Consider the following 134,609-nt stretch of genomic DNA (forward strand, 5'->3'; position numbering starts at 1 on the left):
AGTCTTTTTTTGGTTTTAAACACGTTAACTCTCTGGTGCTCCTCGACGCTGACACACCATCATCATGTCATGAGTCAAACCTGAGACTGAATGGGCCAAAAACAAATTGGCTGAATCCGAATCTCCCAATGTTACTTTACTCATACCAAAATACATCCAGTCAAAGGAGGTGAGAGTGGAGGTTCACTTCATGGACAGTTACATCTTTACAGAAGCAAAAGTAGGATTGTACCTAACACTTGTTTTGAGACTTCTGAGAGAGAAGTGTGGAAGCAGAATATTGATTAATTGTGTACCTCTATGACCAAACTGTATATCTGCAGTTCTTCTGTGTTGCTGTTTAAATGTCTTGCTGACATGTGCTGAGTTGTCATTTTTCTAGTACAAAAGCCGTCCAGTTAGGGGTGGGCTGTGGATCAGTGGAGGAGTTAGTCGTCTCTCAACCGGAAGGCAGCCTTCTGTGCTGCAAAGAGATCAGGCCCTTTCTATATCCATTCAGCCAATTACAAACTGATCACTGTCCACTCTTGAATGGTGGAATAAGCTCCCAATTTACATCAGTGCAGTAATAAGACGAAGTCTCTAACTCCCCATAAAACTCATCTGTTCAAACTGAAGCACTGAACTTTGTGCTCTGCTGTCATTGTGTTACCTATAATGGCTTAGACAGTCTAATGAGTCACACGTTTTATTACAGACAGAACACTTAAGGAACTAGTGGCGACGAAGGCCGCATTTGGTGTCGCCTCAGGTCGTCTCTAGTCGCCTCTTGTCTTGGCCACAAAGTTGCACTTGAACACACCGCAAAGACTACGGCCGACGACCAACCACCTCGTACGTTCTGTGCATGCGTGAGAGGAAGTAACTCTCCATGCCAGCAGGCGGCGGTAGTCAGTTGTTATGATACAAGGAGACCATTTTCACACTGCTGTCAGTCACCACTCGTGTTATAGGTAGCCTAGTAATGGAGAATAATATCTGATAAAAAGCTGAAAATGGCGCTGCCGTTGTCAGCCCTTGGTCTTTTAGTGGAAAAAGAAAAGAAGAGGCGGAGGAGAAATGCACTAATGTGTGAAAGCATGGATACTACAGCGGCATGCTCAAGGGGCTTTCCTCAACCTGTGTCGAGAGCCGGAGATAAATGAAACCTCCAAACAGCCAATCAGAGAGATCTCTCTCACCAAAGGCGATTCAACATGTCGAATTGGCCATAAAAAGGCAAATGGGGGGCCTATGGAGACACTGAATGATTAAAAGATGAAACAATCAGTAAAAATCTAATTATTCTTTGTGCTTCATATGGCTGATGGACAACCTGAGCCTGAGAAGTGAAGACTTCCAAACATTGGTTTTAAAGGCTTCTGTGTGTTTTGTACCTGGACAGAATTCAGGTGGCAGTGGTCGTTGAGAGGGAAACGAGTGATATATGTGGTGTCTCGGTTCCAGCTGGTCTTAAGAGACATAATGTCTCCGACCTCAGGAAACACCTCCTCAATCACAGCCTGGTGGGTGCTCACACTGATCCTCTCACCGAGCTCTGGAGCCACATGTACCACGACACACTCACACTCCAGACACACCCCAGCACATTCCCTCTCTGTCCTCCAGCGCTCCAGCTCAGCCTGCAGAGGACCCAGCTGGAAGAAACTGGCCTCTTCATACAGCAGGGAATACTCCTGCAAACGCACACAGGAAACACAGCATGAGACTCAGAGACACACACTGAGAGAAGAAACAAGAAAGGCTTATACACGTTTACGTCCATACAGGACGAATAGGAATCAACTATGTGTACTGCAAAATTACATTATCAATCAAAAACAAAACTCAGCACATTTTGAGTTTTCTTTCCAACATAAAAATAAGCCATGAAATTAATTTGAAAATGTAATGAACTTTTTTTTTTTACTTACGTTAAATTAATCTAGAGAGTATACGCCTGTCGGTATTGTCAATAAATACCAGGTTATATTTAATACAACTGATTTTATCACTGATTAGTTTTGAGGCAGTGGATGAAGATGAGGAATCTCCAGTGCTTTTAAATAGACAACAAGTGGGAAATATCAGGCAGATAATGGAAGTGTAAACTTGGTTACCCATATAAGTATAAGAATACACAGGACAGTGTTTATGTCCTATGACTATGCATCCTCGGAGATCAGACAGAATTGCCAAACATATAAAAACATGATTTTGTAGGGGGTAAGGGTATTTAAGGCTGCCAGAGTGATCCTCAGACAGTGGAATAGTATGAGATATTAATTAAAGCATGAATGGAACTTTTGCTGCTAATAATATTGTATGAATAATAGTCAGCTAGGATCAATGATGGAGGTGAGAACTTTATCGTTGAATCTCTCCTAGCCTTGTTGGGACACAAGTGAGGAGCTGGTTCAGTGCATACATTTCAGGCCTAGGATATTGTTTTGTAATTTAAAGTGAAAATTACTATTATTACTAAATTATTAATAATTACGCATATTTTTGAATGAATAAAAACTTGCAGAGTAAAATGCATTTTTATAGGCAGACACACTCTGTATTTTTAAGAATAGACTTAAAAGTTTCCTTTTTGATAAATCTTACAGTTAGGGCTGGTGCAGGTAGACCAGCTCAAAGTTATGCTGCTATAGGCTTAGACTACCAGGGGAACTGAAACCTTGAGCTCCTATCTCTCTCTCGCTCTCTCTCTCTCTGTCTGTCTCTGTCTGTCTCTCTCCCTCTCCCTCTCTCTCTCTCCCTCTCTCTCTCTTTCTCTCTCCCCCTCTCTCCCTCTCCCTCTCCCTCTCTCTCTCCCCCTCTCTCCCTCTCCCTCTCTCTCTCTCTCTCTCTCTCTCTCTCTCTGTGCATATACAGTACATAATATTACTGCATGTCTCTATCTGTAAATCTCAGTTATTAACCTCATCTTTTCCTGGATGCTCCTGAGCTCTCCTCAGGATCGTTGGTGGACACCTGAACGACCCCACCTCTCCCCTCCCATTTGTCCCTATCCTTCTTCCTGCATCTCCCTCTATCCCATTTTCCTGCCCAGTGCAGTTTAGTAGATGGCTGTTCGTCATGAACCTGGATTTGCCCAAGATTTCTCCCTCTTATAAATATGTTTTTTCTTGCCACTTAAACTTTTGCTGAATGTTGCTGAGTGCTCATGATGGATTAACGTTATGTCTTTGTAATAGCACTGAGTAAGGTCTTTTACCTATTTTTTGTAAAGTGTCTCAAGATAACATTTGTTATGAATTGGCGCTCTACAAAACAATATTGATTGATTGATTGATTGATTGATATTCATTGAATTTTTAAAAAATATATCAAAGAATAATTACTTTCAAAAGTGATACTTGCATAATGGATAAAAGACATTATGAATAGGTTTTTATTAATTACTAGTTATTAGCACACTTAGTCCTTTTCTGCATGGAAAGTGTTTAGAGTACAAAAATAAATGAGTTACAATAGTTAAACAAAGGAATGGTCGTATGTTTGGTACATGTAGCATGACATGTTTCAGTCACTGATAGAGCAGCACTGACGGTCAGAGAGTTGCTTGGTCATTGGGTTAACTTCATGCTCTCTCAAAGTATGTTCAGAAAGTTTTTTTTGTTCGGCTGTCTTGTGATTTGGGACGGTACATCCGTGATAAACTGTGATAGTACCTGATCAAAGCTCTAGACAGACACTCACTTTGAAGTCATCGGGGATGAGGAGTTTGGAAGTGCGGAGGAAGTTTAGTATGTAGCGGAACATCGGGCCGTCACGATCGATGAAGTAGTGCTGCTTTAGACTGTCCAACACAATGGGCTCTGTTCCATCGAACAAATGGCCAATCCTGCCACAAGAAAACAAAAAAACAAGAAAAAGACAGTGATGCCTCTTCATCAAATACTAACCAAATGTTGAGGAGAATAGTAAGGTAGCCAGAAACAAATGTAGTGACGTAGCTGGATGTTGACAGATCATTAGAGGTAAACTTTGCATGTTTCAGTCTAATGTTATAGGCCAGTGAGAGACGCTGAAGCTTTTACTTTTCACCATCTACTGCTATATCATACCACTGGATGATGGTAGAATTTACCATTTAATGATTACAGTTTTTTAAAATCACGATTAATTCAAACAGCAAGTAAATTACTCTCTGCTAATGACACAACAATCATTCTAAATAAAAGCCTTGTGATTTCAAAATGTGAATTTTTTAACATGTGATTGAAAATACCATTAAGTGTGATTAACTATTTAAATGTAACGATTAAACACAATTAAAAATGTTAATCATTTGACAACCCTAATTATAATATAAACTTATAGTCATTTTAAAGTTGTATTCTAAGTGTGTATCATTTATGTAAAGGTCATGATCACTGGAAAGTTTGAATGTGACATCCATTATTAATTCTGCAGCGCAGTTACCATGAACTGTCAGCACTGGGCTGTTAGCACTTTGTGATGGGACATTACTGCAACCAGATCTTTCACATTGAAAGAGGATAGTTTTGAAAGAGGATAGTTTTGATTCTACTGACTGCATGAAAGTTAAAATAAATACAAGCAAACGGGACACAGCTATTTGCTCTGCAGAGTGGTAAAGGGTACACTTAACTCTTTACGCTTTATTAATAAGACAGTTTCTTTTGTCTCTTTTGCAATGGCTAAGTAAGACTAAGAGATGCCTTCCTAAGACAAATACACATTTTTAAATAACTTAAAATCTACCCATTATTCTGAAATTACATACAAATGCTTTACCAACTTCCAGTCTCTCGCTCCATTATTTTGGGGGTCAGGGGCTGAATAGTTTGGGAACCCATGGCTTAGTGGACACAAAAACTGCACAATGATTTTCTAAAAAAAAAAAAAGCCATGGGTTTTTCAAGATGAGAAACTTTTAACCATACTATATTTATTTTTTACGATATATTACAACTACATGTTTAAAATGTTCTTTAAACTGCCATGCACACGCTGGACACAGAGTCTGCTTTGTTTTCCCTGAACCACATGCCCCAAAACACATCTGGCTGAAACGTGTGCAGAGTTCTCCTTTGCAGTTTCAAAGTGGATGTGTGTCTCTTACCGTGACTCGGGGTACTTTGTGAGTGTGGCCAGGCTGCTGGTGTACATGTGTCCTCCTACATCGATGTGGACAGGTGCGTTTGTTTTGGTGAGCTTGGCAGGTGTGGGGATGCCCGAAGAGCCCAAAGGAGACCCAGGAGACACGGAGACTATCTGCTGACTTGACATACTGCTGCTATCACGGCTGTCCTGGGACACAAAGCACACGGAGACACACAGGAGTGATAGCATCAGTAAAAATATCGCTAATAGTACTTTCACTGGCAATGGCTATATCATGAAAATGTAATTGGTAATGTAAACGGCAAGTCAGAATTTGAAATGTCCCATAAAAAATATCCTATGATGTCATACTAATTTTAGAGATTCTTGGGGCAAACCTAGAGATTCATCCCCAACCAGGGGATTTTTTAACAAAGGGAGGGGGGGCATAACATGCACAATATAGATACCAGAGACATTATAGACTTTCTAATGTGTGTGTGTGTGATGAACAGCAACAGACAGCGTTCTGACCGCTAGACTGTTATCCCCAGTTCAATCAGGAGAGACAATTTATTGAATCAAAGATACAATGTTTATATTACATATGTGATATTGCATGATTGTCAAAGAAACTTTGGCGCTTGAACTCTACAGGGAGATATGGTTATCAAAGATGTCTGCGCTGAGCGGCAGCAAGATCTGAGTCCAGACACGGGTGGTGGAGGTGTTAGCGGACGATGTGATGAAGAAGCTGATTTAACTGTGAAGACTGGGGGTTGATGAGCAGATGGTTGACGACGTCGTCTGAGGCTGAAGGGATGAAGAGGCTGACCAAACTGGGAGGACTGGGATTGACCATGACGATGGCTGATACTGTGTTCTGAGGCTGATGGGATGAAGGAGGGGATGAAACTGCGAGGGCGTGGCGGTGATGGGAACGATGGCCTGAATGAACTAGTGGAAGAGAAAGACATATTTTTTTAAAAGAGAGCAGCAATATGATAGGCTGATGATGATGGAGTGTAGTAGTACTGTTGGTTAGATGTGACCATGTGACGTGAAAAGGGGGTAATTCAAGAAGCTGAGTGGGCATGTGTGGAGAAGTGATGTGAAACAGTATGAGAATAAAACCAGCATGCAGAATATAATGTCTTCCTGGCTAGAGCTTCATAAAAATTGTCTTGTTATATTTACTTACCTAAATTAGGAAATTAATTTAGTGAACCATAAAGACATTTTGGAAGAAGAATGGGAGCAGCAGACTTATGATAAGGGTTGTGAAAGGTGCTCGTTTTCCACAGTTATAAGAATGCAGTAGGATTAATGCATCCTACAGAAAACCCTCCTAAACATGAGTTCAGCAAAAAGACAAGATACACCACTTCATCCACAGGATCAATATTAAATATGTATCACCAAAATGTATTTAAGATTTCAACCTTTCACTTATATTGATGCAGTCTGCAGTCTCATGAATAAATTATGTTCTTTGTGTAATTGATTTGTATGTTTGAATTTATACCCTGAGCATTATGAGGAATATGATGTCATTCATCACTGTGTGTCTTGTCTATATATAAATACTTACCTTATTGGATTAACCTCTCTCAGTACTACACTGCATGAAATGTCTACAACTTGGTAAAATCAGAATATTAAGCACACAGTTCAAACTATCAAACTTTTTAACAAATCAAAGACAGATGAAAGACCGTAAACCTTGTAGAGCCGGGGGCAGTGAGTATGAAAGCGACAGCTATCACATTTGATCTAAAGCTGAGGTTTTTTTTTTTTTTTTTTTTTTAATATTAGGCTATATCAAACTTGGCTTAAATGTAAATAATTCTTAGTGACACTTTAAAGCAAGAGACTCTGATTGCACATACAATTCCCCTGTGAAAGATGTGAGCGTTTCCTTTTTCTAAGCATGGAAACACACGCAAAAAAGCAACCCAAAAAAAAAAACACATTTATGTAAATACAGTAGAATATATAAACCGATCTGGTGTTTTGTGTTACCTGTGTGGATACAGCGACCACCGACCCGACAGTGGGCTTGCGATTAGCATGGGTCACTTTGGCTTTCCTCTCGTTCAGTTCGACAGGCGAGTCCGCGCGTGTCCGGGGGCGCACGCACAGCTTCTTGGCGCGGGGAGCCTCCGGGTCCTCCTCTGTGCTGCCTCGACTCTCCGTTGTTGTCACTGCTGTGTTTATGGTTGTAGACACCGTGTCTGTCTCTGACCGCTGAGGCTTTACATCCGCTGGGTCGGTTGCTCGATGGACGTACGGGATCACGAGCTGGAGGTGGGACTGTGCGTGACCGTTCACCGTTTCCGTGGCAACGTAAAGCGTTGTCGGCCTGGAGCCCGCGGCGCCCACGATGCTGTTAAGCGTTGCTATAGAGACGGCACCGATGCAGTGGTTGGTGTAGGTCTTGGAGAGCTTGGCAGCGCGCGACAACATCTGCATCCTCGTGCCCAGCAGGTTCTTACCGATGGCTTTGTTCTCGTACCACGTCACGTCGTTTGCGCAGCAATGGTCCCGGGGCCTCTGGAAGAAAGCCCTGCAGAGCGGGTTCCGTTTAGACACGTACCGGACAAAGCTGGCATACGGACATTGCTCTGTGCCCGTCTCATACATCCGCGGCAAGGTGTCCTCGTCTGCGTCCGGACGCTTCTTGGTCCAGGCAGTGGACCGGGACTTGTGGTACGGTCCGAGTGCTTTAAAATAGACAAACTTTCTCCCGTCCTCATCAACGGCCAGGCCAAACGAGTCCTCCTCAAGCTCCCGTTGGTTCTCCCGGCCCCTAGTGCAGAAATACATACAAGTTTCGAACCAGACTTTGTTTAGCAGCCCGAATGACGTGTCTGTGTTAAACACAGAGGACTCATATAGTCTCCGCAGGTCAGAGCGCGTGATGGCTTGTTTCTGCACCACGGGACCAGCGCCTTGCTCCTCCAGCCTCCGAATGACCGCGGCTAGGGTCAGATTGGCGCTGCGCAGTTCGGGGTCCTTTGTGAGGTCCAAGGTGCGACAGTAAGGCGGCTCGTTCAGGTACCGGTTCAGTGAGCTCCGGATGCTGATGAGGGACGACTTGCTGTAGAGCTGTCCACTTTTAGAGCGCGCCTCCGCGTAAAAAGAGCGTAGCACAGCGCAGAGCGCTTCCTTGTCCAGAGTTTCAAAGTCTGGACTTTGGGCTTTCTCACTCAGGTACTCCCTGAAGATCCTTACCGCATACCGAGTGGCAAGGCGGGTGTTCTCGCTCAGCCTGTTCCGCTCTGACCGCTGAAGGTCTCCCTCCAGGTGAGGCTCCAGCCCAGCAGGGAAGCTGCTGCTGAAGGGATCCGCCTCGCCCTCCTCCTCTTCGCGGTCCATACTCCGCATAACGACCACTTGAGTCTCCGCGGCAGAAGCGCTGGAGTCCAGCACAGTGCTCCCTGACTCCCACTCCAGCTCAACAGCATCTCTGTCGGAATCCTCGTCCTCCTCCTCCCCTGTGATCTGGACCTCCTGGATATAATCTTCATCTTCATCCTCATTATCCTCATCCCTGCTCTCCTCGGGACAGCTCATCTGCTGCCGGTCCGTATCTCCGCTGGCAGGCATTCTCGCCATATTGCGGTCTGTGAAGCAGTCCTCCGGCAGCGCGCATGCGCTATATTGGACCGCAGCGCTGAAAGCCTTTTGTGTTTAAGTGACCTTCAGCCGTGCACACGCGTTTTTTAAGGTACTGAGAGCGAGCGCAGCGGGAGAGTAAATTTGGAAGCGCGCTCCATCAAAAAGGCTGCAGTATTGGACTGCAAATTGGACCAGCAAAATGAACACAGTGTGATGTGGTGGATAACAGGACTGCAGGAGGGTGACCTCGAGAGTCATCATGAGCCAAGCAAACTAATTATACATTTTTCACTTCTGAATCTGTGTGGTATGAATGTATAATTAACAATGTCTGTCAATAGAGATGATTAAAAAATCAATTCAGCAAAAAAATAATTTAGGTCAATTTTCCATTAACCTAAACTAGACTTTTGGTTTTTCTTCAAAGACACAATGGGTTAGAATTCAGGAAGAGAACATGACTTCAAATCATCAAAACAACACATGCACATTGTAGTCACCCCAATATTTTTCATGCTTTTTGCTTTAAGCTCTAGTAGGATCTTAAATGTACATCCTTAGTTTGTCTTTTGGTTACTTGCTGGTTATCATACAACTGCATATTGTGTCACATATCACTTAAGCTAAAGCACAAACAGATGAAATAAATGAAAGGGCTACTCATTTGCATAAGTGAAAGAAAAATAAGCATGTGATTTGTTATGTGCCTCATTCTCTGCACATGAGAAAAACATACAATATAAAACAACTGAAACACATTCATTTCAATCTGATGAAAAACACACAAGAGAATTCAAATGCACAGTAAGTTCAGAGTTTCTCTTGATTCTTGGAGCAAGGATGCGGATTCAATGAGGTTAACTGAGATTTATGTAATTTAATTATCTTTTAATGGTTAGTGGAATGTATAGCACATTTACACCGCAGGTTTCACCTACCTGTTCACACCCATTCACACACTGAGGGTAGAGGTTGGTAAATGAAGTACAAAACAGCAAATAAAGGGGAACACTCAACTGTAAACAATATTTCAGGTCCACGACCGCAACAAGAAAGGAGAGACGAAAAGTCAGCACCCTAAATGTCCTTCAGAGTGTGTTTATCTGGGTAGAGCAGCAGCATCAGATCAATAACGGACGCATTTCAGCACAAGGCATTGCAGACATTTAGCAGAAATGCCCTTTATAAACAGGAAGGGTATCTTAAGTTTATTTTTTCACTCACACAAAAAAGAAGACTATTCTGTATAGCAGAGGAACTGTTAAGTTTATTTTTTCACTCACACAAAAAAGAAGACTATTCTGTATAGCAGTGGAACTGTCTCCAGAAGTTATATAAAGTAACCATCAGAGGTTATTAATCCCTTTCATACGCAGTTTACGCCACCAATGAAGCAGCGGGAGCAACTTGGGGTTAAGTGTAAATGGTAAATGGACTTGAGCTTGTATAGCGCTTTTCTAGTCTTCTGACAACTCAAAGCTCTTTTACACCGCAGGTCGCACCTACACATTCACACTCAGATGGTAGAGGCTGCTGTGTAAATTGACCATCAGAGTAAGTAACTAATCCGAGGAAAAGGGGTGAAATAATTTATAATATATGATGGAATTTCTTTGTACATTTCTAAATAAAAAATTGATCACAAAAAAAAAGTAACTAATCCCATTCATACACCACCGACGAAGCAGCGGGAGCAATTCAGGTGCCTTGCCCAAGGACACATCAGACATGTTGCTGCAGGTGCTGGGGATTGACACCCCCGACCTTCTGGTTGAGGCGACTGAATCTACCACTGATCCACAGCCGCCCTCGTTCAGGAATCTTCACACAAAGGTTTATGACATAAACTAAGGAATTTCTGCTTTATAATGTAACTAACGTTTAGGGGCCTTGTGTTTGCTCAAAAAATATTGTGGTATTTAATATGATAGAGCTTTATCAAGCAAAAATATAAACGGTATTTAAAATATGAGACAGACTGAGAGAGAATCAAATTGACACAGGAAACAAGGCGCATGCTTTCAAATCGATCTGGTTACAAATGTGTACAGAGACTGTTCTGGAGATTTGAATTCTCTCACATGATACATATCAAATAATAAAGTTAGCAAACTGTGATATTTATTTGATAATGAACTGTGACCAGTTTTGAAGCAAAGTTTCCCATCTTATTGGAGTTATAGTCTAGATGTCTTAAATACTTCTCAAGCAACATGTTTAGCATCGTCTTATCTGACTTCATAATTTCTCCTGAAAATCCTCACTAATTATCTTTTGTCATACTCCCGCCTCATTTAGTGTTAATCACTCAAAAATAGTCTAAAAACCAATGAATGCATCATTATTTTAAAAATAATCTCTCACACCCTCAAATAGTTTAATACACTAACAATGCATGTGTTTAAACCCTCATAACATCGATCCTTTGTTTCCTAAAGACCAGTTTCCAATGTGCAGCTATATTAGCAGTTATTTTAGCAGCTTCTTAATTTAGTATCCCATCATGCTTGGTGTCTGCTCCCGGCTAAGAGCACTTGTTCCTCCCTTGGGCAAACATGACCTTGATATACAGTCTGCACCCCATGCACATGCTCTCACTGCACCAGTTTATTTTTTTGTATCAAAGGATTATGTCCTCTGCTAAAGATGGTCACATATGTGATGAATGACCCGTAATACTAAAAAGGTATACGTTTAAAAAGGCACATCAGATGACACAATGTATGACTAGAAATAATAAAAAAAATAATAATAATCAACTCACAAAATCTTTTCCAGAAGAAATAACAAACAGAAGCTGTTCTATAAGATTAACCAACCTTAAAAAATGAAGCCAATGCTGAAGTGCAAAATCCTGCATTTCGTCGAGTGTCCGCTTGAGGCTGGCTCCAGAAGTCACATACACACCAAAGCCAAAAAAGCTGTTTTTACAGCATACATTAACATGTTTACAGCCTGGTACATAAAACAAAATAGGTCTGAATAGTGATTGTCATCACTGGCACACACTGTACATTTAAAAAAAAAAAAAAGGCTCTGTTTTGAATTTGAAAACGATACGTGTCATCCATAGTTAGGCGTGTAGCTGAAATGATTGACAGGTGGGGGCGATGTAACGGTTCATCAAGACGCTTAAAACCCTCCTCAGCTCCAGCTCTCAGCCAGTCGTTAGGTTGACTGAAAGTTAGACTGAGACAGCATTTCCAGCATGGCGGCTGCTGCTGCTGAGCCTCCAGAGCCCCCTGTAGGAACAGATGGCTGACGTCACTCAGGCTTCGGCCATTAATATTTACAGTTTATGTAATCACCACATGTTTCCAACACTCGTATGGCACTACAATACTTGAAGTGCCAAGGAAAATCAACTCCTGAAAAAGGTCCTTATCAAGACACGGAGGAAATGAACAGGAATCACTGACGCTTTTCTTGGAAAGAAGGAAATATTTGTGTTCTGACCGGGTTTGTCTTTAATTAGGGCAGTTTAATTAATTGAGATCTTCAAAGAAAGAACTCTTGAGTTCATCATATTTTTCTGGTATAATTTAGTCTACTTGTTTTACTCCTCATTCAGTTACTCATAATCTCTATTTCTCTATTACACTGATGATACCGATACCTGTAACTAAGACCATAAAGAGAAATGATCTCACAACACGGCCTTATTCTTAATGACTGAATGGAAGTTAAGTTCACTATGTAGTAAGCTGTGAACCTACATCTACAGATATATCTGAACACATCTTCTGTGATGATCCCCAATCATTAGGGGGTTTAGGTCTCCCAACATCATACTCTTTCCTCCAGGTGACCCAACTAGGACTGGTCAGTTTGTGTCTGGGATGAATAGCCACCTCTGGCTCCTTGGTTTTAGTCTTTTTAGCCAAGAGGCGCCTGCTTGGTGGACATCAAGACATTAATAATATCTGGTCACAGGGCGGTGGCCACAATGTAGTTGGAGAACTTCAACTTCCTTTTTGGAGGTCAGGAGTCCCACAGACCTTTTCTTGTTTTTTTCTAAGCTCTTATAAAAGCTTGGAGCCCGCTCCACTTCTTTGCTGGTGGCGTAAGAGATAAACTTTAGGACCTGATTGTGCCTCCACAGATAACGTCCTTCTCCAAAGGCCTTCGAGCATTAGCTGAGGATGTGCCTCTCCCCAGTCAGCGTATATATTAAATATCAGTCTTTATTGATTATTTAAATTCCAGCATTGCAGCACTGTTTGCCTAGTATTTTGGGGAGACACTTGATCATATTTATGAATTGCATGCATGGCCATCCATGTTCAGGCCAAAAGATAAATAAAGACGCTTCCATCAGGCCCCTACGATCAGCCGATCTAAACCATTAGTTGTTGTTTTTTTGTAACAGGCCCTTGGCTTTGAAACAACCTTCTAAGAGATGACCTACTCTACACAATGGTTTCCTTTATCGTATCTCTTATTGTCATTTTATATAACTGTCTGAAAGGTATTTATTTTGACTTTACATATTTAAATTTAATCATATCATCAGGCTTGAAAAGTCATTTATAAATAAAATGTATTATAATAACTTTAAACAAAATCATGTAGCTGCTGAAGATTGGAGCCAAACAATGGGTGCATCCATGCACAGTTAACACGTCCCATGTCAGTGTGACTCAAAGTCCCAATTCATTTGGTATGTTTTAGCCGCTATGTTCAACTATGAAGCAGATGTGCAGACAGAGCTGCACAAGCAGCATTCTCTCAAAGTCTTGTTACGGCAGTAGTGTTTGTCAGTGTTTCTGCTCTGGGGCATATCACCATGAAGCCAAGCCACTTCACAGGCATGAGGCGCCCCCGTGTTTTTAAATTCTTGTTAGCTGAGACTGCTTCAGACCTTGCGACCCAATTAGTAATTAGCCAGCCTTTTACATGGAGACCTTTGCTGTGCTGTGTGATCCTTGCCTGATTTGTATGCAGTTTGTGCAGAGTCTGATAAGAGCACCCAGAGTACATGTGCGGTATTTTAAATTTAATTTTATGATAATTTGCATGCCAGGACTGCTGCAAGGCTAGGGGATATAACATAACCTGTCTTCAAAAGGAGATCTGTACACCAAGCACAGCAAAATGTGTAGGTCTGCGCTTTTTTTGTGCAGGCAGGTAATTTGTTCCCTGACTAATCTGCAGAGATAGGGAGAAGTTCAGAAAAAGCTCTTACACAAAGAACAAGCTTTAGCTTGGAGGCTTGTCAAAAACCTGAAGAAATTAACACCAAGGTGTAATAGCTGGAACAGGCGAGGATCTGCAGGAGCCTCGGAGGCTATGAGAGGATGTGTGTGTACACATATACTTGTTTGTGTGAGCGAGCTGTTTTTTTTAACCACTAAATGTGTGTGTGTGTGTGTGTGTGTGTGTGTGTTTGTGTGTGTGTGTGTGTGTGTGTGTGTGTGTGTGTGTGTGTGTGAACATGTATCTTAGGATAATTAATTTACTGCACCGATACGAGACATGTGAGAGGGCTGTTACACTGAAGTGTTTTTTTCGCATGTTACAGATGAGGAGTGTACGAGTGTAGGTGGAGGTTGGATGAGGTTAAAACTGAAGTATAAACTGCACTGGCAGTTGTAAGCAGCAAAACTCTAAAAGGTTTCAAGCTTGCAGCTTCTCTCGACCAGGACTCCAATTTATCAGTTAGTATGAAGCGAGTGCCAAAAATGACAGAAACAAAACTACTCAACATCAAGAATGCTTTAATAACCATAAATTTATCTTGTCTTTGTCTGCCCTGTTAAGCCTTGGCGCAAAACGCCCTTCGGAGACAAATAATAATGTTGAAGGTCAGATATTGAGTATAATCAATATGGGGATACCATCTATAAATGTCTGTTTGTATATTAAATACTGTAGGTGTCATTATTTTTTCATCACGTAGACATTAAAGAGTGTAGCGTTCATGACAGAGCTGTCATAGGAACCAAAGTACATTTAATGCCATTCATTTAAAAAACTGAGTGTAAATGTCTAGCTAAGGATTAGTGGTATGCTTTGAAATAGTTATTGTCCACACGCATGAACTTCCCCAAAGTGGTCATTGAAAGAATGCAGGGCAACCAAACGTTTCCAGGAAACAGTGAAGAACCAGACAGCTTCAAATCAAACCAGTTTTACTTATAGAGCACATTTACAATAAGTCAAAATTAGCACGTCATGGTAAAAGCAAAAATGGATATAAAAGGACAAACGCACACATTCTGCCTTTAGGTCCACAGAAAACTAAGGGGACAAAATGGTTGGAAATCTCAAGGACACTGAAATGCATGGGGGGAAAAGTGTGTCTTTAGTCTGGTCTTAAAAATGCCTTAAGCATTAGTAGAAATAGTCTACTAAGAGGTGGACTATTCCAGAGCTTCAGGGCGGCTAAAGAAAATTGTTCTTTCCCTTTAGCCTCGACCAAGGAAAACCAGGAGCAGCTGGTCTGAAGACCTGAGAGGTCTGGATAGTGAGGGGGGTGGAGGAGTTCAGAGATTTACAGGGGGCCAGGCCATGTAAAGACTTAAAATAACCTTAAACTCAATCATGTACTTAAGCGGGAGCCAGTGCAAAGATGCAAGTACAGGAGAAATGCTTTCTCTTTTTCTGGTTCCACTTCAAAATCTATCTGCAGCGTTTTGTACAATCTACAAGCGGGACAGGGACGACTGACTGATGCCATGTTAGAGGACATAACAATAGTCAAGCCAGGATGTAACTGTTGCAATTATTGTTTGTCTTTATTATGTAGAAATTAAGAATTAGGTTGTATATAAGTTTAGTTTTGGTAGAATATTTATACGCTTCAGTTAATCATTTTATTAAATACAAGTGACGTTTTATTTTGAAGTTAACTTTAAAGTCACGTTGGACTGCTCTCGCGAGATTTTGATTTACAACGCTACAGCAAGTGTCGACAGCTCCGCAAGCATGGACTCTCACTGATTAAAAGTTGAACTTCAATTCTCTCCTATAAGCATGCAGCCAACGAGGTAATTTAATTGATTTCATTTGTATTTTACTTTTGGTTAACTGGTATTACATTAATCACATGCTGTACATGTTATTATTTATGTTTGCTTATATTGTTTAATAATTTGCATATTTTATACTGTTTAGTTTTCACGGTGGATTTGAGGAAAGCTTCGAATAAACCTGTTGCAAGAAAGCCACTTGTGTCTGCTGTGCTTGGAGGGAATTACACAGGAGTTAATCAGCATGGAAACAGTTTTGGAGAGAGGAAAGGTTTCAAGTTGGAAATGTTTTGTAGGTGGAAATAGCAACCTTTTACTTAACGTGCTGCCAATCCAAATACCTAATATCAAAGTTATTAAGCACTTAAATCTTTTCTTATGTATTGGGCGCAAGCAGGGGTGTGGTCAGACTTTTTGACTGGTGTGGCCCAGCTGAGGGCGCACAAACACACACAAATATCAATAATTTACCCTTTCTAACCTCATCAATAATGTCTTCTTTCTAACACAATATCATGGCAAACTTATCTTGTTTTTTTAATGAAACAAAAAGAAGATGTATGTTCAAAGTCATAAATTAAAGTACTTCAAAAAGTGCATGCAACCTCCTACACACAGTATGTTTTGGTCCCGACACATTGCCAGTTAGTTAATTGCAAGTATGACAGTGTGCATTACTTTCCTGTCTTATGATATAAATGGAATTTTTTTTATTTGCAACTTAAAGTACAAACAAAATAAAATATGCTACACTGATATGTAAAGAAAACTACCAGCAGCCTTCTGCAAAAAGTCCTAATACAGTAGTTGGTTTCAACTTAAGTCCCGCCTCTGACAGGGCAAATAGCCATTCAGAGTTCAGGATTTTTGGGGTGGCCAATCAGATTTCCCTCTGGACATGCCCCTGTGCGCAAGGCACGTTATAGCCTCACACCTTTGCAAACGCCTAAAGAAAAGCAAGGGGTAACCTGCCTACTCTCCAGCTACTCTGCCCATCTCAAGCCATCCTGGGCTAACATTGAGCAGCACTTAATCCAATCCACTCAGCTTAAAGATGCTATATTTCTTTCACAGCAAGGTACAGTAGAGTGCAGTAGACCCCTGTTTGAGTTTCATATACAACATCTGGAGGAAGATTGACAAATTTACCAGGGAAGCGGTAAAACAGTCTCTGTGGGAACACATTTGTGATAATACCTTTATAACTATGTTGTCCCTCAACCACCGCCAGACCACCAGCCACCACCATCGGTCTGTATCGTCCCCACAACGACCGCTGTCCTCATTCATGCACGGCCTGCTCTGACCTCCACCTTTGTATTCCCTCGCGAGGAAATACAAAGGAGAAATCCTTCTTAAATATTATCCCATATGCTCTTTTGGAAAGCATCTCGAACTAACACTTGGTATGAATTGGCATAATACAAATAATGATTGATTGATTGATGGATTGATTGACTAAGGTCAGGATTTTTTTCGGATTTATTTTCATTGTCATTTTCAAATTGTTTTTCCTGACACTTTACTTAAAGCACTCATTTTTTGAATAAAGACATCAACCTCCTCCAAACTGGCTAAAGCTAAACTAAAGCTTCATGTCAGGCGGGACTAACCTGCTGTTTCTTTGATGTGCCTCCAACGTGTGTGTGTGTGTGTGTGTGTGTGTGTGTGTGTGTGTGTGTGTGTGTGTGTGTGTGTGTGTGTGTGTGTGTGTGTGTGTGTGTGTGTGTGTGTGTGTGTGTGTGTGTGTGTGTGTGTGTGTGTGTGTGTGTGTGTGTGTGTGTGTGTGTGTGTGTGTGTGTGTGTGTGTGTGTGTGTGTGTGTGTGTGTGTGTGTTTGTGTGTGTGTGTGTGTCGTTGAGAAAGCAAACATGTATAAAATGATCGCAGGTGACCAGCTAATGGTTGTTATTACAGTGTTGAAGTTGTCACGTGAGAAGCTTGAAATTTAAACTTAAATGTGCAATGCAAATGTCCCTCAAAGGACAATCCAATGCTCACAGCCGGGTTTGTTTGGGATTAAAATGCCTTCATCCATCATGGCAAAATGTTTTTAAAAAAATAGCAGACACATTCCAACCAACTCCATCAGTACCACAAATGTTTTTCCTTTTTACTCCACAACATTTACCTGAAATTTATATTCACCAATTTACTTTCGAGATTTATTTAAATGTCCTCCCTGTGCAGTGATATACCCATGGAGTGGAAACATTTATGTGCTTTCCAAATTAAAGGGAAATTAAGTCGTTGCTTAAAATAAAATACATTTTCTGCTATAATTACATTTATTTCATAAAGGTACATAGTCCTCACAGGAATATTAAACACCTCTTATTTTATGAACAGAAGCCATTGTTATGTTGCAATCTTGCACAGCTCTGTATCTCATTTCATTATATCTTCATCATTTGCTGCTATTTGAACTGTCCTTAATGTTTTTGTTTTACATTTTTAATTTTCACACTTGCTTCCTGGTGATGTAAACAAACGCTTCCCATTGCCAATGAAGGCCTTTTGAGCTGAGCTGTGAGTGACCTCTGCTGGTGGATTCTTAAAGTACATGTTGGATCTCTGATGAATCAGCCTTTAATTGAGTGTATACACACACTCTCTCCCTCTCTCTCTCTCTCTCTCTCTCTCTCTCTCTATATATATATATATATATATATTCCACATGTCTATAAGTGTCCTTGCAGGCAAATGTGTTTTATATTTGTATACATTTGTATTAAATTATCTGTATAGATTTTTTAAAATATACTTAGATTTATATATTTATAATATGTTTGTATGTTTATAAAAAGCTTGAACAATTGAAGAATACATCCCATAGATTAATCCGCACTACAATGCACGTTAAGTTATACATCTAACTACTTTCATTAAAGTAGGAAAAGTCAGATTTCTTGTTTACGGTTTGTAAACACAACCTTAAAAGCTGTCGCCTCTTTACAGTTCTCTTGCAGGCTTTCTTATAATCTGGCATAGAGTCCTGTCTTTGTATCTATCCAGACATTTAGTTTCTGCTCTGTTGTGTGCAGATGTTTTTTGTTTTAGGATAATCTGTTGTCAAACTGTCGAGAATCAGTCCTACTTCATCTCCTTTGCCCCTTTGGGGAAAGTGTCATTGTCAAAGATAAATAAAGGCGTATGTAACGATTCTAAATAAATCCACTGAGTGATCTTAAAAAACACATATTTAAGAGCTCTGATTTTCCCTTTTCTACTGTAACATGTCCTGGACATGCATAAAGGGGTGAATAACTTTACTATAGCTAACAGAAGCTCACCACCCATTAGTTAACTAGTCTACTCTTTCCTAGAACTATGAGGGCTCGCTCCCTACCAGCCGCTAGTCTACTCTTTCCTCGTACCTGGAGCTATGTAAAATTACTCTGCTAACACCCTGTCGAGAAGAGAGGACTTATATAACCGCATAGCCCTAGGATTATCTGCCTAACATTAATTTCTAGAATAATTAGATTCAAGTATAATCCTTGATTCAGGACCCTAGATTAGCCCCAGGAGGCTCGCACCCCCGGAGAGGGATTAACTGCAACCCTCCTCACTCGGATGCTAGGTGTGTATGAGGTGTGAAGTAAAAGTCAGTAGAAGTGTGTCGTGGTGTGACTGCTCATGCTTACCTCCCGAGGTTCATGCGGGTCCTTAAGAGAGACTCAGGTCTTTGTGGTGTGAATGACTTCAGTCAGAAAATGGTTTCAAAAAGTTTCAGAAAATTTATTGAAAAAACTTCAAAAGATATTCCAAATGCAAATACAAAACAGTAAAAGTAAAAATATGAAAATTTAGGAAGTAAAATCAAAATACAAATCAAAAAAAAGTTTAAACCAGAGAGTGTAGACACTAAAAGATCTCGGTCTCAGAGACTAAATCCCAAAACAGGGATTTAAAAGTCAGAGTGACGTGGAGCCCTTTAGAAAAGTAAAAAACAGCCCCGATCAGCTTTTCCACAACATTTTTATAGCCAAACTGTCTTTTTTTTTTTCCAAGATTCTGTAAAACCTCAACAATGCAGATTCGCAGAAACGTGATACATTCCACAGGTGATACCAAGTCCATATGTGGTTTTAGCTTGAAGACCATGAACCAGGCAGATTCACAGAAACGCTATACACCCACGAGCTCGTATGGGGTTTTGCTCAAAGTATGGCACACTTATCCTGACCTCACAGGTGCATAGGCACCGCAGATGTATACATGATTGACAGGATATTTAAAAGCAAAAAAAAAATAGTTATGACTATATGACATGAATATATGAATATGTTAAAATTTTAAATGATGATAAAAGAAAAACAACATATATGGTAAAAACAAATTCAACAATTGCATAACTCTTTCTGATCTTTCACCACCCTCTCTTGCACATTCTTGGATTTGTTTGTCAAAAGCATAAAACATACTAAACAATAAATCAAAAATCATAACCAAATCAAACCGGAAAACAATCACACCAAAAATCACTCATATTTGGTCAAACAAAACAAGAAATGAAAAGCAGTAACAAATCAAAAGGCAAGATGTAAAACAATAATACCCAAAATCACTTATGGTTGGTTATACAAAACAAGAAATATCTTGTAACAATATATATATATATATATATATATATATATATATAACAAAAACAATTTTCCCGTGTACCGGGGAAGAAACATTTTATTCTCCTATGTCTAAAGATAACAACGGTTTTAAATTGTCAATCTTAGTAAGGTTTTAATAATCAACATCTGCAATTACAAATATAAATGGGAATCAGAGTGGAGTCAGGAAATCAAAATCAGAACCACTAGCATCACATCTCTCACAAAGGTTATTCATGTAAAACACCATTAGATTTTCATATATAAAATCATCATCTTGTTTCTTTTCAAGGAAATAGAACAATTTACATCTCTTACTCAAAAGTGAGAAAAGTCCACATTACCCCATACAGCTCAATTTGAAATCTCATGGCACGATCACAAGGTCTGAGAGTACCAAGCACGAATCGAATCAGGTTACTTTCAGAAAGTTTCTGATTCACACCAGCCAAGGAATAATGATAGACTGGAGTATGGAAAGCCGATTGAAGATTTAATAGATATCCTTGATATCAAAGCTCAGTTTCCTGTACTAGTCAAGTCTTTGGCCGCACTAGTTTACTAGTAGAACGTTGAAAGACTTACTAGTAAACTAGTAGAAGGCAAAAAGTCCTACATGTTAACTAGTAAGGTGCAAAATATCTACTAGTTAACTAGTAAGATTTATTTTGTGTCTACTAGTTAACTAGTGAGCCTAAAAATGTTTACTAGTTAACTAGTAAGAGCCAAAATGTCCACTAGTAAGCTAGAAAGGCATATATATGGACCATACTAGCTAACTAGTTAGGATAAAAAGTTTTTACAAGTTAACTAGTAAGAGCAGAAAGGTCCACTAGTTGTACTAGAGATGGCTTTATTAGTCTTACTAGTTAACTAGTGCGGCTCTAAATGTTCACTAGTTAACTAGTAAGAGAACAAATGTCCACTAGTTGCACTAGTATCATCTTTACAAGTCGTACTAGTTAACTAGTGAGACTTAAATATTTTACTAGTAAACTAGCTAGATCTAAAATGTCACTAGTAACACTTGTTGCACAAAATGGTAACGAGGAGGTGGGGGATAAGTGTGGATTGAGGCTTATGATAGGCTCTAAAAATCAAGAACAAAAATAACATCAAATCAGGACCCAGGATTTGGTTATAATCCCACCCACTGCATTTACATATTGCACACTAGTCAACTAGTTGGATTGCAGGATTAGAACTAGCTTACTAGTCGATATCTGTTTTCATTTTACTAGTTAACTAGTTAGAAAAAAATGCTAACTAGTTAACTAGTTAATCTCATAATGGTAACTAGTAACACTAGTGAAGATGCATTTTACCTTTCTAGGTCACTAGTAAGATAAAATGTGTCAACTAGTAACACTAGTTGGAATATTTTTAAACCTACTAGTTAACTAGTGAGGCTCGGAAACGTTTACTAGTTAACATGTAGCAGCTAAAATGTCAACTAGTCACACTACTGAGGGCGGTTTTAACCTTACTAGTTTACTAGTAAAGCCCTATACAGTTTACAAGTAAACTAGTAAGTGCCTTTTTGTCCACTAGTTAAACTAGCTAGTGTCTTTTTGGCCTCACTAGTAAACTAGTTGAAGACTTTGTGTGGCACTAGTAAACTAGTTGCAGACAAAACAGCATACTAGTGGACATTTGCTTTTGACTAGTAAACTAGTTGAATGATATAATTTGACAAGTTTACATGCTGAACAGTTAAAACCCTTTACTAGTTAACTAGTTGAACACAGATGTCAACTAGTAGTCTGATCTGTTGACTACTAGTTAACTTGTGACTGACAATTTATCTAACTAGTTAACTAGTACTGCCAAAAAGACCCTTACTAGTACAACTAGTGGACATTTTGCAATTACTTATTAACTAGTTAACTGTGTTTGGCCTCACTAGTTAACTAGCAAGGTCACACATGGTCTAACTGGTAAACTAGTGGACATTTTGACTCGTTCTAGTTAACTAGTATGCATTTAAAGCCTCACTAGTTTACTAGTAAGGCCTTGAAGACCAAAGTAGTGATACTAGAGTGCATTTTTCTTTCACTAGTACTACTAGTAAACATCTTGAGCCCTACTTGTTAACTAGTAAGGTCAATTAGACTGCAACTAGTGGTACTAGTGACATTTATGCCCTTAGTAATAAACTAGTTAAGCTTTTTGAACATCATTAGTTTACTAGTAAAGTCGAAATGTGTTTTACAAGTGTAACTAGTGGACATTTGGTCCTTACTAGTTTACTTGTAAAGGTCAACTGGCAGTCCACTAGTAGTACTAGTAGCACTAGTTGACCGCATGATAATGAAGCAGGCGGGACAAGGATTTTGATTGGTCAATGTCAAACCTGCGATTTTGCCAGCCTTAAAGGGCCAGATCTGAATAGTACCTTCGGTTAAACCAGCACTAATTTCTGAAGGTTTGTTCATTTGTGTCATGTTATATTATCACTAAATGGTAACTCACTGAATGCCCTTTGATAGAATTTTATGACCCATGCACAGATTAAATCCAAATCTGATGTTACATTGTTATTCATCTTTTTTGTTTTTTTAAACTTAGTATTATTTGTTCTAAAAATCACTAATGATTATTCATTATTGCAGTATTTGTCAAAAAATAAACAATAACCCATCACTTAATATTTATATATAGTAGTATGATTGAATAAAATAAAATCTTGCACAACATTAATGTTCAAGGATTTTAGCTTTTTTCTTGCCATTGAAAATATGGCAATATAAAATATGAAAGATATACTAGTTTAAAACTTGCAAAGTGAAAAATTAAGTATATTCTTTTTAAATCATGAAAGAAATGTGTTTATATTTAGTTTATCTGCTAGATGATCATGCAAAATATTGAATAAAATATTAGGATTTAGGACAAGTGTATACTGAATTATTAAACTAATGTGAATAAGATGTTTTAATGTTTTTTTTAATAAATATAAAGTCAGCCTCTTACATCTGGAGAAATAACCCTTATACAAGAAGTAGCTGCAGAGAGATATGCATTTCGGCCATTAGGTGTCAGTTGCAGGATCGGTATGTTATGGACTTGCTAAATTTTCTTGGTTTAGCTTCGAGTAAGCCCAGCAGAAAAGATACATATGGCAGTGAGCAGATATAAGTGCACAAGCAACATACATCAAGATTTATTTTATCATATGAGGAGTCATGTTTTTATGATTAAAGCATAAAATTAAGATACTACTTGCAAATGCCCACCAGATGGTGCTATACTTATATATGCTGCTAATGTGTACAGTACTAGTACTACTAGTGGACATTTAGGCTCTTACTAGTAGCACTAGTAGTACTAGTAGCACTAGTAGCACTAGTAGCACTAGTTGCACTAGTACTACTAGTGGACATTTAGGCTCTTACTAGTAGCACTAGTGCTACTAGTGCGACTAGTGCTACTAGTAAGAGCCTAAATGTCCACTAGTAGTACTAGTGCTACTAGTACTACTAGTGGACATTTAGGCTCTTACTAGTAGCACTAGTTGCACTAGTAGCACTAGTAGTACTAGTAGCACTAGTTGCACTAGTTGCACTAGTAGTACTAGTAGCACTAGTTGTACTAGTAGCACTAGTACTACTAGTGGACATTTAGGCTCTTACTAGTAGCACTAGTCGCACTAGTAGTACTAGTAGCACTAGTTGCACTAGTTGCACTAGTAGTACTAGTAGCACTAGTTGTACTAGTAGCACTAGTACTACTAGTGGACATTTAGGCTCTTACTAGTAGCACTAGTGCTACTAGTGCGACTAGTGCGACTAGTGCTACTAGTAAGAGCCTAAATGTCCACTAGTAGTACTAGTGCTACTAGTACTACTAGTGCGACTAGTGCGACTAGTGCTACTAGTCGCACTAGTAAAGGCCTAAATGTCAACTAGTAGTACTAGTACTGTAGACAGTATATGTACGTATAGCACCATCTGTGGGGCATTTGCAAATATTACAATTTTTAACCTTTACTGTACATGATAAAATTAAATTTTTAGGGCTCATTTATACAATGGAGTAGAGCCATCTTAAAGAAAAAAAGAGAAAATATTAATCTTGTATATGTACGAGAATAAACATGTAAATTTAGGAGAATAAAAAAATGATGAAAGGAGAACCCCTAAAGCATTTTCCTCTGCCACAAAAGAGACAGTTTCATCCAAGTCAGTGTGGTTCTTTCTTTGGAAAATTACAGTTGCTTCCAGTATCTTTTCAGGGTCCTAATATTTTATGACAATGTGATGATGATGTGCTGATAAAACAACTTATCGGATATATTTGTCAAACTGTTTTTACAGACTACACAAGGAAGGAGCCTATTTCCTTATTTGTCAAACCTTTACTATAACAAGATGCTCCACGTTTATCATTTTCGAACAGGCGGCTCCTGCTCTTCTGATATACCAATATATTCTACTATTATATTATATAATATATTATATGTTCAAGTATTCAGCTGTTTTATGAAGGGAAATGTTTAAACTATTTAAGAAAATACTAAAGGGGACTTTGTCTCAATCATAAACAGTGTAGAGTATTTTAGTGTTTTTAGTTTTTTTATTTTTAGTCTCAAATGCAGCCTCAAAGGCTGATGTAGCTGCAACTAAACCTGAGATGAAAGATAATCCATTTATTGTTTTAAAATGAACCTGTATGAGCTTAAATATTAGATGTTTTAGTCTCTGTTTGTTTACCTATTAAATACTGAAGCTTCTAACTGAATCTTCTTGGTTTTAAGTATTTATTTTCACACATCTGAGATATGTTAAGTTGCAGCTGCTTACAAGACCCAACTTCCTCATTCATCTGCTTCAAAATAAAAGCACATGACATAGATGGTAATAAGGGACTTTTATTGTGAAAGACTTTCCGGAACTAAATGCGTTTATCACTCGGAGCTGCAGCGGCGATTGTAGTTGCGAAGGCTGTAGTGAGAAAGAGTACTCAGCCACTTCCTTGCCCAAGAGTTAGAGCCACAGCCAACTTATTTGAATCATCTTGGACTTAAGACAATGAGACATCAGTTTATAAACACCTTCAGCAGGTAGACCCACAGTAGTGGAGGTGCTTATCCGTGCTAGCTGAAGTGGCACCGAGCCAAGAAAAGGGTCTCTGTCTGTCTGTCTCTCTCTCTCTCTCTCTCTCTCTCTCTCTCTTTCTCTCTGTCTCTGTCTACGACTAGTGCTACTAGTGTGACTAGTGCTACTAGTGTGACTAGTGCTACTAGTACAACTAGTGTGACTAGTGCTACTAGTGTGACTAGTGCTACTAGTACAACTAGTGTGACTAGTGCTACTAGTACAACTAGTGTGACTAGTGCTACTAGTGTGACTAGTGCTACTAGTACAACTAGTGTGACTAGTGCTACTAGTGTGACTAGTGCTACTAGTACGACTAGTGCGACTAGTGTGACTAGTGCTACTAGTACGACTAGTGTGACTAGTGCTACTAGTACGACTAGTGTGACTAGTGTGACTAGTGCTACTAGTACGACTAGTACGACTAGTGTGACTAGTGTGACTAGTGCTACTAGTGCGACTAGTGCGACTAGTGTGACTAGTGCTACTAGTACGACTAGTGCTACTAGTGCAACTAGTACTGTAGACATTAGCAGTATATATACGTATAGCCCCATCTGTGGGGCATTTGCAAGTAGTACAATTTTTAACCTTCATTTTACATAATAAAATTACATTTTTAGGGCTCATTTATACGATGGAGTAGAGCCATCTTAAAGAAAAAAAAAGAAAATATTTGAGATTAATCTTGTATATGTACGAGAATAAACATGTAGATTTAGGAGAATAAAGTCATAAATTTACGAAAATGTACATTCATAGAGAAGCCTTCCGCCTGCGCATAAATGATGAAAGGAGAACCCCTAAAGCATTTTCCTCTGCCACAAAAGTTACAGTTGCTTCCAGTATCTTTTCAGGGTCCTGATATTTTATTTGTGATGATGATATGCCGATAAAACAACTTATCGGATATATTTGTCCAACTGTTTTTACAGACTACACAAGGAAGGAGCCTATTTCCTTATTTGTTAAACCTTTACTATAACAAGATGCTCCACGTTTATCATTTTCGAACAGGCGGCTGCTGCTCTTCTGATATAGACTTAAACAAGAAATTAATCTCGTACATTTGACTTTATTCTCATAAATTAACTATTTGAATCTCTAAATTTTAGGTTTTTTTCCTTTTACGTGGCCCTAATCTTGAATCCCTTTATTTTTCTTAGTTTACCGACTTTAGGCCAAATTAAAACGTATTAAGTACAAGAACATAAATTCTGTATCAAGTTCCAGTTGTTTTAAAGTCCATAATTTTATCTGATTAACTTTTTTCCTTTTTAAAAACAGCATGAATTTATATGAAATATTTACACATTCATTTTTAACTTACAATTGCACCTTGGGCATTTTTTTTATCACTCTACTGACCTTAAGATGTACTCTTTCTTATGTTTTCTGTAAATACTGTCTTCTATCTTATTTTAAGTTTATAAAACAATTCTAACATTTAATATATATATAATTTTCATGTTTTACTCTCCATGGAAAGTAAGGAAGAAGCCGTTGCTTCACAGCACTTGCTCCTTCTTACAAAGGGTTAAATTTGTGGAAGGTGGAGGTCTATATGGAGAACCAATGATAAGGTTCAGAGAGTGCCCTGATCCCACCCACTTATTAGCATGTACTTCAACCAGTGTTTCTAGTACGCATTTTGGCTTTCACTAGTAGTACTAGTTAACATTTAAAACCGTAGTAGTTAACTAGTTATGCCAAAAAGAGTACTACTAGTGTAACTAGTGACATTTTGGCTCTTACTAGATAACTAGTTAACCATTTTGAGCCTCACTAGTTCACTAGTAGCACTAAAATGTCCTGAACTAGTGTTACTAGTTGGCTTTTTGCACTAACTAGTTAACTAGTGGACTTTAAGAGCCTCACTAGTAAACTAGTAAAATTTGTAACTGCATCACTAGTGATACTAGTGGACATTTGGGTCTTACTAGTTAACTAGTAAACATTTTGAACCTCACTAGTTTACAAGTAAGGTTAAAAAGAGTCAAACTAGCTTACTAGTGGACATTGTTGCTCTTACTAGTTAACTAGTAAACATTTTTAGGCTCACTAGTTAACTAGTAGACACAAAATATATCTTACTAGTTAACTAGTAGATATTTTGCACCTTACTAGTTAACATGTAGGACTTTTTGCCTTCTACTAGTTTACTAGTAAGTCTTTCAACGTTCTACTAGTAAACTAGTGCGGCCAAAGACTTGACTAGTACAGGAAACTGAGCTTTGATATCAAGGATATCTATTAAATCTTCAATCGGCTTTCCATACTTACTAGTTTACTTGTAAATGTCAACTGGCAGTCCACTAGTAGTACTAGTAGCACTAGTTGACCGCATGATAATGAAGCAGGCGGGACAAGGATTTTGATTGGTCAATGTCAAACCTGCGATTTTGCCAGCCTTAAAGGGCCAGATCTGAATAGTACCTTCGGTTAAACCAGCACTCATTTCTGAAGGTTTGTTCATTTGTGTCATGTTATATTATCACTAAATGGTAACTCACTGAATGCCCTTTGATAGAATTTTATGACCCATGCACAGATTAAATCCAAATCTGATGTTACATTGTTATTCATCTTTTCAACTTTTTTGTTTTTTAAACTTAGTATTATTTGTTCTAAAAATCACTAATGATTATTCATTATTGCAGTATTTGTCAAAAAATAAACAATAACCCATCACTTAATATTTATATATAGTAGTATGATTGAATAAAATAAAATCTTGCACAACATTAATGTTCAAGGATTTTAGCTTTTTTCTTGCCATTGAAAATATGGCAATATAAAATATGAAAGATATACTAGTTTGAAACTTGCAAAGTGAAAAATTAAGTATATTCTTTTTAAATCATGAAAGAAATGTGTTTATATTTAGTTTATCTGCTAGATGATCATGCAAAATATTGAATAAAATATTAGGATTTAGGACAAGTGTATACTGAATTATTAAACTAATGTGAATAAGATGTTTTAATGTTTTTTTTTATAAATATAAAGTCAGCCTCTTACATCTGGAGAAATAACCCTTATACAAGAAGTAGCTGCAGAGAGATATGCATTTCGGCCATTAGGTGTCAGTTGCAGGATCGGTATGTTATGGACTTGCTAAATTTTCTTGGTTTAGCTTCGAGTAAGCCCAGCAGAAAAGATACATATGGCAGTGAGCAGATATAAGTGCACAAGCAACATACATTAAGATTTATTTTATCATATGAGGAGTCATGTTTTTATGATTAAAGCATAAAATTAAGATACTACTTGCAAATGCCCACCAGATGGTGCTATACTTATATATGCTGCTAATGTGTACAGTACTAGTACTACTAGTGGACATTTAGGCTCTTACTAGTAGCACTAGTAGCACTAGTAGTACTAGTAGCACTAGTTGCACTAGTTGCACTAGTTGCACTAGTAGCACTAGTTGTACTAGTAGCACTAGTACTACTAGTGGACATTTAGGCTCTTACTAGTAGCACTAGTGCTACTAGTGCGACTAGTGCTACTAGTAAGAGCCTAAATGTCCACTAGTAGTACTAGTGCTACTAGTACTACTAGTGCTACTAGTGCGACTAGTGCGACTAGTGCTACTAGTGCGACTAGTGCGACTAGTGCTACTAGTGCGACTAGTGCGACTAGTGCGACTAGTCGCACTAGTAAAGGCCTAAATGTCAACTAGTAGTACTAGTACTGTAGACAGTATATGTACGTATAGCACCATCTGTGGGGCATTTGCAAATAGTACAATTTTTAACCTTTACTGTACATGATAAAATTAAATTTTTAGGGCTCATTTATACAATGGAGTAGAGCCATCTTAAAGAAAAAAAGAGAAAATATTAATCTTGTATATGTACGAGAATAAACATGTAAATTTAGGAGAATAAAAAAATGATGAAAGGAGAACCCCTAAAGCATTTTCCTCTGCCACAAAAGAGACAGTTTCATCCAAGTCAGTGTGGTTTTTTCTTTGGAAAATTACAGTTGCTTCCAGTATCTTTTCAGGGTCCTAATATTTTATGACAATGTGATGATGATGTGCTGATAAAACAACTTATCGGATATATTTGTCAAACTGTTTTTACAGACTACACAAGGAAGGAGCCTATTTCCTTATTTGTCAAACCTTTACTATAACAAGATGCTCCACGTTTATCATTTTCGAACAGGCGGCTCCTGCTCTTCTGATATACCAATATATTCTACTATTATATTATATAATATATTATATGTTCAAGTATTCAGCTGTTTTATGAAGGGAAATGTTTAAACTATTTAAGAAAATACTAAAGGGGACTTTGTCTCAATCATAAACAGTGTAGAGTATTTTAGTGTTTTTAGTTTTTTTATTTTTAGTCTCAAATGCAGCCTCAAAGGCTGATGTAGCTGCAACTAAACCTGAGATGAAAGATAATCCATTTATTGTTTTAAAATGAACCTGTATGAGCTTAAATATTAGATGTTTTAGTCTCTGTTTGTTTACCTATTAAATACTGAAGCTTCTAACTGAATCTTCTTGGTTTTAAGTATTTATTTTCACACATCTGAGATATGTTAAGTTGCAGCTGCTTACAAGACCCAACTTCCTAATTCATCTGCTTCAAAATAAAAGCACATCACATAGATGGTAATAAGGGACTTTTATTGTGAAAGACTTTCCGGAACTAAATGCGTTTATCACTCGGAGCTGCAGCGGCGATTGTAGTTGCGAAGGCTGTAGTGAGAAAGAGTACTCAGCCACTTCCTTGCCCAAGAGTTAGAGCCACAGCCAACTTATTTGAATCATCTTGGACTTAAGACAATGAGACATCAGTTTATAAACACCTTCAGCAGGTAGACCCACAGTAGTGGAGGTGCTTATCCGTGCTAGCTGAAGTGGCACCGAGCCAAGAAAAGGGTCTCTGTCTGTCTGTCTCTCTCTCTCTCTCTCTCTCTCTCTCTGTCTCTGTCTATGACTAGTGCTACTAGTGCGACTAGTGCGACTAGTGCTACTAGTGCGACTAGTGCGACTAGTGCTACTAGTACGACTAGTGCGACTAGTGTGACTAGTGCTACTAGTACGACTAGTGTGACTAGTGCTACTAGTGTGACTAGTGCTACTAGTGCGACTAGTGTGACTAGTGCTACTAGTGTGACTAGTGCTACTAGTACGACTAGTGCTACTAGTGCAACTAGTAGCACTAGTAAAGGCCTAAATGTCAACTAGTAGTACTAGTACTGTACACATTAGCAGTATATATACGTATAGCCCCATCTGTGGGGCATTTGCAAGTAGTACAATTTTTAACCTTCATTTTACATAATAAAATTACATTTTTAGGGCTCATTTATACGATGGAGTAGAGCCATCTTAAAGAAAAAAAAAGAAAATATTTGAGATTAATCTTGTATATGTACGAGAATAAACATGTAAATTTAGGAGAATAAAGTCATAAATTTACGAAAATGTACATTCATAGAGAAGCCTTCCGCCTGCGCATAAATGATGAAAGGAGAACCCCTAAAGCATTTTCCTCTGCCACAAAAGTTACAGTTGCTTCCAGTATCTTTTCAGGGTCCTGATATTTTATTTGTGATGATGATATGCCGATAAAACAACTTATCGGATATATTTGTCCAACTGTTTTTACAGACTACACAAGGAAGGAGCCTATCTCCTTATTTGTTAAACCTTTACTATAACAAGATGCTCCACGTTTATCATTTTCGAACAGGCGGCTGCTGCTCTTCTGATATAGACTTAAACAAGAAATTAATCTCGTACATTTGACTTTATTCTCATAAATTAACTATTTGAATCTCTAAATTTTAGGTTTTTTTCCTTTTACGTGGCCCTAATCTTGAATCCCTTTATTTTTCTTAGTTTACCGACTTTAGGCCAAATTAAAACGTATTAAGTACAAGAACATAAATTCTGTATCAAGTTCCAGTTGTTTTAAAGTCCATAATTTTATCTGATTAGCTTTTTTCCTTTTTAAAAACAGCATGAATTTATATGAAATATTTACACATTCATTTTTAACTTACAATTGCACCTTGGGCAGTTTTTTTATCACTCTACTGACCTCAAGATGTACTCTTTCTTATGTTTTCTGTAAATACTGTCTTGATGGGATAAAAAAGGAAAAAGAAAATCATGCGAACAGTTCTAAAATGATCTTCTATCTTATTTTAAGTTTATAAAACAATTCTAACATTTAATATATATATAATTTTCATGTTTTACTCTCCATGGAAAGTAAGGAAGAAGCCGTTGCTTCACAGCACTTGCTCCTTCTTACAAAGGGTTAAATTTGTGGAAGGTGGAGGTCTATATGGAGAACCAATGATAAGGTTCAGAGAGTGCCCTGATCCCACCCACTCATTAGCATGTACTTCAACCAGTGTTTCTAGTACACATTTTGGCTTTCACTAGTAGTACTAGTTAACATTTAAAACCGTAGTAGTTAACTAGTTATGCCAAAAAGAGTACTACTAGTGTAACTAGTGACATTTTGGCTCTTACTAGATAACTAGTTAACCATTTTGAGCCTCACTAGTTCACTAGTAGCACTAAAATGTCCTGAACTAGTGTTACTAGTTGGCTTTTTGCACTAACTAGTTAACTAGTGGACTTTAAGAGCCTCACTAGTAAACTAGTAAAATTTGTAACTGCATCACTAGTGATACTAGTGGACATTTGGGTCTTACTAGTTAACTAGTAAACATTTTGAACCTCACTAGTTTACAAGTAAGGTTAAAAAGAGTCAAACTAGCTTACTAGTGGACATTGTTGCTCTTACTAGTTAACTAGTAAACATTTTTAGGCTCACTAGTTAACTAGTAGACACAAAATATATCTTACTAGTTAACTAGTAGATATTTTGCACCTTACTAGTTAACATGTAGGACTTTTTGCCTTCTACTAGTTTACTAGTAAGTCTTTCAACGTTCTACTAGTAAACTAGTGCGGCCAAAGACTTGACTAGTACAGGAAACTGAGCTTTGATATCAAGGATATCTATTAAATCTTCAATCGGCTTTCCATATATATTGACATTGAACTTTAATGCTGATATGCTAATTAATGTGCACTGTCCAAAATCAATCAAATAAATAATTAAATAAAAATAAATAAATACACTTGTACATTTCAGCCCAATATGTGCTTTAAAACAGTGGTTCTCAACTGGTGGGTCGGGACCCAAATGTGGGTCTCCGAGCTGTTTTCAATGAGTTATGAAAGTATCAAAAAGTCTGTGAAGCGGAGTTGTTGCTGGTGGGTTCTGAGGCTAGACGAGTTGAGAACCACTGCTTTAAAATATAAGCTCTACTTTAGATTAGATGTCTTTTGGCACAGGGTTGAAAGCCTCTGCTCTTATTTTCTCATCAGTTTGCTGTTTTGATATGTTTGGAAGCTGATGATGGTGAGTTGTATATCAGAACACTGAAATATGTCAGAACACTGAAAACCGAAACTAAGCAAGAAAGCATTGTAGGGTAGGCTGAACTGTGTTTGACCATTTATTATAACTCCAGAAATACTGTACTTCTAAATTTAAAAAGCATTAAATAACCAGAACATGCTTGTGGCCTATTAGAACACATGTGCCTGTAATGTTTTACAAGACTCAAGTGGCCTGAGCTGAAGAAACGTTACTCTGATGTCTTTGTCAGAACACCCTTCACCGCTCCTAAACTCAGACAGGGCTTAGTCACCGCACAGGAGCCCTTCTTCACCGTCATGGATGTAGAGAGACTCGAGAGGAAGGAAAGAGAAGTCTCAGAGGAGGTGTTGTCCTCTGTCTGACTAGAAAAACCACGCCCCATAGATGATCTACAGTCCACTCTGAAAGATAATGACAATGTAGACGGCCAGGGGGAACACCAACAGATAAAAGAAGACAACAGAGCACACAAATAATCTTCAATCGAGAACAACTAAGAGAGGCCTTCTTTTGGCACCAAATTGTTGTTGTTTTTTGCCAGTTGAGTAGATTTGTGTTTTTTTGTTTTGTTTCGGCCATCACTTCAATTTGGGTCGTGGCTGACCCTCTTCTTCTCTGTGACTCCACAGGGTCGAGAGGGGGAGGGGGTCAGGATGCGCGACCCTGAGGAGCCAAACCAAACGATAATTGACCTGCCTGAAATTTAACGAATAGAGCAGAAAGTGGAAGAGGTCAGGAGAGGAAAGGAAGGACGTTATAGAGTTAAAAAATCATGCATTCTCTGTTCATTTTACTTGTTTACTGTTGGGTTGTTTTGTATATGACTTTAGGATTTATTAAACGCGACAAACTGCAGTAAATCATGGTTATTTTATCACATTGAATACAATCTTTGCTATTCTAGGATTCTTAGGCTCAGTTCTATCTCTTTTTGAAGTGTTCCAAAGCTATAGGATAGCTGTCATTCTGACAGGATGCCTCTCGACAATTTGTGTTAATTATCATGTGGAAAGTAATTTTGGAACAATTAACAGGTCAACCTAGACAGAGGATGAAGGCATTGTTGACCTGTCTTAATATATTGGTAGTAGACACCGTGGCTCTTGATAGAAAGTGTCTTTAGGCTTCAAAGGTCTAGCATATTTCTAGAGTCGGATGCAACAGAAGGAGCGTCTTCCTCCCACGAGTCTAGTTGCAGTAGCTGCAAAAAGAATGGAATTTTTATAGAAATGGAGGAGACGGAGCCGGTCTGCACATACTGCAGTTTAAATGTTTTAAACAGCCTTGAAGATGACAAGCTGTTTTGGCCGCAGGGAAATTGGCCAACCAGATGCCCTGTCGAACTTTTAAAACATGGGGTAATTAAGTCGGATGGCATCAACGGTGAAAAGATAAACATTTTAGTCTCAAGGAAAAGATATATAGTATGTCAGGTGGATGAGGCAACCCAGCAGGGAATTTTTTATGATCTCACTCATCTTTTTAGATTAAATTACTTGACTCCCAGGCGCAGTCCTCAGGCCAAGCTGCCCGAGTGTCAGAGGAGGCGGTCAATGAGGGTGCGGAGAGCTCCGGACAGATACGAGAGTGCTGGTGGTCAGAAGGGGCAGCCTTGATGGGCTCGGCGACCCAGGGGATTCGAAAGCGGGCCCTCCAGGAGGAAGCAGACACGACGGTGCCTGAGACAAGTCCCGCGGGGAGTGCTGCAAAATTCCCCCGTGTCGCCTTGGATGAGCTGGACCTGCTACTATCAGGCCTGACATCGCATGACTATCAGTCCTCCTCTCCGTCAACCCCACTCTCTGGTGACCTGTCGCCCTCATCCCTGTACGAGGAAGGGAGCTGGCCAGTTGGCGATATCGTCCCCAGCCCTGCTGTCACACATCCAAATCTTCTATGCAAAAATGGGGAAGCCTGATGGACCTCCAGTATGGAAAGCCGATTGAAGATTTAATAGATATCCTTGATATCAAAGCTCAGTTTCCTGTACTAGTCAAGTCTTTGGCCGCACTAGTTTACTAGTAGAACGTTGAAAGACTTACTAGTAAACTAGTAGAAGGCAAAAAGTCCTACATGTTAACTAGTAAGGTGCAAAATATCTACTAGTTAACTAGTAAGATATATTTTGTGTCTACTAGTTAACTAGTGAGCCTAAAAATGTTTACTAGTTAACTAGTAAGAGCAACAATGTCCACTAGTAAGCTAGTTTGACTCTTTTTAACCTTACTTGTAAACTAGTGAGGTTCAAAATGTTTACTAGTTAACTAGTAAGACCCAAATGTCCACTAGTATCACTAGTGATGCAGTTATGGATCAGAATTAGCACAAAGTATTATAGCTAAATGTCATCTGTAGTCCTAAGGCAGGTACAAAACAGTTACAAGACACCCCACAGGACAGTCCACCAGACAGCACACATCAGCTCACAAACAGTTGAAATGAACAGGACAGCAGGGACCCTGCTTTCTTCAGGATATCACATCTGGAGTCTAGGTCTTGTTGTTGGGAATGAAAAGTAGATATGGTGAATCATACGTGATGGAGAAGATTTCATTGAACTAAAATGACCAAACACTGCTGAAACATTTTTTTGTTTATTTATCAAAACCCTCAGGGACAATGTCAATAAAACCAATAAAATCAAGCTGAAGTACAACAACAGATAAGAGAGCAGCTTTACTTTGTCACTATGAAATAGACGTAGCCAATTAAAGATCTTAAAAATATTAATAAACCTATTGGTTAGTAGTGGCTAAAGTGGCTCAAATGAATATGTATAAGTAATGTGATAGATCTTGGATTGAGCCTTCTGATGACTAACTTCAGACCCCGAGTTAAACCCGAAGACGAACTGCAAATCACGACAAGGTTATCTTGGATTCCTATTCATATAGTAGCAGTCTCTGCCTCTATGATAAAGACCCCATTTAAAGGGCATCAAATGATGTAGTTTTAAAGAAAAAGACATACATCCATTTCCTGTACATACGTATAGTTAGAGTGCTTTAAAATGCTTTGGGCGCCATAATAATGTTTGTAGAGTATTGCGCAAGATTGTAAATCGATTTTCTTTTGCTTTTTTTGTAGAGCTCTAATTGGAGGACTAATGCAAAGTCTGTAATTTATCTCTAAATGACAGAAATTAAAGACGATATTAATATAAATCAGATCATAACCATCTTAAATAACCGTCTTTATGTATTCTGAAAAAGCAGAGAGTCTGAGTCTATCTTTTAAAAAATAGTTTTTCTATCCTTCAGTATAGCTTCACACACATGGGGAATCTATTGCAATAATAGACAAATAATTTCACTTCACATTTTTTAAGTGCATCTATTTTTTAAATTTACATGTGCAAGTCAGTCCAGTAGAGGGCAGTAACGTATTGCAAAACAGAGAACCATTTATCCAGCTTGGGACCTGGTATTGTTTTCTCTATCTCTCTCTCGTACTCCCCCATAAACCTGACTTACTTCAAACTCTGCTGAGGAAATTAAAATCTCTCCTTATCTCTGATTTTCTAGAATGAAATATTTTCAACTGTACTGAAGCAATTACGTCTCTCATTCATCCTGTATCTGAGTCTCTCTCTCGCTCTCTCTTAGTAACACGCATGCACGCGCGCACACACCTTAAGTAGATGGACCCTGATGGTCTAGTGGCTAGGATTAGGAGCTTTCACTGCTGAGGCCCTGGTTCGATACCCAGTCAAGGAATGTGCTTTTACCGTTTTTTTTCCAATTGCTAAAACACAATTTTGCAAATTAGGCTGGTTATATCAAAATACTTTTGTGACAATTCACAAAACCACACACTCAAACTGCAAAATACCTTATATATCCTGTATAATGAAGCACTGCAACCAAAACTACATATAGCATTATCAAAATCAAACGTTTGCACCAAATGGCACACACTCTGTCATTCATTCAATTCACATTCATATTACCAGATTTTTGTCTAACCAACTACACACTGTTGGGCATAATGAAAAGCACTCTCATCTTTAGTATGCTTTGCCATAATACTAAAATAGTTCGAATTGTAGAAAATTCTTCAGATTGTTCACATGCACAGAAACATTGGCAGATACACACACATGCTGGTGAAACATTTATTTTTCACCAAACAAGTCAGTTCAACATATACCAGTACAGTAAAACTGCTCAAGTTGGGCTGCAATCTCTGTCCAGCCTCTCGCATTGTCAGCCCATGGTTGATGACATGATCAACTAAGGTTGCTCTGATTTCATTTGAAAGTTGTTGTCTTCTTTGGAAACTAACTGCTCTACCAGCTCTACCCCTACCTCTCACTCTTCCTCCCCCTCTCATTCTCACCCTCCCTCTTCCTGTCTCTGCAATGTCTTCCATTGTTGTTGTTAAAAAAAAGGTGCTCACCTGTGGTCTTAGCACCCATAGTGCTTACTTCCTGATCGATGTGATAACAATTAACCATTGAGGTGTTTGGCCAGGTGGCACATACATTGGCCAATTAGCTCATGTAGTGTCATTTTGAATGACAGTGTTTTGAAATGGCAAACATGTGACTTTATGTCAGATTGTTGTGTCTTATGCAGAGAACCGTGTTCAGTACATTTAAAAAAGTGACATTTTGAATTGCAAAATGTGTGTAAGGCAGAAAATGTGTTTAGACTTTTGGAGACTTGAGAAGACGTTTTGCTCTCCGTGTGTCGGTTTAAATAATTTTGCTATGTATGTCATTTTAGTGTGTTAGCAATTGGAAAAAACTGTAATGCAGTGATGGTGGTGTTGGCATGCATAAAACAAAATCAAAAACACTCCGCTGAAAAATGGTTGATGTTTACAGGAAGACTTGATTCACTGGTGTGTCCACCAGCTGTATTCCACTGGCTCCCTGATGGTCTAGTGGCTAGGTTTCGGCGCTCTCACCGCCACGGCCCGTGTTCGATTCCCGGTCAGGGAATGTGCTTTTAATGCAGTGATGGTGGTAAAAAAACAAAAAACTAAATCAAAAAAGTGTTCTCCTACTTCACACCAATGGGGTCCCTAATGGTCTAGTGGCTAGGATTCAGCACCTTCACCGCTGCAGCCCTGGTTTGATTCCCATTTAGGGAATATGTATTTAATGCTGGGAAGTACCAATAGTACCAATCTCTGCCTTGGTCTGCTAGCTCTATACTGGTCCACATTGTCATCTGACCTATAGTCAGCCTGAAATGGAATATCTCTGTGTTCAGAAACAGTTGTGTTTACCTGAAAGTAAAGTTATGAGCCCAAAACAGAGAGCCAAGCAAAGCCCTAGTTATTTGTGATTGGCTCAGAGTTTGGAGCTTACCTTGGGCTGTAGCTGAAGAAGTAATGTAGTCCATAAAACCCTATAGTGCTTACGCTCCGCTGAAAAAAGGAAAATACTACTAAACCCGTGCTACGTTAAGTTGTGTGTCTTGTCAGACAAATTGATAACTTCAGTGTTGTCCTACTTCACACCAATGGGGTCCCTAATGGTCTAGTGGCTAGGATTCAGCGCTTTCACCGCTGCGGCCCGGGTTTGATTCCCGGTTAGGGAATATGTATTTAATGCTGGGAAGTACCAATAGTACCAATCTCTGCCTTGGTCTGCTAGCTCTATACTGGTCCACATTGTAAACTGACCTATAGTCAACCTGAAATGGAATATCTCTGTGTTCAAAAACAGTTGTGTTTACCTGAAAGTAAAGTTATGAGCCCAAAACAGAGAGCCAAGCTAAGCCCTAGTTATTTGTGATACGCTCAGAGTTTGGGGCTGTAGCTGAAGAAGTAATGTAGTCAAAAAAACCCTATAGTGCTTACACTCAAGCAGGATTTCAAACAAGTGGGAACAAATTTAACCTCATTGCTGGAAAAACACTTGCATGGGTTCACTTTACAGGCACATGTTTTCAGCCTTTTTTTTTTTTAGCTTCAGCTGATGCAGTGATGTGCACAAGTGTTGCAAACACAAATAAAAACAACAAAGCAAATGTCATTCAAATTTTGCTGGACGTTCCTCAAGTCTGAAGTACTTGACCAGAGTTGCTGAAAAATGGTTCATGTTTACAGGAAGACTTGATTCACCGGTGTGTCCACCAGCCATCTTCCACTGGCTCCCTGATTGTCTAGTGGCTAGGATTCGGCGCTCTCACCACCGCGGCCCGGGTTCGATTCCCGGTCAGGGAATGTGCTTTTAATGCAGTGATGGTGGTGTTGGCATCCATAAAACAAAATCAAAAACACTCCGCTGAAAAAAGGAAAATACTACTAAACCCGAGCTACGGTAAGTTGTGTGTCTTGTCAGACAAATTGATAACTTCAGTGTTCTCCTACTTCACACCAATGGGGTCCCTAATGGTCTAGTGGCTAGGATTCAGCACTTTCACCGCTGCAGCCCTGGTTTGATTCCCATTTAGGGAATATGTATTTAATGCTGGGAAGTACCAATAGTACTAATCTCTGCCTTGGTCTGCTAGCTCTATATTGGTCCACATTGTCATCTGACCTATAGTCAGCCTGAAATGGAATATCTCTGTGTTCAAAAACAGTTGTGTTTACCTGAAAGTAAAGTTATGAGTCCAAAACAGAGAGCCAAGCTAAGCCCTAGTTATTTGTGAAACACTCAGAGTTTGGGGCTGTAGCTGAAGAAGTAATGTAGTCCAAAAAACCCTATAGTGCTTACACTCAAGCAGGATTTCAAACAAGTGGGAACAAATTTAACCTCATTGCTGGAAAAACACTTGCATGGGTTCACTTTACAGGCACATGTTTTCAGCCTTTTTTTTTTTAGCTTCAGCTGATGCAGTGATGTGCACAAGTGTTGCAAACACAAATAAAAACAACAAAGCAAATGTCATTCAAATTTTGCTGGACGTTCCTCAAGTCTGAAGTACTTGACCAGAGTTGCTGAAAAATGGTTCATGTTTACAGGAAGACTTGATTCACTGGTGTGTCCACCAGCTGTCTTCCACTGGCTCCCTGATGGTCTAGTGGCTAGGATTCGGCGCTCTCACCGCCGCGGCCCGGGTTCGATTCCCGGTCAGGGAATGTGCTTTTAATGCAGTGATGGTGGTGTTGGCATCCATAAAACAAAATCAAAAACACTCCGCTGAAAAAAGGAAAATACTACTAAACCCGAGCTACGGTAAGTTGTGTGTCTTGTCAGACAAATTGATAACATCAGTGTTCTCCTACTTCACACCAATGGGGTCCCTAATGGTCTAGTGGCTAGGATTCAGCACCTTCACCGCTGCAACCCTGGTTTGATTCCCATTTAGGGAATATGTATTTAATGCTGGAAAGTACCAATAGTACCAATCTCTGCCTTGGTCTGCTAGCTCTATACTGGTCCACATTGTCATCTGACCTGTAGTCAGCCTGAAATGGAATATCTCTGTGTTCAGAAACAGTTGTGTTTACCTGAAAGTAAAGTTATGAGCCCAAAACAGAGAGCCAAGCAAAGCCCTAGTTATTTGTGATTGGCTCAGAGTTTGGAGCTTACCTTGGGCTGTAGCTGAAGAAGTAATGTAGTCCATAAAACCCTATAGTGCTTACGCTCCGCTGAAAAAAGGAAAATACTACTAAACCCGTGCTACGTTAAGTTGTGTGTCTTGTCAGACAAATTGATAACTTCAGTGTTGTCCTACTTCACACCAATGGGGTCCCTAATGGTCTAGTGGCTAGGATTCAGCGCTTTCACCGCTGCGGCCCGGGTTCGATTCCCGGTTAGGGAATATGTATTTAATGCTGGGAAGTACCAATAGTACCAATCTCTGCCTTGGTCTGCTAGCTCTATACTGGTCCACATTGTCATCTGACCTATAGTCAGCCTGAAATGGAATATCTCTGTGTTCAAAAACAGTTGTGTTTACCTGAAAGTAAAGTTATGAGCCCAAAACAGAGAGCCAAGCTAAGCCCTAGTTATTTGTGATACACTCAGAGTTTGGGGCTGTAGCTGAAGAAGTAATGTAGTCCAAAAAACCCTATAGTGCTTACACTCAAGCAGGATTTCAAACAAGTGGGAACAAATTTAACCTCATTGCTGGAAAAACACTTGCATGGGTTCACTTTACAGGCACATGTTTTCAGCCTTTTTTTTTTTAGCTTCAGCTGATGCAGTGATGTGCACAAGTGTTGCAAACACAAATAAAAACAACAAAGCAAATGTCATTCAAATTTTGCTGGACGTTCCTCAAGTCTGAAGTACTTGACCAGAGTTGCTGAAAAATGGTTCATGTTTACAGGAAGACTTGATTCACTGGTGTGTCCACCAGCTGTCTTCCACTGGCTCCCTGATGGTCTAGTGGCTAGGATTCGGCGCTCTCACCGCCGCGGCCCGGGTTCGATTCCCGGTCAGGGAATGTGCTTTTAATGCAGTGATGGTGGTGTTGGCATCCATAAAACAAAATCAAAAACACTCCGCTGAAAAAAGGAAAATACTACTAAACCCGAGCTACGGTAAGTTGTGTGTCTTGTCAGACAAATTGATAACATCAGTGTTCTCCTACTTCACACCAATGGGGTCCCTAATGGTCTAGTGGCTAGGATTCAGCACCTTCACCGCTGCAGCCCTGGTTTGATTCCCATTTAGGGAATATGTATTTAATGCTGGGAAGTACCAATAGTACCAATCTCTGCCTTGGTCTGCTAGCTCTATACTGGTCCACATTGTCATCTGACCTATAGTCAGCCTGAAATGGAATATCTCTGTGTTCAGAAACAGTTGTGTTTACCTGAAAGTAAAGTTATGAGCCCAAAACAGAGAGCCAAGCAAAGCCCTAGTTATTTGTGATTGGCTCAGAGTTTGGAGCTTACCTTGGGCTGTAGCTGAAGAAGTAATGTAGTCCATAAAACCCTATAGTGCTTACGCTCCGCTGAAAAAAGGAAAATACTACTAAACCCGTGCTACGTTAAGTTGTGTGTCTTGTCAGACAAATTGATAACTTCAGTGTTGTCCTACTTCACACCAATGGGGTCCCTAATGGTCTAGTGGCTAGGATTCAGCGCTTTCACCGCTGCGGCCCGGGTTTGATTCCCGGTTAGGGAATATGTATTTAATGCTGGGAAGTACCAATAGTACCAATCTCTGCCTTGGTCTGCTAGCTCTATACTGGTCCACATTGTAAACTGACCTATAGTCAACCTGAAATGGAATATCTCTGTGTTCAAAAACAGTTGTGTTTACCTGAAAGTAAAGTTATGAGCCCAAAACAGAGAGCCAAGCTAAGCCCTAGTTATTTGTGATACGCTCAGAGTTTGGGGCTGTAGCTGAAGAAGTAATGTAGTCAAAAAAACCCTATAGTGCTTACACTCAAGCAGGATTTCAAACAAGTGGGAACAAATTTAACCTCATTGCTGGAAAAACACTTGCATGGGTTCACTTTACAGGCACATGTTTTCAGCCTTTTTTTTTTTAGCTTCAGCTGATGCAGTGATGTGCACAAGTGTTGCAAACACAAATAAAAACAACAAAGCAAATGTCATTCAAATTTTGCTGGACGTTCCTCAAGTCTGAAGTACTTGACCAGAGTTGCTGAAAAATGGTTCATGTTTACAGGAAGACTTGATTCACCGGTGTGTCCACCAGCCATCTTCCACTGGCTCCCTGATTGTCTAGTGGCTAGGATTCGGCGCTCTCACCACCGCGGCCCGGGTTCGATTCCCGGTCAGGGAATGTGCTTTTAATGCAGTGATGGTGGTGTTGGCATCCATAAAACAAAATCAAAAACACTCCGCTGAAAAAAGGAAAATACTACTAAACCCGAGCTACGGTAAGTTGTGTGTCTTGTCAGACAAATTGATAACTTCAGTGTTCTCCTACTTCACACCAATGGGGTCCCTAATGGTCTAGTGGCTAGGATTCAGCACTTTCACCGCTGCAGCCCTGGTTTGATTCCCATTTAGGGAATATGTATTTAATGCTGGGAAGTACCAATAGTACTAATCTCTGCCTTGGTCTGCTAGCTCTATATTGGTCCACATTGTCATCTGACCTATAGTCAGCCTGAAATGGAATATCTCTGTGTTCAAAAACAGTTGTGTTTACCTGAAAGTAAAGTTATGAGTCCAAAACAGAGAGCCAAGCTAAGCCCTAGTTATTTGTGAAACACTCAGAGTTTGGGGCTGTAGCTGAAGAAGTAATGTAGTCCAAAAAACCCTATAGTGCTTACACTCAAGCAGGATTTCAAACAAGTGGGAACAAATTTAACCTCATTGCTGGAAAAACACTTGCATGGGTTCACTTTACAGGCACATGTTTTCAGCCTTTTTTTTTTTAGCTTCAGCTGATGCAGTGATGTGCACAAGTGTTGCAAACACAAATAAAAACAACAAAGCAAATGTCATTCAAATTTTGCTGGACGTTCCTCAAGTCTGAAGTACTTGACCAGAGTTGCTGAAAAATGGTTCATGTTTACAGGAAGACTTGATTCACTGGTGTGTCCACCAGCTGTCTTCCACTGGCTCCCTGATGGTCTAGTGGCTAGGATTCGGCGCTCTCACCGCCGCGGCCCGGGTTCGATTCCCGGTCAGGGAATGTGCTTTTAATGCAGTGATGGTGGTGTTGGCATCCATAAAACAAAATCAAAAACACTCCGCTGAAAAAAGGAAAATACTACTAAACCCGAGCTACGGTAAGTTGTGTGTCTTGTCAGACAAATTGATAACATCAGTGTTCTCCTACTTCACACCAATGGGGTCCCTAATGGTCTAGTGGCTAGGATTCAGCACCTTCACCGCTGCAACCCTGGTTTGATTCCCATTTAGGGAATATGTATTTAATGCTGGAAAGTACCAATAGTACCAATCTCTGCCTTGGTCTGCTAGCTCTATACTGGTCCACATTGTCATCTGACCTGTAGTCAGCCTGAAATGGAATATCTCTGTGTTCAGAAACAGTTGTGTTTACCTGAAAGTAAAGTTATGAGCCCAAAACAGAGAGCCAAGCAAAGCCCTAGTTATTTGTGATTGGCTCAGAGTTTGGAGCTTACCTTGGGCTGTAGCTGAAGAAGTAATGTAGTCCATAAAACCCTATAGTGCTTACGCTCCGCTGAAAAAAGGAAAATACTACTAAACCCGTGCTACGTTAAGTTGTGTGTCTTGTCAGACAAATTGATAACTTCAGTGTTGTCCTACTTCACACCAATGGGGTCCCTAATGGTCTAGTGGCTAGGATTCAGCGCTTTCACCGCTGCGGCCCGGGTTCGATTCCCGGTTAGGGAATATGTATTTAATGCTGGGAAGTACCAATAGTACCAATCTCTGCCTTGGTCTGCTAGCTCTATACTGGTCCACATTGTCATCTGACCTATAGTCAGCCTGAAATGGAATATCTCTGTGTTCAAAAACAGTTGTGTTTACCTGAAAGTAAAGTTATGAGCCCAAAACAGAGAGCCAAGCTAAGCCCTAGTTATTTGTGATACACTCAGAGTTTGGGGCTGTAGCTGAAGAAGTAATGTAGTCCAAAAAACCCTATAGTGCTTACACTCAAGCAGGATTTCAAACAAGTGGGAACAAATTTAACCTCATTGCTGGAAAAACACTTGCATGGGTTCACTTTACAGGCACATGTTTTCAGCCTTTTTTTTTTTAGCTTCAGCTGATGCAGTGATGTGCACAAGTGTTGCAAACACAAATAAAAACAACAAAGCAAATGTCATTCAAATTTTGCTGGACGTTCCTCAAGTCTGAAGTACTTGACCAGAGTTGCTGAAAAATGGTTCATGTTTACAGGAAGACTTGATTCACCGGTGTGTCCACCAGCCATCTTCCACTGGCTCCCTGATTGTCTAGTGGCTAGGATTCGGCGCTCTCACCACCGCGGCCCGGGTTCGATTCCCGGTCAGGGAATGTGCTTTTAATGCAGTGATGGTGGTGTTGGCATCCATAAAACAAAATCAAAAACACTCCGCTGAAAAAAGGAAAATACTACTAAACCCGAGCTACGGTAAGTTGTGTGTCTTGTCAGACAAATTGATAACTTCAGTGTTCTCCTACTTCACACCAATGGGGTCCCTAATGGTCTAGTGGCTAGGATTCAGCACTTTCACCGCTGCAGCCCTGGTTTGATTCCCATTTAGGGAATATGTATTTAATGCTGGGAAGTACCAATAGTACTAATCTCTGCCTTGGTCTGCTAGCTCTATATTGGTCCACATTGTCATCTGACCTATAGTCAGCCTGAAATGGAATATCTCTGTGTTCAAAAACAGTTGTGTTTACCTGAAAGTAAAGTTATGAGTCCAAAACAGAGAGCCAAGCTAAGCCCTAGTTATTTGTGAAACACTCAGAGTTTGGGGCTGTAGCTGAAGAAGTAATGTAGTCCAAAAAACCCTATAGTGCTTACACTCAAGCAGGATTTCAAACAAGTGGGAACAAATTTAACCTCATTGCTGGAAAAACACTTGCATGGGTTCACTTTACAGGCACATGTTTTCAGCCTTTTTTTTTTTAGCTTCAGCTGATGCAGTGATGTGCACAAGTGTTGCAAACACAAATAAAAACAACAAAGCAAATGTCATTCAAATTTTGCTGGACGTTCCTCAAGTCTGAAGTACTTGACCAGAGTTGCTGAAAAATGGTTCATGTTTACAGGAAGACTTGATTCACTGGTGTGTCCACCAGCTGTCTTCCACTGGCTCCCTGATGGTCTAGTGGCTAGGATTCGGCGCTCTCACCGCCGCGGCCCGGGTTCGATTCCCGGTCAGGGAATGTGCTTTTAATGCAGTGATGGTGGTGTTGGCATCCATAAAACAAAATCAAAAACACTCCGCTGAAAAAAGGAAAATACTACTAAACCCAAGCTACGGTAAGTTGTGTGTCTTGTCAGACAAATTGATAACATCAGTGTTCTCCTACTTCACACCAATGGGGTCCCTAATGGTCTAGTGGCTAGGATTCAGCACCTTCACCGCTGCAGCCCTGGTTTGATTCCCATTTAGGGAATATGTATTTAATGCTGGGAAGTACCAATAGTACCAATCTCTGCCTTGGTCTGCTAGCTCTATACTGGTCCACATTGTCATCTGACCTATAGTCAGCCTGAAATGGAATATCTCTGTGTTCAGAAACAGTTGTGTTTACCTGAAAGTAAAGTTATGAGCCCAAAACAGAGAGCCAAGCAAAGCCCTAGTTATTTGTGATTGGCTCAGAGTTTGGAGCTTACCTTGGGCTGTAGCTGAAGAAGTAATGTAGTCCATAAAACCCTATAGTGCTTACGCTCCGCTGAAAAAAGGAAAATACTACTAAACCCGAGCTACGGTAAGTTGTGTGTCTTGTCAGACAAATTGATAACTTCAGTGTTGTCCTACTTCACACCAATGGGGTCCCTAATGGTCTAGTGGCTAGGATTCAGTGCTTTCACCGCTGCGGCCCGGGTTCGATTCCCGGTTAGGGAATATGTATTTAATGCTGGGAAGTACCAATAGTACCAATCTCTGCCTTGGTCTGCTAGCTCTATACTGGTCCACATTGTCATCTGACCTATAGTCAACCTGAAATGGAATATCTCTGTGTTCAAAAACAGTTGTGTTTACCTGAAAGTAAAGTTATGAGCCCAAAACAGAGAGCCAAGCTAAGCCCTAGTTATTTGTGATACGCTCAGAGTTTGGGGCTGTAGCTGAAGAAGTAATGTAGTCCAAAAAACCCTATAGTGCTTACACTCAAGCAGGATTTCAAACAAGTGGGAACAAATTTAACCTCATTGCTGGAAAAACACTTGCATGGGTTCACTTTACAGGCACATGTTTTCAGCCTTTTTTTTTTAGCTTCAGCTGATGCAGTGATGTGCACAAGTGTTGCAAACACAAATAAAAACAACAAAGCAAATGTCATTCAAATTTTGCTGGACGTTCCTCAAGTCTGAAGTACTTGACCAGAGTTGCTGAAAAATGGTTCATGTTTACAGGAAGACTTGATTCACTGGTGTGTCCACCAGCTGTCTTCCACTGGCTCCCTGATGGTCTAGTGGCTAGGATTCGGCGCTCTCACCGCCGCGGCCCGGGTTCGATTCCCGGTCAGGGAATGTGCTTTTAATGCAGTGATGGTGGTGTTGGCATCCATAAAACAAAATCAAAAACACTCCGCTGAAAAAAGGAAAATACTACTAAACCCGAGCTACGGTAAGTTGTGTGTCTTGTCAGACAAATTGATAACATCAGTGTTCTCCTACTTCACACCAATGGGGTCCCTAATGGTCTAGTGGCTAGGATTCAGCACCTTCACCGCTGCAACCCTGGTTTGATTCCCATTTAGGGAATATGTATTTAATGCTGGGAAGTACCAATAGTACCAATCTCTGCCTTGGTCTGCTAGCTCTATACTGGTCCACATTGTCATCTGACCTATAGTCAACCTGAAATGGAATATCTCTGTGTTCAAAAACAGTTGTGTTTACCTGAAAGTAAAGTTATGAGTCCAAAACAGAGAGCCAAGCTAAGCCCTAGTTATTTGTGATTGGCTCAGAGTTTGGAGCTTACCTTGGGCTGTAGCTGAAGAAGTAATGTAGTCCAAAAAACCCTATAGTGCTTACACTCAAGCAGGATTTCAAACAAGTGGGAACAAATTTAACCTCATTGCTGGAAAAACACTTGCATGGGTTCACTTTACAGGCACATGTTTTCAGCCTTTTTTTTTTTAGCTTCAGCTGATGCAGTGATGTGCACAAGTGTTGCAAACACAAATAAAAACAACAAAGCAAATGTCATTCAAATTTTGCTGGACGTTCCTCAAGTCTGAAGTACTTGACCAGAGTTGCTGAAAAATGGTTCATGTTTACAGGAAGACTTGATTCACCGGTGTGTCCACCAGCCATCTTCCACTGGCTCCCTGATTGTCTAGTGGCTAGGATTCGGCGCTCTCACCGCCGCGGCCCGGTTTCGATTCCCGGTCAGGGAATGTGCTTTTAATGCAGTGATGGTGGTGTTGGCATCCATAAAACAAAATCAAAAACACTCCGCTGAAAAAAGGAAAATACTACTAAACCCGAGCTACGGTAAGTTGTGTGTCTTGTCAGACAAATTGATAACTTCAGTGTTCTCCTACTTCACACCAATGGGGTCCCTAATGGTCTAGTGGCTAGGATTCAGCACCTTCACCGCTGCAGCCCTGGTTTGATTCCCATTTAGGGAATATGTATTTAATGCTGGGAAGTACCAATAGTACCAATCTCTGCCTTGGTCTGCTAGCTCTATACTGGTCCACATTGTCATCTGACCTGTAGTCAGCCTGAAATGGAATATCTCTGTGTTCAAAAACAGTTGTGTTTACCTGAAAGTAAAGTTATGAGTCCAAAACAGAGAGCCAAGCTAAGCCCTACTTATTTGTGATTGGCTCAGAGTTTGGAGCTTACCTTGGGCTGTAGCTGAAGAAGTAATGTAGTCCATAAAACCCTATAGTGCTTACGCTCCGCTGAAAAAAGGAAAATACTACTAAACCCGTGCTACGTTAAGTTGTGTGTCTTGTCAGACAAATTGATAATTTCAGTGTTGTCCTACTTCACACCAATGGGGTCCCTAATGGTCTAGTGGCTAGGATTCAGCGCTTTCACCGCTGCGGCCCGGGTTCGATTCCCGGTTAGGGAATATGTATTTAATGCTGGGAAGTACCAATAGTACCAATCTCTGCCTTGGTCTGCTAGCTCTATACTGGTCCACATTGTCATCTGACCTATAGTCAACCTGAAATGGAATATCTCTGTGTTCACAAACAGTTGTGTTTACCTGAAAGTAAAGTTATGAGCCCAAAACAGAGAGCCAAGCTAAGCCCTAGTTATTTGTGAAACACTCAGAGTTTGGGGCTGTAGCTGAAGAAGTAATGTAGTCCATAAAACCCTATAGTGCTTACACTCAAGCAGGATTTCAAACAAGTGGGAACAAATTTAACCTCATTGCTGGAAAAACACTTGCATGGGTTCACTTTACAGGCACATGTTTTCAGCCTTTTTTTTTTTAGCTTCAGCTGATGCAGTGATGTGCACAAGTGTTGCAAACACAAATAAAAACAACAAAGCAAATGTCATTCAAATTTTGCTGGACGTTCCTCAAGTCTGAAGTACTTGACCAGAGTTGCTGAAAAATGGTTCATGTTTACAGGAAGACTTGATTCACTGGTGTGTCCACCAGCTGTCTTCCACTGGCTCCCTGATGGTCTAGTGGCTAGGATTCGGCGCTCTCACCGCCGCGGCCCGGGTTCGATTCCCAGTCAGGGTATGTGCTTTTAATGCAGTGATGGTGGTGGTGGCATCCATAAAACAAAATCAAAAACACTCCGCTGAAAAAAGGAAAATACTACTAAACCCGAGCTACGGTAAGTTGTGTGTCTTGTCAGACAAATTGATAACATCAGTGTTCTCCTACTTCACACCAATGGGGTCCCTAATGGTCTAGTGGCTAGGATTCAGCACCTTCACCGCTGCAGCCCTGGTTTGATTCCCATTTAGGGAATATGTATTTAATGCTGGGAAGTACCAATAGTACCAATCTCTGCCTTGGTCTGCTAGCTCTATACTGGTCCACATTGTCATCTGACCTATAGTCAGCCTGAAATGGAATATCTCTGTGTTCAGAAACAGTTGTGTTTACCTGAAAGAAAAGTTATGAGCCCAAAACAGAGAGCCAAGCAAAGCCCTAGTTATTTGTGATTGGCTCAGAGTTTGGAGCTTACCTTGGGCTGTAGCTGAAGAAGTAATGTAGTCCATAAAACCCTATAGTGCTTACGCTCCGCTGAAAAAAGGAAAATACTACTAAACCCGAGCTACGGTAAGTTGTGTGTCTTGTCAGACAAATTGATAACTTCAGTGTTCTCCTACTTCACACCAATGGGGTCCCTAATGGTCTAGTGGCTAGGATTCAGCACTTTCACCGCTGCAGCCCTGGTTTGATTCCCATTTAGGGAATATGTATTTAATGCTGGGAAGTACCAATAGTACTAATCTCTGCCTTGGTCTGCTAGCTCTATATTGGTCCACATTGTCATCTGACCTATAGTCAGCCTGAAATGGAATATCTCTGTGTTCAAAAACAGTTGTGTTTACCTGAAAGTAAAGTTATGAGCCCAAAACAGAGAGCCAAGCTAAGCCCTAGTTATTTGTGATACGCTCAGAGTTTGGGGCTGTAGCTGAAGAAGTAATGTAGTCCAAAAAACCCTATAGTGCTTACACTCAAGCAGGATTTCAAACAAGTGGGAACAAATTTAACCTCATTGCTGGAAAAACACTTGCATGGGTTCACTTTACAGGCACATGTTTTCAGCCTTTTTTTTTTAGCTTCAGCTGATGCAGTGATGTGCACAAGTGTTGCAAACACAAATAAAAACAACAAAGCAAATGTCATTCAAATTTTGCTGGACGTTCCTCAAGTCTGAAGTACTTGACCAGAGTTGCTGAAAAATGGTTCATGTTTACAGGAAGACTTGATTCACTGGTGTGTCCACCAGCTGTCTTCCACTGGCTCCCTGATGGTCTAGTGGCTAGGATTCGGCGCTCTCACCGCCGCGGCCCGGGTTCGATTCCCAGTCAGGGAATGTGCTTTTAATGCAGTGATGGTGGTGGTGGCATCCATAAAACAAAATCAAAAACACTCCGCTGAAAAAAGGAAAATACTACTAAACCCGAGCTACGGTAAGTTGTGTGTCTTGTCAGACAAATTGATAACATCAGTGTTCTCCTACTTCACACCAATGGGGTCCCTAATGGTCTAGTGGCTAGGATTCAGCACCTTCACCGCTGCAGCCCTGGTTTGATTCCCATTTAGGGAATATGTATTTAATGCTGGGAAGTACCAATAGTACCAATCTCTGCCTTGGTCTGCTAGCTCTATACTGGTCCACATTGTCATCTGACCTATAGTCAGCCTGAAATGGAATATCTCTGTGTTCAGAAACAGTTGTGTTTACCTGAAAGAAAAGTTATGAGCCCAAAACAGAGAGCCAAGCAAAGCCCTAGTTATTTGTGATTGGCTCAGAGTTTGGAGCTTACCTTGGGCTGTAGCTGAAGAAGTAATGTAGTCCATAAAACCCTATAGTGCTTACGCTCCGCTGAAAAAAGGAAAATACTACTAAACCCGAGCTACGGTAAGTTGTGTGTCTTGTCAGACAAATTGATAACTTCAGTGTTCTCCTACTTCACACCAATGGGGTCCCTAATGGTCTAGTGGCTAGGATTCAGCACTTTCACCGCTGCAGCCCTGGTTTGATTCCCATTTAGGGAATATGTATTTAATGCTGGGAAGTACCAATAGTACTAATCTCTGCCTTGGTCTGCTAGCTCTATATTGGTCCACATTGTCATCTGACCTATAGTCAGCCTGAAATGGAATATCTCTGTGTTCAAAAACAGTTGTGTTTACCTGAAAGTAAAGTTATGAGCCCAAAACAGAGAGCCAAGCTAAGCCCTAGTTATTTGTGAAACACTCAGAGTTTGGGGCTGTAGCTGAAGAAGTAATGTAGTCCAAAAAACCCTATAGTGCTTACACTCAAGCAGGATTTCAAACAAGTGGGAACAAATTTAACCTCATTGCTGGAAAAACACTTGCATGGGTTCACTTTACAGGCACATGTTTTCAGCCTTTTTTTTTGTTTAGCTTCAGCTGATGCAGTGATGTGCACAAGTGTTGCAAACACAAATAAAAACAACAAAGCAAATGTCATTCAAATTTTGCTGGACGTTCCTCAAGTCTGAAGTACTTGACCAGAGTTGCTGAAAAATGGTTCATGTTTACAGGAAGACTTGATTCACTGGTGTGTCCACCAGCTGTCTTCCACTGGCTCCCTGATGGTCTAGTGGCTAGGATTCGGCGCTCTCACCGCCGCAGCCCGGGTTCGATTCCCGGTCAGGGAATGTGCTTTTAATGCAGTGATGGTGGTGTTGGCATCCATAAAACAAAATCAAAAACACTCCGCTGAAAAAAGGAAAATACTACTAAACCCGAGCTACGGTAAGTTGTGTGTCTTGTCAGACAAATTGATAACTTCAGTGTTCTCCTACTTCACACCAATGGGGTCCCTAATGGTCTAGTGGCTAGGATTCAGCACTTTCACCGCTGCAGCCCTGGTTTGATTCCCATTTAGGGAATATGTATTTAATGCTGGGAAGTACCAATAGTACCAATCTCTGCCTTGGTCTGCTAGCTCTATATTGGTCCACATTGTCATCTGACCTATAGTCAGCCTGAAATGGAATATCTCTGTGTTCAAAAACAGTTGTGTTTACCTGAAAGTAAAGTTATGAGCCCAAAACAGAGAGCCAAGCTAAGCCCTAGTTATTTGTGAAACACTCAGAGTTTGGGGCTGTAGCTGAAGAAGTAATGTAGTCCAAAAAACCCTATAGTGCTTACACTCAAGCAGGATTTCAAACAAGTGGGAACAAATTTAACCTCATTGCTGGAAAAACACTTGCATGGGTTCACTTTACAGGCACATGTTTTCAGCCTTTTTTTTTTTTAGCTTCAGCTGATGCAGTGATGTGCACAAGTGTTGCAAACACAAATAAAAACAACAAAGCAAATGTCATTCAAATTTTGCTGGACGTTCCTCAAGTCTGAAGTACTTGACCAGAGTTGCTGAAAAATGGTTCATGTTTACAGGAAGACTTGATTCACTGGTGTGTCCACCAGCTGTCTTCCACTGGCTCCCTGATGGTCTAGTGGCTAGGATTCGGCGCTCTCACCGCCACGGCCCGGGTTCGATTCCCGGTCAGGGAATGTGCTTTTAATGCAGTGATGGTGGTGTTGGCATCCATAAAACAAAATCAAAAACACTCCGCTGAAAAAAGGAAAATACTACTAAACCCGAGCTACGGTAAGATGTGTGTCTTGTCAGACAAATTGATAACATCAGTGTTCTCCTACTTCACACCAATGGGGTCCCTAATGGTCTAGTGGCTAGGATTCAGCACCTTCACCGCTGCAGCCCTGGTTTGATTCCCATTTAGGGAATATGTATTTAATGCTGGGAAGTACCAATAGTACCAATCTCTGCCTTGGTCTGCTAGCTCTATACTGGTCCACATTGTCATCTGACCTGTAGTCAGCCTGAAATGGAATATCTCTGTGTTCAAAAACAGTTGTGTTTACCTGAAAGTAAAGTTATGAGTCCAAAACAGAGAGCCAAGCTAAGCCCTAGTTATTTGTGATTGGCTCAGAGTTTGGAGCTTACCTTGGGCTGTAGCTGAAGAAGTAATGTAGTCCATAAAACCCTATAGTGCTTACGCTCCGCTGAAAAAAGGAAAATACTACTAAACCCGTGCTACGTTAAGTTGTGTGTCTTGTCAGACAAATTGATAACTTCAGTGTTGTCCTACTTCACACCAATGGGGTCCCTAATGGTCTAGTGGCTAGGATTCAGCGCTTTCACCGCTGCAGCCAGGGTTCGATTCCCGGTTAGGGAATATGTATTTAATGCTGGAAAGTACCAATAGTACCAATCTCTGCCTTGGTCTGCTAGCTCTATACTGGTCCACATTGTCATCTGACCTATAGTCAACCTGAAATGGAATATCTCTGTGTTCAAAAACAGTTGTGTTTACCTGAAAGTAAAGTTATGAGTCCAAAACAGAGAGCCAAGCTAAGCCCTAGTTATTTGTGATTGGCTCAGAGTTTGGAGCTTACCTTGGGCTGTAGCTGAAGAAGTAATGTAGTCCAAAAAACCCTATAGTGCTTACACTCAAGCAGGATTTCAAACAAGTGGGAACAAATTTAACCTCATTGCTGGAAAAACACTTGCATGGGTTCACTTTACAGGCACATGTTTTCAGCCTTTTTTTTTTAGCTTCAGCTGATGCAGTGATGTGCACAAGTGTTGCAAACACAAATAAAAACAACAAAGCAAATGTCATTCAAATTTTGCTGGACGTTCCTCAAGTCTGAAGTACTTGACCAGAGTTGCTGAAAAATGGTTCATGTTTACAGGAAGACTTGATTCACCGGTGTGTCCACCAGCCATCTTCCACTGGCTCCCTGATTGTCTAGTGGCTAGGATTCAGCGCTCTCACCGCCGCGGCCTGGGTTCGATTCCCGGTCAGGGAATGTGCTTTTAATGCAGTGATGGTGGTGTTGGCATCCATAAAACAAAATCAAAAACACTCCGCTGAAAAAAGGAAAATACTACTAAACCCGAGCTACGGTAAGTTGTGTGTCTTGTCAGACAAATTGATAACTTCAGTGTTCTCCTACTTCACACCAATGGGGTCCCTAATGGTCTAGTGGCTAGGATTCAGCACTTTCACCGCTGCAACCCTGGTTTGATTCCCATTTAGGGAATATGTATTTAATGCTGGGAAGTACCAATAGTACTAATCTCTGCCTTGGTCTGCTAGCTCTATATTGGTCCACATTGTCATCTGACCTATAGTCAGCCTGAAATGGAATATCTCTGTGTTCAAAAACAGTTGTGTTTACCTGAAAGTAAAGTTATGAGTCCAAAACAGAGAGCCAAGCTAAGCCCTAGTTATTTGTGAAACACTCAGAGTTTGGGGCTGTAGCTGAAGAAGTAATGTAGTCCAAAAAACCCTATAGTGCTTACACTCAAGCAGGATTTCAAACAAGTGGGAACAAATTTAACCTCATTGCTGGAAAAACACTTGCATGGGTTCACTTTACAGGCACATGTTTTCAGCCTTTTTTTTTTTAGCTTCAGCTGATGCAGTGATGTGCACAAGTGTTGCAAACACAAATAAAAACAACAAAGCAAATGTCATTCAAATTTTGCTGGACGTTCCTCAAGTCTGAAGTACTTGACCAGAGTTGCTGAAAAATGGTTCATGTTTACAGGAAGACTTGATTCACCGGTGTGTCCACCAGCCATCTTCCACTGGCTCCCTGATTGTCTAGTGGCTAGGATTCGGCGCTCTCACCGCCGCGGCCCGGTTTCGATTCCCGGTCAGGGAATGTGCTTTTAATGCAGTGATGGTGGTGTTGGCATCCATAAAACAAAATCAAAAACACTCCGCTGAAAAAAGGAAAATACTACTAAACCCGAGCTACGGTAAGTTGTGTGTCTTGTCAGACAAATTGATAACTTCAGTGTTCTCCTACTTCACACCAATGGGGTCCCTAATGGTCTAGTGGCTAGGATTCAGCACCTTCACCGCTGCAGCCCTGGTTTGATTCCCATTTAGGGAATATGTATTTAATGCTGGGAAGTACCAATAGTACCAATCTCTGCCTTGGTCTGCTAGCTCTATACTGGTCCACATTGTCATCTGACCTGTAGTCAGCCTGAAATGGAATATCTCTGTGTTCAAAAACAGTTGTGTTTACCTGAAAGTAAAGTTATGAGTCCAAAACAGAGAGCCAAGCTAAGCCCTACTTATTTGTGATTGGCTCAGAGTTTGGAGCTTACCTTGGGCTGTAGCTGAAGAAGTAATGTAGTCCATAAAACCCTATAGTGCTTACGCTCCGCTGAAAAAAGGAAAATACTACTAAACCCGTGCTACGTTAAGTTGTGTGTCTTGTCAGACAAATTGATAATTTCAGTGTTGTCCTACTTCACACCAATGGGGTCCCTAATGGTCTAGTGGCTAGGATTCAGCGCTTTCACCGCTGCGGCCCGGGTTCGATTCCCGGTTAGGGAATATGTATTTAATGCTGGGAAGTACCAATAGTACCAATCTCTGCCTTGGTCTGCTAGCTCTATACTGGTCCACATTGTCATCTGACCTATAGTCAACCTGAAATGGAATATCTCTGTGTTCACAAACAGTTGTGTTTACCTGAAAGTAAAGTTATGAGCCCAAAACAGAGAGCCAAGCTAAGCCCTAGTTATTTGTGAAACACTCAGAGTTTGGGGCTGTAGCTGAAGAAGTAATGTAGTCCATAAAACCCTATAGTGCTTACACTCAAGCAGGATTTCAAACAAGTGGGAACAAATTTAACCTCATTGCTGGAAAAACACTTGCATGGGTTCACTTTACAGGCACATGTTTTCAGCCTTTTTTTTTTTAGCTTCAGCTGATGCAGTGATGTGCACAAGTGTTGCAAACACAAATAAAAACAACAAAGCAAATGTCATTCAAATTTTGCTGGACATTCCTCAAGTCTGAAGTACTTGACCAGAGTTGCTGAAAAATGGTTCATGTTTACAGGAAGACTTGATTCACCGGTGTGTCCACCAGCCATCTTCCACTGGCTCCCTGATTGTCTAGTGGCTAGGATTCGGCGCTCTCACCGCCGCGGCCCGGGTTCGATTCCCGGTCAGGGAATGTGCTTTTAATGCAGTGATGGTGGTGTTGGCATCCATAAAACAAAATCAAAAACACTCCGCTGAAAAAAGGAAAATACTACTAAACCCGAGCTACGGTAAGTTGTGTGTCTTGTCAGACAAATTGATAACTTCAGTGTTCTCCTACTTCACACCAATGGGGTCCCTAATGGTCTAGTGGCTAGGATTCAGCACTTTCACCGCTGCAGCCCTGGTTTGATTCCCATTTAGGGAATATGTATTTAATGCTGGGAAGTACCAATAGTACTAATCTCTGCCTTGGTCTGCTAGCTCTATATTGGTCCACATTGTCATCTGACCTATAGTCAGCCTGAAATGGAATATCTCTGTGTTCAAAAACAGTTGTGTTTACCTGAAAGTAAAGTTATGAGTCCAAAACAGAGAGCCAAGCTAAGCCCTAGTTATTTGTGAAACACTCAGAGTTTGGGGCTGTAGCTGAAGAAGTAATGTAGTCCAAAAAACCCTATAGTGCTTACACTCAAGCAGGATTTCAAACAAGTGGGAACAAATTTAACCTCATTGCTGGAAAAACACTTGCATGGGTTCACTTTACAGGCACATGTTTTCAGCCTTTTTTTTTTTTTTAGCTTCAGCTGATGCAGTGATGTGCACAAGTGTTGCAAACACAAATAAAAACAACAAAGCAAATGTCATTCAAATTTTGCTGGACGTTCCTCAAGTCTGAAGTACTTGACCAGAGTTGCTGAAAAATGGTTCATGTTTACAGGAAGACTTGATTCACTGGTGTGTCCACCAGCTGTCTTCCACTGGCTCCCTGATGGTCTAGTGGCTAGGATTCGGCGCTCTCACCGCCGCGGCCCGGGTTCGATTCCCGGTCAGGGAATGTGCTTTTAATGCAGTGATGGTGGTGTTGGCATCCATAAAACAAAATCAAAAACACTCCGCTGAAAAAAGGAAAATACTACTAAACCCGAGCTACGGTAAGTTGTGTGTCTTGTCAGACAAATTGATAACATCAGTGTTCTCCTACTTCACACCAATGGGGTCCCTAATGGTCTAGTGGCTAGGATTCAGCACCTTCACCGCTGCAGCCCTGGTTTGATTCCCATTTAGGGAATATGTATTTAATGCTGGGAAGTACCAATAGTACCAATCTCTGCCTTGGTCTGCTAGCTCTATACTGGTCCACATTGTCATCTGACCTGTAGTCAGCCTGAAATGGAATATCTCTGTGTTCAAAAACAGTTGTGTTTACCTGAAAGTAAAGTTATGAGTCCAAAACAGAGAGCCAAGCTAAGCCCGACTTATTTGTGATTGGCTCAGAGTTTGGAGCTTACCTTGGGCTGTAGCTGAAGAAGTAATGTAGTCCATAAAACCCTATAGTGCTTACGCTCCGCTGAAAAAAGGAAAATACTACTAAACCCGAGCTACGGTAAGTTGTGTGTCTTGTCAGACAAATTGATAACTTCAGTGTTCTCCTACTTCACACCAATGGGGTCCCTAATGGTCTAGTGGCTAGGATTCAGCACTTTCACCGCTGCAACCCTGGTTTGATTCCCATTTAGGGAATATGTATTTAATGCTGGGAAGTACCAATAGTACTAATCTCTGCCTTGGTCTGCTAGCTCTATATTGGTCCACATTGTCATCTGACCTATAGTCAGCCTGAAATGGAATATCTCTGTGTTCAAAAACAGTTGTGTTTACCTGAAAGTAAAGTTATGAGTCCAAAACAGAGAGCCAAGCTAAGCCCTAGTTATTTGTGAAACACTCAGAGTTTGGGGCTGTAGCTGAAGAAGTAATGTAGTCCAAAAAACCCTATAGTGCTTACACTCAAGCAGGATTTCAAACAAGTGGGAACAAATTTAACCTCATTGCTGGAAAAACACTTGCATGGGTTCACTTTACAGGCACATGTTTTCAGCCTTTTTTTTTTTAGCTTCAGCTGATGCAGTGATGTGCACAAGTGTTGCAAACACAAATAAAAACAACAAAGCAAATGTCATTCAAATTTTGCTGGACGTTCCTCAAGTCTGAAGTACTTGACCAGAGTTGCTGAAAAATGGTTCATGTTTACAGGAAGACTTGATTCACCGGTGTGTCCACCAGCCATCTTCCACTGGCTCCCTGATTGTCTAGTGGCTAGGATTCGGCGCTCTCACCGCCGCGGCCCGGTTTCGATTCCCGGTCAGGGAATGTGCTTTTAATGCAGTGATGGTGGTGTTGGCATCCATAAAACAAAATCAAAAACACTCCGCTGAAAAAAGGAAAATACTACTAAACCCGAGCTACGGTAAGTTGTGTGTCTTGTCAGACAAATTGATAACTTCAGTGTTCTCCTACTTCACACCAATGGGGTCCCTAATGGTCTAGTGGCTAGGATTCAGCACCTTCACCGCTGCAGCCCTGGTTTGATTCCCATTTAGGGAATATGTATTTAATGCTGGGAAGTACCAATAGTACCAATCTCTGCCTTGGTCTGCTAGCTCTATACTGGTCCACATTGTCATCTGACCTGTAGTCAGCCTGAAATGGAATATCTCTGTGTTCAAAAACAGTTGTGTTTACCTGAAAGTAAAGTTATGAGTCCAAAACAGAGAGCCAAGCTAAGCCCTACTTATTTGTGATTGGCTCAGAGTTTGGAGCTTACCTTGGGCTGTAGCTGAAGAAGTAATGTAGTCCATAAAACCCTATAGTGCTTACGCTCCGCTGAAAAAAGGAAAATACTACTAAACCCGTGCTACGTTAAGTTGTGTGTCTTGTCAGACAAATTGATAACTTCAGTGTTGTCCTACTTCACACCAATGGGGTCCCTAATGGTCTAGTGGCTAGGATTCAGCGCTTTCACCGCTGCGGCCCGGGTTCGATTCCCGGTTAGGGAATATGTATTTAATGCTGGGAAGTACCAATAGTACCAATCTCTGCCTTGGTCTGCTAGCTCTATACTGGTCCACATTGTCATCTGACCTATAGTCAACCTGAAATGGAATATCTCTGTGTTCACAAACAGTTGTGTTTACCTGAAAGTAAAGTTATGAGCCCAAAACAGAGAGCCAAGCTAAGCCCTAGTTATTTGTGAAACACTCAGAGTTTGGGGCTGTAGCTGAAGAAGTAATGTAGTCCATAAAACCCTATAGTGCTTACACTCAAGCAGGATTTCAAACAAGTGGGAACAAATTTAACCTCATTGCTGGAAAAACACTTGCATGGGTTCACTTTACAGGCACATGTTTTCAGCCTTTTTTTTTTTAGCTTCAGCTGATGCAGTGATGTGCACAAGTGTTGCAAACACAAATAAAAACAACAAAGCAAATGTCATTCAAATTTTGCTGGACATTCCTCAAGTCTGAAGTACTTGACCAGAGTTGCTGAAAAATGGTTCATGTTTACAGGAAGACTTGATTCACCGGTGTGTCCACCAGCCATCTTCCACTGGCTCCCTGATTGTCTAGTGGCTAGGATTCGGCGCTCTCACCGCCGCGGCCCGGGTTCGATTCCCGGTCAGGGAATGTGCTTTTAATGCAGTGATGGTGGTGTTGGCATCCATAAAACAAAATCAAAAACACTCCGCTGAAAAAAGGAAAATACTACTAAACCCGAGCTACGGTAAGTTGTGTGTCTTGTCAGACAAATTGATAACTTCAGTGTTCTCCTACTTCACACCAATGGGGTCCCTAATGGTCTAGTGGCTAGGATTCAGCACTTTCACCGCTGCAGCCCTGGTTTGATTCCCATTTAGGGAATATGTATTTAATGCTGGGAAGTACCAATAGTACTAATCTCTGCCTTGGTCTGCTAGCTCTATATTGGTCCACATTGTCATCTGACCTATAGTCAGCCTGAAATGGAATATCTCTGTGTTCAAAAACAGTTGTGTTTACCTGAAAGTAAAGTTATGAGTCCAAAACAGAGAGCCAAGCTAAGCCCTAGTTATTTGTGAAACACTCAGAGTTTGGGGCTGTAGCTGAAGAAGTAATGTAGTCCAAAAAACCCTATAGTGCTTACACTCAAGCAGGATTTCAAACAAGTGGGAACAAATTTAACCTCATTGCTGGAAAAACACTTGCATGGGTTCACTTTACAGGCACATGTTTTCAGCCTTTTTTTTTTTTTTAGCTTCAGCTGATGCAGTGATGTGCACAAGTGTTGCAAACACAAATAAAAACAACAAAGCAAATGTCATTCAAATTTTGCTGGACGTTCCTCAAGTCTGAAGTACTTGACCAGAGTTGCTGAAAAATGGTTCATGTTTACAGGAAGACTTGATTCACTGGTGTGTCCACCAGCTGTCTTCCACTGGCTCCCTGATGGTCTAGTGGCTAGGATTCGGCGCTCTCACCGCCGCGGCCCGGGTTCGATTCCCGGTCAGGGAATGTGCTTTTAATGCAGTGATGGTGGTGTTGGCATCCATAAAACAAAATCAAAAACACTCCGCTGAAAAAAGGAAAATACTACTAAACCCGAGCTACGGTAAGTTGTGTGTCTTGTCAGACAAATTGATAACATCAGTGTTCTCCTACTTCACACCAATGGGGTCCCTAATGGTCTAGTGGCTAGGATTCAGCACCTTCACCGCTGCAGCCCTGGTTTGATTCCCATTTAGGGAATATGTATTTAATGCTGGGAAGTACCAATAGTACCAATCTCTGCCTTGGTCTGCTAGCTCTATACTGGTCCACATTGTCATCTGACCTGTAGTCAGCCTGAAATGGAATATCTCTGTGTTCAAAAACAGTTGTGTTTACCTGAAAGTAAAGTTATGAGTCCAAAACAGAGAGCCAAGCTAAGCCCGACTTATTTGTGATTGGCTCAGAGTTTGGAGCTTACCTTGGGCTGTAGCTGAAGAAGTAATGTAGTCCATAAAACCCTATAGTGCTTACGCTCCGCTGAAAAAAGGAAAATACTACTAAACCCGAGCTACGGTAAGTTGTGTGTCTTGTCAGACAAATTGATAACTTCAGTGTTCTCCTACTTCACACCAATGGGGTCCCTAATGGTCTAGTGGCTAGGATTCAGCACTTTCACCGCTGCAGCCCTGGTTTGATTCCCATTTAGGGAATATGTATTTAATGCTGGGAAGTACCAATAGTACTAATCTCTGCCTTGGTCTGCTAGCTCTATATTGGTCCACATTGTCATCTGACCTATAGTCAGCCTGAAATGGAATATCTCTGTGTTCAAAAACAGTTGTGTTTACCTGAAAGTAAAGTTATGAGCCCAAAACAGAGAGCCAAGCTAAGCCCTAGTTATTTGTGAAACACTCAGAGTTTGGGGCTGTAGCTGAAGAAGTAATGTAGTCCAAAAAACCCTATAGTGCTTACACTCAAGCAGGATTTCAAACAAGTGGGAACAAATTTAACCTCATTGCTGGAAAAACACTTGCATGGGTTCACTTTACAGGCACATGTTTTCAGCCTTTTTTTTTGTTTAGCTTCAGCTGATGCAGTGATGTGCACAAGTGTTGCAAACACAAATAAAAACAACAAAGCAAATGTCATTCAAATTTTGCTGGACGTTCCTCAAGTCTGAAGTACTTGACCAGAGTTGCTGAAAAATGGTTCATGTTTACAGGAAGACTTGATTCACTGGTGTGTCCACCAGCTGTCTTCCACTGGCTCCCTGATGGTCTAGTGGCTAGGATTCGGCGCTCTCACCGCCGCGGCCCGGGTTCGATTCCCGGTCAGGGAATGTGCTTTTAATGCAGTGATGGTGGTGTTGGCATCCATAAAACAAAATCAAAAACACTCCGCTGAAAAAAGGAAAATACTACTAAACCCGAGCTACGGTAAGTTGTGTGTCTTGTCAGACAAATTGATAACTTCAGTGTTCTCCTACTTCACACCAATGGGGTCCCTAATGGTCTAGTGGCTAGGATTCAGCACTTTCACCGCTGCAGCCCTGGTTTGATTCCCATTTAGGGAATATGTATTTAATGCTGGGAAGTACCAATAGTACCAATCTCTGCCTTGGTCTGCTAGCTCTATATTGGTCCACATTGTCATCTGACCTATAGTCAGCCTGAAATGGAATATCTCTGTGTTCAAAAACAGTTGTGTTTACCTGAAAGTAAAGTTATGAGCCCAAAACAGAGAGCCAAGCTAAGCCCTAGTTATTTGTGAAACACTCAGAGTTTGGGGCTGTAGCTGAAGAAGTAATGTAGTCCAAAAAACCCTATAGTGCTTACACTCAAGCAGGATTTCAAACAAGTGGGAACAAATTTAACCTCATTGCTGGAAAAACACTTGCATGGGTTCACTTTACAGGCACATGTTTTCAGCCTTTTTTTTTTTTAGCTTCAGCTGATGCAGTGATGTGCACAAGTGTTGCAAACACAAATAAAAACAACAAAGCAAATGTCATTCAAATTTTGCTGGACGTTCCTCAAGTCTGAAGTACTTGACCAGAGTTGCTGAAAAATGGTTCATGTTTACAGGAAGACTTGATTCACTGGTGTGTCCACCAGCTGTCTTCCACTGGCTCCCTGATGGTCTAGTGGCTAGGATTCGGCGCTCTCACAGCCGCGGCCCGGGTTCGATTCCCGGTCAGGGAATGTGCTTTTAATGCAGTGATGGTGGTGTTGGCATCCATAAAACAAAATCAAAAACACTCCGCTGAAAAAAGGAAAATACTACTAAACCCGAGCTACGGTAAGATGTGTGTCTTGTCAGACAAATTGATAACATCAGTGTTCTCCTACTTCACACCAATGGGGTCCCTAATGGTCTAGTGGCTAGGATTCAGCACCTTCACCGCTGCAGCCCTGGTTTGATTCCCATTTAGGGAATATGTATTTAATGCTGGGAAGTACCAATAGTACCAATCTCTGCCTTGGTCTGCTAGCTCTATACTGGTCCACATTGTCATCTGACCTGTAGTCAGCCTGAAATGGAATATCTCTGTGTTCAAAAACAGTTGTGTTTACCTGAAAGTAAAGTTATGAGTCCAAAACAGAGAGCCAAGCTAAGCCCTAGTTATTTGTGATTGGCTCAGAGTTTGGAGCTTACCTTGGGCTGTAGCTGAAGAAGTAATGTAGTCCATAAAACCCTATAGTGCTTACGCTCCGCTGAAAAAAGGAAAATACTACTAAACCCGTGCTACGTTAAGTTGTGTGTCTTGTCAGACAAATTGATAACTTCAGTGTTGTCCTACTTCACACCAATGGGGTCCCTAATGGTCTAGTGGCTAGGATTCAGCGCTTTCACCGCTGCAGCCAGGGTTCGATTCCCGGTTAGGGAATATGTATTTAATGCTGGAAAGTACCAATAGTACCAATCTCTGCCTTGGTCTGCTAGCTCTATACTGGTCCACATTGTCATCTGACCTATAGTCAACCTGAAATGGAATATCTCTGTGTTCAAAAACAGTTGTGTTTACCTGAAAGTAAAGTTATGAGTCCAAAACAGAGAGCCAAGCTAAGCCCTACTTATTTGTGATTGGCTCAGAGTTTGGAGCTTACCTTGGGCTGTAGCTGAAGAAGTAATGTAGTCCAAAAAACCCTATAGTGCTTACACTCAAGCAGGATTTCAAACAAGTGGGAACAAATTTAACCTCATTGCTGGAAAAACACTTGCATGGGTTCACTTTACAGGCACATGTTTTCAGCCTTTTTTTTTTAGCTTCAGCTGATGCAGTGATGTGCACAAGTGTTGCAAACACAAATAAAAACAACAAAGCAAATGTCATTCAAATTTTGCTGGACGTTCCTCAAGTCTGAAGTACTTGACCAGAGTTGCTGAAAAATGGTTCATGTTTACAGGAAGACTTGATTCACCGGTGTGTCCACCAGCCATCTTCCACTGGCTCCCTGATTGTCTAGTGGCTAGGATTCAGCGCTCTCACCGCCGCGGCCTGGGTTCGATTCCCGGTCAGGGAATGTGCTTTTAATGCAGTGATGGTGGTGTTGGCATCCATAAAACAAAATCAAAAACACTCCGCTGAAAAAAGGAAAATACTACTAAACCCGAGCTACGGTAAGTTGTGTGTCTTGTCAGACAAATTGATAACTTCAGTGTTCTCCTACTTCACACCAATGGGGTCCCTAATGGTCTAGTGGCTAGGATTCAGCACTTTCACCGCTGCAACCCTGGTTTGATTCCCATTTAGGGAATATGTATTTAATGCTGGGAAGTACCAATAGTACTAATCTCTGCCTTGGTCTGCTAGCTCTATATTGGTCCACATTGTCATCTGACCTATAGTCAGCCTGAAATGGAATATCTCTGTGTTCAAAAACAGTTGTGTTTACCTGAAAGTAAAGTTATGAGTCCAAAACAGAGAGCCAAGCTAAGCCCTAGTTATTTGTGAAACACTCAGAGTTTGGGGCTGTAGCTGAAGAAGTAATGTAGTCCAAAAAACCCTATAGTGCTTACACTCAAGCAGGATTTCAAACAAGTGGGAACAAATTTAACCTCATTGCTGGAAAAACACTTGCATGGGTTCACTTTACAGGCACATGTTTTCAGCCTTTTTTTTTTTAGCTTCAGCTGATGCAGTGATGTGCACAAGTGTTGCAAACACAAATAAAAACAACAAAGCAAATGTCATTCAAATTTTGCTGGACGTTCCTCAAGTCTGAAGTACTTGACCAGAGTTGCTGAAAAATGGTTCATGTTTACAGGAAGACTTGATTCACCGGTGTGTCCACCAGCCATCTTCCACTGGCTCCCTGATTGTCTAGTGGCTAGGATTCGGCGCTCTCACCGCCGCGGCCCGGTTTCGATTCCCGGTCAGGGAATGTGCTTTTAATGCAGTGATGGTGGTGTTGGCATCCATAAAACAAAATCAAAAACACTCCGCTGAAAAAAGGAAAATACTACTAAACCCGAGCTACGGTAAGTTGTGTGTCTTGTCAGACAAATTGATAACTTCAGTGTTCTCCTACTTCACACCAATGGGGTCCCTAATGGTCTAGTGGCTAGGATTCAGCACCTTCACCGCTGCAGCCCTGGTTTGATTCCCATTTAGGGAATATGTATTTAATGCTGGGAAGTACCAATAGTACCAATCTCTGCCTTGGTCTGCTAGCTCTATACTGGTCCACATTGTCATCTGACCTGTAGTCAGCCTGAAATGGAATATCTCTGTGTTCAAAAACAGTTGTGTTTACCTGAAAGTAAAGTTATGAGTCCAAAACAGAGAGCCAAGCTAAGCCCTACTTATTTGTGATTGGCTCAGAGTTTGGAGCTTACCTTGGGCTGTAGCTGAAGAAGTAATGTAGTCCATAAAACCCTATAGTGCTTACGCTCCGCTGAAAAAAGGAAAATACTACTAAACCCGTGCTACGTTAAGTTGTGTGTCTTGTCAGACAAATTGATAACTTCAGTGTTGTCCTACTTCACACCAATGGGGTCCCTAATGGTCTAGTGGCTAGGATTCAGCGCTTTCACCGCTGCGGCCCGGGTTCGATTCCCAGTTAGGGAATATGTATTTAATGCTGGGAAGTACCAATAGTACCAATCTCTGCCTTGGTCTGCTAGCTCTATACTGGTCCACATTGTCATCTGACCTATAGTCAACCTGAAATGGAATATCTCTGTGTTCACAAACAGTTGTGTTTACCTGAAAGTAAAGTTATGAGCCCAAAACAGAGAGCCAAGCCAAGCCCTAGTTATTTGTGAAACACTCAGAGTTTGGGGCTGTAGCTGAAGAAGTAATGTAGTCCATAAAACCCTATAGTGCTTACACTCAAGCAGGATTTCAAACAAGTGGGAACAAATTTAACCTCATTGCTGGAAAAACACTTGCATGGGTTCACTTTACAGGCACATGTTTTCAGCCTTTTTTTTTTTAGCTTCAGCTGATGCAGTGATGTGCACAAGTGTTGCAAACACAAATAAAAACAACAAAGCAAATGTCATTCAAATTTTGCTGGACATTCCTCAAGTCTGAAGTACTTGACCAGAGTTGCTGAAAAATGGTTCATGTTTACAGGAAGACTTGATTCACCGGTGTGTCCACCAGCCATCTTCCACTGGCTCCCTGATTGTCTAGTGGCTAGGATTCGGCGCTCTCACTGCCGCGGCCCGGGTTCGATTCCCGGTCAGGGAATGTGCTTTTAATGCAGTGATGGTGGTGTTGGCATCCATAAAACAAAATCAAAAACACTCCGCTGAAAAAAGGAAAATACTACTAAACCCGAGCTACGGTAAGTTGTGTGTCTTGTCAGACAAATTGATAACTTCAGTGTTCTCCTACTTCACACCAATGGGGTCCCTAATGGTCTAGTGGCTAGGATTCAGCACTTTCACCGCTGCAGCCCTGGTTTGATTCCCATTTAGGGAATATGTATTTAATGCTGGGAAGTACCAATAGTACTAATCTCTGCCTTGGTCTGCTAGCTCTATATTGGTCCACATTGTCATCTGACCTATAGTCAGCCTGAAATGGAATATCTCTGTGTTCAAAAACAGTTGTGTTTACCTGAAAGTAAAGTTATGAGTCCAAAACAGAGAGCCAAGCTAAGCCCTAGTTATTTGTGAAACACTCAGAGTTTGGGGCTGTAGCTGAAGAAGTAATGTAGTCCAAAAAACCCTATAGTGCTTACACTCAAGCAGGATTTCAAACAAGTGGGAACAAATTTAACCTCATTGCTGGAAAAACACTTGCATGGGTTCACTTTACAGGCACATGTTTTCAGCCTTTTTTTTTTTTTTAGCTTCAGCTGATGCAGTGATGTGCACAAGTGTTGCAAACACAAATAAAAACAACAAAGCAAATGTCATTCAAATTTTGCTGGACGTTCCTCAAGTCTGAAGTACTTGACCAGAGTTGCTGAAAAATGGTTCATGTTTACAGGAAGACTTGATTCACTGGTGTGTCCACCAGCTGTCTTCCACTGGCTCCCTGATGGTCTAGTGGCTAGGATTCGGCGCTCTCACCGCCGCGGCCCGGGTTCGATTCCCGGTCAGGGAATGTGCTTTTAATGCAGTGATGGTGGTGTTGGCATCCATAAAACAAAATCAAAAACACTCCGCTGAAAAAAGGAAAATACTACTAAACCCGAGCTACGGTAAGTTGTGTGTCTTGTCAGACAAATTGATAACATCAGTGTTCTCCTACTTCACACCAATGGGGTCCCTAATGGTCTAGTGGCTAGGATTCAGCACCTTCACCGCTGCAGCCCTGGTTTGATTCCCATTTAGGGAATATGTATTTAATGCTGGGAAGTACCAATAGTACCAATCTCTGCCTTGGTCTGCTAGCTCTATACTGGTCCACATTGTCATCTGACCTGTAGTCAGCCTGAAATGGAATATCTCTGTGTTCAAAAACAGTTGTGTTTACCTGAAAGTAAAGTTATGAGTCCAAAACAGAGAGCCAAGCTAAGCCCGACTTATTTGTGATTGGCTCAGAGTTTGGAGCTTACCTTGGGCTGTAGCTGAAGAAGTAATGTAGTCCATAAAACCCTATAGTGCTTACGCTCCGCTGAAAAAAGGAAAATACTACTAAACCCGAGCTACGGTAAGTTGTGTGTCTTGTCAGACAAATTGATAACTTCAGTGTTGTCCTACTTCACACCAATGGGGTCCCTAATGGTCTAGTGGCTAGGATTCAGCGCTTTCACCGCTGCAGCCCGGGTTCGATTCCCGGTTAGGGAATATGTATTTAATGCTGGGAAGTACCAATAGTACCAATCTCTGCCTTGGTCTGCTAGCTCTATACTGGTCCACATTGTCATCTGACCTATAGTCAACCTGAAATGGAATATCTCTGTGTTCTAAAACAGTTGTGTTTACCTGAAAGTAAAGTTATGAGCCCAAAACAGAGAGCCAAGCTAAGCCTTAGTTATTTGTGATACGCTCAGAGTTTGGGGCTGTAGCTGAAGAAGTAATGTAGTCCAAAAAACCCTATAGTGCTTACACTCAAGCAGGATTTCAAACAAGTGGGAACAAATTTAACCTCATTGCTGGAAAAACACTTGCATGGGTTCACTTTACAGGCACATGTTTTCAGCCTTTTTTTTTTTAGCTTCAGCTGATGCAGTGATGTGCACAAGTGTTGCAAACACAAATAAAAACAACAAAGCAAATGTCATTCAAATTTTGCTGGACGTTCCTCAAGTCTGAAGTACTTGACCAGAGTTGCTGAAAAATGGTTCATGTTTACAGGAAGACTTGATTCACCGGTGTGTCCACCAGCCATCTTCCACTGGCTCCCTGATTGTCTAGTGGCTAGGATTCGGCGCTCTCAACGTCGCGGCCCGGGTTTGATTCCCGGTCAGGGAATGTGCTTTTAATGCAGTGATGGTGGTGTTGGCATCCATAAAACAAAATCAAAAACACTCCGCTGAAAAAAGGAAAATACTACTAAACCCGAGCTACGGTAAGTTGTGTGTCTTGTCAGACAAATTGATAACATCAGTGTTCTCCTACTTCACACCAATGGGGTCCCTAATGGTCTAGTGGCTAGGATTCAGCACTTTCACCGCTGCAGCCCTGGTTTGATTCCCATTTAGGGAATATGTATTTAATGCTGGGAAGTACCAATAGTACTAATCTCTGCCTTGGTCTGCTAGCTCTATATTGGTCCACATTGTCATCTGACCTATAGTCAGCCTGAAATGGAATATCTCTGTGTTCAAAAACAGTTGTGTTTACCTGAAAGTAAAGTTATGAGTCCAAAACAGAGAGCCAAGCTAAGCCCTAGTTATTTGTGAAACACTCAGAGTTTGGGGCTGTAGCTGAAGAAGTAATGTAGTCCAAAAAACCCTATAGTGCTTACACTCAAGCAGGATTTCAAACAAGTGGGAACAAATTTAACCTCATTGCTGGAAAAACACTTGCATGGGTTCACTTTACAGGCACATGTTTTCAGCCTTTTTTTTTTTAGCTTCAGCTGATGCAGTGATGTGCACAAGTGTTGCAAACACAAATAAAAACAACAAAGCAAATGTCATTCAAATTTTGCTGGACGTTCCTCAAGTCTGAAGTACTTGACCAGAGTTGCTGAAAAATGGTTCATGTTTACAGGAAGACTTGATTCACTGGTGTGTCCACCAGCTGTCTTCCACTGGCTCCCTGATGGTCTAGTGGCTAGGATTCGGCGCTCTCACCGCCGTGGCCCGTGTTCAATTCCTGGTCAGGGAATGTGCTTTTAATGCAGTGATGGTGGTGTTGGCATCCATAAAACAAAATCAAAAACACTCCGCTGAAAAAAGGAAAATACTACTAAACCCGAGCTACGGTAAGTTGTGTGTCTTGTCAGACAAATTGATAACATCAGTGTTCTCCTACTTCACACCAATGGGGTCCCTAATGGTCTAGTGGCTAGGATTCAGCACCTTCACCGCTGCAGCCCTGGTTTGATTCCCATTTAGGGAATATGTATTTAATGCTGGGAAGTACCAATAGTACCAATCTCTGCCTTGGTCTGCTAGCTCTATACTGGTCCACATTGTCATCTGACCTGTAGTCAGCCTGAAATGGAATATCTCTGTGTTCAAAAACAGTTGTGTTTACCTGAAAGTAAAGTTATGAGTCCAAAACAGAGAGCCAAGCTAAGCCCGACTTATTTGTGATTGGCTCAGAGTTTGGAGCTTACCTTGGGCTGTAGCTGAAGAAGTAATGTAGTCCATAAAACCCTATAGTGCTTACGCTCCGCTGAAAAAAGGAAAATACTACTAAACCCGAGTTACGGTAAGTTGTGTGTCTTGTCAGACAAATTGATAACTTCAGTGTTGTCCTACTTCACACCAATGGGGTCCCTAATGGTCTAGTGGCTAGGATTCAGCGCTTTCACCGCTGCGGCCGGGGTTCGATTCCCGGTTAGGGAATATGTATTTAATGCTGGGAAGTACCAATAGTACCAATCTCTGCCTTGGTCTGCTAGCTCTATACTGGTCCACATTGTCATCTGACCTATAGTCAACCTGAAATGGAATATCTCTGTGTTCTAAAACAGTTGTGTTTACCTGAAAGTAAAGTTATGAGCCCAAAACAGAGAGCCAAGCTAAGCCCTAGTTATTTGTGATACGCTCAGAGTTTGGGGCTGTAGCTGAAGAAGTAATGTAGTCCAAAAAACCCTATAGTGCTTACACTCAAGCAGGATTTCAAACAAGTGGGAACAAATTTAACCTCATTGCTGGAAAAACACTTGCATGGGTTCACTTTACAGGCACATGTTTTCAGCCTTTTTTTTTTAGCTTCAGCTGATGCAGTGATGTGCACAAGTGTTGCAAACACAAATAAAAACAACAAAGCAAATGTCATTCAAATTTTGCTGGACGTTCCTCAAGTCTGAAGTACTTGACCAGAGTTGCTGAAAAATGGTTCATGTTTACAGGAAGACTTGATTCACCGGTGTGTCCACCAGCCATCTTCCACTGGCTCCCTGATTGTCTAGTGGCTAGGATTCGGCGCTCTCACCGCCGCGGCCCGGGTTCGATTCCCGGTCAGGGAATGTGCTTTTAATGCAGTGATGGTGGTGTTGGCATCCATAAAACAAAATCAAAAACACTCCGCTGAAAAAAGGAAAATACTACTAAACCCGAGCTACGGTAAGTTGTGTGTCTTGTCAGACAAATTGATAACTTCAGTGTTCTCCTACTTCACACCAATGGGGTCCCTAATGGTCTAGTGGCTAGGATTCAGCACCTTCACCGCTGCAGCCCTGGTTTGATTCCCATTTAGGGAATATGTATTTAATGCTGGGAAGTACCAATAGTACCAATCTCTGCCTTGGTCTGCTAGCTCTATACTGGTCCACATTGTCATCTGACCTGTAGTCAGCCTGAAATGGAATATCTCTGTGTTCAAAAACAGTTGTGTTTACCTGAAAGTAAAGTTATGAGTCCAAAACAGAGAGCCAAGCTAAGCCCTACTTATTTGTGATTGGCTCAGAGTTTGGAGCTTACCTTGGGCTGTAGCTGAAGAAGTAATGTAGTCCATAAAACCCTATAGTGCTTACGCTCCGCTGAAAAAAGGAAAATACTACTAAACCCGTGCTACGTTAAGTTGTGTGTCTTGTCAGACAAATTGATAACTTCAGTGTTGTCCTACTTCACACCAATGGGGTCCCTAATGGTCTAGTGGCTAGGATTCAGCGCTTTCACTGCTGCGGCCCGGGTTCGATTCCCGGTTAGGGAATATGTATTTAATGCTGGGAAGTACCAATAGTACCAATCTCTGCCTTGGTCTGCTAGCTCTATACTGGTCCACATTGTCATCTGACCTATAGTCAACCTGAAATGGAATATCTCTGTGTTCACAAACAGTTGTGTTTACCTGAAAGTAAAGTTATGAGCCCAAAACAGAGAGCCAAGCTAAGCCCTAGTTATTTGTGATACGCTCAGAGTTTGGGGCTGTAGCTGAAGAAGTAATGTAGTCCAAAAAACCCTATAGTGCTTACACTCAAGCAGGATTTCAAACAAGTGGGAACAAATTTAACCTCATTGCTGGAAAAACACTTGCATGGGTTCACTTTACAGGCACATGTTTTCAGCCTTTTTTTTTTTAGCTTCAGCTGATGCAGTGATGTGCACAAGTGTTGCAAACACAAATAAAAACAACAAAGCAAATGTCATTCAAATTTTGCTGGACATTCCTCAAGTCTGAAGTACTTGACCAGAGTTGCTGAAAAATGGTTCATGTTTACAGGAAGACTTGATTCACCGGTGTGTCCACCAGCCATCTTCCACTGGCTCCCTGATTGTCTAGTGGCTAGGATTCGGCGCTCTCACCGCCGCGGCCCGGGTTCGATTCCCGGTCAGGGAATGTGCTTTTAATGCAGTGATGGTGGTGTTGGCATCCATAAAACAAAATCAAAAACACTCCGCTGAAAAAAGGAAAATACTACTAAACCCGAGCTACGGTAAGTTGTGTGTCTTGTCAGACAAATTGATAACTTCAGTGTTCTCCTACTTCACACCAATGGGGTCCCTAATGGTCTAGTGGCTAGGATTCAGCACCTTCACCGCTGCAGCCCTGGTTTGATTCCCATTTAGGGAATATGTATTTAATGCTGGGAAGTACCAATAGTACCAATCTCTGCCTTGGTCTGCTAGCTCTATACTGGTCCACATTGTCATCTGACCTGTAGTCAGCCTGAAATGGAATATCTCTGTGTTCAAAAACAGTTGTGTTTACCTGAAAGTAAAGTTATGAGTCCAAAACAGAGAGCCAAGCTAAGCCCGACTTATTTGTGATTGGCTCAGAGTTTGGAGCTTACCTTGGGCTGTAGCTGAAGAAGTAATGTAGTCCATAAAACCCTATAGTGCTTACGCTCCGCTGAAAAAAGGAAAATACTACTAAACCCGAGCTACGGTAAGTTGTGTGTCTTGTCAGACAAATTGATAACTTCAGTGTTGTCCTACTTCACACCAATGGGGTCCCTAATGGTCTAGTGGCTAGGATTCAGCGCTTTCACCGCTGCGGCCCGGGTTCGATTCCCGGTTAGGGAATATGTATTTAATGCTGGGAAGTACCAATAGTACCAATCTCTGCCTTGGTCTGCTAGCTCTATACTGGTCCACATTGTCATCTGACCTATAGTCAACCTGAAATGGAATATCTCTGTGTTCTAAAACAGTTGTGTTTACCTGAAAGTAAAGTTATGAGCCCAAAACAGAGAGCCAAGCTAAGCCCTAGTTATTTGTGATACGCTCAGAGTTTGGGGCTGTAGCTGAAGAAGTAATGTAGTCCAAAAAACCCTATAGTGCTTACACTCAAGCAGGATTTCAAACAAGTGGGAACAAATTTAACCTCATTGCTGGAAAAACACTTGCATGGGTTCACTTTACAGGCACATGTTTTCAGCCTTTTTTTTTTTAGCTTCAGCTGATGCAGTGATGTGCACAAGTGTTGCAAACACAAATAAAAACAACAAAGCAAATGTCATTCAAATTTTGCTGGACGTTCCTCAAGTCTGAAGTACTTGACCAGAGTTGCTGAAAAATGGTTCATGTTTACAGGAAGACTTGATTCACCGGTGTGTCCACCAGCCATCTTCCACTGGCTCCCTGATTGTCTAGTGGCTAGGATTCGGCGCTCTCACCGCCACGGCCCGGGTTCGATTCCCGGTCAGGGAATGTGCTTTTAATGCAGTGATGGTGGTGTTGGCATCCATGAAACAAAATCAAAAACACTCCGCTGAAAAAAGGAAAATACTACTAAACCCGAGCTACGGTAAGTTGTGTGTCTTGTCAGACAAATTGATAACATCAGTGTTCTCCTACTTCACACCAATGGGGTCCCTAATGGTCTAGTGGCTAGGATTCAGCACCTTCACCGCTGCAGCCCTGGTTTGATTCCCATTTAGGGAATATGTATTTAATGCTGGGAAGTACCAATAGTACCAATCTCTGCCTTGGTCTGCTAGCTCTATACTGGTCCACATTGTCATCTGACCTGTAGTCAGCCTGAAATGGAATATCTCTGTGTTCAAAAACAGTTGTGTTTACCTGAAAGTAAAGTTATGAGTCCAAAACAGAGAGCCAAGCTAAGCCCGACTTATTTGTGATTGGCTCAGAGTTTGGAGCTTACCTTGGGCTGTAGCTGAAGAAGTAATGTAGTCCATAAAACCCTATAGTGCTTACGCTCCGCTGAAAAAAGGAAAATACTACTAAACCCGAGCTACGGTAAGTTGTGTGTCTTGTCAGACAAATTGATAACTTCAGTGTTGTCCTACTTCACACCAATGGGGTCCCTAATGGTCTAGTGGCTAGGATTCAGCGCTTTCACCGCTGCGGCCCGGGTTCGATTCCCGGTTAGGGAATATGTATTTAATGCTGGGAAGTACCAATAGTACCAATCTCTGCCTTGGTCTGCTAGCTCTATACTGGTCCACATTGTCATCTGACCTATAGTCAACCTGAAATGGAATATCTCTGTGTTCTAAAACAGTTGTGTTTACCTGAAAGTAAAGTTATGAGCCCAAAACAGAGAGCCAAGCTAAGCCCTAGTTATTTGTGATACGCTCAGAGTTTGGGGCTGTAGCTGAAGAAGTAATGTAGTCCAAAAAACCCTATAGTGCTTACACTCAAGCAGGATTTCAAACAAGTGGGAACAAATTTAACCTCATTGCTGGAAAAACACTTGCATGGGTTCACTTTACAGGCACATGTTTTCAGCCTTTTTTTTTTTAGCTTCAGCTGATGCAGTGATGTGCACAAGTGTTGCAAACACAAATAAAAACAACAAAGCAAATGTCATTCAAATTTTGCTGGACGTTCCTCAAGTCTGAAGTACTTGACCAGAGTTGCTGAAAAATGGTTCATGTTTACAGGAAGACTTGATTCACCGGTGTGTCCACCAGCCGTCTTCCACTGGCTCCCTGATTGTCTAGTGGCTAGGATTCGGCGCTCTCACCGCCACGGCCCGGGTTCGATTCCCGGTCAGGGAATGTGCTTTTAATGCAGTGATGGTGGTGTTGGCATCCATGAAACAAAATCAAAAACACTCCGCTGAAAAAAGGAAAATACTACTAAACCCGAGCTACGGTAAGTTGTGTGTCTTGTCAGACAAATTGATAACATCAGTGTTCTCCTACTTCACACCAATGGGGTCCCTAATGGTCTAGTGGCTAGGATTCAGCACCTTCACCGCTGCAGCATTGGTTTGATTCCCATTTAGGGAATATGTATTTAATGCTGGGAAGTACCAATAGTACCAATCTCTGCCTTGGTCTGCTAGCTCTATACTGGTCCACATTGTCATCTGACCTGTAGTCAGCCTGAAATGGAATATCTCTGTGTTCAAAAACAGTTGTGTTTACCTGAAAGTAAAGTTATGAGTCCAAAACAGAGAGCCAAGCTAAGCCCGACTTATTTGTGATTGGCTCAGAGTTTGGAGCTTACCTTGGGCTGTAGCTGAAGAAGTAATGTAGTCCATAAAACCCTATAGTGCTTACGCTCCGCTGAAAAAAGGAAAATACTACTAAACCCGTGCTACGTTAAGTTGTGTGTCTTGTCAGACAAATTGATAACTTCAGTGTTGTCCTACTTCACACCAATGGGGTCCCTAATGGTCTAGTGGCTAGGATTCAGCGCTTTCACCGCTGCGGCCCGGGTTCGATTCCCGGTTAGGGAATATGTATTTAATGCTGGGAAGTACCAATAGTACCAATCTCTGCCTTGGTCTGCTAGCTCTATACTGGTCCACATTGTCATCTGACCTATAGTCAACCTGAAATGGAATATCTCTGTGTTCTAAAACAGTTGTGTTTACCTGAAAGTAAAGTTATGAGCCCAAAACAGAGAGCCAAGCTAAGCCCTAGTTATTTGTGATACGCTCAGAGTTTGGGGCTGTAGCTGAAGAAGTAATGTAGTCCAAAAAACCCTATAGTGCTTACACTCAAGCAGGATTTCAAACAAGTGGGAACAAATTTAACCTCATTGCTGGAAAAACACTTGCATGGGTTCACTTTACAGGCACATGTTTTCAGCCTTTTTTTTTTTAGCTTCAGCTGATGCAGTGATGTGCACAAGTGTTGCAAACACAAATAAAAACAACAAAGCAAATGTCATTCAAATTTTGCTGGACGTTCCTCAAGTCTGAAGTACTTGACCAGAGTTGCTGAAAAATGGTTCATGTTTACAGGAAGACTTGATTCACCGGTGTGTCCACCAGCCGTCTTCCACTGGCTCCCTGATTGTCTAGTGGCTAGGATTCGGCGCTCTCACCGCCACGGCCCGGGTTCGATTCCCGGTCAGGGAATGTGCTTTTAATGCAGTGATGGTGGTGTTGGCATCCATGAAACAAAATCAAAAACACTCCGCTGAAAAAAGGAAAATACTACTAAACCCGAGCTACGGTAAGTTGTGTGTCTTGTCAGACAAATTGATAACATCAGTGTTCTCCTACTTCACACCAATGGGGTCCCTAATGGTCTAGTGGCTAGGATTCAGCACCTTCACCGCTGCAGCCCTGGTTTGATTCCCATTTAGGGAATATGTATTTAATGCTGGGAAGTACCAATAGTACCAATCTCTGCCTTGGTCTGCTAGCTCTATACTGGTCCACATTGTCATCTGACCTGTAGTCAGCCTGAAATGGAATATCTCTGTGTTCAAAAACAGTTGTGTTTACCTGAAAGTAAAGTTATGAGTCCAAAACAGAGAGCCAAGCTAAGCCCGACTTATTTGTGATTGGCTCAGAGTTTGGAGCTTACCTTGGGCTGTAGCTGAAGAAGTAATGTAGTCCATAAAACCCTATAGTGCTTACGCTCCGCTGAAAAAAGGAAAATACTACTAAACCCGAGCTACGGTAAGTTGTGTGTCTTGTCAGACAAATTGATAACTTCAGTGTTGTCCTACTTCACACCAATGGGGTCCCTAATGGTCTAGTGGCTAGGATTCAGCGCTTTCACCGCTGCGGCCCGGGTTCGATTCCCGGTTAGGGAATATGTATTTAATGCTGGGAAGTACCAATAGTACCAATCTCTGCCTTGGTCTGCTAGCTCTATACTGGTCCACATTGTCATCTGACCTATAGTCAACCTGAAATGGAATATCTCTGTGTTCTAAAACAGTTGTGTTTACCTGAAAGTAAAGTTATGAGCCCAAAACAGAGAGCCAAGCTAAGCCCTAGTTATTTGTGATTGGCTCAGAGTTTGGAGCTTACCTTGGGCTGTAGCTGAAGAAGTAATGTAGTCCAAAAAACCCTATAGTGCTTACACTCAAGCAGGATTTCAAACAAGTGGGAACAAATTTAACCTCATTGCTGGAAAAACACTTGCATGGGTTCACTTTACAGGCACATGTTTTCAGCCTTTTTTTTTTTAGCTTCAGCTGATGCAGTGATGTGCACAAGTGTTGCAAACACAAATAAAAACAACAAAGCAAATGTCATTCAAATTTTGCTGGACGTTCCTCAAGTCTGAAGTACTTGACCAGAGTTGCTGAAAAATGGTTCATGTTTACAGGAAGACTTGATTCACCGGTGTGTCCACCAGCCGTCTTCCACTGGCTCCCTGATTGTCTAGTGGCTAGGATTCGGCGCTCTCACCGCCACGGCCCGGGTTCGATTCCCGGTCAGGGAATGTGCTTTTAATGCAGTGATGGTGGTGTTGGCATCCATGAAACAAAATCAAAAACACTCCGCTGAAAAAAGGAAAATACTACTAAACCCGAGCTACGGTAAGTTGTGTGTCTTGTCAGACAAATTGATAACATCAGTGTTCTCCTACTTCACACCAATGGGGTCCCTAATGGTCTAGTGGCTAGGATTCAGCACCTTCACCGCTGCAGCATTGGTTTGATTCCCATTTAGGGAATATGTATTTAATGCTGGGAAGTACCAATAGTACCAATCTCTGCCTTGGTCTGCTAGCTCTATACTGGTCCACATTGTCATCTGACCTGTAGTCAGCCTGAAATGGAATATCTCTGTGTTCAAAAACAGTTGTGTTTACCTGAAAGTAAAGTTATGAGTCCAAAACAGAGAGCCAAGCTAAGCCCGACTTATTTGTGATTGGCTCAGAGTTTGGAGCTTACCTTGGGCTGTAGCTGAAGAAGTAATGTAGTCCATAAAACCCTATAGTGCTTACGCTCCGCTGAAAAAAGGAAAATACTACTAAACCCGTGCTACGTTAAGTTGTGTGTCTTGTCAGACAAATTGATAACTTCAGTGTTGTCCTACTTCACACCAATGGGGTCCCTAATGGTCTAGTGGCTAGGATTCAGCGCTTTCACCGCTGCGGCCCGGGTTCGATTCCCGGTTAGGGAATATGTATTTAATGCTGGGAAGTACCAATAGTACCAATCTCTGCCTTGGTCTGCTAGCTCTATACTGGTCCACATTGTCATCTGACCTATAGTCAACCTGAAATGGAATATCTCTGTGTTCTAAAACAGTTGTGTTTACCTGAAAGTAAAGTTATGAGCCCAAAACAGAGAGCCAAGCTAAGCCCTAGTTATTTGTGATACGCTCAGAGTTTGGGGCTGTAGCTGAAGAAGTAATGTAGTCCAAAAAACCCTATAGTGCTTACACTCAAGCAGGATTTCAAACAAGTGGGAACAAATTTAACCTCATTGCTGGAAAAACACTTGCATGGGTTCACTTTACAGGCACATGTTTTCAGCCTTTTTTTTTTTAGCTTCAGCTGATGCAGTGATGTGCACAAGTGTTGCAAACACAAATAAAAACAACAAAGCAAATGTCATTCAAATTTTGCTGGACGTTCCTCAAGTCTGAAGTACTTGACCAGAGTTGCTGAAAAATGGTTCATGTTTACAGGAAGACTTGATTCACCGGTGTGTCCACCAGCCGTCTTCCACTGGCTCCCTGATTGTCTAGTGGCTAGGATTCGGCGCTCTCACCGCCACGGCCCGGGTTCGATTCCCGGTCAGGGAATGTGCTTTTAATGCAGTGATGGTGGTGTTGGCATCCATGAAACAAAATCAAAAACACTCCGCTGAAAAAAGGAAAATACTACTAAACCCGAGCTACGGTAAGTTGTGTGTCTTGTCAGACAAATTGATAACATCAGTGTTCTCCTACTTCACACCAATGGGGTCCCTAATGGTCTAGTGGCTAGGATTCAGCACCTTCACCGCTGCAGCCCTGGTTTGATTCCCATTTAGGGAATATGTATTTAATGCTGGGAAGTACCAATAGTACCAATCTCTGCCTTGGTCTGCTAGCTCTATACTGGTCCACATTGTCATCTGACCTGTAGTCAGCCTGAAATGGAATATCTCTGTGTTCAAAAACAGTTGTGTTTACCTGAAAGTAAAGTTATGAGTCCAAAACAGAGAGCCAAGCTAAGCCCGACTTATTTGTGATTGGCTCAGAGTTTGGAGCTTACCTTGGGCTGTAGCTGAAGAAGTAATGTAGTCCATAAAACCCTATAGTGCTTACGCTCCGCTGAAAAAAGGAAAATACTACTAAACCCGAGCTACGGTAAGTTGTGTGTCTTGTCAGACAAATTGATAACTTCAGTGTTGTCCTACTTCACACCAATGGGGTCCCTAATGGTCTAGTGGCTAGGATTCAGCGCTTTCACCGCTGCGGCCCGGGTTCGATTCCCGGTTAGGGAATATGTATTTAATGCTGGGAAGTACCAATAGTACCAATCTCTGCCTTGGTCTGCTAGCTCTATACTGGTCCACATTGTCATCTGACCTATAGTCAACCTGAAATGGAATATCTCTGTGTTCTAAAACAGTTGTGTTTACCTGAAAGTAAAGTTATGAGCCCAAAACAGAGAGCCAAGCTAAGCCCTAGTTATTTGTGATACGCTCAGAGTTTGGGGCTGTAGCTGAAGAAGTAATGTAGTCCAAAAAACCCTATAGTGCTTACACTCAAGCAGGATTTCAAACAAGTGGGAACAAATTTAACCTCATTGCTGGAAAAACACTTGCATGGGTTCACTTTACAGGCACATGTTTTCAGCCTTTTTTTTTTTAGCTTCAGCTGATGCAGTGATGTGCACAAGTGTTGCAAACACAAATAAAAACAACAAAGCAAATGTCATTCAAATTTTGCTGGACGTTCCTCAAGTCTGAAGTACTTGACCAGAGTTGCTGAAAAATGGTTCATGTTTACAGGAAGACTTGATTCACCGGTGTGTCCACCAGCCGTCTTCCACTGGCTCCCTGATTGTCTAGTGGCTAGGATTCGGCGCTCTCACCGCCACGGCCCGGGTTCGATTCCCGGTCAGGGAATGTGCTTTTAATGCAGTGATGGTGGTGTTGGCATCCATGAAACAAAATCAAAAACACTCCGCTGAAAAAAGGAAAATACTACTAAACCCGAGCTACGGTAAGTTGTGTGTCTTGTCAGACAAATTGATAACATCAGTGTTCTCCTACTTCACACCAATGGGGTCCCTAATGGTCTAGTGGCTAGGATTCAGCACCTTCACCGCTGCAGCATTGGTTTGATTCCCATTTAGGGAATATGTATTTAATGCTGGGAAGTACCAATAGTACCAATCTCTGCCTTGGTCTGCTAGCTCTATACTGGTCCACATTGTCATCTGACCTGTAGTCAGCCTGAAATGGAATATCTCTGTGTTCAAAAACAGTTGTGTTTACCTGAAAGTAAAGTTATGAGTCCAAAACAGAGAGCCAAGCTAAGCCCGACTTATTTGTGATTGGCTCAGAGTTTGGAGCTTACCTTGGGCTGTAGCTGAAGAAGTAATGTAGTCCATAAAACCCTATAGTGCTTACGCTCCGCTGAAAAAAGGAAAATACTACTAAACCCGTGCTACGTTAAGTTGTGTGTCTTGTCAGACAAATTGATAACTTCAGTGTTGTCCTACTTCACACCAATGGGGTCCCTAATGGTCTAGTGGCTAGGATTCAGCGCTTTCACCGCTGCGGCCCGGGTTCGATTCCCGGTTAGGGAATATGTATTTAATGCTGGGAAGTACCAATAGTACCAATCTCTGCCTTGGTCTGCTAGCTCTATACTGGTCCACATTGTCATCTGACCTATAGTCAACCTGAAATGGAATATCTCTGTGTTCTAAAACAGTTGTGTTTACCTGAAAGTAAAGTTATGAGCCCAAAACAGAGAGCCAAGCTAAGCCCTAGTTATTTGTGATACGCTCAGAGTTTGGGGCTGTAGCTGAAGAAGTAATGTAGTCCAAAAAACCCTATAGTGCTTACACTCAAGCAGGATTTCAAACAAGTGGGAACAAATTTAACCTCATTGCTGGAAAAACACTTGCATGGGTTCACTTTACAGGCACATGTTTTCAGCCTTTTTTTTTTTAGCTTCAGCTGATGCAGTGATGTGCACAAGTGTTGCAAACACAAATAAAAACAACAAAGCAAATGTCATTCAAATTTTGCTGGACGTTCCTCAAGTCTGAAGTACTTGACCAGAGTTGCTGAAAAATGGTTCATGTTTACAGGAAGACTTGATTCACCGGTGTGTCCACCAGCCGTCTTCCACTGGCTCCCTGATTGTCTAGTGGCTAGGATTCGGCGCTCTCACCGCCACGGCCCGGGTTCGATTCCCGGTCAGGGAATGTGCTTTTAATGCAGTGATGGTGGTGTTGGCATCCATGAAACAAAATCAAAAACACTCCGCTGAAAAAAGGAAAATACTACTAAACCCGAGCTACGGTAAGTTGTGTGTCTTGTCAGACAAATTGATAACATCAGTGTTCTCCTACTTCACACCAATGGGGTCCCTAATGGTCTAGTGGCTAGGATTCAGCACCTTCACCGCTGCAGCCCTGGTTTGATTCCCATTTAGGGAATATGTATTTAATGCTGGGAAGTACCAATAGTACCAATCTCTGCCTTGGTCTGCTAGCTCTATACTGGTCCACATTGTCATCTGACCTGTAGTCAGCCTGAAATGGAATATCTCTGTGTTCAAAAACAGTTGTGTTTACCTGAAAGTAAAGTTATGAGTCCAAAACAGAGAGCCAAGCTAAGCCCGACTTATTTGTGATTGGCTCAGAGTTTGGAGCTTACCTTGGGCTGTAGCTGAAGAAGTAATGTAGTCCATAAAACCCTATAGTGCTTACGCTCCGCTGAAAAAAGGAAAATACTACTAAACCCGAGCTACGGTAAGTTGTGTGTCTTGTCAGACAAATTGATAACTTCAGTGTTGTCCTACTTCACACCAATGGGGTCCCTAATGGTCTAGTGGCTAGGATTCAGCGCTTTCACCGCTGCGGCCCGGGTTCGATTCCCGGTTAGGGAATATGTATTTAATGCTGGGAAGTACCAATAGTACCAATCTCTGCCTTGGTCTGCTAGCTCTATACTGGTCCACATTGTCATCTGACCTATAGTCAACCTGAAATGGAATATCTCTGTGTTCTAAAACAGTTGTGTTTACCTGAAAGTAAAGTTATGAGCCCAAAACAGAGAGCCAAGCTAAGCCCTAGTTATTTGTGATACGCTCAGAGTTTGGGGCTGTAGCTGAAGAAGTAATGTAGTCCAAAAAACCCTATAGTGCTTACACTCAAGCAGGATTTCAAACAAGTGGGAACAAATTTAACCTCATTGCTGGAAAAACACTTGCATGGGTTCACTTTACAGGCACATGTTTTCAGCCTTTTTTTTTTTTAGCTTCAGCTGATGCAGTGATGTGCACAAGTGTTGCAAACACAAATAAAAACAACAAAGCAAATGTCATTCAAATTTTGCTGGACGTTCCTCAAGTCTGAAGTACTTGACCAGAGTTGCTGAAAAATGGTTCATGTTTACAGGAAGACTTGATTCACCGGTGTGTCCACCAGCCGTCTTCCACTGGCTCCCTGATTGTCTAGTGGCTAGGATTCGGCGCTCTCACCGCCACGGCCCGGGTTCGATTCCCGGTCAGGGAATGTGCTTTTAATGCAGTGATGGTGGTGTTGGCATCCATGAAACAAAATCAAAAACACTCCGCTGAAAAAAGGAAAATACTACTAAACCCGAGCTACGGTAAGTTGTGTGTCTTGTCAGACAAATTGATAACATCAGTGTTCTCCTACTTCACACCAATGGGGTCCCTAATGGTCTAGTGGCTAGGATTCAGCACCTTCACCGCTGCAGCATTGGTTTGATTCCCATTTAGGGAATATGTATTTAATGCTGGGAAGTACCAATAGTACCAATCTCTGCCTTGGTCTGCTAGCTCTATACTGGTCCACATTGTCATCTGACCTGTAGTCAGCCTGAAATGGAATATCTCTGTGTTCAAAAACAGTTGTGTTTACCTGAAAGTAAAGTTATGAGTCCAAAACAGAGAGCCAAGCTAAGCCCGACTTATTTGTGATTGGCTCAGAGTTTGGAGCTTACCTTGGGCTGTAGCTGAAGAAGTAATGTAGTCCATAAAACCCTATAGTGCTTACGCTCCGCTGAAAAAAGGAAAATACTACTAAACCCGAGCTACGGTAAGTTGTGTGTCTTGTCAGACAAATTGATAACTTCAGTGTTCTCCTACTTCACACCAATGGGGTCCCTAATGGTCTAGTGGCTAGGATTCAGCACTTTCACTGCTGCAGCCCTGGTTTGATTCCCATTTAGGGAATATGTATTTAATGCTGGGAAGTACCAATAGTACTAATCTCTGCCTTGGTCTGCTAGCTTTATATTGGTCCACATTGTCATCTGACCTATAGTCAGCCTGAAATGGAATATCTCTGTGTTCAAAAACAGTTGTGTTTACCTGAAAGTAAAGTTATGAGTCCAAAACAGAGAGCCAAGCTAAGCCCTAGTTATTTGTGAAACACTCAGAGTTTGGGGCTGTAGCTGAAGAAGTAATGTAGTCCAAAAAACCCTATAGTGCTTACACTCAAGCAGGATTTCAAACAAGTGGGAACAAATTTAACCTCATTGCTGGAAAAACACTTGCATGGGTTCACTTTACAGGCACATGTTTTCAGCCTTTTTTTTTTTTTAGCTTCAGCTGATGCAGTGATGTGCACAAGTGTTGCAAACACAAATAAAAACAACAAAGCAAATGTCATTCAAATTTTGCTGGACGTTCCTCAAGTCTGAAGTACTTGACCAGAGTTGCTGAAAAATGGTTCATGTTTACAGGAAGACTTGATTCACTGGTGTGTCCACCAGCTGTCTTCCACTGGCTCCCTGATGGTCTAGTGGCTAGGATTCGGCGCTCTCACCGCCGCGGCCCGGGTTCGATTCCCGGTCAGAGAATGTGCTTTTAATGCAGTGATGGTGGTGTTGGCATCCATAAAACAAAATCAAAAACACTCCGCTGAAAAAAGGAAAATACTACTAAACCCGAGCTACGGTAAGTTGTGTGTCTTGTCAGACAAATTGATAACATCAGTGTTCTCCTACTTCACACCAATGGGGTCCCTAATGGTCTAGTGGCTAGGATTCAGCACCTTCACCGCTGCAGCCCTGGTTTGATTCCCATTTAGGGAATATGTATTTAATGCTGGGAAGTACCAATAGTACCAATCTCTGCCTTGGTCTGCTAGCTCTATACTGGTCCACATTGTCATCTGACCTATAGTCAGCCTGAAATGGAATATCTCTGTGTTCAGAAACAGTTGTGTTTACCTGAAAGTAAAGTTATGAGCCCAAAACAGAGAGCCAAGCAAAGCCCTAGTTATTTGTGATTGGCTCAGAGTTTGGAGCTTACCTTGGGCTGTAGCTGAAGAAGTAATGTAGTCCATAAAACCCTATAGTGCTTACGCTCCGCTGAAAAAAGGAAAATACTACTAAACCCGTGCTACGTTAAGTTGTGTGTCTTGTCAGACAAATTGATAACTTCAGTGTTGTCCTACTTCACACCAATGGGGTCCCTAATGCTCTAGTGGCTAGGATTCAGCACTTTCACCGCTGCAGCCCAGGTTCGATTCCCGGTTAGGGAATATGTATTTACTGCTGGGAAGTACCAATAGTACCAATCTCTGCCTTGGTCTGCTAGCTCTATACTGGTCCACATTGTCATCTGACCTATAGTCAACCTGAAATGGAATATCTCTGTGTTCTAAAACAGTTGTGTTTACCTGAAAGTAAAGTTATGAGCCCAAAACAGAGAGCCAAGCTAAGCCCTAGTTATTTGTGATACGCTCAGAGTTTGGGGCTGTAGCTGAAGAAGTAATGTAGTCCAAAAAACCCTATAGTGCTTACACTCAAGCAGGATTTCAAACAAGTGGGAACAAATTTAACCTCATTGCTGGAAAAACACTTGCATGGGTTCACTTTACAGGCACATGTTTTCAGCCTTTTGTTTTTTAGCTTCAGCTGATGCAGTGATGTGCACAAGTGTTGCAAACACAAATAAAAACAACAAAGCAAATGTCATTCAAATTTTGCTGGACGTTCCTCAAGTCTGAAGTACTTGACCAGAGTTGCTGAAAAATGGTTCATGTTTACAGGAAGACTTGATTCACCGGTGTGTCCACCAGCCATCTTCCACTGGCTCCCTGATTGTCTAGTGGCTAGGATTCGGCGCTCTCACCGCCGCGGCCCGGGTTCGATTCCCGGTCAGGGAATGTGCTTTTAATGCAGTGATGGTGGTGTTGGCATCCATAAAACAAAATCAAAAACACTCCGCTGAAAAAAGGAAAATACTACTAAACCCGAGCTACGGTAAGTTGTGTGTCTTGTCAGACAAATTGATAACTTCAGTGTTCTCCTACTTCACACCAATGGGGTCCCTAATGGTCTAGTGGCTAGGATTCAGCACTTTCACCGCTGCAGCCCTGGTTTGATTCCCATTTAGGGAATATGTATTTAATGCTGGGAAGTACCAATAGTACTAATCTCTGCCTTGGTCTGCTAGCTCTATATTGGTCCACATTGTCATCTGACCTATAGTCAGCCTGAAATGGAATATCTCTGTGTTCAAAAACAGTTGTGTTTACCTGAAAGTAAAGTTATGAGCCCAAAACAGAGAGCCAAGCTAAGCCCTACTTATTTGTGATTGGCTCAGAGTTTGGAGCTTACCTTGGGCTGTAGCTGAAGAAGTAATGTAGTCCATAAAACCCTATAGTGCTTACGCTCCGCTGAAAAAAGGAAAATACTACTAAACCCGAGCTACGGTAAGTTGTGTGTCTTGTCAGACAAATTGATAACTTCAGTGTTCTCCTACTTCACACCAATGGGGTCCCTAATGGTCTAGTGGCTAGGATTCAGCACTTTCACTGCTGCAGCCCTGGTTTGATTCCCATTTAGGGAATATGTATTTAATGCTGGGAAGTACCAATAGTACTAATCTCTGCCTTGGTCTGCTAGCTTTATATTGGTCCACATTGTCATCTGACCTATAGTCAGCCTGAAATGGAATATCTCTGTGTTCAAAAACAGTTGTGTTTACCTGAAAGTAAAGTTATGAGTCCAAAACAGAGAGCCAAGCTAAGCCCTAGTTATTTGTGAAACACTCAGAGTTTGGGGCTGTAGCTGAAGAAGTAATGTAGTCCAAAAAACCCTATAGTGCTTACACTCAAGCAGGATTTCAAACAAGTGGGAACAAATTTAACCTCATTGCTGGAAAAACACTTGCATGGGTTCACTTTACAGGCACATGTTTTCAGCCTTTTTTTTTTTTTAGCTTCAGCTGATGCAGTGATGTGCACAAGTGTTGCAAACACAAATAAAAACAACAAAGCAAATGTCATTCAAATTTTGCTGGACGTTCCTCAAGTCTGAAGTACTTGACCAGAGTTGCTGAAAAATGGTTCATGTTTACAGGAAGACTTGATTCACTGGTGTGTCCACCAGCTGTCTTCCACTGGCTCCCTGATGGTCTAGTGGCTAGGATTCGGCGCTCTCACCGCCGCGGCCCGGGTTCGATTCCCGGTCAGAGAATGTGCTTTTAATGCAGTGATGGTGGTGTTGGCATCCATAAAACAAAATCAAAAACACTCCGCTGAAAAAAGGAAAATACTACTAAACCCGAGCTACGGTAAGTTGTGTGTCTTGTCAGACAAATTGATAACATCAGTGTTCTCCTACTTCACACCAATGGGGTCCCTAATGGTCTAGTGGCTAGGATTCAGCACCTTCACCGCTGCAGCCCTGGTTTGATTCCCATTTAGGGAATATGTATTTAATGCTGGGAAGTACCAATAGTACCAATCTCTGCCTTGGTCTGCTAGCTCTATACTGGTCCACATTGTCATCTGACCTATAGTCAGCCTGAAATGGAATATCTCTGTGTTCAGAAACAGTTGTGTTTACCTGAAAGTAAAGTTATGAGCCCAAAACAGAGAGCCAAGCAAAGCCCTAGTTATTTGTGATTGGCTCAGAGTTTGGAGCTTACCTTGGGCTGTAGCTGAAGAAGTAATGTAGTCCATAAAACCCTATAGTGCTTACGCTCCGCTGAAAAAAGGAAAATACTACTAAACCCGTGCTACGTTAAGTTGTGTGTCTTGTCAGACAAATTGATAACTTCAGTGTTGTCCTACTTCACACCAATGGGGTCCCTAATGCTCTAGTGGCTAGGATTCAGCGCTTTCACCGCTGCGGCCCGGGTTCGATTCCCGGTTAGGGAATATGTATTTAATGCTGGGAAGTACCAATAGTACCAATCCCTGCCTTGGTCTGCCAGCTCTATACTGGTCCACATTGTCATCTGACCTATAGTCAACCTGAAATGGAATATCTCTGTGTTCAAAAACAGTTGTGTTTACCTGAAAGTAAAGTTATGAGCCCAAAACAGAGAGCCAAGCTAAGCCCTAGTTATTTGTGATACGCTCAGAGTTTGGGGCTGTAGCTGAAGAAGTAATGTAGTCAAAAAAACCCTATAGTGCTTACACTCAAGCAGGATTTCAAACAAGTGGGAACAAATTTAACCTCATTGCTGGAAAAACACTTGCATGGGTTCACTTTACAGGCACATGTTTTCATCCTTTTTTTTTTAGCTTCAGCTGATGCAGTGATGTGCACAAGTGTTGCAAACACAAATAAAAACAACAAAGCAAATGTCATTCAAATTTTGCTGGACGTTCCTCAAGTCTGAAGTACTTGACCAGAGTTGCTGAAAAATGGTTCATGTTTACAGGAAGACTTGATTCACTGGTGTGTCCACCAGCTGTCTTCCACTGGCTCCCTGATGGTCTAGTGGCTAGGATTCGGCGCTCTCACCGCCGCGGCCCGGGTTCGATTCCCGGTCAGGGAATGTGCTTTTAATGCAGTGATGGTGGTGTTGGCATCCATAAAACAAAATCAAAAACACTCCGCTGAAAAAAGGAAAATACTACTAAACCCGAGCTACGGTAAGTTGTGTGTCTTGTCAGACAAATTGATAACATCAGTGTTCTCCTACTTCACACCAATGGGGTCCCTAATGGTCTAGTGGCTAGGATTCAGCACCTTCACCGCTGCAGCCCTGGTTTGATTCCCATTTAGGGAATATGTATTTAATGCTGGGAAGTACCAATAGTACCAATCTCTGCCTTGGTCTGCTAGCTCTATACTGGTCCACATTGTCATCTGACCTATAGTCAGCCTGAAATGGAATATCTCTGTGTTCAGAAACAGTTGTGTTTACCTGAAAGAAAAGTTATGAGCCCAAAACAGAGAGCCAAGCAAAGCCCTAGTTATTTGTGATTGGCTCAGAGTTTGGAGCTTACCTTGGGCTGTAGCTGAAGAAGTAATGTAGTCCATAAAACCCTATAGTGCTTACGCTCCGCTGAAAAAAGGAAAATACTACTAAACCCGAGCTACGGTAAGTTGTGTGTCTTGTCAGACAAATTGATAACTTCAGTGTTGTCCTACTTCACACCAATGGGGTCCCTAATGGTCTAGTGGCTAGGATTCAGCGCTTTCACCGCTGCGGCCCGGGTTCGATTCCCGGTTAGGGAATATGTATTTAATGCTGGGAAGTACCAATAGTACCAATCCCTGCCTTGGTCTGCTAGCTCTATACTGGTCCACATTGTCATCTGACCTATAGTCAACCTGAAATGGAATATCTCTGTGTTCAAAAACAGTTGTGTTTACCTGAAAGTAAAGTTATGAGCCCAAAACAGAGAGCCAAGCTAAGCCCTAGTTATTTGTGATACGCTCAGAGTTTGGGGCTGTAGCTGAAGAAGTAATGTAGTCAAAAAAACCCTATAGTGCTTACACTCAAGCAGGATTTCAAACAAGTGGGAACAAATTTAACCTCATTGCTGGAAAAACACTTGCATGGGTTCACTTTACAGGCACATGTTTTCATCCTTTTTTTTTTAGCTTCAGCTGATGCAGTGATGTGCACAAGTGTTGCAAACACAAATAAAAACAACAAAGCAAATGTCATTCAAATTTTGCTGGACGTTCCTCAAGTCTGAAGTACTTGACCAGAGTTGCTGAAAAATGGTTCATGTTTACAGGAAGACTTGATTCACTGGTGTGTCCACCAGCTGTCTTCCACTGGCTCCCTGATGGTCTAGTGGCTAGGATTCGGCACTCTCACCGCCGCGGCCCGGGTTCGATTCCCGGTCAGGGAATGTGCTTTTAATGCAGTGATGGTGGTGTTGGCATCCATAAAACAAAATCAAAAACACTCCGCTGAAAAAAGGAAAATACTACTAAACCCGAGCTACGGTAAGTTGTGTGTCTTGTCAGACAAATTGATAACATCAGTGTTCTCCTACTTCACACCAATGGGGTCCCTAATGGTCTAGTGGCTAGGATTCAGCACTTTCACCGCTGCAGCCCTGGTTTGATTCCCATTTAGGGAATATGTATTTAATGCTGGGAAGTACCAATAGTACTAATCTCTGCCTTGGTCTGCTAGCTCTATACTGGTCCACATTGTCATCTGACCTATAGTCAGCCTGAAATGGAATATCTCTGTGTTCAGAAACAGTTGTGTTTACCTGAAAGAAAAGTTATGAGCCCAAAACAGAGAGCCAAGCAAAGCCCTAGTTATTTGTGATTGGCTCAGAGTTTGGAGCTTACCTTGGGCTGTAGCTGAAGAAGTAATGTAGTCCATAAAACCCTATAGTGCTTACGCTCCGCTGAAAAAAGGAAAATACTACTAAACCCGAGCTACGGTAAGTTGTGTGTCTTGTCAGACAAATTGATAACTTCAGTGTTCTCCTACTTCACACCAATGGGGTCCCTAATGGTCTAGTGGCTAGGATTCAGCACTTTCACCGCTGCAGCCCTGGTTTGATTCCCATTTAGGGAATATGTATTTAATGCTGGGAAGTACCAATAGTACTAATCTCTGCCTTGGTCTGCTAGCTCTATATTGGTCCACATTGTCATCTGACCTATAGTCAGCCTGAAATGGAATATCTCTGTGTTCAAAAACAGTTGTGTTTACCTGAAAGTAAAGTTATGAGCCCAAAACAGAGAGCCAAGCTAAGCCCTAGTTATTTGTGAAACACTCAGAGTTTGGGGCTGTAGCTGAAGAAGTAATGTAGTCCAAAAAACCCTATAGTGCTTACACTCAAGCAGGATTTCAAACAAGTGGGAACAAATTTAACCTCATTGCTGGAAAAACACTTGCATGGGTTCACTTTACAGGCACATGTTTTCAGCCTTTTTTTTTTTAGCTTCAGCTGATGCAGTGATGTGCACAAGTGTTGCAAACACAAATAAAAACAACAAAGCAAATGTCATTCAAATTTTGCTGGACGTTCCTCAAGTCTGAAGTACTTGACCAGAGTTGCTGAAAAATGGTTCATGTTTACAGGAAGACTTGATTCACTGGTGTGTCCACCAGCTGTATTCCACTGGCTCCCTGATGGTCTAGTGGCTAGGATTCGGCGCTCTCACCGCCGCGGCCCGGGTTCGATTCCCGGTCAGGGAATGTGCTTTTAATGCAGTGATGGTGGTGTTGGCATCCATAAAACAAAATCAAAAACACTCCGCTGAAAAAAGGAAAATACTACTAAACCCGAGCTACGGTAAGTTGTGTGTCTTGTCAGACAAATTGATAACTTCAGTGTTCTCCTACTTCACACCAATGGGGTCCCTAATGGTCTAGTGGCTAGGATTCAGCACTTTCACCGCTGCAGCCCTGCTTTGATTCCCATTTAGGGAATATGTATTTAATGCTGGGAAGTACCAATAGTACTAATCTCTGCCTTGGTCTGCTAGCTCTATATTGGTCCACATTGTCATCTGACCTATAGTCAGCCTGAAATGGAATATCTCTGTGTTCAAAAACAGTTGTGTTTACCTGAAAGTAAAGTTATGAGCCCAAAACAGAGAGCCAAGCTAAGCCCTAGTTATTTGTGAAACACTCAGAGTTTGGGGCTGTAGCTGAAGAAGTAATGTAGTCCAAAAAACCCTATAGTGCTTACACTCAAGCAGGATTTCAAACAAGTGGGAACAAATTTAACCTCATTGCTGGAAAAACACTTGCATGGGTTCACTTTACAGGCACATGTTTTCAGCCTTTTTTTTTTTTAGCTTCAGCTGATGCAGTGATGTGCACAAGTGTTGCAAACACAAATAAAAACAACAAAGCAAATGTCATTCAAATTTTGCTGGACGTTCCTCAAGTCTGAAGTACTTGACCAGAGTTGCTGAAAAATGGTTCATGTTTACAGGAAGACTTGATTCACTGGTGTGTCCACCAGCTGTCTTCCACTGGCTCCCTGATGGTCTAGTGGCTAGGATTCGGCGCTCTCACCGCCGCGGCCCGGGTTCGATTCCCGGTCAGGGAATGTGCTTTTAATGCAGTGATGGTGGTGTTGGCATCCATAAAACAAAATCAAAAACACTCCGCTGAAAAAAGGAAAATACTACTAAACCCGAGCTACGGTAAGTTGTGTGTCTTGTCAGACAAATTGATAACTTCAGTGTTCTCCTACTTCACACCAATGGGGTCCCTAATGGTCTAGTGGCTAGGATTCAGCACTTTCACCGCTGCAGCCCTGGTTTGATTCCCATTTAGGGAATATGTATTTAATGCTGGGAAGTACCAATAGTACTAATCTCTGCCTTGGTCTGCTAGCTCTATATTGGTCCACATTGTCATCTGACCTATAGTCAGCCTGAAATGGAATATCTCTGTGTTCAAAAACAGTTGTGTTTACCTGAAAGTAAAGTTATGAGTCCAAAACAGAGAGCCAAGCTAAGCCCTAGTTATTTGTGAAACACTCAGAGTTTGGGGCTGTAGCTGAAGAAGTAATGTAGTCCAAAAAACCCTATAGTGCTTACACTCAAGCAGGATTTCAAACAAGTGGGAACAAATTTAACCTCATTGCTGGAAAAACACTTGCATGGGTTCACTTTACAGGCACATGTTTTCAGCCTTTTTTTTTTTTAGCTTCAGCTGATGCAGTGATGTGCACAAGTGTTGCAAACACAAATAAAAACAACAAAGCAAATGTCATTCAAATTTTGCTGGACGTTCCTCAAGTCTGAAGTACTTGACCAGAGTTGCTGAAAAATGGTTCATGTTTACAGGAAGACTTGATTCACTGGTGTGTCCACCAGCTGTCTTCCACTGGCTCCCTGATGGTCTAGTGGCTAGGATTCGGCGCTCTCACCGCCGCGGCCCGGGTTCGATTCCCGGTCAGGGAATGTGCTTTTAATGCAGTGATGGTGGTGTTGGCATCCATAAAACAAAATCAAAAACACTCCGCTGAAAAAAGGAAAATACTACTAAACCCGAGCTACGGTAAGTTGTGTGTCTTGTCAGACAAATTGATAACATCAGTGTTCTCCTACTTCACACCAATGGGGTCCCTAATGGTCTAGTGGCTAGGATTCAGCACCTTCACCGCTGCAGCCCTGGTTTGATTCCCATTTAGGGAATATGTATTTAATGCTGGGAAGTACCAATAGTACCAATCTCCGCCTTGGTCTGCTAGCTCTATACTGGTCCACATTGTCATCTGACCTGTAGTCAGCCTGAAATGGAATATCTCTGTGTTCAAAAACAGTTGTGTTTACCTGAAAGTAAAGTTATGAGTCCAAAACAGAGAGCCAAGCTAAGCCCTAGTTATTTGTGATTGGCTCAGAGTTTGGAGCTTACCTTGGGCTGTAGCTGAAGAAGTAATGTAGTCCATAAAACCCTATAGTGCTTACGCTCCGCTGAAAAAAGGAAAATACTACTAAACCCGTGCTACGTTAAGTTGTGTGTCTTGTCAGACAAATTGATAACTTCAGTGTTGTCCTACTTCACACCAATGGGGTCCCTGATGGTCTAGTGGCTAGGATTCAGCGCTTTCACCGCTGCGGCCCGGGCTCGATTCCCGGTTAGGGAATATGTATTTAATGCTGGGAAGTACCAATAGTACCAATCTCTGCCTTGGTCTGCTAGCTCTATACTGGTCCACATTGTCATCTGACCTATAGTCAGCCTGAAATGGAATATCTCTGTGTTCAAAAACAGTTGTGTTTACCTGAAAGTGAAGTTATGAGCCCAAAACAGAGAGCCAAGCTAAGCCCTAGTTATTTGTGATACGCTCAGAGTTTGGGGCTGTAGCTGAAGAAGTAATGTAGTCAAAAAAACCCTATAGTGCTTACACTCAAGCAGGATTTCAAACAAGTGGGAACAAATTTAACCTCATTGCTGGAAAAACACTTGCATGGGTTCACTTTACAGGCACATGTTTTCAGCCTTTTTTTTTTTTAGCTTCAGCTGATGCAGTGATGTGCACAAGTGTTGCAAGCACAAATAAAAACAACAAAGCAAATGTCATTCAAATTTTGCTGGACGTTCCTCAAGTCTGAAGTACTTGACCAGAGTTGCTGAAAAATGGTTCATGTTTACAGGAAGACTTGATTCACCGGTGTGTCCACCAGCCATCTTCCACTGGCTCCCTGATTGTCTAGTGGCTAGGATTCGGCGCTCTCACCGCCGCGGCCCGGGTTCGATTCCCGGTCAGGGAATGTGCTTTTAATGCAGTGATGGTGGTGTTGGCATCCATAAAACAAAATCAAAAACACTCCGCTGAAAAAAGGAAAATACTACTAAACCCGAGCTACGGTAAGTTGTGTGTCTTGTCAGACAAATTGATAACATCAGTGTTCTCCTACTTCACACCAATGGGGTCCCTAATGGTCTAGTGGCTAGGATTCAGCACCTTCACCGCTGCAGCCCTGGTTTGATTCCCATTTAGGGAATATGTATTTAATGCTGGGAAGTACCAATAGTACCAATCTCCGCCTTGGTCTGCTAGCTCTATACTGGTCCACATTGTCATCTGACCTGTAGTCAGCCTGAAATGGAATATCTCTGTGTTCAAAAACAGTTGTGTTTACCTGAAAGTAAAGTTATGAGTCCAAAACAGAGAGCCAAGCTAAGCCCTAGTTATTTGTGATTGGCTCAGAGTTTGGAGCTTACCTTGGGCTGTAGCTGAAGAAGTAATGTAGTCCATAAAACCCTATAGTGCTTACGCTCCGCTGAAAAAAGGAAAATACTACTAAACCCGTGCTACGTTAAGTTGTGTGTCTTGTCAGACAAATTGATAACTTCAGTGTTGTCCTACTTCACACTAATGGGGTCCCTGATGGTCTAGTGGCTAGGATTCAGCGCTTTCACCGCTGCGGCCCGGGCTCGATTCCCGGTTAGGGAATATGTATTTAATGCTGGGAAGTACCAATAGTACCAATCTCTGCCTTGGTCTGCTAGCTCTATACTGGTCCACATTGTCATCTGACCTATAGTCAGCCTGAAATGGAATATCTCTGTGTTCAAAAACAGTTGTGTTTACCTGAAAGTGAAGTTATGAGCCCAAAACAGAGAGCCAAGCTAAGCCCTAGTTATTTGTGATACGCTCAGAGTTTGGGGCTGTAGCTGAAGAAGTAATGTAGTCCAAAAAACCCTATAGTGCTTACACTCAAGCAGGATTTCAAACAAGTGGGAACAAATTTAACCTCATTGCTGGAAAAACACTTGCATGGGTTCACTTTACAGGCACATGTTTTCAGCCTTTTTTTTTTTAGCTTCAGCTGATGCAGTGATGTGCACAAGTGTTGCAAACACAAATAAAAACAACAAAGCAAATGTCATTCAAATTTTGCTGGACGTTCCTCAAGTCTGAAGTACTTGACCAGAGTTGCTGAAAAATGGTTCATGTTTACAGGAAGACTTGATTCACCGGTGTGTCCACCAGCCATCTTCCACTGGCTCCCTGATTGTCTAGTGGCTAGGATTCGGCGCTCTCACCGCCGCGGCCCGGGTTCGATTCCCGGTCAGGGAATGTGCTTTTAATGCAGTGATGGTGGTGTTGGCATCCATAAAACAAAATCAAAAACACTCCGCTGAAAAAAGGAAAATACTACTAAACCCGAGCTACGGTAAGTTGTGTGTCTTGTCAGACAAATTGATAACTTCAGTGTTCTCCTACTTCACACCAATGGGGTCCCTAATGGTCTAGTGGCTAGGATTCAGCACTTTCACCGCTGCAGCCCTGGTTTGATTCCCATTTAGGGAATATGTATTTAATGCTGGGAAGTACCAATAGTACTAATCTCTGCCTTGGTCTGCTAGCTCTATATTGGTCCACATTGTCATCTGACCTATAGTCAGCCTGAAATGGAATATCTCTGTGTTCAAAAACAGTTGTGTTTACCTGAAAGTAAAGTTATGAGTCCAAAACAGAGAGCCAAGCTAAGCCCTAGTTATTTGTGAAACACTCAGAGTTTGGGGCTGTAGCTGAAGAAGTAATGTAGTCCAAAAAACCCTATAGTGCTTACACTCAAGCAGGATTTCAAACAAGTGGGAACAAATTTAACCTCATTGCTGGAAAAACACTTGCATGGGTTCACTTTACAGGCACATGTTTTCAGCCTTTTTTTTTTTTTAGCTTCAGCTGATGCAGTGATGTGCACAAGTGTTGCAAACACAAATAAAAACAACAAAGCAAATGTCATTCAAATTTTGCTGGACGTTCCTCAAGTCTGAAGTACTTGACCAGAGTTGCTGAAAAATGGTTCATGTTTACAGGAAGACTTGATTCACTGGTGTGTCCACCAGCTGTCTTCCACTGGCTCCCTGATGGTCTAGTGGCTAGGATTCGGCGCTCTCACCGCCGCGGCCCGGGTTCAATTCCCGGTCAGGGAATGTGCTTTTAATGCAGTGATGGTGGTGTTGGCATCCATAAAAAAAAATCAAAAACACTCCGCTGAAAAAAGGAAAATACTACTAAACCCGAGCTACGGTAAGTTGTGTGTCTTGTCAGACAAATTGATAACATCAGTGTTCTCCTACTTCACACCAATGGGGTCCCTAATGGTCTAGTGGCTAGGATTCAGCACCTTCACCGCTGCAGCCCTGGTTTGATTCCCATTTAGGGAATATGTATTTAATGCTGGGAAGTACCAATAGTACCAATCTCTGCCTTGGTCTGCTAGCTCTATACTGGTCCACATTGTCATCTGACCTATAGTCAGCCTGAAATGGAATATCTCTGTGTTCAAAAACAGTTGTGTTTACCTGAAAGTAAAGTTATGAGCCCAAAACAGAGAGCCAAGCTAAGCCCTAGTTATTTGTGATTGGCTCAGAGTTTGGAGCTTGCCTTGGGCTGTAGCTGAAGAAGTAATGTAGTCCATAAAACCCTATAGTGCTTACGCTCCGCTGAAAAAAGGAAAATACTACTAAACCCGTGCTACGTTAAGTTGTGTGTCTTGTCAGACAAATTGATAACTTCAGTGTTGTCCTACTTCACACCAATGGGGTCCCTAATGGTCTAGTGGCTAGGATTCAGCGCTTTCACCGCTGCGGCCTGGGTTCGATTCCCGGTTAGGGAATATGTATTTAATGCTGGGAAGTACCAATAGTACCAATCTCTGCCTTGGTCTGCTAGCTCTATACTGGTCCACATTGTCATCTGACCTATAGTCAACCTGAAATGGAATATCTCTGTGTTCACAAACAGTTGTGTTTACCTGAAAGTAAAGTTATGAGCCCAAAACAGAGAGCCAAGCTAAGCCCTAGTTATTTGTGATACGCTCAGAGTTTGGGGCTGTAGCTGAAGAAGTAATGTAGTCCAAAAAACCCTATAGTGCTTACACTCAAGCAGGATTTCAAACAAGTGGGAACAAATTTAACCTCATTGCTGGAAAAACACTTGCATGGGTTCACTTTACAGGCACATGTTTTCAGCCTTTTTTTTTTTAGCTTCAGCTGATGCAGTGATGTGCACAAGTGTTGCAAACACAAATAAAAACAACAAAGCAAATGTCATTCAAATTTTGCTGGACGTTCCTCAAGTCTGAAGTACTTGACCAGAGTTGCTGAAAAATGGTTCATGTTTACAGGAAGACTTGATTCACCGGTGTGTCCACCAGCCATCTTCCACTGGCTCCCTGATTGTCTAGTGGCTAGGATTCGGCGCTCTCACTGCCGCGGCCCGGGTTCAATTCCCAGTCAGGGAATGTGCTTTTAATGCAGTGATGGTGGTGTTGGCATCCATAAAACAAAATCAAAAACACTCCGCTGAAAAAAGGAAAATACTACTAAACCCGAGCTACGGTAAGTTGTGTGTCTTGTCAGACAAATTGATAACTTCAGTGTTCTCCTACTTCACACCAATGGGGTCCCTAATGGTCTAGTGGCTAGGATTCAGCACTTTCACCGCTGCAGCCCTGGTTTGATTCCCATTTAGGGAATATGTATTTAATGCTGGGAAGTACCAATAGTACTAATCTCTGCCTTGGTCTGCTAGCTCTATATTGGTCCACATTGTCATCTGACCTATAGTCAGCCTGAAATGGAATATCTCTGTGTTCAAAAACAGTTGTGTTTACCTGAAAGTAAAGTTATGAGTCCAAAACAGAGAGCCAAGCTAAGCCCTAGTTATTTGTGATACGCTCAGAGTTTGGGGCTGTAGCTGAAGAAGTAATGTAGTCCAAAAAACCATATTGTGCTTACACTCAAGCAGGATTTCAAACAAGTGGGAACAAATTTAACCTCATTGCTGGAAAAACACTTGCATGGGTTCACTTTACAGGCACATGTTTTCAGCCTTTTTTTTTTTTAGCTTCAGCTGATGCAGTGATGTGCACAAGTGTTGCAAACACAAATAAAAACAACAAAGCAAATGTCATTCAAATTTTGCTGGACGTTCCTCAAGTCTGAAGTACTTGACCAGAGTTGCTGAAAAATGGTTCATGTTTACAGGAAGACTTGATTCACCGGTGTGTCCACCAGCCATCTTCCACTGGCTCCCTGATTGTCTAGTGGCTAGGATTCGGCGCTCTCACCGCCGCGGCCCGGGTTCGATTCCCGGTCAGGGAATGTGCTTTTAATGCAGTGATGGTGGTGTTGGCATCCATAAAACAAAATCAAAAACACTCCGCTGAAAAAAGGAAAATACTACTAAACCCGAGCTACGGTAAGTTGTGTGTCTTGTCAGACAAATTGATAACGTCAGTGTTCTCCTACTTCACACCAATGGGGTCCCTAATGGTCTAGTGGCTAGGATTCAGCACTTTCACCGCTGCAGCCCTGGTTTGATTCCCATTTAGGGAATATGTATTTAATGCTGGGAAGTACCAATAGTACTAATCTCTGCCTTGGTCTGCTAGCTCTATATTGGTCCACATTGTCATCTGACCTATAGTCAGCCTGAAATGGAATATCTCTGTGTTCAAAAACAGTTGTGTTTACCTGAAAGTAAAGTTATGAGTCCAAAACAGAGAGCCAAGCTAAGCCCTAGTTATTTGTGAAACACTCAGAGTTTGGGGCTGTAGCTGAAGAAGTAATGTAGTCCAAAAAACCCTATAGTGCTTACACTCAAGCAGGATTTCAAACAAGTGGGAACAAATTTAACCTCATTGCTGGAAAAACACTTGCATGGGTTCACTTTACAGGCACATGTTTTCAGCCTTTTTTTTTTTTAGCTTCAGCTGATGCAGTGATGTGCACAAGTGTTGCAAACACAAATAAAAACAACAAAGCAAATGTCATTCAAATTTTGCTGGACGTTCCTCAAGTCTGAAGTACTTGACCAGAGTTGCTGAAAAATGGTTCATGTTTACAGGAAGACTTGATTCACTTGTGTGTCCACCAGCTGTCTTCCACTGGCTCCCTGATGGTCTAGTGGCTAGGATTCGGCGCTCTCACCGCCGCGGCCCGGGTTCGATTCCCGGTCAGGGAATGTGCTTTTAATGCAGTGATGGTGGTGTTGGCATCCATAAAACAAAATCAAAAACACTCCGCTGAAAAAAGGAAAATACTACTAAACCCGAGCTACGGTAAGTTGTGTGTCTTGTCAGACAAATTGATAACATCAGTGTTCTCCTACTTCACACCAATGGGGTCCCTAATGGTCTAGTGGCTAGGATTCAGCACCTTCACCGCTGCAGCCCTGGTTTGATTCCCATTTAGGGAATATGTATTTAATGCTGGGAAGTACCAATAGTACCAATCTCTGCCTTGGTCTGCTAGCTCTATACTGGTCCACATTGTCATCTGACCTATAGTCAGCCTGAAATGGAATATCTCTGTGTTCAAAAACAGTTGTGTTTACCTGAAAGTAAAGTTATGAGCCCAAAACAGAGAGCCAAGCTAAGCCCTACTTATTTGTGATTGGCTCAGAGTTTGGAGCTTACCTTGGGCTGTAGCTGAAGAAGTAATGTAGTCCATAAAACCCTATAGTGCTTACGCTCCGCTGAAAAAAGGAAAATACTACTAAACCCGTGCTACGTTAAGTTGTGTGTCTTGTCAGACAAATTGATAACTTCAGTGTTCTCCTACTTCACACCAATGGGGTCCCTAATGGTCTAGTGGCTAGGATTCAGCACTTTCACCGCTGCAGCCCTGGTTTGATTCCCATTTAGGGAATATGTATTTAATGCTGGGAAGTACCAATAGTACTAATCTCTGCCTTGGTCTGCTAGCTCTATATTGGTCCACATTGTCATCTGACCTATAGTCAGCCTGAAATGGAATATCTCTGTGTTCAAAAACAGTTGTGTTTACCTGAAAGTAAAGTTATGAGCCCAAAACAGAGAGCCAAGCTAAGCCCTAGTTATTTGTGAAACACTCAGAGTTTGGGGCTGTAGCTGAAGAAGTAATGTAGTCCAAAAAACCCTATAGTGCTTACACTCAAGCAGGATTTCAAACAAGTGGGAACAAATTTAACCTCATTGCTGGAAAAACACTTGCATGGGTTCACTTTACAGGCACATGTTTTCAGCCTTTTTTTTTTTTAGCTTCAGCTGATGCAGTGATGTGCACAAGTGTTGCAAACACAAATAAAAACAATGGGGTCCCTAATGGTCTAGTGGCTAGGATTCAGCGCTTTCACCGCTGCGGCCCGGGTTCGATTCCCGGTTAGGGAATATGTATTTAATGCTGGGAAGTACCAATAGTACCAATGTGCTTTTAATGCAGTGATGGTGGTGTTGGCATCCATAAAACAAAATCAAAAACACTCCGCTGAAAAAAGGAAAATACTACTAAACCCGAGCTACGGTAAGTTGTGTGTCTTGTCAGACAAATTGATAACTTCAGTGTTCTCCTACTTCACACCAATGGGGTCCCTAATGGACTAGTGGCTAGGATTCAGCACTTTCACCGCTGCAGCCCTGGTTTGATTCCCATTTAGGGAATATGTATTTAATGCTGGGAAGTACCAATAGTACTAATCTCTGCCTTGGTCTGCTAGCTCTATATTGGTCCACATTGTCATCTGACCTATAGTCAGCCTGAAATGGAATATCTCTGTGTTCAAAAACAGTTGTGTTTACCTGAAAGTAAAGTTATGAGCCCAAAACAGAGAGCCAAGCTAAGCCCTACTTATTTGTGATTGGCTCAGAGTTTGGAGCTTACCTTGGGCTGTAGCTGAAGAAGTAATGTAGTCCATAAAACCCTATAGTGCTTACGCTCCGCTGAAAAAAGGAAAATACTACTAAACCCGTGCTACGTTAAGTTGTGTGTCTTGTCAGACAAATTGATTACTTCAGTGTTGTCCTACTTCGCACCAATGGGGTCCCTAATGGTCTAGTGGCTAGGATTCAGCGCTTTCACCGCTGCGGCCCGGGTTCGATTCCCGGTTAGGGAATATGTATTTAATGCTGGGAAGTACCAATAGTACTAATCTCTGCCTTGGTCTGCTAGCTCTATATTGGTCCACATTGTCATCTGACCTATAGTCAGCCTGAAATGGAATATCTCTGTGTTCAAAAACAGTTGTGTTTACCTGAAAGTAAAGTTATGAGCCCAAAACAGAGAGCCAAGCTAAGCCCTAGTTATTTGTGAAACACTCAGAGTTTGGGGCTGTAGCTGAAGAAGTAATGTAGTCCAAAAAACCCTATAGTGCTTACACTCAAGCAGGATTTCAAACAAGTGGGAACAAATTTAACCTCATTGCTGGAAAAACACTTGCATGGGTTCACTTTACAGGCACATGTTTTCAGCCTTTTTTTTTTTAGCTTCAGCTGATGCAGTGATGTGCACAAGTGTTGCAAACACAAATAAAAACAACAAAGCAAATGTCATTCAAATTTTGCTGGACGTTCCTCAAGTCTGAAGTACTTGACCAGAGTTGCTGAAAAATGGTTCATGTTTACAGGAAGACTTGATTCACTGGTGTGTCCACCAGCTGTATTCCACTGGCTCCCTGATGGTCTAGTGGCTAGGATTCGGCGCTCTCACCGCCGCGGCCCGGGTTCGATTCCCGGTCAGGGAATGTGCTTTTAATGCAGTGATGGTGGTGTTGGCATCCATAAAACAAAATCAAAAACACTCCGCTGAAAAAAGGAAAATACTACTAAACCCGAGCTACGGTAAGTTGTGTGTCTTGTCAGACAAATTGATAACTTCAGTGTTCTCCTACTTCACACCAATGGGGTCCCTAATGGTCTAGTGGCTAGGATTCAGCACTTTCACCGCTGCAGCCCTGGTTTGATTCCCATTTAGGGAATATGTATTTAATGCTGGGAAGTACCAATAGTACTAATCTCTGCCTTGGTCTGCTAGCTCTATATTGGTCCACATTGTCATCTGACCTATAGTCAGCCTGAAATGGAATATCTCTGTGTTCAAAAACAGTTGTGTTTACCTGAAAGTAAAGTTATGAGCCCAAAACAGAGAGCCAAGCTAAGCCCTAGTTTAGGTGAGGCTGGCACAAATAACTAGCTAAGCCCTAGTTATTTGTGATACGCTCAGAGTTTGGGGCTGTAGCTGAAGAAGTAATGTAGTCCAAAAAACCCTATAGTGCTTACACTCAAGCAGGATTTCAAACAAGTGGGAACAAATTTAACCTCATTGCTGGAAAAACACTTGCATGGGTTCACTTTACAGGCACATGTTTTCAGCCTTTTTTTTTTTAGCTTCAGCTGATGCAGTGATGTGCACAAGTGTTGCAAACACAAATAAAAACAACAAAGCAAATGTCATTCAAATTTTGCTGGACGTTCCTCAAGTCTGAAGTACTTGACCAGAGTTGCTGAAAAATGGTTCATGTTTACAGGAAGACTTGATTCACCGGTGTGTCCACCAGCCATCTTCCACTGGCTCCCTGATTGTCTAGTGACTAGGATTCGGCGCTCTCACCGCCGCGGCCCGGGTTCGATTCCCGGTCAGGGAATGTGCTTTTAATGCAGTGATGGTGGTGTTGGCATCCATAAAACAAAATCAAAAACACTCCGCTGAAAAAAGGAAAATACTACTAAACCCGAGCTACGGTAAGTTGTGTGTCTTGTCAGACAAATTGATAACTTCAGTGTTCTCCTACTTCACACCAATGGGGTCCCTAATGGTCTAGTGGCTAGGATTCAGCACTTTCACCGCTGCAGCCCTGGTTTGATTCCCATTTAGGGAATATGTATTTAATGCTGGGAAGTACCAATAGTACTAATCTCTGCCTTGGTCTGCTAGCTCTATATTGGTCCACATTGTCATCTGACCTATAGTCAACCTGAAATGGAATATCTCTGTGTTCACAAACAGTTGTGTTTACCTGAAAGTAAAGTTATGAGCCCAAAACAGAGAGCCAAGCTAAGCCCTAGTTATTTGTGATACGCTCAGAGTTTGGGGTTGTAGCTGAAGAAGTAATGTAGTCCAAAAAACCCTATAGTGCTTACACTCAAGCAGGATTTCAAACAAGTGGGAACAAATTTAACCTCATTGCTGGAAAAACACTTGCATGGGTTCACTTTACAGGCACATGTTTTCAGCCTTTTTTTTTTTAGCTTCAGCTGATGCAGTGATGTGCACAAGTGTTGCAAACACAAATAAAAACAATGGGGTCCCTAATGGTCTAGTGGCTAGGATTCAGCGCTTTCACCGCTGCAGCCCGGGTTCAATTCCCGGTTAGGGAATATGTATTTAATGCTGGGAAGTACCAATAGTACCAATGTGCTTTTAATGCAGTGATGGTGGTGTTGGCATCCATAAAACAAAATCAAAAACACTCCGCTGAAAAAAGGAAAATACTACTAAACCCGAGCTACGGTAAGTTGTGTGTCTTGTCAGACAAATTGATAACTTCAGTGTTCTCCTACTTCACACCAATGGGGTCCCTAATGGTCTAGTGGCTAGGATTCAGCACTTTCACCGCTGCAGCCCTGGTTTGATTCCCATTTAGGGAATATCTATTTAATGCTGGGAAGTACCAATAGTACTAATCTCTGCCTTGGTCTGCTAGCTCTATATTGGTCCACATTGTCATCTGACCTATAGTCAGCCTGAAATGGAATATCTCTGTGTTCAAAAACAGTTGTGTTTACCTGAAAGTAAAGTTATGAGTCCAAAACAGAGAGCCAAGCTAAGCCCTAGTTATTTGTGAAACACTCAGAGTTTGGGGCTGTAGCTGAAGAAGTAATGTAGTCCAAAAAACCCTATAGTGCTTACACTCAAGCAGGATTTCAAACAAGTGGGAACAAATTTAACCTCATTGCTGGAAAAACACTTGCATGGGTTCACTTTACAGGCACATGTTTTCAGCCTTTTTTTTTTTTTTTAGCTTCAGCTGATGCAGTGATGTGCACAAGTGTTGCAAACACAAATAAAAACAACAAAGCAAATGTCATTCAAATTTTGCTGGACGTTCCTCAAGTCTGAAGTACTTGACCAGAGTTGCTGAAAAATGGTTCATGTTTACAGGAAGACTTGATTCACTGGTGTGTCCACCAGCTGTCTTCCACTGGCTCCCTGATGGTCTAGTGGCTAGGATTCGGCGCTCTCACCGCCGCAGCCCAGGTTCGATTCCCGGTCAGGGAATGTGCTTTTAATGCAGTGATGGTGGTGTTGGCATCCATAAAACAAAATCAAAAACACTCCGCTGAAAAAAGGAAAATACTACTAAACCCGAGCTACGGTAAGTTGTGTGTCTTGTCAGACAAATTGATAACATCAGTGTTCTCCTACTTCACACCAATGGGGTCCCTAATGGTCTAGTGGCTAGGATTCAGCACCTTCACCGCTGCAGCCCTGGTTTGATTCCCATTTAGGGAATATGTATTTAATGCTGGGAAGTACCAATAGTACCAATCTCTGCCTTGGTCTGCTAGCTCTATACTGGTCCACATTGTCATCTGACCTATAGTCAGCCTGAAATGGAATATCTCTGTGTTCAAAAACAGTTGTGTTTACCTGAAAGTAAAGTTATGAGCCCAAAACAGAGAGCCAAGCTAAGCCCTAGTTATTTGTGATTGGCTCAGAGTTTGGAGCTTATCTTGGGCTGTAGCTGAAGAAGTAATGTAGTCCATAAAACCCTATAGTGCTTACGCTCCGCTGAAAAAAGGAAAATACTACTAAACCCGTGCTACGTTAAGTTGTGTGTCTTGTCAGACAAATTGATAACTTCAGTGTTGTCCTACTTCACACCAATGGGGTCCCTAATGGTCTAGTGGCTAGGATTCAGCGCTTTCACCGCTGCGGCCTGGGTTCGATTCCCGGTTAGGGAATATGTATTTAATGCTGTGAAGTACCAATAGTACCAATGTCTGCCTTGGTCTGCTAGCTCTATACTGGTCCACATTGTCATCTGACCTATAGTCAACCTGAAATGGAATATCTCTGTGTTCAAAAACAGTTGTGTTTACCTGAAAGTAAAGTTATGAGCCCAAAACAGAGAGCCAAGCTAAGCCCTAGTTATTTGTGATACGCTCAGAGTTTGGGGCTGTAGCTGAAGAAGTAATGTAGTCCAAAAAACCCTATAGTGCTTACACTCAAGCAGGATTTCAAACAAGTGGGAACAAATTTAACCTCATTGCTGGAAAAACACTTGCATGGGTTCACTTTACAGGCACATGTTTTCAGCCTTTTTTTTTTTAGCTTCAGCTGATGCAGTGATGTGCACAAGTGTTGCAAACACAAATAAAAACAACAAAGCAAATGTCATTCAAATTTTGCTGGACGTTCCTCAAGTCTGAAGTACTTGACCAGAGTTGCTGAAAAATGGTTCATGTTTACAGGAAGACTTGATTCACCGGTGTGTCCACCAGCCATCTTCCACTGGCTCCCTGATTGTCTAGTGACTAGGATTCGGCGCTCTCACCGCCGCGGCCCGGGTTCGATTCCCGGTCAGGGAATGTGCTTTTAATGCAGTGATGGTGGTGTTGGCATCCATAAAACAAAATCAAAAACACTCCGCTGAAAAAAGGAAAATACTACTAAACCCGAGCTACGGTAAGTTGTGTGTCTTGTCAGACAAATTGATAACTTCAGTGTTCTCCTACTTCACACCAATGGGGTCCCTAATGGTCTAGTGGCTAGGATTCAGCACTTTCACCGCTGCAGCCCTGGTTTGATTCCCATTTAGGGAATATGTATTTAATGCTGGGAAGTACCAATAGTACTAATCTCTGCCTTGGTCTGCTAGCTCTATACTGGTCCACATTGTCATCTGACCTATAGTCAACCTGAAATGGAATATCTCTGTGTTCACAAACAGTTGTGTTTACCTGAAAGTAAAGTTATGAGCCCAAAACAGAGAGCCAAGCTAAGCCCTAGTTATTTGTGATACGCTCAGAGTTTGGGGTTGTAGCTGAAGAAGTAATGTAGTCCAAAAAACCCTATAGTGCTTACACTCAAGCAGGATTTCAAACAAGTGGGAACAAATTTAACCTCATTGCTGGAAAAACACTTGCATGGGTTCACTTTACAGGCACATGTTTTCAGCCTTTTTTTTTTTAGCTTCAGCTGATGCAGTGATGTGCACAAGTGTTGCAAACACAAATAAAAACAATGGCGTCCCTAATGGTCTAGTGGCTAGGATTCAGCGCTTTCACCGCTGCGGCCCGGGTTCGATTCCCGGTTAGGGAATATGTATTTAATGCTGGGAAGTACCAATAGTACCAATGTGCTTTTAATGCAGTGATGGTGGTGTTGGCATCCATAAAACAAAATCAAAAACACTCCGCTGAAAAAAGGAAAATACTACTAAACCCGAGCTACGGTAAGTTGTGTGTCTTGTCAGACAAATTGATAACTTCAGTGTTCTCCTACTTCACACCAATGGGGTCCCTAATGGTCTAGTGGCTAGGATTCAGCACTTTCACCGCTGCAGCCCTGGTTTGATTCCCATTTAGGGAATATCTATTTAATGCTGGGAAGTACCAATAGTACTAATCTCTGCCTTGGTCTGCTAGCTCTATATTGGTCCACATTGTCATCTGACCTATAGTCAGCCTGAAATGGAATATCTCTGTGTTCAAAAACAGTTGTGTTTACCTGAAAGTAAAGTTATGAGTCCAAAACAGAGAGCCAAGCTAAGCCCTAGTTATTTGTGAAACACTCAGAGTTTGGGGCTGTAGCTGAAGAAGTAATGTAGTCCAAAAAACCCTATAGTGCTTACACTCAAGCAGGATTTCAAACAAGTGGGAACAAATTTAACCTCATTGCTGGAAAAACACTTGCATGGGTTCACTTTACAGGCACATGTTTTCAGCCTTTTTTTTTTTTTAGCTTCAGCTGATGCAGTGATGTGCACAAGTGTTGCAAACACAAATAAAAACAACAAAGCAAATGTCATTCAAATTTTGCTGGACGTTCCTCAAGTCTGAAGTACTTGACCAGAGTTGCTGAAAAATGGTTCATGTTTACAGGAAGACTTGATTCACTGGTGTGTCCACCAGCTATCTTCCACTGGCTCCCTGATGGTCTAGTGGCTAGGATTCGGCGCTCTCAGCGCTGCGGCCCGGGTTCGATTCCCGGTCAGGGAATGTGCTTTTAATGCAGTGATGGTGGTGTTGGCATCCATAAAACAAAATCAAAAACACTCCGCTGAAAAAAGGAAAATACTACAAAACCCGAGCTACGGTAAGTTGTGTGTCTTGTCAGACAAATTGATAACATCAGTGTTCTCCTACTTCACACCAATGGGGTCCCTAATGGTCTAGTGGCTAGGATTCAGCACCTTCACCGCTGCAGCCCTGGTTTGATTCCCATTTAGGGAATATGTATTTAATGCTGGGAAGTACCAATAGTACCAATCTCTGCCTTGGTCTGCTAGCTCTATACTGGTCCACATTGTCATCTGACCTATAGTCAGCCTGAAATGGAATATCTCTGTGTTCAAAAACAGTTGTGTTTACCTGAAAGTAAAGTTATGAGTCCAAAACAGAGAGCCAAGCTAAGCCCTACTTATTTGTGATTGGCTCAGAGTTTGGAGCTTACCTTGGGCTGTAGCTGAAGAAGTAATGTAGTCCATAAAACCCTATAGTGCTTACGCTCCGCTGAAAAAAGGAAAATACTACTAAACCCGTGCTACGTTAAGTTGTGTGTCTTGTCAGACAAATTGATAACTTCAGTGTTGTCCTACTTCACACCAATGGGGTCCCTAATGGTCTAGTGGCTAGGATTCAGCGCTTTCACTGCTGCGGCCCGGGTTCGATTCCCGGTTAGGGAATATGTATTTAATGCTGGGAAGTACAAATAGTACCAATCTCTGCCTTGGTCTGCTAGCTCTATACTGGTCCACATTGTCATCTGACCTGTAGTCAGCCTGAAATGGAATATCTCTGTGTTCAAAAACAGTTGTGTTTACCTGAAAGTAAAGTTATGAGTCCAAAACAGAGAGCCAAGCTAAGCCCTACTTATTTGTGATTGGCTCAGAGTTTGGAGCTTACCTTGGGCTGTAGCTGAAGAAGTAATGTAGTCCATAAAACCCTATAGTGCTTACGCTCCGCTGAAAAAAGGAAAATACTACTAAACCCGTGCTACGTTAAGTTGTGTGTCTTGTCAGACAAATTGATAACTTCAGTGTTGTCCTACTTCACACCAATGTGGTCCCTAATGGTCTAGTGGCTAGGATTCAGCGCTTTCACAGCTGCAGCCCGGGTTCGATTCCCGGTTAGGGAATATGTATTTAATGCTGGGAAGTACCAATAGTACTAATCTCTGCCTTGGTCTGCTAGCTCTATATTGGTCCACATTGTCATCTGACCTATAGTCAGCCTGAAATGGAATATCTCTGTGTTCAAAAACAGTTGTGTTTACCTGAAAGTAAAGTTATGAGTCCAAAACAGAGAGCCAAGCTAAGCCCTAGTTATTTGTGAAACACTCAGAGTTTGGGGCTGTAGCTGAAGAAGTAATGTAGTCCAAAAAACCCTATAGTGCTTACACTCAAGCAGGATTTCAAACAAGTGGGAACAAATTTAACCTCATTGCTGGAAAAACACTTGCATGGGTTCACTTTACAGGCACATGTTTTCAGCCTTTTTTTTTTTTTAGCTTCAGCTGATGCAGTGATGTGCACAAGTGTTGCAAACACAAATAAAAACAACAAAGCAAATGTCATTCAAATTTTGCTGGACGTTCCTCAAGTCTGAAGTACTTGACCAAAGTTGCTGAAAAATGGTTCATGTTTACAGGAAGACTTGATTCACTGGTGTGTCCACCAGCTGTCTTCCACTGGCTCCCTGATGGTCTAGTGGCTAGGATTCGGCGCTCTCACCGCCGCGGCCTGGGTTCGATTCCCGGTCAGGGAATGTGCTTTTAATGCAGTGATGGTGGTGTTGGCATCCATAAAACAAAATCAAAAACACTCCGCTGAAAAAAGGAAAATACTACTAAACCCGAGCTACGGTAAGTTGTGTGTCTTGTCAGACAAATTGATAACATCAGTGTTCTCCTACTTCACACCAATGGGGTCCCTAATGGTCTAGTGGCTAGGATTCAGCACCTTCACCGCTGCAGCCCTGGTTTGATTCCCATTTAGGGAATATGTATTTAATGCTGGGAAGTACCAATAGTACCAATCTCTGCCTTGGTCTGCTAGCTCTATACTGGTCCACATTGTCATCTGACCTGTAGTCAGCCTGAAATGGAATATCTCTGTGTTCAAAAACAGTTGTGTTTACCTGAAAGTAAAGTTATGAGTCCAAAACAGAGAGCCAAGCTAAGCCCTAGTTATTAGTGATACGCTCAGAGTTTGGAGCTTACCTTGGGCTGTAGCTGAAGAAGTAATGTAGTCCATAAAACCCTATAGTGCTTACGCTCCGCTGAAAAAAGGAAAATACTACTAAACCCGTGCTACGGTAAGTTGTGTGTCTTGTCAGACAAATTGATAACTTCAGTGTTGTCCTACTTCACACCAATGGGGTCCCTAATGGTCTAGTGGCTAGGATTCAGAGCTTTCACCGCTGCGGCCCAGGTTCGATTCCCGGTTAGGGAATATGTATTTAATGCTGGGAAGTACCAATAGTACCAATCTCTGCCTTGGTCTGCTAGCTCTATACTGGTCCACATTGTCATCTGACCTTTTGTCAGCCTGAAATGGAATATCTCTGTGTTCAAAAACAGTTGTGTTTACCTGAAAGTAAAGTTATGAGCCCAAAACAGAGAGCCAAGCTAAGCCCTAGTTATTTGTGATACGCTCAGAGTTTGGGGCTGTAGCTGAAGAAGTAATGTAGTCCAAAAAACCCTATAGTGCTTACACTCAAGCAGGATTTCAAACAAGTGGGAACAAATTTAACCTCATTGCTGGAAAAACACTTGCATGGGTTCACTTTACAGGCACATGTTTTCAGCCTTTTTTTTTTTTTTAGCTTCAGCTGATGCAGTGATGTGCACAAGTGTTGCAAACACAAATAAAAACAACAAAGCAAATGTCATTCAAATTTTGCTGGACGTTCCTCAAGTCTGAAGTACTTGACCAGAGTTGCTGAAAAATGGTTCATGTTTACAGGAAGACTTGATTCACTGGTGTGTCCACCAGCCATCTTCCACTGGCTCCCTGATTGTCTAGTGGCTAGGATTCGGCGCTCTCACCGCCGCGGCCCGGGTTCGATTCCCGGTCAGGGAATGTGCTTTTAATGCAGTGATGGTGGTGTTGGCATCCATAAAACAAAATCAAAAACACTCCGCTGAAAAAAGGAAAATACTACTAAACCCGAGCTACGGTAAGTTGTGTGTCTTGTCAGACAAATTGATAACTTCAGTGTTCTCCTACTTCACACCAATGGGGTCCCTAATGGTCTAGTGGCTAGGATTCAGCACCTTCACCGCTGCAGCCCTGGTTTGATTCCCATTTAGGGAATATGTATTTAATGCTGGGAAGTACCAATAGTACTAATCTCTGCCTTGGTCTGCTAGCTCTATATTGGTCCACATTGTCATCTGACCTATAGTCAGCCTGAAATGGAATATCTCTGTGTTCAAAAACAGTTGTGTTTACCTGAAAGTAAAGTTATGAGTCCAAAACAGAGAGCCAAGCTAAGCCCTAGTTATTTGTGAAACACTCAGAGTTTGGGGCTGTAGCTGAAGAAGTAATGTAGTCCAAAAAACCCTATAGTGCTTACACTCAAGCAGGATTTCAAACAAGTGGGAACAAATTTAACCTCATTGCTGGAAAAACACTTGCATGGGTTCACTTTACAGGCACATGTTTTCAGCCTTTTTTTTTTTTAGCTTCAGCTGATGCAGTGATGTGCACAAGTGTTGCAAACACAAATAAAAACAACAAAGCAAATGTCATTCAAATTTTGCTGGACGTTCCTCAAGTCTGAAGTACTTGACCAGAGTTGCTGAAAAATGGTTCATGTTTACAGGAAGACTTGATTCACTGGTGTGTCCACCAGCTGTCTTCCACTGGCTCCCTGATGGTCTAGTGGCTAGGATTCGGCGCTCTCACCGCCGCGGCCCGGGTTCGATTCCCGGTCAGGGAATGTGCTTTTAATGCAGTGATGGTGGTGTTGGCATCCATAAAACAAAATCAAAAACACTCCGCTGAAAAAAGGAAAATACTACTAAACCCGAGCTACGGTAAGTTGTGTGTCTTGTCAGACAAATTGATAACATCAGTGTTCTCCTACTTCACACCAATGGGGCCCCTAATGGTCTAGTGGCTAGGATTCAGCACCTTCACCGCTGCAGCCCTGGTTTGATTCCCATTTAGGGAATATGTATTTAATGCTGGGAAGTACCAATAGTACCAATCTCTGCCTTGGTCTGCTAGCTCTATACTGGTCCACATTGTCATCTGACCTATAGTCAGCCTGAAATGGAATATCTCTGTGTTCAAAAACAGATGTGTTTACCTGAAAGTAAAGTTATGAGCCCAAAACAGAGAGCCAAGCTAAGCCCTAGTTATTTGTGATACGCTCAGAGTTTGGGGCTGTAGCTGAAGAAGTAATGTAGTCCAAAAAACCCTATAGTGCTTACACTCAAGCAGGATTTCAAACAAGTGGGAACAAATTTAACCTCATTGCTGGAAAAACACTTGCATGGGTTCACTTTACAGGCACATGTTTTCAGCCTTTTTTTTTTAGCTTCAGCTGATGCAGTGATGTGCACAAGTGTTGCAAACACAAATAAAAACAACAAAGCAAATGTCATTCAAATTTTGCTGGACGTTCCTCAAGTCTGAAGTACTTGACCAGAGTTGCTGAAAAATGGTTCATGTTTACAGGAAGACTTGATTCACTGGTGTGTCCACCAGCCATCTTCCACTGGCTCCCTGATGGTCTAGTGGCTAGGATTCGGCGCTCTCACCGCCGCGGCCCGGGTTCGATTCCCGGTCAGGGAATGTGCTTTTAATGCAGTGATGGTGGTGTTGGCATCCATAAAACAAAATCAAAAACACTCCGCTGAAAAAAGGAAAATACTACTAAACCCGAGCTACGGTAAGTTGTGTGTCTTGTCAGACAAATTGATAACATCAGTGTTCTCCTACTTCACACCAATGGGGTCCCTAATGGTCTAGTGGCTAGGATTCAGCACCTTCACCGCTGCAGCCCTGGTTTGATTCCCATTTAGGGAATATGTATTTAATGCTGGGAAGTACCAATAGTACCAATCTCTGCCTTGGTCTGCTAGCTCTATACTGGTCCACATTGTCATCTGACCTGTAGTCAGCCTGAAATGGAATATCTCTGTGTTCAAAAACAGTTGTGTTTACCTGAAAGTAAAGTTATGAGTCCAAAACAGAGAGCCAAGCTAAGCCCTACTTATTTGTGATTGGCTCAGAGTTTGGAGCTTACCTTGGGCTGTAGCTGAAGAAGTAATGTAGTCCATAAAACCCTATAGTGCTTACGCTCCGCTGAAAAAAGGAAAATACTACTAAACCCGTGCTACGTTAAGTTGTGTGTCTTGTCAGACAAATTGATAACTTCAGTGTTGTCCTACTTCACACCAATGGGGTCCCTAATGGTCTAGTGGCTAGGATTCAGAGCTTTCACCGCTGCAGCCCGGGTTCGATTCCCGGTTAGGGAATATGTATTTAATGCTGGGAAGTACCAATAGTACCAATCTCTGCCTTGGTCTGCTAGCTCTATACTGGTCCACATTGTCATCTGACCTATAGTCAACCTGAAATGGAATATCTCTGTGTTCAAAAACAGTTGTGTTTACCTGAAAGTAAAGTTATGAGCCCAAAACAGAGAGCCAAGCTAAGCCCTAGTTATTTGTGATACGCTCAGAGTTTGGGGCTGTAGCTGAAGAAGTAATGTAGTCCAAAAAACGCTATAGTGCTTACACTCAAGCAGGATTTCAAACAAGTGGGAACAAATTTAACCTCATTGCTGGAAAAACACTTGCATGGGTTCACTTTACAGGCACATGTTTTCAGCCTTTTTTTTTAGCTTCAGCTGATGTAGTGATGTGCACAAGTGTTGCAAACACAAATAAAAACAACAAAGCAAATGTCATTCAAATTTTGCTGGACGTTCCTCAAGTCTGAAGTACTTGACCAGAGTTGCTGAAAAATGGTTCATGTTTACAGGAAGACTTGATTCACTGGTGTGTCCACCAGCTGTCTTCCACTGGCTCCCTGATGGTCTAGTGGCTAGGATTCGGCGCTCTCACCGCCGCGGCCTGGGTTCGATTCCCGGTCAGGGAATGTGCTTTTAATGCAGTGATGGTGGTGTTGGCATCCGTAAAACAAAATCAAAAACACTCCGCTGAAAAAAGGAAAATACTACTAAACCCAAGCTACGGTAAGTTGTGTGTCTTGTCAGACAAATTGATAACTTCAGTGTTGTCCTACTTCACACCAATGGGGTCCCTAATGGTGTAGTGGCTAAGATTTGGCACTCTCACCACCGTGGCCCGGGTTTGATTCCCGGTTAGGAAATTTGTATTTATTATTTATTTGGCTATCCCAAGAACTTGCACCAATATGAGTCTTAACAAACATTGACAGCCGTCTTCCTTTCACATATACATTTGTATTCCCACAGCTACAGATTGGGGATGATGGACACAGAATAAAATAATTACAGGAAGTGATGTTTCCTACAGTAAGTGCAATATTTTCAGCAGAAAAAAAAAAACAATCAACCTGAGCCCCATGAGATTAGAGGATTCTTAGAGCATCCTTAAGCCTTTGGGGTCCCTATGATTTCTCACCACATGCTATCAAACATCATAAGTACACCTAAACCGTAAGCAACATTTTCACAAGAGTTATGCACTTGCGAGGACCATCTTAATTGCATGTCTTTAATTACCATGTAACCCAATTAGTTTCCCTTGTGCAATCCAAGTGAGGTGTACTCTACAAAATGACTTCAGAACTCTCAGATCATTAGCATATACTTAACAGTCATGCATCATCTGCAGTAGAAAGGAGGAATAATCAGAGGAAAGGACAATGATGTGTTAACTAAGGTAGTCCAAATGTGCTTTAAGGTTGGTAAATAAGGATTGAGATTAGATGAGATGAGATGATGAGATTCAACTTTATTGTCATTACACATATACAAGTATAGAGTAACGAAATGAGGTTTGGCATCTCACCAGAAGTGCAAATAAGCAGAAAGTGCAAAAGTCTGTGCTATGTACAGTAATTGAGTGCAAGAGTCTGTGCTATGTACAGTAATTCTGTGCTATGTACAGTAATTGCAAAATTTACAGATGTAGACAAAAAAAAGTGAATTATGAGGTATATCTGGATGGCTGGATTAATGGGATGCAATAAATATAAATAAATGCTATAAATAAGTAATGTTACAAAATAAGTGTGTTTTTAGGATTATAATATACAGATTAAGATGCAGTGAGCATGCTATACTAATAATATACAGATTAAGATGCAGTGAGCATGCTATACTAATAATATACAGATTAAGATGCAGTGAGCATGCTATACTAATAATATACAGATTAAGATGCAGTGAGCATGCTAAACTAGTTTACAGCATATGAACATACTATAATACAATAATACAGATGGATGAGAGATGTGTGTGTGTGACCAGGAGGAGTGGTGGGGCGATGATGGGTGTGAGGTGATATGTAGGGGAAAGGGGGGTCAGCAGGGTGCAGAGAGAGAGAGGGAGAGAGAGAGAGAGACAGAGTTCAGAGTTCGGGGGGTAGAGTTCAGTAGAGAAACAGCTCTGGGGAAAAAGCTGTTCCTCAGTCTGCTGGTTCTGGTCCGGAGGCTTCTGAAGCGCCTGCCGGAGGGCAGGAGGGTAAACAGTCTGTGGGCAGGGTGGGAGGAGTCTTTAAGGATGCCATGAGCTCGCCGCAGACAGCGGATTAATTATATTAATTAAGAGGATATATTGTTATTTCATGATTAAAACAACTTTTTTCAGAGCGGTAGCATTCCACTCCAAAATTTAGCAGCATAAGTGAAAATACAATATACTGTATTGCCTCCCTATTATCAAGATTGAGATAGAAAAGGAATAACATGGCCATACAAATACCCAGATTTCAATTTTTATTGCTTAATTATACTTTATTATTCCCTGAGAGAAAATTTAGTTTTACACTCTGTCACAGACATTTGCTTCTTATACACATACAGTAAGCGTGTAATACACACATGCACATCCAGGGCCTATGGACATGCATTCTGCCCTACAAAGGCAAAAGACCTTAACTTGCCAGAGTATAGAACTGAGAAAAATGACTTTAAAGTCTTTTTGTTTTTCCAGCCAAATGAGTTCCAGGCAGAATATTGGAAATGTGGCAATTCTTTTTCTTTTTAATCAGGTTATTAATGTACATGAAAATATTGAACTCAAACTTGACCTTTGACCCTTATTTGGAAGTTAAGGTATTGCTGCCTGTACAATAATAAAGGGTCGTGCCAAAGCAAAAGGCGGTAACTTCCATTTGATATCTCCTTTGGTTGCTGATCACTATACAAAATCAGTATATAATAATAATGATAACATATACAGGAAATCTAGTGATCATGGCACAATTAAGATTAATAAAATATAGATATAACTATAATTTAATGTAAATGAGAACTAATTAATGCGTATTTGAAGGTCACAAAGGACCTATTTTATAACCCCATTGTTGTATTGAATTGAAAGAAAAGACAATTTCTCTTCATAATCCTTAAGTAGCAGTTTGCAACTGGTTTTGTAATGCCAAGGTAACTATGCCTATCAGTAAATGTTTTCAGATAAAACATACAGCGCATTAAAGTTTTTGTTGATGATGTTGTGTGTAAGTTTTCTAATAGTTAATAAAAGTCACACAAGAATAAATTCACTTAGACAGAAAGTAAAATGTAAATATTTTAATGCAAAATCATCTATAATCTAAAATAACAACTCTCAAACAGTATTAGTAATGCTTATCTTATCCTAAAATCTAATTAATCTAAAGAGAGCTTTTAAAAAAGTAGGAAACAGATTACCTAGGGAACTATGGAATTTCATATTATAGCTATGAAAGGTTTTGAAATTACAGAAATGAACATAACAAACTTACAAAGAGATATTTCCCACAATTCTTCATAACAGATATTAGTTAAATCTAACTCCCATTACAAATTCAGAAAACCAAGTACATATTAAATTAAACATGCATGCTGACAAAACCAGAAAAAAAGGAACATGTACAAATTAAGTTCAATGTGTTTATCCTTCTTTTTTTCTTTCTTTTACTACTATTCATCCATGTTGCTCACTGGCAGGGAGCTCCAGAATAGTCTTCTGGTGGGTGGCATGAGGGGACACAGCTTCACTCTCCTTGGCCTCCTCTATGCCCTTGTCTTGTGGCCTTAAGGTGGTGGGTATCTTGAGAAAGAATTTAATTTTTTTATTTATTTTTTTTCTGTGGAGTTTCCCACCACAGAGACGAAGTTTTCGAAATCGTAGACCACACCTCCTGGTCTGCTCTTCATCTCCTGCTCCACGCCATGATGGAAACTGTCTGCACTCATAAATGTGTGACCTGGCTCGAAGAACTTAAGAGTTATGTCTTCAGTCGAGATGGTGTTGGAATTTACCAAGGAAACAAGCGAGGAAAAAAGGCACCAGTTTTTATTCTGCGCAGTATAATTGTCTACCCAGTAAACAATGTGTTTGATGTCATGCTCCTTCTCCAATGCCACCGCATAAGCTGATGTCATCTCCGCTCCGACCTGCAACTCCCTCATGCCAGACAACAGAGATGGTCTTCTTTTTGTTTGTCTTTTTTCCAACAGACGCAAAGGTTTCGTGATATGCCACAATCCATCTTGTGAACACGGCTGACTTGACACCAGGCATTCGTGGGAGCATGACCTTCTGCAAGTCGACACTTCTGGTTGATGTATCTTCTGGCCAGTCCCATCTGACCTGTAGTGTAGCCGGCTCTCTGCTGCTGAATCTATGTGTTTTTGCCACCTCTCACACTGTGGGCAGTTGGCTGCAGCCTCCCCCTCGTGGTCAGCCTTCACATGCTGTTCCTGCAGCAGACAACACTCATACTCCTCTTCTCCAAGCTTAGTAAAGCCAATGTTCTTAGACTTTACAGCCTTTCGATATGTTTCATAGGAGCAGTTGTTGCCTTTTTCAATGTAATCAGAATACATAAGCTTGATGCTAATGTAGCTCGGGAGGTAGAGGCGGCAAGGGGCGTGCTCCCTTCGGTAGTGGCTTACAGTTGGGTGGAAGCCCTCAATGTGAGCATTCACTCGCCCCAGGTCGAGTTTGTTTGCCGGTGAATGTCTCCCTCTCTTATCTTTTGGTGGAGCAAGCTGTGATGTAATTTGATTTCCCATCACTGATTGGACCAGGCTGTCATTGGACGGTTGGTATCCTAAAGTTGACAAGAAATAATTTTTGCATACCTGCTGTGGGACATGGCCTTCATCTTTGAGCCTGTAGATAAAAGACCTGCCCCGCCGACTTGGTCTTCCATCACCACAGACTTTTGCTGTTGGTACCTGGCTTACACTGTGAAACATGATTGATCGTTTCGCTGTGTATGGCAAGTCCCAATATTTGACCCAGATCTCTCTTCGCCTTTCCTCTGAAAATTTCTTCTGCACTATTGGTGGCTTGTGATTGGTCTCAGGGCATGGAGCAATACTGGGCTCTGGTGCAGTAGTTGGAGTAAAGGGCGGCTCTGGTGCAGTCAGTGGTGGAAGGGAGAGGTCTTCTGGGGATGGTGCAAGGCTGGGGTCTGGTGTGACTGGAGGAAGAGTGGGGTCTGGTGTGACTGGACGAAGAGTGGGATCTAGTGTGACTGGAGGGAGGGTGGGGTCTGGTGCCATGTCTTGTGCAACAGAGGGCTCTGGTGTAATAGGTGCAGCAAGGGTAGTTTCTAGGGCAGTCAGTGGAAGGGTGAGCTCTAGGGCAAGGGTGGAGTCAGGTGTGCTGGTGATGAGTAGATAATCTGTTCCGTAAAACAGATAATCATCAGAAAAACTGGAATCATTATTGTCCAGAATTGTTCACTCTGTCTGCTCTATTTCTTCTGCAGGGGGCATTTTGCAAGGAATTTCACAAGAACCTGAAATTAATAAAGCAAATAATAATTACAGACGTGCATAAGAAATTTATATTATATTGGCATACATTACGTGACATATAGGTGTATGACTGTCACCATCAATGTTATTTTGTGAATACATATTAAATAATGCAGTGTAGGCTAATACAGTAAATAGCAATTCCCATGAATTAACATGCACCTCCTTTTCTTAATGTAACTGATATGTGACTTTCAATTCATGTGAACATTTTTCGATTATGGCTCAGTTCTTTTATTATTATGATTCATCCTAATTGATTGTAAATCATTATTAAAAAATAATGATTTTTTAATCAAATCTTACTAAAATTTCATATAGTTATATTGACACAATAATGGAATTTATTTTTCTTTGATTATAAGATTGATACCATTCAATTATGATTAATCATCATGATAATAAATAAAACACTGAGCCTTACTCTAAAATGTGGACATTAATTGAAAGTCACAAAACAGTATGTTAATAAAATTAAGTGTGCAGTTTCTACATGATAAACATGCAACACCTCTTGTGTTTTATGGACATTTGTTGTCCCTATTATTGTAGCCAGTGAGTGTATGTTTTATATAGGCTACCTCGTGTTTTTTACACAAATATATGACCAATATTTAATTCATCAATTTCAATCTGGGCATCATTCATCAAATACTTGGGCAGAGGCCTAATAGCCACTGTTTAATAATTGTACAATATTATTCTAGGCTACCAAAACTGCTCCGGCTGCATCCTGTTATTGAAAGATTGGATTGGCCTACAGAAAACATGTTGAGATTTTGTGAATGAATGGAGTAACGTCATTGGATTTGTTGTTTTTCTCGACACCGCAGACATCATACATCAAACTAGTTTTACATGTGGGAGGAGGATAAAGTTTTGCAACCAATTTATTGAGTGCAATGTTTACCAACGCAATGAACAGTAGAGGATTCAAGACTCCTGGTCGGTATTGAATTGAATAAATACCAGCGCAAGTTAGGATACTCGAGAACGACTGGATTATGGATTTAACGTGGATGCCGGCGTGTAATTTAATGCTCAAAACTCGTGTTGTGGATTTAGTTTCTCAGAGGACGTCGTTTGCAATGGATTTTGTCAGGTTACAAGAAAAGGTAGGATATCTATTTAATTGCCAATTGTTACTGCTGACATCACGTGTTATTCGGTGACTTAGGTGTGTCGAGGTGCGTTGTTTCCTTGGATGTCAGTGTCGGGCTGTGTGTGTCACAGGCTGGCACTGGCTTGTCTGCATGATAAGATAAAAGGCATTCATTGCGTGTTTGTTATGATTGATTGATTGATTGATTGATGATGAATGAGGTTACTTTTTTCCTAACAATTCATCTAGTTATTGTTTATTTGAAATGGTTTGTTGGCATTCTGATTGCATATGGGAGCAGTTTTGTTCAGGCTAGTTGTTGATCTTTAGCTAGCTTACGCTAGCTAGCTGGCCATTCAACAAGTAAATTGTCGACCTATCTAATGTCATAAAAATCAAATTTATGCTATAATTGTTCTTACTTCTTATGTTCTACACTTTATTGAAGCTGCTGTGTGTGACAGAAGTGCTTGATGACAGATAAACAAGAGTAGGGCAGCATTCATGACATGTCAGATTGAAGCTGCTATACAGGGATCACACAAGAGCTGTTTGGTGCCTTGCTCAAGGGCAGTACTCTGGAATTGACCTCTCCAGCCACCAGACCAACTTCCAGGCTTTGGTCTATACTGGGACTCGAACCGGTGACCCTCCTGTTCCCAACACAAGTCCCTACAGACTGAGCATCTGCCGTCTTAAAACATCAAAACAAGCATCTTCAAGTTACTTTCAAGTCACTTTCCTTTTCTGTCAAAGTTCCCCAAGAAATGGATCTTCAAGATTATCTAACTGCCATGACATGTCTTATTATTTCCCACTGAAAGCCACAGCCCTCACTTAGGGGACGTGTCTTGTCGTCTCTTTACTCATTAGCGGTAAGTAATAAATGCTCAGTATAAACTCTGTCATCGGAGTTTATACTGTGCTTTGAGTGTGGGCTAGTGCACTCAAGGAGTAGAGAACGAGCAGGGAGACAGGGAGGCGTGATTGGTTTATCAGATTGGTACCTCGTGACAGACATTGGTTGAAGTTTTTACAGGCTTACAACTGATACAGATGAAAGATTTACTTAGTTCCTTTTTCAGAGTTATTAATTTCTGTCAGGCCCTAAAGGCAATTTCAAACAAAATCTTAAAAAGTGTATCTGGAGAAAATTACCAACCCTGCCTTTAAAGGCAAAAAGTTCCACATTTCAAAGTTTATTGTGATTTTTAAAGTGAACATTGTGTGCAGATGTGCAAACTCGTTCATGGTTTGTGCATATTTGTGCACATAATTTTGGGGGGTTCTGCTTACAATGATAACCCTGGTCTGATCAGGAGACATTAATACATCACATACTTTGGATGGAGCAGCTCTTGTATGTCAAATGTGTTTGAGTTTATAAGACCTATCATGACGTCTAGATGACCAGGGGTCAGAGCCCTGAACACAGTTCTGAACTGAAATGTATTTTAAATGGTTAAAATGAATTTAATGAATCACAACAAGGGGCGCCGGACTGGTATGGGTTTTTTTTTTTTTTGGTTTTACGGTATGCCTATCTCTCCTGCTTCTTTCTCTGTTATAGTTGTTAGTGCTACTATTTTTCATATTATTATAAAGTTGCTGTCAATGGTTTTATAAGTCACATTTAAATGAAGCTGTACTTTTTCTATTATCACATTTCTATTATATTTATAGTTTTAAATGTTGTTGTTGCTGCTGTGCACTCTCTCTCTCTGAACCCATTGTGCAAACTGCAGGTCTTTTTGAGGTAATTTACACGTCACAATCTGTGGACTAATCTGATCTGGTCCGTTCAGGTGTTTGGCCCTCATTGTCTGGTAATATTAGGGCTTAACTGATCCAGCCTGAAAGCTCCCTATGATATATGTCATTGGAGCTGTCACGATAATATCAAACATGACACATTAAGGATGGTTTTTATAATATAGATAATTATGTTTGTACCTTCCCAGCCAATGAAAGGAGGAGACGGACACAAGGCTAGTATAAGTTAGCGTACCACTGTTGACAGAAAGCAAACAGGTACGCTATCACCTCCAGCTACTGCTGAAGAACAGAAAACCTGTGTTGTCTCCCCAAACATTTTCTTATCCAGACTTGTTGAGCCCTCAGCTTCTTTTTATTTGTTTTACTGCAAAGCATCACCACAGAATGTTGTTGTCTGTCTCTACTTTGTTTACATCTCCTTGGTGTTATGTTGCTCCCTTTGGCAAATACATTAATACTGATAATATCCTGTAGTGAGTGGTACACAATTATATTCATATGCTGTAGTGTGTGCATGTTTGAGATAAGAGTACATCTGTGAAGTTATTCATTATGTGCATGAAGAAGTCTCATTTTAAAGTCAGTCTAAACGGCCCAAGGCAGATTGGATAGCTCGCAGTGAGCTCTGATAGAATTGTACATAAGTCTTTGTACATAAAAAATCACAAGGAGTTTGTATTGAGCTGCTTTATATGTCAAATTGACAACAAATTGTGAAAAGTTGGGACGCTGTGTTAAATGTAAACGAAAACAGAACATGAGGATTTCCAAAATCCACTGCCAGGGGGCTCTTAATGGCAGGGAATCATGGGACTCCCCCTCCACTCACCCGCCCACCCATGAAAACGAAGTCTGCATTGAAAGTAGTAAAGACAAACGAGCAAAACAGAGCTGAAGAAGAGAATATGTTTAACTACGATTTATCCGAGTATAATCAACATGACATTTTTATCACAGCAGCACATACAGCAACAGTATGTTGTGTTTTAATACCTCATGCAGAGTGATATGATCGTAGACACACTGAGGTGTTTCAGAGGTTTTAAACCCAAACACAGAAATCAAACTCCTCTCAGGCAAAGCAGCATGACTAGTTGTTACCCTGGAGCTTGCTGATTGTTATTTTAGAACCTCTAGAAGAATTTCTGACTGAGCGGAACAGCTGCACTAATCCACTTCACCTCTAAAGACTTGCAGCGCACCTCCGATGCTCATCTTTTTTCTTACAGAGGTGTCTTTTCATAGAAACTGCACTTTCGTTTTTTTTACTACTCTAAACATTAAGTCGCTATTTGCTCGCGAGGAGACCGCTAGGGTGCACAGGGATGTAGGACGCGTTTCTCTGCTGCTCCTCCAAAAACTTTTGGCAATATCTTCATTTATAGTTCCAATACACAAAGTATATATTTACAAGTACTGTAGGTGACTTTTGTCAACCAAAATGACCAAAATGTCTTCTGCTCGTCAAAAACCGGAGCCAGCAAGAGGAGGCCGCAGCAAAACATCGTCCTGTCCTGAATCGGCTGCTCAACAGGTTTTTGATTCTAGTGCTAACGCTCTCAATGCCGAACTTCTGAAATCCATGATGGACTCCCTTAAAGCTGATATCTTCGGAAAACTTGACTCTCTGTCATGCAGTCCGAGATTACCGCCGTTCATAAAGAGCTGACAGAGTCGATAGAACCACTGAAAAAAAAAGTTGAGCAACACGGGCTAACCATGCTAGAGCTCGAGCAAGCAGCTACTGACCATAGTGGCTGTATAACGGAGCTGGAGGCTACTGTTAGCAAGCTAACAGCTAAAGTTAGGCATCTGGATGATCGATGTGAGGACCTTGAGGGGAGATCCAGGAGAAACAATATCCGGCTTGTGGGTTTACCAGAGGGATCTGAGGGGCCCCGTGCTACTGAATTCATTGCCCAACTTCTAAAAGAACTACTTTGCCTGGATGAAAAGCCGCTGCTGGATCGTGCCCATCGGACACTGCGGGACAAGCCTAAAGAGGGAGATTCACCCCGACCATTTGTAGTGAGAGATTCTTCGCCGAGCTGGGGAACTCTCCCCTCTCCTTTATCCAGGCAAGAAGGTTTCCATCTTTGCTGACTACATGTCCACTGTCGCTAAAAAGAGGGCTGCCTTTGGAAATGTTAAGCGGCTACTCCACTCATGCCCGGGCATCAAGTTTGGGCTGCTATTCCCGGCAACGCTCAGAATCACACTGCCGAGCGGAGACACACTTCAGTTTGAGGACACAGCCACCGCAAACGACTATTTCAACAAGCACCTCAAGAAAGTTGTCACCCCAGGTGATGTTTGAAGAGACATAGCTTACGTGAGTTTAAGCCGCTGGTTAACCGTGCCTTCATTCATTTGTTCAGATTGACTTGGACTACATTTCCCAGTAAGGCACTGCTGCACAGCGCACTAAAGGGTGACTCGGTTAGCTGTCATTTACGGCTGTGTTTCTCATTTCTTCTCTATAGATGCGCTGTTTATTCTATACGTGTTCATGTTTGACTAAATCACTTTTCTCCCTCAGGTAGGTGCGTTATAGTTTAAATAAAGCGATGGCTACGATGGAGCGCTTAGCACGTCTTATAAGGGTTACGCGCGTGTCTCGTTTGGGGAGACACTTCTGCCAGGGTGGTTGGGGGCAACGTGGTTAGTTTACCACAAGGCAATGTTCTGTTTTGTGTTCTTTGTCGGTTTTGGTAAATGGACTTAAGATTATATAGCACTTTTCTAGTCTTCGCGCTTTTACGCCACCTGTCACACCCACCCATTCATACCCTGATGGTAGTGATTGCTATGTAGTATCATAGTTACCACCATCAGAAGTAACTAATCCCATTCATAAAGTGCCTATACATTCAGGGTTGAGTGTCTTGCCCAAGGGCACATCAGACACGTTGCTCAGCTGGGGATCGAACCCTCGACATTGCGGCCAAGCGGCAACGACTCTACCAACTGAGCCACAGTCGCATGTGGTGGGTCTGCTTGGTCTACATGTGTGAAATATATGCACTAAATACTGGTATCTTTTCTCATGACATTGCCATAGCTTTGCCTAAATTATCACAGCAGGATAGGCGTGGGATAAAATTTTGCAGCTGGAACTGCAGGAGTTCAAATAATCCCATTAAGCACAGCAAGGTCCTGCACCATCTTCAGATAATTTTTTTTACAAGAGACTCATCTTAAAGTCTCTGATCATCCCAGACTAAAAAATAGCTGGATTGGCCAGATTTATCATTCTTCATTTCCCGGTAAATCCAGAGCAGTAGCCATTATATTCCACAAATCTGTTCCCTTTGTTTGCGCTAATGTTATTGCGGACACAAATGGGAGATACGTAACTGTTAGTGGCAAAAATCACAAAACACAAATACTTTTTGTTACTCCTTATGGTCCCAATTGGGATGATGACGGCTTTTTTAAAACACTGTTCTCCATCCTACCAGACATATCCTCACATTTTCTTATTGTTGGAGGAGATTTCAATTGTTGGCTTGATCTGAAAATGGATCGCTCCTCTACCCGAAATTGCACCTCCTCGAAGTCTGCTAAGTTGATTCAGTCTTGTAAAGAACACTTTGCCATATCTGACCCCTGGCATTTTTTTAACCCTTCTGGTAGAGAATATTAATTTTTCTCTAATGTGCATCATACCTTTACTCGTATTGATTATTTTCTCGTTGATAATAGAATCCTTCCATCTGTAAAATCTGTTTCATATAATGCAATAGTCATATCTGACCATGCCACAGTCACTATGGACACAAAACTTGAAGGATTTGATGACAACCGCTCTCCATGGCCTTTTAACAACCGCTTACTTTCAAACAAGGGCTTTGTGGATTTCATCTCAAAGCAAATAGACTTCTTTCTCAGCGTAAATAAGACCCCAAATGTGTCTGTATCTGTGTTATGGGAGACCCTAAAAGCTTATATTAGAGGTGAAATGATCTCCTATTGCGGTTTCGAGAGGAAAATTAAAAAAGATAAGTTTAGTGAACTGACGAAGCGCATTTCACAATTAGATGTGATATATGCTGTCTCCCCCTCTCCATCTCTTTACAAAGAACGTCTTTCTCTGCAGACTGAGTTTGAGGTTCTAGTTACAGATCACACAACAGAAATGCTACTGAAGTCCAGATATACTTTTTATGAACAAGGGGACAAGACCAGTTGGTTGTTAGCTCACCAACTGCAACAGACTTTGGCAACTCACCAAATTCCACAAGTAGGTACAGCTTCAGGTGTTACTATTGATCCAAAGAAAATTAATGACGAATTTAGGGATTTTTACATATCGCTATACACTTCTGAAACTACAGCGGAGATTTCTCACTTTGAAAGTTTCTTTAGCTCATTTAATATACCCAATGTCCATCCTGATGTTGCTATTGACTTGGAAAGAGATATTACTGTTGAAGAACTCGTTACAGAAGCCAGGTCTATGCAGTCTGGGAAGTACCCAGGGCCGGACTGATACACTGTTGAATTTTGCAAGACGTTTCTCCATAAATTAGCCCCTATCTTGATTGATATGTTTAACGAATCATTTGAATCTCTCTCATTGCCCCAGACACTTACCCAAGCCTCAATCTCCCTTATATTGAAAAAGAATAAAGACCCTCTGTCCTGTGCTTCATACCACCCCATCAGTCTCATAAACGTGTACTCTAAATTACTATCCAAACTTTTAGCCTTGCGCCTTGACTCAATACTTCCATCCATAATTTCCCCCGATCAAATGGGTTTCATTAAAGATAGGCATTCCTATTTTAATTTAAGACGTTTGTTCAATACAATTTATAACCCACCTACATCTACTGTTTAAGAGGCTTTAATATCTTTGGAAGCCGAGAAGGCTTTCGATCGTGTAGAGTGGGGCTACCTTTTTTACACACTAGACAGATTTGGTTTCGGCCAAAAGTTCATTTCCTGGGTTAAGCTTCTTTATTCTTCTCCCAAAGCCTCGGTTAGAACGAACGACACGCGCTCTGAATATTTTTCTCTCCACAGGTTGACGAGACAGGGTTGTCCCCTGAGCCCCCTGCTATTTGTCGTAGTAATGGAGCCACTTGCGATTCGTTCTAACCCCCTCATCTCTGGGATATCCTGATGCGGCTTAGAACAGAGAGTCTCCCTTTACGCGGATGACCTTCTTCTATATATTTCCAACCTACCTATATCCATCCCTGCTGTACTTACCACACTAAAATCTTTTGGTTTTATATCAGATTATAAGATCAATCTTGGTAAAAGTGAGTTATTTCCTCTGTATGCAACCACACACAATTTGCCCCTACACAGTTTTCCATTTAAAATATCTCATCACTGCTTCACTTATCTTGGCATTCAAATTAAAGCGATTTTAAAAATCTCTTTCAAGCCAATTTTGCCCCCTGTTTAGCATGTATGCAGAAAGATTTTGATCAATGGTTATTACTCCCACTGAATTTAGCTGCATGGATCAATTGTGTTAAAATGAATACTCTTCCAAAGTTTTCCTATTTATTTCAATGTATACCGATTTTTATCACTCAAAAGTTTTTTAAGAAAATTGATAGTTTAATTTTGTGATTTATTTGGAACAGGAAACCCCCCAGACTGCGTAAGGACTTCTTACAAAGACCTAAGTCTTCTGGAGGGATGGCCTTACCAAATTTTAGGTTCTATTACTGGGCTACAAACCTCAGAATTGTGCAACACTGGATAGAGATCTGATACGCTTCACCCCCACCCCTCTTGGTTGGCTATGGAGTCCCTCTCCTCAAAACCCATGTCACTGATATCTTTGGTACACTCCCCAATCAACAGCACATTGTCCCCCTAAGGATTTGGTACCAATTTAGGCGTAATTTTTGTCTGCATATTTTCTCAACCTATGCTCCTCTGGCTGCAAATCCTGCGTTCCCTTGTTCCCTTGTTTGGCATCTCTCAGCTGCCCTTACCTAAACCGCAATCAGATACAGATTGCCTTTGTTACTTTATTGGCTCGACGCCTCATTCTAATGAGGTGGAAATCAACAACACCCCCTTCCCACACCCTCTGGGTAAAAGACATTTTTAATAACTTCAAACTCAAAAGAATTCGATATACATTAAAAGGATCCTCTCGTAAATTCAGAGAGGTGTGGGGCCCCTTCCTTGTTTATGCAGAAAAGATTATTTTCCCACTTGTTCCTGAATAAGATCCTGCTCTGTCCTGCTGCTAGCCTCTCTTTGTCAATTAATCCTTGTAATTATTGTATTGATGTATGTCTTTATTGTTTCTTCTTTTGTCTTCCCTCTTCTACTCTGCTTTAAGGACTGAGATTGTTATGCATACTAACAGCCGTGATCCATAGTATGACCAGACTGACCACCCTGTTCCAATGTTGTTTGTTTTTGTTTGTTGATGTAAACCTTGCAACACTGTGTGACGGCCCTGGCCATGGTGTTTGGGCCTGGTACTGCTTGTGTTTTGTGTTTTAGGGTTTGGCGTCATCTGGTGGTTAGTGGTGGCATGCCTGCAGGGCGTTGGGAGACTCGCCCACCTACCTGCTGATTGCAGATGGGCTTCGCCTGTGTGGAAGGGCATACAAGCCAGGCTGCCAGAGCTTTCTGTCGCTTCCTCTGGACCGAATGGACTTATTTCCCTCTGCCCTTGTATTTTTGGTTGCTCTGAAATAAACTAAAATTTAAGAAGAAAGTTGACTGTGTGGACCTCCATTTTGAATGTTAGGGCCTACACGAGCTGGTCATAACAACTGTCACTCACAAGTACTGTGAACCTATTGCCTCTTTGTGTACAACAATTTAATAAACAAAACTGTTAAAAAAAAACAATCAGTGTGAGGTTTGATGTCTGTTGAAATGTTCTTAAATCTGTATGAGCTGCTTTTACTCTAAGTATTTATTATCCTGAACAATAATCAATAAAAGATGCTTTTGGGCAGCCCAGAGTATGACGCCATCAAACAGAATTACTTCTCTTAGCACCCCAAACTGAAACTGATTTCTAGCGTCCCTGAATATATCTTATATTTTTTTATCAATTCAAATCCCTTTTCTATTTCAACCAACATTTATAATTATAATAATTATTATTATATTTACTTATTATCCAGTATCTCTCTCTCTCTCTCTCTCTCTCTCTCTCTCTCTCTCTCTCTCTCTCTCTCTCTCTCTCTCTCTCTCTATATATATATATATATATATATTTATGTTTATTTGGACGCCCAGTACCAAAATGATAAGCTTTGTCCAGAGATTAACATTTGCCAGCTACTGAAAATAAAAAATAAACCTTTTTTAAATGTTGCGCTTCGACTTTATTTGGGGAAAATTAAAATTGTTTGGATAGTAAATAGTAAATGTACTTGAGCTTGTGTAGCGCTTTTCAAGTTATTCATTTATCCCTTCATACGCCGCCAATGAAGCAGCAAGAGCAACTGATCAGACATCTGGCTGCAAGAGCTGGGGATTGAACCTTCCGGTTGAGAGACATCCGGCTCTACCACTGATCCACAGCTGCTGCTGCACTACTTGATCAATAAAACAGGTAAGTCAATGACACACTGTTTGACTCAGCCACCACAGGCAATGACCATGCTTCCAAATGAAATAATTGATTGAAATTCAAATCCAAGCCGACAGACAAGTCTTTGTCTACGTAAAGAAATATATAGCTTGAACTTTTTTTGTGACTGTTCAAAGAACTGCTATGAGACTGGGTAGCTCATTGATTGACTACACGGTGTGTTATGTGGAGTGTGACCTTTCCAAGTGCTCCCACTGATGGAATGAACAGTGCTGAAAGACCTACAATTCAGTAGCCCATCTCAGGAGAAATGTCAGTAATTAGAGCTTGGCGCCAGGAGATGTTGCAGGCCGAATCACTCCGCAGACACAAAGACACGGACACAAATAGTGGAGAGTGAGGACGATGAGTGGAATGTGAGTAACAGGGGACATACCCTGCAGACAGAATCTCTCAAATCTCCTATCAAACTGACAAGATCATAGAAAGTAATTACACTCTGATTTGTGTGGACTGCATGTCCAATGTGTCCTTGGTCAAGACACTTAACCCCAAGTTGCTCCCGCTGCTTCAGCATAGGCGTATGAATGTGTATAAATGGGATTAGTTTATACTGATGGAGCCTTTACACAGCAGCCTCTACCATCAGTGTGTGAAAGTGTAGGTGTGACCTGCGGTGTAGGGTAGTTGTGTTGTCCCCACAACCATCACCATCCTCATTCTAGCACGGCCTGCTCCGACCTCCACTTCAGCGGCAAGGAAGTGTGGACAACAGGAACACGAGGAATACAAATCCTTCCTGCATATAATCCCATATGCGCTTTTGTAAAGCATCTCCAGATAACAATTGTTATGAATTGGTGCTATACAAATAATTATTGATTGATTAAAAGAACTTTGAGTTGTCAGAAGACTAGAAAAGCGCTTGCAGGCTCAAGTCCATTTAACATTTTCATACTGTAGTTACAAGTGATCCTTTTTAAACCTTGTTGATTGATGAGTATTTAGGTCGATCCTAGATTGATCAAATAACTAAACACAGGTTTCCTCGCAATGCAAGCGCTGTGATAATGCACAATGTGATGTCAGACTTACAGATGCTCCACATTTACACATTTACATTATTACAGCTAATAATGGAACATACTTCACTCACCTTTCATCTGATGAAAGTTCAACTCAATATGTTTCAAAGATGAATACTGAGGAATATATCTATATATTTTTTTAAATGTATTTTTTTTTATGCCTTTATTGTAGGGACAGGACAGTGGAGTCCTACACCAGGGTGAGAGAGTGGGGAATCCAGGAAAGGAGTCACAAGTCAGATTGGAACCTGGGCCGCCCACCCTGAGGACCACTGCCCCTGTACATGAGGTACACAAACTAACCACTAGGCTAGCAACGGTACCCTGAGATGTATACTTGCATTTTGGCCCCTCTGTCCACTGCAGACAGTAATGCAAGCAAGCAACACCATTTTGGTCATTTTAATTCCTGCACATAAGTTTTGGAATTCATTCTACAGTCCTACAATTCATTTAGCAGACGCTTTTATCCAAAGTGACACACATCAGAAAGTAAGTACAGCACAAGCAGGGATCTAGAGAGGAGGAAACAACATAGGTACTTGCAAAACAAGCAGCTTTAAGTCCGATCTGCCACACAGGTGCTGACAGGAAGTGAAAAATAAAGATAACATTTTTTTTTTAAATGAACCCTCTGAAAACACTAACGACAAACTTTTGTTAAATCCCCTCGAAGGTCATTTTAAGTGTGGTACCTGCATTACCTGCCTATATACCAAAAACCTCAAAGCATTTTAATCACCCATCAACGGAAAAACTATCAATATTAAAGGGGCTATATGTAACTTTCAAAAATACTGCGTTTGCAGCTTCCTGGAGCTTTCGCGGAAAATACGACCCAGGGAAAGGGTTACACAGATAGACAGTGAACATCTACTTTTTCACATCAGTTAACCGTTCGCTTATTAATGGGCGATAAAAAACGATTTATACATGTAAAAAGTTACATCTAGCCCCTTTAAGCATTTTATTACATACAAATGAAAAAATGTTGTGTATATGATACAATGTCCTTGTGATAAAATATATGTAGGTGAAACATCCAGATCTCTTAAAGAGCAGATCACCGAACACACCTATCTCCTCTTTATTTTTTTCTAGGAATAAAAGCCATCAAACTAAATTTAAGAGTTGGTAATAATGATTTTATCAGGAATAAGAGAGGAGCATTTTGGATTTTTTATTTTAAAAGTTTGAGGACTTTTCAATTAATGAGTTTTTATAATGTTTTTAAGTGTAATCCTTAAGTGTAATTTTAAATATCTCTTAGAATCTTTATTTTTGTAAATGGTTTTAACCTTTTTTAATACATTTCTTCATGTTCTTCTAATATTCTGTAATGTTTTTCAATATATATTTTTGAAGATCTTGTAGGATTATTTTAAAACATATATTTTTTAAACTTATTATTAAATCCCTTGGTACAAAAGTCTCCTTAAAATGTTCTATACTCTTCCTACTTTTTTATGTGGAGCATTCTAAATGATTCTTGTACAGGCTTTAAACCATCCCCATGATCTCTACTTTTTAACCAGGTGAGTTGTCATCCTTGCTTTTGTTGGACACGCCCCTCACCTCCATGTCAGTGCCCATTGGTCTGGCCAACAAACCTAACCAGCCTACCTTTGCATGCGCCCTATTGGCTGAAATACATATATGTGGATGTATTTGATTGGTTGTCTTTACCTTTTTTAATTTTTGTACCTCTCTTTCAGTGTCGTATCTACCCTATTTAAATGATGTTTGTAATCTGTTTCTTGATGACCCTGATGAAGGCCACAAACAGAAACTAAGAGAGACAGTCTAATTTGTTAATAAAGTTGAACTTTGTACTACAAGTGTTGCTGGAGGTTTTGACCTCTGACAGGAAGTGACCAGAGTCAGAGAAGAGGGTTTTTTTTTGTTCAACTAAAGTTAATCCATCATCATCCACAGCTGTTCTTGAGAGTTCTAATCAGCATCAACCCCATCCTATAATTGTCATTCTAAAAAATGAAAATCATCATCATCATCAATATCATTAAGTGTGAGGTGTGAGGTGTGCAGCAAAAGACAGAGCGCTCTGTCTTTTGCTGCATTCATGTGCTGCTCGGGTGGTCTAAGTTTCCGAGTTGGCAAGTTGTTATTCTGACTTCAGTGTGTTCATGTGATTTCAGCTCGGAAAGTCGGAATGTTGTAACAATAGCACAAAAAAGCGTTGATGGTATGAAGAAGATCTGTGAAATGTTACTGATAAAAGTTATATTTCAATAAAAATTTGATGTGCAATACATGAATTAATTAAAAGTATGTTAACATTAACAAAACATATTTTGCCCCCCCATTTGATGACGATTATTACGTCAAGTCGGGAAGTCAGGCACGACAGAGTTGTTGTTCCGACTTGAGCAGGTGTTCATGTGCATTTTACAACTCGGAAACTCGTTTTTCCAAGTTGTCCGACACCACATGAATGCAGCATTTAGCTCTTTTCTTAAAGGTTCAAAGGGACTCTGCTTAAAGGTGCAGATGAATAGAGTTTGGTAGTTCATTCCTCCACCAGGGGGCGACAGAGGAGAAGAGTCTAGTTAGAGACTGGGCCGTGTTGGTAAGATTACATTCTGAATTCACCACGTGTCATATTAACTTTCGCACACGATAAAGTATTATCCTATTGTCTGACAACAATTTGCTACCTGCCATTTAATAAAACTTCAATTTAAACATAGACAGAGAAGAAGAAAGTTGTTTCACACTGTATTGAAATACCTGTATGAATCATAAGGTAAACACAAACACTTTTTCACTTTTAGTAAACAATGTTTAGATTTTTTTTTTAGATTTTCACCTTCAGGCTATATTTATTTTGTTACTTTTCAAAACCTTCACGTAATTTAACATTAAACAACATTAACCGGTGATTGGCTCCGGCCTGTCCAACAGAAAACAGGCCAACTCAGCAGGTCGTAGCTGTTTGGTCGAGATGCGTTTCCCCTCACTATCATTATATTTTCTCTTCTTTGCTTCTACGTCCACATCCATATTCGCTGGTTTGAATCCCACAGAATCACTGAATTGTATCCTCGACTAAACTCACCTGTGCGCTGTCATTGGCTTGGGAGAAAAAACAGCTCCTCGCCAAGAAATATCCAGAGTCAACCAAAACAAACCAAAACATAGAATCCATTCAGGTTCTCTGTAGACACAGTCACCACCACACATGTATGTAGACCCAGACATGATTAATTAAGCAACATTACAAAAAAAGGAAAAAGCTTCTGACTCCATCTTTAAATGTAGACTGAACTGATTTGTCTTATTTTTTATGTTGTGGTCTGAGGGTCTTAAATCCGAAGGCTCTGTCCACCAGTCAGTTTAGACCTAAAGACTGTCGCTCAGATAAGAGGTGATGATGTCTACCATAAACTACCATGAACCCAATATCTGAGAACCTTTATACTATAGTATATAACAGTATAAATCAACTGTTTTAAACAGTTGGTATTTGGATGAAAAGTGACAACACTCAAACAACAGGCAAGTATTTAAGCATCACATTTTTACTGACATTTGTTCATAGCAATTCCCACATCTGTGGCATAACAAGAAGCCCCTTCCAATGCCGAATTTAAACCTTTGCTTCAGACACTGTAAGTAGACCAGCAGTTTTGCCCTTGAAGCGCAAATGCAAATTGAAAGGCAGAAATCATCAGGGCTGTCTTGGCGGCTTCCAATAAGCCTGCCCTGTTCTCCTCCCCCCCCCCCCCCCCCCCCCCTCTCTCTCTCTCTCTCACTCGCTCTCTCTCTCTCTCTCTCTCTCTCTCTCTCTCTCTCTCTCTCCCTTTGGGTCCCTATGTCTCGGGGACAGATGGTGAGTGTCAGCAGCATGCCAGTTCTCATATCTCACTGTGGGCCTCTGCCATGGAGAGAGATGTTTTCGCACTGGGTGTGTCTTTTTAATCCAATGAAGGAAGGGGAGAGAGAGGAAGACTGAAGAAAAATGCACAGAGGGGGAAGTAAAGCAGACGAGGAGAAAGAAGAAAAGAGGATGAGAGTGAATACGATAGGAGGAGGGAGAGCCATGCAGGGAAAGATGAGAGGAAGAGGGAACAGTGAGATGTGTAGGCAGTGAAGGAGTGACAAGGAAGGGAGAGATTTAAAAAAAAAAAAGATATATCATGGAGAGATTGAATAGAGGAAAGGGATAAGAGGGCGATGGAAAGATGAGAGTAAGAAGAAGGGATGATTTTTTTTAGTCTTTAAAGTCTGACTTATCTGGCATATTCAGTGAGGAATGATTGCTTTGGTTGCCATGGTGATAGAGTGGGCTTTGGAGACAGAGAAAAAGGGTAACTATTGGGTTTTTATATCCTTCCAGAAAACCATGCCACTCCCAAGAACCACTCCGTGAACAACTTCACACACAAACAACCAAAACGGATAAAATAAAAATATATTCACTCTTTCGCAAAAACCCCAGCAATACTTTGACGCAGAACTACACTAACAAAACTGCAGACATATGAAGAGCATTCCTGATAATCTTCATGCTGGTGTAGTAGTTTGAAAATGCTACATATAAAGTTTTTATTTAAACAGAAACCCCCCTATTTGTTTGTAATATTTTATGAGCTATTCTAATTGCAATGACAGATTTTCACATGGTAATATTCAGTTTACCCAGGAGATGGTGCTATTATGTCACTGTGGATTCCCTAGAGGGACTTTATCACTTAGTCCTGCACATGTGCAGTTCAGACAATAAATGAGCTGGCATGAGCAAGACGCTAAAAGTGCGTCCTCTTTTCATTCCACAGGTAATATGAATCTTTATATCTTAACTTTGAGCTGGTTAGGTATCTAATGAACATGCAGTTTAATTTCGCTGTCATGTTGTAACATGACCTACAGTTTTACATGTTTGTAAGATCAGTTTGTAGCTGTTTGTCACGACATGTAGCATGTTGCTAAGTTTAGCCTTGCGAGCCGAGAGTAGTAGTAGTAGTAATAGTAGTAGTAATAGTAGTAGTAGTAGTAGTAGTAGTAGTAGCAGAAGCCATACTCTCAAGTAGATGGAGCTCCCCCAACCTTCAGCAAGGTGATCTGGCACTACTCCCATCTGACGTCCCTGACAGCCAGCCTCCACCATCGGACTGTGTCGTCCCTCATTCACCTCCGTCCTCATTCATGCTCGGCCTGCTCCAACCTGGACAACAGGAACGTGAGGAATACAAGGGAGAAATCCTTCCTGCGTCTTATCCCATATTCTCTTTTGTAAAGCGTCTCAAGTTAACACTTGTTATGAATTGGCGCTAAACAATAATGATTGATTGATTGATTGATTGATTGATTGATTGATTGATTGATTGATTGATTGATTGCCTTGTGAAGAATTCAAAGCCATCCTGGTTTGTAACCAAAGCCAGTGAATAATCCTGAGAATTAATGCTAAAAGTCATGCTGGGACATAATAGCACATAATGTGGAGGTCAGAGTGGTGGATAAGCATGTACTTCAGTCTTTATTTGGTTTATTCCATTTGTCTCTGTAATAATGACACATTAGGTCATGATTAAGGGCACATTACTTTGTTAAACAACACAGTCACTCTAAAGTTTGTCATTATAGAAAACATGATCATTGGATTCTTTTATATACTTTATTAATCACTGAGAGAAATTCAGTTTTTTTAAACTCTTATTTTAGAGACATGCTCCTCACACACATAGGCCTGAATCACACACATGCACAAAACAGGACCTGTGGACATGCATCAGTGAAGAGATGTCAGAGTGGAGCTGCTACAAGCTGCTAATCAGGGAGCGCAGC

The 134,609-nt window shown here is 41.4% G+C and overlaps 2 protein-coding genes and 88 non-coding genes across 90 annotated transcripts in view; 89 read left to right on the forward strand and 1 right to left on the reverse strand.

Moving 5' to 3' along the window:
- The window catches only part of hyi (hydroxypyruvate isomerase), a 127,755-nt gene extending 125,907 nt beyond the window's left edge, over positions 1-1,848 (forward strand). Inside the window, exon 9 of the transcript XR_010666553.1 lies at positions 1,839-1,848. The gene's annotated coding sequence lies outside the window, so the exon portion shown is untranslated. The remainder of the gene's footprint in view (positions 1-1,838) is intronic.
- Positions 1-8,698, reverse strand: part of LOC109982514 (uncharacterized) — a 9,994-nt gene extending 1,296 nt beyond the window's left edge. Inside the window, exons 1-4 of the mRNA XM_020631759.3 lie at positions 7,081-8,698; positions 5,078-5,265; positions 3,688-3,832; positions 1,377-1,676 (exon numbers count right to left, since the gene is read on the reverse strand). Of these exons, the coding sequence (XP_020487415.2) occupies positions 1,377-1,676; positions 3,688-3,832; positions 5,078-5,265; positions 7,081-8,676 (2,229 nt within the window). The 5' untranslated portion in view covers positions 8,677-8,698. The remainder of the gene's footprint in view (positions 1-1,376; positions 1,677-3,687; positions 3,833-5,077; positions 5,266-7,080) is intronic.
- A 29,567-nt stretch (positions 8,699-38,265) lies between these two features.
- trnae-uuc (transfer RNA glutamic acid (anticodon UUC)) lies at positions 38,266-38,337 on the forward strand. Its single transcript has one exon. It is a non-coding gene; the product is annotated as a tRNA-Glu (tRNA).
- A 556-nt stretch (positions 38,338-38,893) lies between these two features.
- trnae-cuc (transfer RNA glutamic acid (anticodon CUC)) lies at positions 38,894-38,965 on the forward strand. The gene has a single exon. It is a non-coding gene; the product is annotated as a tRNA-Glu (tRNA).
- A 789-nt stretch (positions 38,966-39,754) lies between these two features.
- On the forward strand, positions 39,755-39,826 carry trnae-cuc (transfer RNA glutamic acid (anticodon CUC)). The gene has a single exon. It is a non-coding gene; the product is annotated as a tRNA-Glu (tRNA).
- A 614-nt stretch (positions 39,827-40,440) lies between these two features.
- trnae-uuc (transfer RNA glutamic acid (anticodon UUC)) lies at positions 40,441-40,512 on the forward strand. The gene has a single exon. It is a non-coding gene; the product is annotated as a tRNA-Glu (tRNA).
- A 555-nt stretch (positions 40,513-41,067) lies between these two features.
- Positions 41,068-41,139, forward strand: trnae-cuc (transfer RNA glutamic acid (anticodon CUC)). The gene has a single exon. It is a non-coding gene; the product is annotated as a tRNA-Glu (tRNA).
- A 614-nt stretch (positions 41,140-41,753) lies between these two features.
- On the forward strand, positions 41,754-41,825 carry trnae-uuc (transfer RNA glutamic acid (anticodon UUC)). Its single transcript has one exon. It is a non-coding gene; the product is annotated as a tRNA-Glu (tRNA).
- Positions 41,826-42,380: 555 nt separating this feature from the next.
- Positions 42,381-42,452, forward strand: trnae-cuc (transfer RNA glutamic acid (anticodon CUC)). The gene has a single exon. It is a non-coding gene; the product is annotated as a tRNA-Glu (tRNA).
- A 789-nt stretch (positions 42,453-43,241) lies between these two features.
- On the forward strand, positions 43,242-43,313 carry trnae-cuc (transfer RNA glutamic acid (anticodon CUC)). The gene has a single exon. It is a non-coding gene; the product is annotated as a tRNA-Glu (tRNA).
- Positions 43,314-43,927: 614 nt separating this feature from the next.
- On the forward strand, positions 43,928-43,999 carry trnae-uuc (transfer RNA glutamic acid (anticodon UUC)). Its single transcript has one exon. It is a non-coding gene; the product is annotated as a tRNA-Glu (tRNA).
- A 555-nt stretch (positions 44,000-44,554) lies between these two features.
- On the forward strand, positions 44,555-44,626 carry trnae-cuc (transfer RNA glutamic acid (anticodon CUC)). Its single transcript has one exon. It is a non-coding gene; the product is annotated as a tRNA-Glu (tRNA).
- Positions 44,627-45,415: 789 nt separating this feature from the next.
- trnae-cuc (transfer RNA glutamic acid (anticodon CUC)) lies at positions 45,416-45,487 on the forward strand. The gene has a single exon. It is a non-coding gene; the product is annotated as a tRNA-Glu (tRNA).
- A 614-nt stretch (positions 45,488-46,101) lies between these two features.
- trnae-uuc (transfer RNA glutamic acid (anticodon UUC)) lies at positions 46,102-46,173 on the forward strand. Its single transcript has one exon. It is a non-coding gene; the product is annotated as a tRNA-Glu (tRNA).
- A 554-nt stretch (positions 46,174-46,727) lies between these two features.
- On the forward strand, positions 46,728-46,799 carry trnae-cuc (transfer RNA glutamic acid (anticodon CUC)). The gene has a single exon. It is a non-coding gene; the product is annotated as a tRNA-Glu (tRNA).
- Positions 46,800-48,285: 1,486 nt separating this feature from the next.
- On the forward strand, positions 48,286-48,357 carry trnae-uuc (transfer RNA glutamic acid (anticodon UUC)). Its single transcript has one exon. It is a non-coding gene; the product is annotated as a tRNA-Glu (tRNA).
- Positions 48,358-48,912: 555 nt separating this feature from the next.
- On the forward strand, positions 48,913-48,984 carry trnae-cuc (transfer RNA glutamic acid (anticodon CUC)). Its single transcript has one exon. It is a non-coding gene; the product is annotated as a tRNA-Glu (tRNA).
- A 1,240-nt stretch (positions 48,985-50,224) lies between these two features.
- trnae-cuc (transfer RNA glutamic acid (anticodon CUC)) lies at positions 50,225-50,296 on the forward strand. The gene has a single exon. It is a non-coding gene; the product is annotated as a tRNA-Glu (tRNA).
- A 1,243-nt stretch (positions 50,297-51,539) lies between these two features.
- trnae-cuc (transfer RNA glutamic acid (anticodon CUC)) lies at positions 51,540-51,611 on the forward strand. The gene has a single exon. It is a non-coding gene; the product is annotated as a tRNA-Glu (tRNA).
- A 790-nt stretch (positions 51,612-52,401) lies between these two features.
- Positions 52,402-52,473, forward strand: trnae-cuc (transfer RNA glutamic acid (anticodon CUC)). Its single transcript has one exon. It is a non-coding gene; the product is annotated as a tRNA-Glu (tRNA).
- A 614-nt stretch (positions 52,474-53,087) lies between these two features.
- Positions 53,088-53,159, forward strand: trnae-uuc (transfer RNA glutamic acid (anticodon UUC)). The gene has a single exon. It is a non-coding gene; the product is annotated as a tRNA-Glu (tRNA).
- A 2,112-nt stretch (positions 53,160-55,271) lies between these two features.
- On the forward strand, positions 55,272-55,343 carry trnae-uuc (transfer RNA glutamic acid (anticodon UUC)). The gene has a single exon. It is a non-coding gene; the product is annotated as a tRNA-Glu (tRNA).
- Positions 55,344-55,898: 555 nt separating this feature from the next.
- trnae-cuc (transfer RNA glutamic acid (anticodon CUC)) lies at positions 55,899-55,970 on the forward strand. The gene has a single exon. It is a non-coding gene; the product is annotated as a tRNA-Glu (tRNA).
- A 792-nt stretch (positions 55,971-56,762) lies between these two features.
- Positions 56,763-56,834, forward strand: trnae-cuc (transfer RNA glutamic acid (anticodon CUC)). The gene has a single exon. It is a non-coding gene; the product is annotated as a tRNA-Glu (tRNA).
- A 1,927-nt stretch (positions 56,835-58,761) lies between these two features.
- trnae-uuc (transfer RNA glutamic acid (anticodon UUC)) lies at positions 58,762-58,833 on the forward strand. Its single transcript has one exon. It is a non-coding gene; the product is annotated as a tRNA-Glu (tRNA).
- Positions 58,834-59,388: 555 nt separating this feature from the next.
- On the forward strand, positions 59,389-59,460 carry trnae-cuc (transfer RNA glutamic acid (anticodon CUC)). The gene has a single exon. It is a non-coding gene; the product is annotated as a tRNA-Glu (tRNA).
- A 792-nt stretch (positions 59,461-60,252) lies between these two features.
- trnae-cuc (transfer RNA glutamic acid (anticodon CUC)) lies at positions 60,253-60,324 on the forward strand. Its single transcript has one exon. It is a non-coding gene; the product is annotated as a tRNA-Glu (tRNA).
- Positions 60,325-61,567: 1,243 nt separating this feature from the next.
- trnae-cuc (transfer RNA glutamic acid (anticodon CUC)) lies at positions 61,568-61,639 on the forward strand. Its single transcript has one exon. It is a non-coding gene; the product is annotated as a tRNA-Glu (tRNA).
- Positions 61,640-62,429: 790 nt separating this feature from the next.
- Positions 62,430-62,501, forward strand: trnae-cuc (transfer RNA glutamic acid (anticodon CUC)). Its single transcript has one exon. It is a non-coding gene; the product is annotated as a tRNA-Glu (tRNA).
- A 614-nt stretch (positions 62,502-63,115) lies between these two features.
- trnae-uuc (transfer RNA glutamic acid (anticodon UUC)) lies at positions 63,116-63,187 on the forward strand. The gene has a single exon. It is a non-coding gene; the product is annotated as a tRNA-Glu (tRNA).
- Positions 63,188-65,299: 2,112 nt separating this feature from the next.
- Positions 65,300-65,371, forward strand: trnae-uuc (transfer RNA glutamic acid (anticodon UUC)). Its single transcript has one exon. It is a non-coding gene; the product is annotated as a tRNA-Glu (tRNA).
- Positions 65,372-65,926: 555 nt separating this feature from the next.
- On the forward strand, positions 65,927-65,998 carry trnae-cuc (transfer RNA glutamic acid (anticodon CUC)). The gene has a single exon. It is a non-coding gene; the product is annotated as a tRNA-Glu (tRNA).
- Positions 65,999-66,790: 792 nt separating this feature from the next.
- trnae-cuc (transfer RNA glutamic acid (anticodon CUC)) lies at positions 66,791-66,862 on the forward strand. Its single transcript has one exon. It is a non-coding gene; the product is annotated as a tRNA-Glu (tRNA).
- A 614-nt stretch (positions 66,863-67,476) lies between these two features.
- trnae-uuc (transfer RNA glutamic acid (anticodon UUC)) lies at positions 67,477-67,548 on the forward strand. Its single transcript has one exon. It is a non-coding gene; the product is annotated as a tRNA-Glu (tRNA).
- Positions 67,549-68,964: 1,416 nt separating this feature from the next.
- Positions 68,965-69,036, forward strand: trnae-cuc (transfer RNA glutamic acid (anticodon CUC)). The gene has a single exon. It is a non-coding gene; the product is annotated as a tRNA-Glu (tRNA).
- Positions 69,037-69,650: 614 nt separating this feature from the next.
- trnae-uuc (transfer RNA glutamic acid (anticodon UUC)) lies at positions 69,651-69,722 on the forward strand. Its single transcript has one exon. It is a non-coding gene; the product is annotated as a tRNA-Glu (tRNA).
- A 554-nt stretch (positions 69,723-70,276) lies between these two features.
- trnae-cuc (transfer RNA glutamic acid (anticodon CUC)) lies at positions 70,277-70,348 on the forward strand. Its single transcript has one exon. It is a non-coding gene; the product is annotated as a tRNA-Glu (tRNA).
- Positions 70,349-70,962: 614 nt separating this feature from the next.
- Positions 70,963-71,034, forward strand: trnae-uuc (transfer RNA glutamic acid (anticodon UUC)). Its single transcript has one exon. It is a non-coding gene; the product is annotated as a tRNA-Glu (tRNA).
- Positions 71,035-71,589: 555 nt separating this feature from the next.
- Positions 71,590-71,661, forward strand: trnae-cuc (transfer RNA glutamic acid (anticodon CUC)). The gene has a single exon. It is a non-coding gene; the product is annotated as a tRNA-Glu (tRNA).
- A 614-nt stretch (positions 71,662-72,275) lies between these two features.
- trnae-uuc (transfer RNA glutamic acid (anticodon UUC)) lies at positions 72,276-72,347 on the forward strand. The gene has a single exon. It is a non-coding gene; the product is annotated as a tRNA-Glu (tRNA).
- Positions 72,348-72,902: 555 nt separating this feature from the next.
- trnae-cuc (transfer RNA glutamic acid (anticodon CUC)) lies at positions 72,903-72,974 on the forward strand. Its single transcript has one exon. It is a non-coding gene; the product is annotated as a tRNA-Glu (tRNA).
- Positions 72,975-73,588: 614 nt separating this feature from the next.
- trnae-uuc (transfer RNA glutamic acid (anticodon UUC)) lies at positions 73,589-73,660 on the forward strand. The gene has a single exon. It is a non-coding gene; the product is annotated as a tRNA-Glu (tRNA).
- A 555-nt stretch (positions 73,661-74,215) lies between these two features.
- On the forward strand, positions 74,216-74,287 carry trnae-cuc (transfer RNA glutamic acid (anticodon CUC)). Its single transcript has one exon. It is a non-coding gene; the product is annotated as a tRNA-Glu (tRNA).
- Positions 74,288-74,901: 614 nt separating this feature from the next.
- Positions 74,902-74,973, forward strand: trnae-uuc (transfer RNA glutamic acid (anticodon UUC)). The gene has a single exon. It is a non-coding gene; the product is annotated as a tRNA-Glu (tRNA).
- Positions 74,974-75,528: 555 nt separating this feature from the next.
- On the forward strand, positions 75,529-75,600 carry trnae-cuc (transfer RNA glutamic acid (anticodon CUC)). Its single transcript has one exon. It is a non-coding gene; the product is annotated as a tRNA-Glu (tRNA).
- A 614-nt stretch (positions 75,601-76,214) lies between these two features.
- On the forward strand, positions 76,215-76,286 carry trnae-uuc (transfer RNA glutamic acid (anticodon UUC)). The gene has a single exon. It is a non-coding gene; the product is annotated as a tRNA-Glu (tRNA).
- A 566-nt stretch (positions 76,287-76,852) lies between these two features.
- Positions 76,853-76,924, forward strand: trnae-cuc (transfer RNA glutamic acid (anticodon CUC)). Its single transcript has one exon. It is a non-coding gene; the product is annotated as a tRNA-Glu (tRNA).
- Positions 76,925-77,538: 614 nt separating this feature from the next.
- On the forward strand, positions 77,539-77,610 carry trnae-uuc (transfer RNA glutamic acid (anticodon UUC)). The gene has a single exon. It is a non-coding gene; the product is annotated as a tRNA-Glu (tRNA).
- A 555-nt stretch (positions 77,611-78,165) lies between these two features.
- Positions 78,166-78,237, forward strand: trnae-cuc (transfer RNA glutamic acid (anticodon CUC)). Its single transcript has one exon. It is a non-coding gene; the product is annotated as a tRNA-Glu (tRNA).
- Positions 78,238-78,851: 614 nt separating this feature from the next.
- Positions 78,852-78,923, forward strand: trnae-uuc (transfer RNA glutamic acid (anticodon UUC)). The gene has a single exon. It is a non-coding gene; the product is annotated as a tRNA-Glu (tRNA).
- A 555-nt stretch (positions 78,924-79,478) lies between these two features.
- trnae-cuc (transfer RNA glutamic acid (anticodon CUC)) lies at positions 79,479-79,550 on the forward strand. Its single transcript has one exon. It is a non-coding gene; the product is annotated as a tRNA-Glu (tRNA).
- A 614-nt stretch (positions 79,551-80,164) lies between these two features.
- trnae-uuc (transfer RNA glutamic acid (anticodon UUC)) lies at positions 80,165-80,236 on the forward strand. Its single transcript has one exon. It is a non-coding gene; the product is annotated as a tRNA-Glu (tRNA).
- A 555-nt stretch (positions 80,237-80,791) lies between these two features.
- trnae-cuc (transfer RNA glutamic acid (anticodon CUC)) lies at positions 80,792-80,863 on the forward strand. The gene has a single exon. It is a non-coding gene; the product is annotated as a tRNA-Glu (tRNA).
- Positions 80,864-81,477: 614 nt separating this feature from the next.
- On the forward strand, positions 81,478-81,549 carry trnae-uuc (transfer RNA glutamic acid (anticodon UUC)). The gene has a single exon. It is a non-coding gene; the product is annotated as a tRNA-Glu (tRNA).
- Positions 81,550-82,105: 556 nt separating this feature from the next.
- On the forward strand, positions 82,106-82,177 carry trnae-cuc (transfer RNA glutamic acid (anticodon CUC)). The gene has a single exon. It is a non-coding gene; the product is annotated as a tRNA-Glu (tRNA).
- Positions 82,178-83,420: 1,243 nt separating this feature from the next.
- trnae-cuc (transfer RNA glutamic acid (anticodon CUC)) lies at positions 83,421-83,492 on the forward strand. The gene has a single exon. It is a non-coding gene; the product is annotated as a tRNA-Glu (tRNA).
- Positions 83,493-84,733: 1,241 nt separating this feature from the next.
- Positions 84,734-84,805, forward strand: trnae-cuc (transfer RNA glutamic acid (anticodon CUC)). The gene has a single exon. It is a non-coding gene; the product is annotated as a tRNA-Glu (tRNA).
- A 1,243-nt stretch (positions 84,806-86,048) lies between these two features.
- Positions 86,049-86,120, forward strand: trnae-cuc (transfer RNA glutamic acid (anticodon CUC)). The gene has a single exon. It is a non-coding gene; the product is annotated as a tRNA-Glu (tRNA).
- A 614-nt stretch (positions 86,121-86,734) lies between these two features.
- On the forward strand, positions 86,735-86,806 carry trnae-uuc (transfer RNA glutamic acid (anticodon UUC)). Its single transcript has one exon. It is a non-coding gene; the product is annotated as a tRNA-Glu (tRNA).
- A 554-nt stretch (positions 86,807-87,360) lies between these two features.
- Positions 87,361-87,432, forward strand: trnae-cuc (transfer RNA glutamic acid (anticodon CUC)). Its single transcript has one exon. It is a non-coding gene; the product is annotated as a tRNA-Glu (tRNA).
- Positions 87,433-88,046: 614 nt separating this feature from the next.
- On the forward strand, positions 88,047-88,118 carry trnae-uuc (transfer RNA glutamic acid (anticodon UUC)). The gene has a single exon. It is a non-coding gene; the product is annotated as a tRNA-Glu (tRNA).
- Positions 88,119-88,672: 554 nt separating this feature from the next.
- Positions 88,673-88,744, forward strand: trnae-cuc (transfer RNA glutamic acid (anticodon CUC)). The gene has a single exon. It is a non-coding gene; the product is annotated as a tRNA-Glu (tRNA).
- A 1,241-nt stretch (positions 88,745-89,985) lies between these two features.
- Positions 89,986-90,057, forward strand: trnae-cuc (transfer RNA glutamic acid (anticodon CUC)). The gene has a single exon. It is a non-coding gene; the product is annotated as a tRNA-Glu (tRNA).
- Positions 90,058-90,847: 790 nt separating this feature from the next.
- Positions 90,848-90,919, forward strand: trnae-cuc (transfer RNA glutamic acid (anticodon CUC)). The gene has a single exon. It is a non-coding gene; the product is annotated as a tRNA-Glu (tRNA).
- Positions 90,920-91,709: 790 nt separating this feature from the next.
- trnae-cuc (transfer RNA glutamic acid (anticodon CUC)) lies at positions 91,710-91,781 on the forward strand. Its single transcript has one exon. It is a non-coding gene; the product is annotated as a tRNA-Glu (tRNA).
- Positions 91,782-92,395: 614 nt separating this feature from the next.
- On the forward strand, positions 92,396-92,467 carry trnae-uuc (transfer RNA glutamic acid (anticodon UUC)). Its single transcript has one exon. It is a non-coding gene; the product is annotated as a tRNA-Glu (tRNA).
- A 556-nt stretch (positions 92,468-93,023) lies between these two features.
- Positions 93,024-93,095, forward strand: trnae-cuc (transfer RNA glutamic acid (anticodon CUC)). The gene has a single exon. It is a non-coding gene; the product is annotated as a tRNA-Glu (tRNA).
- A 614-nt stretch (positions 93,096-93,709) lies between these two features.
- On the forward strand, positions 93,710-93,781 carry trnae-uuc (transfer RNA glutamic acid (anticodon UUC)). The gene has a single exon. It is a non-coding gene; the product is annotated as a tRNA-Glu (tRNA).
- Positions 93,782-94,336: 555 nt separating this feature from the next.
- Positions 94,337-94,408, forward strand: trnae-cuc (transfer RNA glutamic acid (anticodon CUC)). Its single transcript has one exon. It is a non-coding gene; the product is annotated as a tRNA-Glu (tRNA).
- A 791-nt stretch (positions 94,409-95,199) lies between these two features.
- trnae-cuc (transfer RNA glutamic acid (anticodon CUC)) lies at positions 95,200-95,271 on the forward strand. The gene has a single exon. It is a non-coding gene; the product is annotated as a tRNA-Glu (tRNA).
- A 614-nt stretch (positions 95,272-95,885) lies between these two features.
- trnae-uuc (transfer RNA glutamic acid (anticodon UUC)) lies at positions 95,886-95,957 on the forward strand. The gene has a single exon. It is a non-coding gene; the product is annotated as a tRNA-Glu (tRNA).
- A 1,417-nt stretch (positions 95,958-97,374) lies between these two features.
- Positions 97,375-97,446, forward strand: trnae-cuc (transfer RNA glutamic acid (anticodon CUC)). Its single transcript has one exon. It is a non-coding gene; the product is annotated as a tRNA-Glu (tRNA).
- Positions 97,447-98,236: 790 nt separating this feature from the next.
- trnae-cuc (transfer RNA glutamic acid (anticodon CUC)) lies at positions 98,237-98,308 on the forward strand. The gene has a single exon. It is a non-coding gene; the product is annotated as a tRNA-Glu (tRNA).
- A 1,114-nt stretch (positions 98,309-99,422) lies between these two features.
- trnae-uuc (transfer RNA glutamic acid (anticodon UUC)) lies at positions 99,423-99,494 on the forward strand. The gene has a single exon. It is a non-coding gene; the product is annotated as a tRNA-Glu (tRNA).
- A 650-nt stretch (positions 99,495-100,144) lies between these two features.
- On the forward strand, positions 100,145-100,216 carry trnae-uuc (transfer RNA glutamic acid (anticodon UUC)). The gene has a single exon. It is a non-coding gene; the product is annotated as a tRNA-Glu (tRNA).
- A 555-nt stretch (positions 100,217-100,771) lies between these two features.
- trnae-cuc (transfer RNA glutamic acid (anticodon CUC)) lies at positions 100,772-100,843 on the forward strand. The gene has a single exon. It is a non-coding gene; the product is annotated as a tRNA-Glu (tRNA).
- Positions 100,844-101,671: 828 nt separating this feature from the next.
- trnae-cuc (transfer RNA glutamic acid (anticodon CUC)) lies at positions 101,672-101,743 on the forward strand. The gene has a single exon. It is a non-coding gene; the product is annotated as a tRNA-Glu (tRNA).
- Positions 101,744-102,404: 661 nt separating this feature from the next.
- Positions 102,405-102,476, forward strand: trnae-uuc (transfer RNA glutamic acid (anticodon UUC)). The gene has a single exon. It is a non-coding gene; the product is annotated as a tRNA-Glu (tRNA).
- An 829-nt stretch (positions 102,477-103,305) lies between these two features.
- On the forward strand, positions 103,306-103,377 carry trnae-cuc (transfer RNA glutamic acid (anticodon CUC)). Its single transcript has one exon. It is a non-coding gene; the product is annotated as a tRNA-Glu (tRNA).
- A 614-nt stretch (positions 103,378-103,991) lies between these two features.
- trnae-uuc (transfer RNA glutamic acid (anticodon UUC)) lies at positions 103,992-104,063 on the forward strand. Its single transcript has one exon. It is a non-coding gene; the product is annotated as a tRNA-Glu (tRNA).
- Positions 104,064-104,618: 555 nt separating this feature from the next.
- On the forward strand, positions 104,619-104,690 carry trnae-cuc (transfer RNA glutamic acid (anticodon CUC)). Its single transcript has one exon. It is a non-coding gene; the product is annotated as a tRNA-Glu (tRNA).
- Positions 104,691-105,351: 661 nt separating this feature from the next.
- Positions 105,352-105,423, forward strand: trnae-uuc (transfer RNA glutamic acid (anticodon UUC)). The gene has a single exon. It is a non-coding gene; the product is annotated as a tRNA-Glu (tRNA).
- Positions 105,424-106,250: 827 nt separating this feature from the next.
- Positions 106,251-106,322, forward strand: trnae-cuc (transfer RNA glutamic acid (anticodon CUC)). The gene has a single exon. It is a non-coding gene; the product is annotated as a tRNA-Glu (tRNA).
- Positions 106,323-106,936: 614 nt separating this feature from the next.
- Positions 106,937-107,008, forward strand: trnae-uuc (transfer RNA glutamic acid (anticodon UUC)). Its single transcript has one exon. It is a non-coding gene; the product is annotated as a tRNA-Glu (tRNA).
- Positions 107,009-108,017: 1,009 nt separating this feature from the next.
- Positions 108,018-108,089, forward strand: trnae-cuc (transfer RNA glutamic acid (anticodon CUC)). Its single transcript has one exon. It is a non-coding gene; the product is annotated as a tRNA-Glu (tRNA).
- A 1,244-nt stretch (positions 108,090-109,333) lies between these two features.
- On the forward strand, positions 109,334-109,405 carry trnae-cuc (transfer RNA glutamic acid (anticodon CUC)). The gene has a single exon. It is a non-coding gene; the product is annotated as a tRNA-Glu (tRNA).
- Positions 109,406-110,195: 790 nt separating this feature from the next.
- Positions 110,196-110,267, forward strand: trnae-cuc (transfer RNA glutamic acid (anticodon CUC)). The gene has a single exon. It is a non-coding gene; the product is annotated as a tRNA-Glu (tRNA).
- Positions 110,268-111,055: 788 nt separating this feature from the next.
- On the forward strand, positions 111,056-111,127 carry trnae-cuc (transfer RNA glutamic acid (anticodon CUC)). The gene has a single exon. It is a non-coding gene; the product is annotated as a tRNA-Glu (tRNA).
- A 614-nt stretch (positions 111,128-111,741) lies between these two features.
- Positions 111,742-111,813, forward strand: trnae-uuc (transfer RNA glutamic acid (anticodon UUC)). Its single transcript has one exon. It is a non-coding gene; the product is annotated as a tRNA-Glu (tRNA).
- Positions 111,814-112,366: 553 nt separating this feature from the next.
- Positions 112,367-112,438, forward strand: trnae-cuc (transfer RNA glutamic acid (anticodon CUC)). The gene has a single exon. It is a non-coding gene; the product is annotated as a tRNA-Glu (tRNA).
- The last annotated feature ends 22,171 nt before the right edge of the window (positions 112,439-134,609 follow it).

The sequence above is a fragment of the Labrus bergylta genome, chromosome 6, assembly GCF_963930695.1.
Source record: "Labrus bergylta chromosome 6, fLabBer1.1, whole genome shotgun sequence".
In the NCBI taxonomy this organism is placed as follows: Eukaryota; Metazoa; Chordata; class Actinopteri; order Labriformes; family Labridae; genus Labrus; species Labrus bergylta.